This window comes from Denticeps clupeoides, chromosome 4 (genome assembly GCF_900700375.1).
Source record: "Denticeps clupeoides chromosome 4, fDenClu1.1, whole genome shotgun sequence".
Classification (NCBI taxonomy): Eukaryota; Metazoa; Chordata; class Actinopteri; order Clupeiformes; family Denticipitidae; genus Denticeps; species Denticeps clupeoides.
This window is the reverse complement of record NC_041710.1, coordinates 32,669,296-32,809,645: the sequence shown is the minus strand read 5'-3', so window position 1 is coordinate 32,809,645 and position 140,350 is coordinate 32,669,296. Positions and strand designations below refer to the sequence as shown.

General features: G+C 42.7%; 13 protein-coding genes and 1 pseudogene across 23 annotated transcripts in view; 8 read left to right on the top strand and 6 right to left on the bottom strand.

Moving 5' to 3' along the window:
* The window catches only part of LOC114789264 (microtubule-associated protein 2-like), a 20,488-nt gene extending 7,513 nt beyond the window's left edge, over nt 1-12,975 (bottom strand). Inside the window, exons 1-6 of the mRNA XM_028978486.1 lie at nt 12,923-12,975; nt 6,323-6,450; nt 5,234-5,296; nt 3,954-3,977; nt 1,442-3,349; nt 1,139-1,303 (exon numbers count right to left, since the gene is read on the bottom strand). Coding sequence (XP_028834319.1) covers nt 1,139-1,303; nt 1,442-3,349; nt 3,954-3,977; nt 5,234-5,296; nt 6,323-6,440 — 2,278 coding nt within the window. The 5' untranslated portion in view covers nt 6,441-6,450; nt 12,923-12,975. The remainder of the gene's footprint in view (nt 1-1,138; nt 1,304-1,441; nt 3,350-3,953; nt 3,978-5,233; nt 5,297-6,322; nt 6,451-12,922) is intronic.
* A 3,921-nt stretch (nt 12,976-16,896) lies between these two features.
* On the top strand, nt 16,897-18,242 carry LOC114789083 (ribonuclease P/MRP protein subunit POP5-like). The gene is made up of 4 exons (XM_028978157.1): nt 16,897-16,940; nt 17,012-17,139; nt 17,830-17,979; nt 18,067-18,242. The coding sequence occupies exons 1-4, from the start codon at nt 16,921-16,923 to the stop codon at nt 18,198-18,200; spliced, it is 432 nt and encodes a 143-aa protein (XP_028833990.1). The 5' UTR covers nt 16,897-16,920; the 3' UTR covers nt 18,201-18,242.
* A 3,340-nt stretch (nt 18,243-21,582) lies between these two features.
* On the bottom strand, nt 21,583-28,564 carry LOC114789194 (mitochondrial pyruvate carrier 2-like). The gene is made up of 5 exons (XM_028978355.1): nt 27,243-28,564; nt 25,667-25,707; nt 24,589-24,673; nt 23,943-24,054; nt 21,583-21,759 (listed from the first exon to the last, which is right to left on the bottom strand). The coding sequence occupies exons 1-5, from the start codon at nt 27,367-27,369 to the stop codon at nt 21,720-21,722; spliced, it is 405 nt and encodes a 134-aa protein (XP_028834188.1). The 5' UTR covers nt 27,370-28,564; the 3' UTR covers nt 21,583-21,719.
* Nucleotides 28,565-33,021: 4,457 nt separating this feature from the next.
* Nucleotides 33,022-37,421, top strand: LOC114787910 (uncharacterized). The gene is made up of 4 exons (XM_028975832.1): nt 33,022-33,099; nt 33,174-33,506; nt 34,566-34,895; nt 37,129-37,421. The coding sequence occupies exons 1-4, from the start codon at nt 33,048-33,050 to the stop codon at nt 37,419-37,421; spliced, it is 1,008 nt and encodes a 335-aa protein (XP_028831665.1). The 5' UTR covers nt 33,022-33,047.
* Nucleotides 36,687-36,837, bottom strand: LOC114789403 (uncharacterized; annotated as a pseudogene).
* Nucleotides 37,422-37,469: 48 nt separating the features above from the next.
* fam171a1 (family with sequence similarity 171 member A1) lies at nt 37,470-52,887 on the top strand. Its single transcript, XM_028978415.1, has 8 exons — nt 37,470-37,896; nt 39,832-40,059; nt 40,582-40,674; nt 41,822-41,989; nt 42,800-42,964; nt 45,762-45,878; nt 46,561-46,675; nt 49,097-52,887. Exons 1-8 carry the CDS (start codon nt 37,788-37,790, stop codon nt 50,742-50,744), a joined length of 2,643 nt encoding a protein of 880 aa, XP_028834248.1. The 5' UTR covers nt 37,470-37,787; the 3' UTR covers nt 50,745-52,887.
* Nucleotides 52,888-56,679: 3,792 nt separating this feature from the next.
* Nucleotides 56,680-66,698, top strand: nmt2 (N-myristoyltransferase 2). The gene is made up of 13 exons (XM_028978573.1): nt 56,680-56,865; nt 58,757-58,874; nt 61,284-61,428; nt 61,589-61,707; nt 61,788-61,879; nt 62,359-62,475; nt 63,182-63,352; nt 63,437-63,545; nt 63,735-63,905; nt 64,891-65,058; nt 65,207-65,344; nt 65,540-66,395; nt 66,495-66,698. Exons 1-12 carry the CDS (start codon nt 56,753-56,755, stop codon nt 65,558-65,560), a joined length of 1,482 nt encoding a protein of 493 aa, XP_028834406.1. The 5' UTR covers nt 56,680-56,752; the 3' UTR covers nt 65,561-66,395; nt 66,495-66,698.
* rpp38 (ribonuclease P/MRP 38 subunit) lies at nt 65,933-67,789 on the bottom strand. Its single transcript, XM_028978574.1, has 2 exons — nt 67,733-67,789; nt 65,933-67,546 (listed from the first exon to the last, which is right to left on the bottom strand). The coding sequence occupies exon 2, from the start codon at nt 67,528-67,530 to the stop codon at nt 66,853-66,855; it is 678 nt and encodes a 225-aa protein (XP_028834407.1). The 5' UTR covers nt 67,531-67,546; nt 67,733-67,789; the 3' UTR covers nt 65,933-66,852.
* A 2,202-nt stretch (nt 67,790-69,991) lies between these two features.
* Nucleotides 69,992-71,538, top strand: acbd7 (acyl-CoA binding domain containing 7). Its single transcript, XM_028977621.1, has 4 exons — nt 69,992-70,148; nt 70,219-70,336; nt 70,559-70,621; nt 70,708-71,538. Exons 1-4 carry the CDS (start codon nt 70,137-70,139, stop codon nt 70,779-70,781), a joined length of 267 nt encoding a protein of 88 aa, XP_028833454.1. The 5' UTR covers nt 69,992-70,136; the 3' UTR covers nt 70,782-71,538.
* A 6,683-nt stretch (nt 71,539-78,221) lies between these two features.
* On the top strand, nt 78,222-89,749 carry crot (carnitine O-octanoyltransferase). Its single transcript, XM_028977619.1, has 16 exons — nt 78,222-78,517; nt 80,817-80,941; nt 81,556-81,737; nt 82,614-82,738; nt 82,819-82,927; nt 83,213-83,306; nt 83,489-83,614; nt 84,572-84,673; nt 85,160-85,243; nt 85,596-85,703; nt 86,159-86,289; nt 87,367-87,490; nt 87,648-87,726; nt 88,377-88,470; nt 88,913-89,032; nt 89,151-89,749. Exons 1-16 carry the CDS (start codon nt 78,403-78,405, stop codon nt 89,269-89,271), a joined length of 1,839 nt encoding a protein of 612 aa, XP_028833452.1. The 5' UTR covers nt 78,222-78,402; the 3' UTR covers nt 89,272-89,749.
* Nucleotides 89,750-90,039: 290 nt separating this feature from the next.
* Nucleotides 90,040-104,751, bottom strand: abcb4 (ATP-binding cassette, sub-family B (MDR/TAP), member 4). Its single transcript, XM_028977618.1, has 27 exons — nt 104,530-104,751; nt 104,400-104,460; nt 103,892-104,063; nt 103,743-103,791; nt 103,249-103,440; nt 102,936-103,107; nt 102,640-102,764; nt 102,347-102,518; nt 101,962-102,075; nt 100,764-100,874; nt 100,561-100,686; nt 100,279-100,482; nt 99,368-99,538; nt 99,138-99,299; nt 98,884-99,054; nt 98,636-98,785; nt 98,391-98,495; nt 96,707-96,784; nt 95,784-95,867; nt 94,797-95,000; nt 94,554-94,654; nt 94,005-94,145; nt 92,571-92,727; nt 92,237-92,434; nt 91,618-91,824; nt 91,364-91,510; nt 90,040-90,740 (listed from the first exon to the last, which is right to left on the bottom strand). The coding sequence occupies exons 1-27, from the start codon at nt 104,589-104,591 to the stop codon at nt 90,537-90,539; spliced, it is 3,840 nt and encodes a 1,279-aa protein (XP_028833451.1). The 5' UTR covers nt 104,592-104,751; the 3' UTR covers nt 90,040-90,536.
* Nucleotides 104,752-105,542: 791 nt separating this feature from the next.
* On the top strand, nt 105,543-122,253 carry rundc3b (RUN domain containing 3b). Of its 2 annotated transcripts, none has more exons than XM_028977620.1 (11): nt 105,543-105,860; nt 110,786-110,901; nt 113,172-113,305; nt 114,483-114,568; nt 117,530-117,619; nt 117,795-117,875; nt 118,009-118,180; nt 119,566-119,723; nt 119,895-120,041; nt 120,212-120,333; nt 120,980-122,253. In XM_028977620.1, the coding sequence occupies exons 1-11, from the start codon at nt 105,766-105,768 to the stop codon at nt 121,123-121,125; spliced, it is 1,347 nt and encodes a 448-aa protein (XP_028833453.1). In that variant the 5' UTR covers nt 105,543-105,765; the 3' UTR covers nt 121,126-122,253. The 2 variants fall into 2 exon arrangements, 1 of the variants encoding a protein (XP_028833453.1); XR_003749567.1 differs by having other exon boundaries at nt 105,585-105,860; nt 120,193-120,333; nt 120,980-121,116.
* A 1,162-nt stretch (nt 122,254-123,415) lies between these two features.
* Nucleotides 123,416-129,228, bottom strand: slc25a40 (solute carrier family 25 member 40). Of its 5 annotated transcripts, none has more exons than XM_028977268.1 (11): nt 129,139-129,228; nt 128,870-129,024; nt 128,712-128,771; nt 128,510-128,616; nt 128,370-128,437; nt 127,866-127,990; nt 127,612-127,785; nt 125,728-125,837; nt 125,185-125,266; nt 124,830-124,910; nt 123,416-124,417 (listed from the first exon to the last, which is right to left on the bottom strand). In XM_028977268.1, exons 2-11 carry the CDS (start codon nt 129,015-129,017, stop codon nt 124,278-124,280), a joined length of 1,095 nt encoding a protein of 364 aa, XP_028833101.1. In that variant the 5' UTR covers nt 129,018-129,024; nt 129,139-129,228; the 3' UTR covers nt 123,416-124,277. The 5 variants fall into 5 exon arrangements, with proteins under 5 accessions (XP_028833101.1, XP_028833100.1, XP_028833104.1 ...); XM_028977267.1 differs by having other exon boundaries at nt 128,870-129,021; nt 129,139-129,223; XM_028977271.1 differs by having other exon boundaries at nt 128,870-129,021; nt 129,165-129,219.
* Nucleotides 129,229-129,469: 241 nt separating this feature from the next.
* Nucleotides 129,470-136,052, top strand: dbf4 (DBF4-CDC7 kinase regulatory subunit). 6 transcript variants are annotated; one of them, XM_028978013.1, is made up of 12 exons: nt 129,470-129,480; nt 129,731-129,808; nt 129,893-130,041; nt 130,117-130,266; nt 131,284-131,334; nt 132,667-132,736; nt 132,836-132,915; nt 133,005-133,041; nt 133,135-133,180; nt 133,253-133,454; nt 133,546-133,658; nt 135,249-136,052. In XM_028978013.1, exons 2-12 carry the CDS (start codon nt 129,763-129,765, stop codon nt 135,973-135,975), a joined length of 1,671 nt encoding a protein of 556 aa, XP_028833846.1. In that variant the 5' UTR covers nt 129,470-129,480; nt 129,731-129,762; the 3' UTR covers nt 135,976-136,052. The 6 variants fall into 6 exon arrangements, with proteins under 6 accessions (XP_028833846.1, XP_028833845.1, XP_028833844.1 ...); XM_028978014.1 differs by lacking the exon at nt 129,470-129,480 and adding an exon at nt 129,563-129,598 and having other exon boundaries at nt 129,731-129,790; XM_028978012.1 differs by lacking the exon at nt 129,470-129,480 and having other exon boundaries at nt 129,520-129,808.
* Nucleotides 136,053-140,350: the final 4,298 nt, after the last annotated feature.

Genomic DNA, 140,350 nt, shown 5'->3' with positions numbered 1-140,350 from the left:
CCCAGAATGCACCAGTCTGGGGTGACTGGAACGGTCACCAGAGGCTCCAGGACCACCTCCCTGCGCGGTGCAGGGAAGGACGCTGGGGGGCTCGGAGGGATCGGAGGGATCAGCCCTGATTTTTGTGTGCAGGTCCAAGGGTCCGGGGCTGTCATGCGGGATCACGCCGGGGAACCAGCCCAAGGGTCCGGGGCTGCCATGCGGGACCATGCCACGGAGTCAGTCCGAGAGATAGGGGCTGCCACACGGGACCACGCCCTGGAGCCAGCCCGAGGGACCGGGGCCTCCAAGGGGAGGACATCAGCCGTCCGCCCCGCAGCCTCCACTGATGGTACTGCTGGGGCGCCGAGGACGTATCTCTTGGAGGGGGGTGCTCTGTCAGGATTGATGGCACCTGGACTCATCACCTGTGCCCAATCTGGACAACAGTTAAAAGCAGGGGATTTCTGGCCCTTCGGGAGTGATGGCATTATCGTGAACTTGACCTGGCAACAAAGTGTGTCTATGTATTTTGAGTTCTGGCAATTGCCACACGCCTGCGGGTTTGTTTACGTTGTCCCCCTTTATTTCCCATTTCGGCCATGTTTTAATTGTGTTCTTTTGTTGTATTTATAATAAAATCCCTTTCCCAGCATATCCCGCCTCTGCGCTTCCTTCCCCTGTCAGCTCGCCGGTGTGACACACAGGCCGTAGTTTGGACACCCCTGATTTTAACAAACCTGTGCCCACCCTTATCCTAAATTTTATCTGCCAAAAGCACTTATTAATTTTTCTGCACTCGGCCCAACCTTCTTCAAGTAATTGAACCGTGCCACACCTGAACAGCAACATTTCAAAACAACCCAAATACACTGGAAATGTGATTACCCTCTAATGGATAGAGGTGAGGATCTGTAGATAAAAATCACCATTTAACATGGATACTTGTTGAGGAATATAATATAAAAATTTTTTATTAATGTTACCATATAGACCCATGGTATAATTATTTCTGCCCACACCGTACCCTCAAATCACATTGTTTCGTGGCTATAAAATGTTTCACTCTGCTGAGTTCTATCTGCAAAATACAGTTAAGTCCAATTTTTTGGAATAACTACAAAAATTCTGTCACATCATGTGATATGAGAATGAGCACCTTTCTTCTTTACACTTTCTCTTGTAGGCAGACAGGGGTCTTTGCAGACAGGTTTGCACATGGGTGCCTTTGCTTTCCCAGGACCCTTGTCCCTGTGGGGTTTCTCTTGTGGAGGAGATTTAAGAACAGGGGCCACGTTCTCTGTGGGAACACTGCTCTCATCATCTGGACAGCAGATTAAGCAGAGCAACATCAATACCACCCATTATTTCAAGGAGAGTAAATGAAAACAGTGTTTCCATTAACATTGCTGCAGCTTTTCAGCTTAAAACAGCAAACCTTATGAATGAAAGATGCTCTAACCTTGTAAGTCAACCCACGCACTTTCCAATGCCTCTGAAACAGATTCATCCATGGACATCTCATCTCTGTGGTCACTGCTTCTTCCACTCAGTTCTGCATCTTTAAGGGTCAATGGGGGCATTTTGGGATCTTCTAGCCCTCTGAACATTTCCTGTCTGTGGCTTTCCTCAAGTAGTTCAGCTTCTTGATCCTCCACTATTTCTGACTTCAATTGTGGCTCCTGTTCAGCTAATGAAGGTCTCTCTGATGCCTCTACCCATAGCTCCACTGGCTGCTTAGAAGTAGTATGATGAACTTCAGTAGTGGCATTACACATTAGTTCAATCTTCAAGCCATCAGTGGGATCACTCTCTTGATTATTTTCCTTTGGTTTCACAGTTTCTTCCATAATGTCCTCAGGCTCTTTCACTATTTTGATGTCTTCGTCCTCTTTATGGTCCATTTCAGAATATTGTTTGACCATATTAGCTAAGGGTAACATATCTGTGTCTTTTTGTCCAGAAATAATGATGTCAGCTTCTGACTTCAGTCCTTGTGCCTCCTCTGGTGTTGTTGCTATACCAGTGTGACCCGTGGAGGACTCAGGAAAGCCTGGGTGCTTACCAGAGGTCTCGGCTGAGCTTTCTGACCAGAATTTCGCTTTAGGTTTATCTGTGTTTTCAGGGGGAATGGGAGACGTCTCCCTAGAGAGATCCTGTTCCACCTCTACCTCCAGAATGACTTGATGCTTGATGTCTACAAAGAGACCAGTCTCCAGGCGTAAGTCAACCCCACGCTCTTTGAAGGGAATTCCTGCGGCGCCACAAATCCTGTCCACCTTCACATCAGGCAATATCGGCCTGTAGGGGAGTGCATCTTTCAGTTTCAACTCTTTTCCTTCACTTTTAAGGACGGCATGAGTCGGGAGAATTTCCAGACATTTTCCTTTTACCGCCTGCTTTTCATTTTCTTCACCTTGCACTGGGTCATGGTTGTATTTCTGAGTACAATAGCCATGTTTAGCCTCTTGGCCATTTGGTTTAAGTTCAAACTGGGTTAGGGAGCTAACAAATATGTTTGAGACATCCGTTGGTACAGACCTCCGTCTGAGCATCTCAGAATCCCTGTTTTCATGTGTTGATTTCAGTCCTGCCAGGTCCAGGGTCTCTTGGAGCCCTGTGGCTACTCTGCTTCCCAGTTCCAAGGGTCGTTTTTTAGATGAGAGGCGACATTCATTGCTCCTCTCTTGCTGAGAGTCTCCTATGGGTCTGTTGTCAAACCAGCTAAAACCCACTCTGGCTTTCATCATATTGTCTTCTTGTAAAATTTCCTCTCTCGTGTCACTAAGTCTGTAGTTTCCCTCTTCCTCTTCATCGGATTCCTTTTCATCACTCATATTCTGGTTTTCATAATGTGACGACATGGCAAATTCATCAGCTGGCAACAGCTCAGCCTGATCCTGTACTACACTGCATGTTTTTTCTGGTTTCTCTTTTTCTCTATCGGTTGACATTCCATCTTCCCATTCAGTCTTTCCATGTTCCATACATCCCCGATCATCGTGTTTGTGTTCCTCCTCCTCAGAGATGACGGCCGTTTCCTCACATCCCATCTGTCTCTCCATGGTTACGAATGGAGCTTGGCCAAACTGGTCTGCCATGTTTCCAGAATGTCTAATATCTTCAATCTCTCCATCCATGGGATCCGAATCCTTCAAAGGGTCTGTTGTATTTGCTTGTTCATCTGATGGCTGAGATGGTTGGCTGGGCTCTGACTCCCTCTGAGGTAGGTGCTGGTGTTTCACACGAGGAGAACTTTCATTACTGTCTTGACTGTATTCTTTGCTAGTGCATATCCACTGATATTGCTCTGGGACAACTTGTTTTGCATAGTAGTCCATTTCTTTCAGCTTCAGCTGTGGCTGTAGAGCTGTAAGCAAACCTGATATGGGCTGACTTTTAACTGAAAAGCATGCTGTTAGCATATTAAAAAGCTCATACAGGCAAAGCTGCACTGAAGCACAGTGGGGCCATCAAGGTGCAGGCATGAGGACAGAGCAGTTTAATGGCAGAATGATGGCATGAGGAAACACGGTGATACATGGCAAAGGCAATGAGGATGGAAGTAGGGTGATGGTTATAAAAAGGACGAAACCGTAGCAGGTTGTACAATCATTTCATTACAGTAGTGCCGTCTTAATCAGTGGACAAGTGCACATGGTGTTCGGCCATTTGTCAATTCTTATACTAATAAAAACAAGAACAAGGGTAGAAGACAGACTTCATTCATATTTAGAGAAGCTGCATAAGCTGTACACTGGATAATGGGCATCAACACAGATGAAAACATGAAGTGAAGCCAGTCCACAACGCATTTGTCCTTTTCAAACATCCAACATATTAATGTTAAGCAGCATTTATACATCTGCGGTTAGCAGATAAAGGGGTTATGCCTCAATCACAACAAGACTGAGAGACTCCACAGAGCAGCAGAACAGAGCTGTGGAACACCACCCAAAAGAGGACGCTGTTACCTGCTTCGTGTGGTGGCTTGGCAGCTGTGAAAATAGGATCAGAGTCGGGTGTTTGCCCAAGATTTGACAAAAGAATGAGCAGAAAGATCAGGGCTGAATCTCACAGACACCTTCACTCTGTCAGGAGTAATACAATTATTATTACACTATTTTACTACCTTCATTACACTGTTTTACTGCTTTCATTACACAGTGTAATTTTCTATTTATGGCTCTTTTGGGACTAAAGGTGTGACATGTGGCTCTTCCTGTTCACACTGGTAAAGATATGTTCTTAAGTGGAGGTAAGAAATCTTTACAACACAGGTACACATCAACCAACACAGCACACATCAAACCTTGGAGAACAAAGTTACTGCAGAACTAATTTCAGCTAAGAAGAGTGACCAATGGGAAAAGAAAGCTTCAAGTTTTTGTTTCTGGAAACACGCTTCCCATCCAGAAGAGGATGAGATTCCGCACACTGTACCTATGTTCGGAACATATCTCTATTACATATTTTTCAATTACAGCAGCATTTGCAGATTTTTAACTCTGCACCTTCATTAGTGCAGTGGTGGCTGGGGCAGTGGTGGCCTAGCAGTTAAGGAAGCGGCCCCATAACCAGAAAGTTGCCGGTTTGAATCCCGATCCGCCAAGGTGCCACTGAGGTGCCACTGAGCAAAGCACCGTCCCCACACACTGCTCCCCGGGCACCTGTCATGGCTGCCAACTGCTCACTCAGGGTGATGGGTTAAACGCAGAGGACAAATTTCACTGTGTGCACCGTGTGCTGTGCTCCTGTGTATCACAATGACGATCACTTCTCACTTCACTCACTTCACTCACTTTCACTCATTTAACTGGTTTTTAGTGCTGTCTTTTTTATTGTCTACATATTTTGTTTGATGGCACTCTTGTTACTCTTGCACTGCCTGTTTCTCATGTGTACTTCATGTAGCCCAGGTGTCAATGTCGCACACATGCACACGGCACCAGGTTGTTTGGTCTAACATGTATGTAGCTGAAATGACAATAATGCTCACTAGAACTTTAACCTGAAATCTCGAACATTGTTTGGTGTTTCAGCATGGTACCGGCCATTCTGTCCCTTACTCTGGGCTTAGACTTTACACTGCTTTTTGGATTTGGTTTCCATGGATCCACCCATGATACTAGCCCAGTCATTCAGTGCTCTTCCATGTGAAATTCTGCACATCCAAGAATTTAATTCATTTACATTTATCAGACGCCCTTATCCAGAGCACCTTACAATAAAGTGTCTACTGAGTTTTCCTTACCCTGCTCCGGTGGTCTGTACTGGTCATTGGCAGGAGAAGTGGGAGGAGAAGGAGGCAGGTTTACTAAGAAAAGATAAAGGCAAATTTCGAATTACACATATGTATAAACATGAAAAAGCATGGATGTGCAGAGGAATAATATTTACTACACTAGGACCATGAACAGTTTCACACAGAGCCACTGCAAAGAATCACACATGCAGCCCCTCCCACTACAAGCTATGGAACGTTCACAGAACGTTTACAGAACCACAACACGCTGGCAGAAGAAGTGATGCTGCTGGTGAGCCTTCATGCCCACTGTTGATTGAGGAAAGAGCCAGAGCACTAATTATCATTAGCCATCATTAGCCAGCAAATATCCACATGAACTATCTGCTAAATTTTAATTATGTTAGCAGCTATGGCTAATAACATTATCTGTAACATTAATTAGACACATTCTTTTATGTTTCTATCCTCACAACTCAGTTCTGTCTCAGTGAATCTAATATTTTTTGCACTCCAGAAAAGAATATTAAAATATGTGTCATATCTTAGTTAGGTTTAGTACAAAGTTGTACAAATTGTACTGTCTTAGGTTATTATTGGTATTGTTCTAATTCATATTATACTATTGTTGTAAAATGTTATTTTAATTATTTTAATGAAAAATATAATTAAAATAATTTTTGTTGTTTTGAGTATCTAGTACAGGGGTGGATAACCAGTGCAGCATTAAGCTCTATAGTTATAACATGCTTTTTCAATTTCATATATACTGCCAATAATACCCAACATTTACTGTCAAAACACAGCTGGCGTGTGGTTGCTTAAAATCGCTATAATCAACCTATAATCACTGCTATAATCAACCTTTCCTCCATCTTGGTTTCAGAGCTTGCATTGGCCTCAATGCTCTGTTTCTATGCATCTTGAGCAGCTGGTTCACCATCCCAGTGTAGTATTTTTTTATTGAGATTGAAATTGTAGTATGGTGACAACCCTAGTTTGAATATACACGTATACCTGAAGTATTCCGTTGAGTTAAAAAAAATAAAGAATTGTGTACTGGGAAATGGGACGACAAAAAGAAGAACAAATTCTAACCTGGAGTGGCCCCATTCAGGCCATTTTGTCGGTGGGGGCGATAGCCATTCTGGTGGTCTTCAGAGGTATTTGTGGTCCAGTGGGGCTGTCCACTTGCTGCCTCTCTTCTGTCATCCATAACTAAAATCCTAATGTGAAACAAGAAGAAAGGAGGGGATGTAAGGAGAATGCAAAAATAATAATAATAAAATAGGTTTCTTTTCTACTGCACTCCATCACATGCAACGTGTTGGGGGGAACCTCCTCACCACCAATGATCTTCATCATATGACCAGCTGTATTAATAGACTGCAATCACCACATACCAGTACAAGCACTCAGTTCATCACATGTGAAAGTTGGGACCTCATTTGAATATCTCACCTGAATTCAGAGGCAGAAAATGTTGATTTGTCTGTGTACACCATTTTGGTGGATTGTGAAAAATGAAAAAGAAACCTCAAACTGAGGGCACATACACCTCGTGCACAAAAATATTTACAAATTTACTTTACTTTACTTTACTTTATTTAGCAGACGCTAAATAAAGTAAAGTAAATTTGGAAATATTTTTGTGCACAAAAATTGTCATGGTACCAGTGTGGTATTAGAACGTGAGCGTGTTGCAAGAAACGAGAAACCCCGATGCGATTGGACGCAAGGAGGCAAGTAAGTTTCGTCTTGTTTTATATGCGAACGAGAGCCGGTGTGAGCTGCAACACCACATGGATGTTGATGTTCACATTCAAGGTTGAATTGGGGAAGGGACAAAATGAGAGGGAAGAGTTGAGAGGTGAGGAGATGAACAGGATCAATCTTACTTAGTTTAGGTGGAAAAAGAGCCGAGTCGAGTTGACGAATGCCAAAGAATGACTGAGCAGCTAGCAGTGGCCATCTTGCCAATTTATTACATTTACATTTACAGTATTTATCAGACACCCTTATCCAGAGTGACTTACAATCAGTAGTTACAGGGACAGTCCCCTCTGGAGCAACTTCATGTTAAGTGTCTTGCTCAGGGACACGATGGTAGTAAGTGGGATTTGAACCTGAGTCTTCTGGTTCATAGTCGAGTGTGTTACCCACTAGGCTACTACCACCCTTTATTGGAGACATGTTACCTCATCTCTGTGTTGCTCCCGGTCATGTGGATGGAATCATGTGACAGAAATATTATGCTTGAAAACAATATTTTTAAAATGCGTTAGATAAACACTTTAAAAGGTTATCTTGCCTGTGGGAACTGAGCACTACTAATTAAATGGCTTGTTATTGGAGCTCTAATATTGACTGTATAACAAAGTAAAAGTGTTGAACTTCCGAGGTAAGAAATCCATAATTAAACAGATATTTGCTCTTTAATTTTTCATTCATACACATTACAGTACTTTCAACATGTTATTAACAAAAATGTTGCATTAAGTGTGTGTGACCAAAGTCTTATGACTGTAAACTCACACAAATATGTGACTAGTGGATTTCCTTTGACTGCTCTCCACATCCTTTGACTGCTCTCCATGTCCCTTTGTGGTGCATCATCCATCCAGATATAAAGATGTACAGATTTGTAGGGAAAGATACTTTAAGCCTTTAAATGTGTATGCTGATCCATAAGCTCTAAACACTTTGTCCTTCAGACCCTGCCAGTATGCAAAATTGAAGTGTGCACAATCTCTGCTAAACATGGTGTATTTTGAATTCCCTTTCCTGCTTGAGTTCATGGATTCACAATGACCAGGGAAAACAATGCTGCGCTATACACAGCAGTTTTTACTCTACTGTTCAAAAGTTAATGATCATTTAGAAATGTGCTTGTTTATTAGAAAACAGTTGTTTTGTACATTAAACAACATAAACAACTAAATAATTCTGTCCAGACATTGTTCATTTTGTATATGATTTGCTGCAAATGCCTTTTAATGATGGACTATCTGTATACATGTAACTTCATCAGCAACAAATAGTTCCAGTGGAATGATGCTATGCTCACTAATGCAAATGTTTAAAACGTTAGAAAAAACTTTACAATTATCTGATTAGCACTGAAAACAGCTGAGTTGATTAAAGATGCAGTGAATCATGATGCATCTTCACACTAGTTTATTGTAACTGGGCTGCTCAGGAGGTTTACAGGCTGAAGGCAGAGAATCACTTAGTGATCTTCCCAGTGTAAACTGTATTCTTCTCCAGTGGTGATAATTATGAAATATTTCATTTGAATAATATTAAAATATTCCAATAGGATACATTTGTAATCCACTATATGTGGTCTTCTAATTAATATTCAGATTCAGAACCACCCCTAATAGAAATGTCTGTATGAATGGCCCATAGATCTCATACAGACTCACAGCCATGTACACAAACCCAAACAGATTCTCAGTGAGACTGCATTAAATGTGTTAATGTGAATCAAAAAGGGCACCTGCTGCAGCGTCCTTTCTGGGGAAACTGAGTAAAGGATGAACGGAGGCCTCACTGTAACAACACCCATCAATGACACTCACATAAAGATATTATCATCTCCATCCACATGTAGCATCTATAAATTATATTTAAAATCATGCCCCCTCATACCGATCTGAGAACAAAGAAAAAGGTGGACATACAACCCAGACAGGAAGAGATGCTCACTGCATGGTAATATACCGGCACCTACAGGCTCCAGATACAGACAGCCGGAACAAGAACAGAATACAAAACTGACACAGACACAAACCGGTGCTCTTACCTCGGAACTCAAACGAGGTGGAAAAGGGTGAAAAGGGAGAAAAATCTGTATGGAAATATGCAGGTCTCCCACAATGAATCTGGTGAGTACACACCCTCCCCCACATACACCAGCCACGCACCCCATACAGCAGCCTAGCAGAGAGAGGGAGGAGCCTGCCCACAGCTCGTTCTCTCTCGCTGTGTGTGTGTGTGTGTGTGTGTGTGTGTGTGTGTGTGTGTGTGTGTGTGTGTGTGGAGGAAGGGAGGCAGAGAGAGAGATGTCATCCTAACAAATGAGCTCTAGGGGCTCATGTCTTTCAGAGACACAAGAATAAGGTCTGAATCAGCTTTTCTTATTCCTCATCACCTCAGACCACACACTTACACATGTAATAGGATAAAAGTCTTCACATCCTTGTTAAAATGGCAGATTTAATAGCATGTTGCATGTAGATTTGACACTATTTGGTCATATTTGTCCACTCTTCCTTGCAAAAGTGTTCCAAATCTGTTAGATTGCGAAGGCCTCTCTTATGCACATACCTCTTCAGGTCTGGATTTAGGTCTGGATTCTAGTTGGGTCATTCCTAAACTCTCCTGGTAAAGCCATTCTTTTGTTGAGTTGGATGTATGCTTGGGGTCATTATTATGTTGAAATGTGAAATTCCTTTCACTATTCTAGCAGATGCCGGAACATTCTGAACCAAAAGTGACTGGTATTTGGAACTGCTCACAATTCCCCCAAAGCATGTTACTCCACCATATTTCACTGTGTACATGTAACAGCAAGCTCCGTATTCTCTATATATGGAAAATGTCAGTGGACAGCAGGTGTGTAACCAAGAAGAACAAATGCGGTAAGGGTGTGCAGAATTGTAAAACCTTCTTATTATATTGTTTATATTGTTTGTTTGTCAATTTAATTGTACAGGTTACATTAAATGTGGCAAAAGTTTTATTCTGGTATAATTTTTACATAATTTTTAACAGACTTTTCAAATCCACTGCAAATTCAAGACTTATCGAGTAGGATAAGAACAGAGCATCAGTCAATTAATTCCCACCACAGACTGAATTTACAGGCATTTTCACACAATGGAAAATGCCAAAAGCAAAGGTATTTATGTATGTATGTATGTACAGTGTGTATATACTTTCTCTAATTTCCATTCCAAAGTGAACCACTTCAAAGCTGCACACCCCAAAATATATACTGCAGTTCTGGACCAGATAGTGCTCACCGATCCATACACTACCTGAATCCTAAAAATATTTTAAAAACCCTGTAATGTACAACATTGCTTCCATACAAGCAGCAAGCAAAGGAGATTCTCAGATCAAACATGCATGCTCTAAGTAACACTTGGCAAATCCACCAGTAACGTTCTTTTCCATACACCTGATACGATGTCAACATCAAGAGAATTGAGCCTCAACCATCAAATGCCTTGTTTTTGTATGCTATGCAAGCTCTGCAACATTGCCTTGTGAATGTATGATGAAGGTGAATGTGATCCCTCTTTCTACTGGATTCTCACGCCGCACAGGTGCATGCTGACCTCAGTATTTAGTATTGCTGTGGAAAAAAATATGCTATTTACTCTACATCAGCATTTTGCTGTGTTTCTCAGACCATTTCTAGACTTGGAGGCCCAGGTGAAAAGCGCAACACTATGAATCTGTCATTCTGCTTGTGATATCAACAGATTAATATTTTTGTTTCAACTGGTAAAGATTCTGATCTACAATTAAAATAAAAGGAGCCTCTGATGAAAAGCCGTTATAAAAAACTAGCTCTTCCCTTACAGGTTAAAAGATCAACTAGGACTGGAATTCTCAGGTCAACCACAGATTGCTGTATATTAAACAACCACCCAGCCAACAAGGATCCCTGAACATTTGTTAGTTCAGAGAGACGTGTTTGTGCGTAGGAGAAGGCAAGAGCAGAAATGTGTAGGAAGTGTGAGCATGTTACAGCTCACGCATTACCGATTACACAACCATAACCAAAGCACAGACTGATTTAGCTGCTGATCACTCCATCTGTCTATTTCAGTTCAGTGTAATAACAAGTATACTGAACCGTTTCACTAGTGATGGAACGAGGGGTGTGTGTGAAAGTGATTATTATTGTCATTCTGATACACAGCATAGCACAGCACAGGGGGGACACAACAACAATCACCCTTAGTGAGCAGTGCTCAGCCATGAAAGGCGCCTGGGGAGCAGCGTGTGGGTACCATGGTGGTTTGGGATTTTTGAACCCATAACCTTTCAAAAAGTTTTAAAGAAAGTGGTGGTCGTAGCCTAGTGGGTTATTTAGATGTAAGTGTCACTGGCCAAGTTCCGGGACGCATTTGAAGGAATGCCTGGAGCGGGTGGAGTAGTCGTCATACTGGGAGAGGAGGACCGGAGGCGCTTGGCCGGTGATAGTGCGGCCAGAGGTGAGCTGGAACAGGAGTGTGGCCGTGGAAGCGCCGCAGCGTGGCGGGGAGGGAACTCTGGCTCCGTGGGGGGTAACGGGGAAGGAGGCGAAGGACGGAGGCTGGACGGGAGGGCGTCTGGGATGGCAGGAAGGTGGGGTAACATGGGAGATCGTCTTAGCAAAAGGGGGCAGGCAAACTCAAGGTCAATGGCGGGCGAAGGTCATGGTCACAATGGTGAATCCGTTTAGCGATCGTCGTCACAAGAGGGAGAGGCAAAGTTCTAGGTCGGGGACAGGCAAAGGTCGTGGTCATGGATATCTAACAAGTCAAGCGTGGGGAAACAGGGCTGGCGTCTCTGGAAATAAATTCATCAAAGAGCGGGCAGTGTCTCCTCAGTGTCATCTAGCTTTTATACTTGGCGCTGCCCGCTCTCACTTCCGTTTCCGGGTTGCCGTCTCCCCGGCTGGTCTGGCACTCTCTGGTGGGCTGGAGGTGTATTGGCCGTGACAGTAAGTGTAACTTTGCATACATTGCTTTGCCAAGATTACTGTACAAGCAATAAATATTATTTAAAAACATATATTATTTAAAAAATATATATTATTTTGTCAATTATTATTAGTGTTAAGGCACACCCACAAGAGTTATCAATCAGAATATTCTTTTCCCACACTTAATTAAGTCTGCTAAATTAGAAACATAGTTATATATTGTTATATATAATATAGTTTTATATTATATATGATAAGAAGTATAGAAATATAGACTTGGACAATCATTAGTGAGCTTAAGCAGTACAATGAAATAATTTCTGTAAAAATCCATGCAGAACGATCAAAGTGATGGAATATGGGGTCAGGAAGCAGTCATGCAGCATTCATTTTCAGCCACTGCCAGATAAAATGGCCTGGTGGCCCATGTTGGTATTAAAAATTGCACCATAGTAACCATACTTTATAGTAACCATAGTTTCAAATTTTATTCAAACTTTAAGAAGTTAAAACATGAATCACTCATCACTGACCATTTTGACTGCTGTCTGATCAAACGTGCTGTCATTTTAACTAAACAAATGATGCCACCAATAGTAAAGATGCAATAATCGCTTCCGTCCAGCAGTGTAACCATGGTGACGCAGTGATCCAGAAGTGATGTGCTGTGATGTTTGGTCACGTGGGCTACAGGTCTCCACCCTGCCCCAACCCGAATCTGTCCTGGTGGATCATGGCGTCTCTCAGGAGACAGGAGTCGCTTATTCGAAACAGAAGCACCATTTTCCTCGGTTGCATGTCCTTTATGTACTTGGTGGCGCCGCGCCGCTGTCACTTCAGCACCAGAAAAAACCCACGCTGAACAGCAGCGGTAATATAAACATCAAATATCGGCCGCCATTTTCCATGTCGGCGTTAAATCACAGGAAACCGCGTCCACGTCGACATCAGAACGTGAGAGATAAAATAAAGAAGAAGGAGAGCTGAATTACCTGTCAGGAGAAGCCGGCAGCCGCAGTCGGGATAGATGCCGTCTGGCCACACCCATTCCACGCCGGTGCCGTAAACCAACGTTTAGCAGCGCAACATAACTTAAATCTCGACACTACGGTTGACGCTTTTATGAATGTTATGGTAAATATTTTTGTTCTCCTAATAGCGAAATATGTCTGTTTATCACAGGACACAGCATTATACTGCAAGTGTATTACGTCTGGGGCCAATATTGTTCATGTTATTGCTGTGCAATAGTATTAAACCCAGACATGACCGGTTGAAGGAATCATGTACTTCCCTTATTACCCATTATGGAACGGGGTTTGTCTGGATTCTGGACCACATTACGTTGTGGTACCTTCCATTTGAACAGGAGTTGGACTGATGCGCAGAGGTGACTTTGTTCCAGTTGGACAACCAGACATGAAGCAGATTATTTGTTATCTGTTGTTTCTTATGGCCACACAGGGGCAGTGGTGGCCTAGCGGTTAAGGAAGCCGCCCTGTAATCAGAAGGTTGCCCGTTCAAATCCTGGTCCCCACACACTGCTCCCTGGGCGCCTGTCATCGCTGCCCACTGCTCACAAATGCGCAGAAGCAATTAATAAAGTATAACTAAACAAACATAAAAACATTTACATTTATTAGACACCCTTTTCCAGAGCAACTTACAATCAGTAGTGACAGGGACAGTCCCCTTGGAGTGTCTTGCTCAGGGACACAATGGTAGTAAGTGGGGTTTGGACATTTGACTTTCTGGTCTTCTGGTTCATAGGGGATTGTGTTACCTACAACGAGCCTCAGAGGTGTCACATATCTGGGAAATGTTTTAGCACTGCAACAGACTTCTGAAGCAAATGGACAACTGCCTGAAAAAAAGTGAGGTTTTGTTTGTCCCCCGATTGTTGAAAATGCATTATCGGAAGCATAGTCTATTATTCCACTGGAATTCTATTAAAACTCAAAATTCTAACCCTCAACATCAGGAAATCCAAGGAAACAGTCATAGTCCTCCAAAAGACAAAATGTGATTCTTCACCCCTCTCCATAAAAGAGGACAATGTGGAATGGGTGTCCTCCTTCATGTTCCTTGGGACTCACATGTCCGAGGACTCCATTTCCTGATGATTCTGAGATGTACCAGGCTGCAGGCTGACCTGCTGGTCTGCTACAATCAAGCAACGATTGAGATTGTGCTGGAGCACACCATCCCTGTGTGGTGGAGGAAGCAGTAGCCTAGAGGGTGACACACTCGCCTATGAACCAGAAGACCCAGGTTCAAATCCCGGTTACTACCATAAATTGCTCCAGGGGGACTGTCCCTGTAACTACTGATTGTAAGTTGCTCTGGATAAGGCCGTCTCATAAATGTCGTAAATGTAAATGTAGAGTAGCCAATAAGAAGAGAATCCAGAGGGTTACCAGACCAGCAGAGAAGGTGATGAGAATAGTTTCGATTTTCCTACTGACTAAAGCCCTTATGATGCATTTGTATATACCCCCATGTCTCTTGTACCTTACATTGTGTCTTGGCATCTTGCTAAAAACCATGAAGGTGTCGCAGACCTAGTGATCAACTGCTACTAGTGGCGGCCAGCTGGGGACTGGATGTTTGCACAATGTGACCTTAATCCATTGACTTGATGTTCCTGTGATCCACCTCATTTCCTATTAAATATTTACTTGATATTTACTATCATTCTATGTGTCTTGAAGTGCAATAACTGTTGTGCAATATTACACCCCTATACATATTCTTTGCTCACTTTAAATTGTAAACCTGTGTCTTTTATTCAAATTGATTTATAATTTATTTATCTTGTTGGAAAAACCTCTAGCTTAAATGTTATCTCGCTGTACTAGTATAGTGATAATAAAGGATTCTATCTATGGGGGCAGTGGTTTCCTCAGTGGGTAAGGAAACAGATCCATGATCCTGAACCACCAAGATCCCACAGAGGCTGCCCACTGCTCCCTCAGGGAAGAGGAATGAGAGATTTACAATGATCTATACATAAATATTGAATTTAAGTTGTCTTTGCAATGAAAGTCTTGCAATGGTTGTCTTTGCAACTTTAAAGGAAGTTCGATACTGAAGATGTCCTGCGCTGGATTGCAATTTGAAAGCCATGTAGAGACAGATGATGAATAGATAGCGATACAGGAGAACAGTTCAGTGTAGAGACATGGTGACTAATTTATTAATTTCTCATCATATTCATATTCATTGTTACGTCCTGTTATTTTGGGGTGTGTTTCTGTTCTGTGTTTTGTGCTGTTTGCAGGTGCCTGGTGATTGTAAATTGAGCCCACCTGTACCTGCTGTGGGACAGACAGAATAAAAGGAGCCTCAGTCTCCTTTTTTGGGGCTGCGCTTGCCGTGCTATCCACCCACCCGCCTACCTACCCTTTGACATCACTTCCGGTTTCCCCTGCGCTTCCCCTAGGAGGCGACGCAACTTGTTGTGTCGGCCTGCTTTGGTGTTTGTTTGTTTTTCTCTGTTTTCCTGTTTTGTTTGCTGTTATTCGTTGTAATTAGTTTTGTATGTATTTCTTCTTTATTTATATATTTAGTCGTTAATAAAATACTTGTTAAAATTATCCGTTTCGTCTTAGTAGGTTTACGTTTGTGTCCTTTCTTTTGTTACGGGCCGGAGCCCCTAGACCGGTTCGTAACATCATTCATTTATTCATAACTTTTTTCTTTGTTATATACTTCGGCATCCATCTTCCCTCATGCCACCCCAGTCGTGACAGGCAGACAGTAACCAGAAACACTGAATAGGATGTAGCCCAGTTATTTAGTGTTAATGCTGGATTTTCTATGTTTCACCCGGCGGTTCTCGTACCGCAGTCTTTTGTTGAACTTTAATAGAATAGAATCTAAGCGGGCGAGTTTTCTTTCTTTTCTAGAAAAACTGTGTCTGTGTTCAGTCCGTGCTCACCTGACGCCACGGAAGTCCGAACCAACCATTTTTTCTGCCATTTGTGGCGTCAGGGGAGTGCAGATTGAACACAGACCATTTATCTGCTCAACATCATGTGACCATAAAGAAAAAGTATGGGATGTGTCAAAATGCATCAGTATCGAGGCACTGATATTCGGAATGAAATCATGACACCAGTAAAGGTTCACACCTCTATTAGACTTATACTAATTTTTCTGAGAAAGGGAGAAATTTCCACAGAACACAAACCACTTTAATCATTGACATATTTTTCTTGGTTAGCCCATTATAAGATCGTTTCCTGTCCTCATTCGGTCATTTTTCTTTTACCCTGGTGTCCCTGTGAGGGTCCCTGTGCACTTTTCTATTTATTATTAAATACTTTGGTTGTGAGTTGAGCCCTGCTTTCCTGACAGCAATGTTCTCAAACTATTTGAAATGGCTAAATATTAATAGCAGTTAAAGCAAATTAATGTTAATCACAAGTGAAAACAGATTTAATTAGATGGATTTTTTTATTTATCATTTAAAGATATTTCTGGAAGACATGAAACACTTTATCATAAATAGCTGATCTTATTTTACACGTCTAAAAGATCCAGACAGATGTCCACACCCTCATTCTCACGAAGCCAGGCAGCCACCCTGATGGAGATGTTGATGGTTGAAGCACTAAGACTCCTTTCCGTCATTCTTCAACTGTTGATTATATCTACAAGTGGACACAGGGTTAAAGCCACGTTAATCCAAAGACACAAACCACCTCCACCCGACTCAATAAGCTGCTATAAAGAGTTGACAATAAACAGGTTGAAACACTTTTTTTTTTTTTAAGGGGGGGTCTGCGGCCTTCTCCCCGGGACGTGCAGACCTCCTGGAGCAGCAGGGGACAGGGGTCCGCGGCCTTCTCCCCGGGACGTGCAGACCTCCTGGAGCAGCAGGGGACAGGGGTCTGCAGCCTTCTCCCCGGGACGTGCAGACCTCCTGGAGCAGCAGTCTGGCCTCGCTGAGAAGAACTGAAATAGAAGGAGTGAAAGCGAGTTGAGGATGGTCAAGTTCAAGTCCAGGTAAGATGGGCGCCGGCGCGGGGCTTCCTCTCCGCTCCCCGGCGTGTGACCCCGCCTGCTGCCCGGCGCAGGTTCCTGCTGTGCGGGGTGACGGCGTCGAAGCTGCCGGGGACGCGTGTGGCGCTGCAGGCGCTGCGGGAGACGGTGGCCCGGACCCACGGGGACTACGGCATGGCGGCGCTCCAGCGCGGCTTCTGCGGTGCGTTTTAATGTTTAAAGTTTCAGTTTCTGTTTTCCGTCTGTATTTTGTGGTCTGTGAGTTGTGTTTTTCTGTCGAATCTGTCGTAATGATTAACTTTAGTAGCATAACATTATAATGAAATGGGATTAATGCTGTTCCAAAATTCATATTAATTGTTTATAATTTGAATTGCACCACTCACTCATTACTGGAAGTGACGTGATTATGTGTCCTCTGCTTTTAACCCTTGGTGAGCAGTGGGCAGCCATGACAGGCGCCCGGGGAGCAGTGTGTGTGGGGACGGTGCTTTGCTCAGTGGCACCTCGGCGGACCGGGATTCGAACCGGCAGCCTTCCGATTACGTGTCCGCTTCCTTACCCACTAGGCACCGCTGTCCCTTTGTCCCTAACTGCTTAGTCCTGTCACTCAGGGTGCAGGGCGGGGCACACCGACACACACACTCATACCTACAGCGAAGTTTAAGATCAGCAGTCCAGTTAGTGTGTGTGGCGAGTGAAATCCCGAGAGCCTGGAGCAAACCAGCAGCAACATGGGGACAAGGTCCGAGCGGGGATTCAAACTCACAACCTTGGAAGTGTGAGATTTAGTTTTGAGCCCCAAAATAAAGAGTTTAGCAGCCAGCGGTAGTGGACACTTTGTGCGTTTATCTGCGTCATCTCTCCTCCCCTGCGCTGTCCTCATTTCTAGTGATGTACGTGAACGCCAACACCGGCATCATGCTCCTGCGCTGCCAGAAGAGCCACTATCGCCTCATCTGGTCAGCCTTGACTTTCTTCAGCAGTTTTAAAAGGGCCAAGCAGGAAGTCCAGTGTTCTTTCAGCTGCGTTCATGTCGGAGGTTAGAGGCCTGTTGCAAACAGACAAAATACATTTTTGCGGTTGGTCTTAGGAATCGACCCTTCCTTGTGTTTCCTTTTAAATGCAGGAACCATGAGAACATGCCAGAGGTTTCTGGAGCAGTACAGAACACAGTGGCTTCACAGGATGCCTCCTGAGTGTAAAACCGACGGTGAAACCTTGTCCTTTCTTCTCTCCACGTCCCACGGACCATCACGTTGAGCCGCAGGGTTTTTCTTCCTGCTTTCTGATCCCTACCGAGGAAAGGCTGGAGGTGTGCAGGGCTGTGATGAGCTGCAATCTTGTGGAGTTAGAAGATGATGAGGAGGAAAAGGAAGATGAGTGACTGTTTCAGTCATCCTGATCTCTGCTGTGATGTGTCTGTGTAGCCAGAATTAATCTGTTTTGATAGTTAGAAGGGTCTAAATGGAAGTTATGATGCACCCTGAAGTTTCCTTACTTAATTGATTACTGCCATGTTGGGTTTGCATAAAAACATTTATTTGTAGGTTTCTGAAGTGGTCATGTTTTTGTTGTGTAAGAGTTATTAAGTAAAAGTTTTTTCATTATCTTAAAGTACTGTTTCCTGTCAGTTGGTCTTTATTTTCTATTCAAAATAGGCAATACATCAGGGGCAGTGGTGGCCTAGCGGTTAAGGAAGTGGCCCTGGAATCAGAAGGTTGCCGGTTCGAATCCTGATCCGCCAAGGTGCCACTGAGGTGCCACTGAGCAAAGCACCGTCCCCACACACTGCTCCCCGGGCGCCTGTCATGGCTGCCCACTGCTCACTCAGGGTGATGGGTTAAATGCAGAGGGCAAATTTCACTGTGTGCATCGTGTGCTGTGCTGCTTTGTATCACATGTGACAATCACTTCACTTCAAGAATAATCATTTATTGCAAAGTGTGTCATGTTTCCATACATTATGGAAGATAAGACTGGTTAATGTGATACGGTTCAAATAACATTAGCTCTTAACGAAATATTAAAACTAGTGGCGGGCCGTTATCTGCGTTAACGCGCTGCGTTAACGTGAGACTCTTATCGGCGATAAAAAAAATATCGCCGTTAATCTATTCACAAAGTTGGGTTGGGAGCTGGGTCTATACTACGCAAGCTATTGTGCCGGAGTTAAATGGTTACACTCGATTTATAAGTATATTTCTTGTGTCTTTTAGTTTCTTATTTCCTAAAGACTTTTATTTTTTATTTTGTATACCTAGCGCGGATGTATACCTGCACTGTAGGGGGCGAGAACGAGTCTTCGAACTGTGAAAATACTAGACCTGTAATACTCGGATCCTTTTTAGGATTCGGCTCCCTCTGAGTCACTCACTAAACTGATCCGGGTGTGTGAGTCACTTGAGTCACTTGAGTGGAGCGCTAACCCGCTCTCTGATCCGGGTGCGTGAGTCACTTGAGTCAGTACGCACCCGGATCAGAGAGCGGGTTTGCGCTCCTGGCGGTTAACTTCCTCTACAACCGGACTCATGTAAGCCAATATATTAGAGTTTACAATTTAGACATGGTGTAGTTAGGACTCGAAGGATTCGGTTCAATGGAGACCTCATGAGTCATTTAAAGGATCCGGGCAATTAACCCGTGTGAGTCATGAATCGCACAGCTCTAGAAATGACCACATCTCGTGTCGTGGAAACATGGATGCAGCTATGAAGCCGCTGGGTTTGCTTCAGGGAAAATTGATTTTTAAGATTAATCTAGATTCATTTAAGATTGCTATAGATTAATCTAGATTCATTTAAGATTGCTATAGATTAATCTAGATTAATTCCAAAACTACAGTGAGATTAATCTAGATTAAGAAAATTAATCGATGCCCACCTCTAATTAAAACTATAACTAATAATTTATATTATGACTAAATAACTCATATATACAAAGTAACAAATAGCTATAGCAGGTAGAATAACAGATTCTAGTGCAAGGGGTTAGGAAAAGTGACTAAACATTCAATCACGTACTGATGAGTGATAATAAGCAATGAGTGATATTGCACAGTCCAATAAGGACATAATGACATGAAAAATATTTTTAAAAAGACTAAAAAGATCACCTTTTCATGTGAATCTGGTCTTTTGCCAGTTGAGAACGCGGAACTGGGTGATTCTCACAGCTGATAGGCAATGTTCGTCGCTCAGTCATATGAAGCTCTATGCCAAGAAGACAAACCCCGCTCCCTTCCCACATAGACTGAGTAAGATTGTTCCTTTTCCCTCTCCCCATCCTCTCGCCTCATCTGACCCTGCCTCACTTGTCTCCTCACCTTCTTCAACAAGTGTGAACACCAGTGGTGTTACAGTCTCTGTGTGGCATTGGTTGCCAGTTCGAATCCTGAACCGCCAAGGTGCCTCTGAGGTGCCACTGAGCACGATTCCTCAGCAGTACAATGAAATTTATGTTAATCTGATTTATTTTTATTAAACATGGGGTCAGGAAGCAGTTCTGCAGCATTCATTTTCAGCCACTGGCAGGTGAAATGGCCTGACGTGATCAGCCAATGTTGGTATTAAAGATTGCACCACAATTTGATATTTTGAATTATGAGTCTATGCAATGGCTACTTTATACATTTACAGCATTTATCAGATGGATGGCTAAAAGGAAGTTCACAACAAAAAGATGTACTGCCCGTTATAAGATTGATTTTGCACAGAAACGTACTTTCATGGCCACAGCCTGTGTTGTTGTCATTGTTGACTGGGACATGCAGTCTTAGTTTAATTCCGATTCAACAATATTATCATGAGCATTAACAAAATAGGCCAATACAAATGTCATTGGCATTCGCAGTCTAGTATTTTTACAGGGGTTATAAAGGCTTATACTCCATCCAGACCATCCTCCAATGAATGGCATTGCTTACCCCATTTCTCACAGTTGTCACCTGACCTTCACAGAAGTCAATTTTAGAGCAGGAGGTTCTTGTCTGTCATTACAAGTTTGTGGAATGAGATGGTGGAATGAGCAGCTCCATCACGCTTCCAAAACGTGGACTTTCTTCAGTTCCATTTTATATTGAGCTTTGAATATTAGTCCTTGTAAAGTCCTTAAAATGTAAAATTAATATAATGCAATGCAGTGTAACATAAATTAGCAAATTCATGTCTGTGAGGATGCAGCAGCCTATCCCAGCCATCCTCAGCAGCAAGAATCCGGAACACACAGTCACTTTCAGGACTATGGCCCATGAGAAGAAGCCAGTGTCAGTGTTTCAGAAGAGCCCACTCTCAGTCATATGCAGGTTTTCTGGTTTACCTGGTCTCCCGACCTGGCAGAGCTGACTTTCTGACTCATGTACAAATTAGGCCAGAATCCGGAAATTCCTAGAGCTCCGGACCAGGATTGTTATAATTGTTTCCAAATGTTATTCTTATTATGAATGTATCTTAGTCGTGTCCTGTCCTCATTCGGTCATTTTTCTTTTACCCTGGTGTCCCTGTGAGGGTCCCTGTGCACTTTTCTATTTATTATTAAATACTTTGGTTGTGAGTTGAGCCCTGCTTTCCTGTCAGCAATGTTCTCAAACTATTTGAAATGGCTAAATATTAATAGCAGTTAAAGCAAATTAACGTTAATCACAAAACAGATTTATTTATTTATTATTTAAAGATATTTCTGTAAGACATGAAACACTTTATCATAAATAATTGATCCAGACAGACGTCCACGTTCTCATTCTCACGAAGCCAGGCGGCCGCCCTGATGGAGATGTTTGAAGCACTAAGACTCCTTCCCGTCATTCTTCAACTGTTGATTATATCTACAAGTGGACACAGGGTTAAAGCCACGTTAATCCAAAGACACAAACCACCTCCACCCGACTCAATAAGCTGCTATAAAGAGTTGACAATAAACAGGCTTTTTAAAAAAACGAAAAGATCAACCTGTTTATAAATGAATGATCCCTCTGCGCTCATTAAAAAAAGGCACTCTGTTCAAAAAGAGAGCGGACAGAAAAATAGAGACTAGAAATCGGAACGTTGTGGGTTCAAAACCTGAACCACCAAGGGGCCACTGAGCAAAGCACCGTTAAAATTAAATATTAAATATAAATATTAAATATAAATATTATAATATTTTTTTTCATTTATATATTCATTCGGATTGACTTCTTAAAATTGCTTGATTTTGCTTTTTGAAACTTCCTATGCAGTTGCCTAGGTTTTGCTTTCCTTCACCAAATTCTCGGTAAACATTCTCTGTTGAGATACCCTCTAGACTGTAGACACTCTTATATAGGGCAAAATACACTTGCAAAAAGAAACAGAAATCGTCCGGACTGTTTGAACTTTAGACTCTGAGGAATGCAGTGAAACTGTGAGTTATTCAGTAATTCCTCTAATCATTATGCTCTCATTTCAGGTATAATAAACTCACTGTTCATATACAACCTGCTCTGTCACAGATGTAGGTCCTCATAAAGTTAACTGTCAGCATATCTAAAATAGAAATGGTGCAAATTTGCTTTGGCCTCTAGTTTAGAGCTGTTCTGGTGTCAGTGAATCTACTCGTGTAGATGCTGGGGGAAGACAGCACAATAATTGTCAAATATACCATTCAGAAGATGATTAAACACAACAAACACTTGATTTTGAATTATTAATATGTTTTTATGTATTTGTGCATTCTGCAATGTCACAGAAGCACACAACTGTATGCTTTTGTAGCTATTCTGTCCTTTTCTTTGGTTCATGATTTGATGTGCATTTTGCAGAACAATTTCCAATTACTTTGTCTGATGTAAATGCAATATTTACATCAACTCTGCCCTTCAGATAGACTTAGATATTTTTAATTTATTATCTGTGGAGTCTATTGTATGTCTACAACGGCAAACACCGGAGATAAGCAAAAATCCAAGAACATGATTCAGGAATGACTACAGCAAAGAATCAACCAGTAGTTGTGGGATATGTTATAGCATCTAAAATATTCAGGGAGCGATATACAGTACAGGCCAAAAGTTTGGACACACCTTCTCATTCAATGTGTTTTCTTTATTTTCATAACCATTATAATATTTTTTTCATTTATATATTCATTCGGATTGACTTCTTAAAATTGCAAACTAAACACACACAAAGCTGGAGCCGAGATTCAAACTAGCAACCTTGGAGGTCTGAGGCAATGACGCTAATTGGTCTCACTGAAGGCATCAAAACTATGAATGAACACATGTGGAGTTATGTTCTTAACAAAAAAAGGTGAAATAACTGAAAACATGTTTTATATTCTAGTTTCTTCAAAATAGCCGCCCTTTGCTCTGATTACTGCTTTGCACACTCTTGGCATTCTCTCGATGAGCTTCAAGAGGTCGTCATCTGAAATGGTTTTCCAACAGTCTTGAAGGAGTTCCCAGAGGTGTTTAGCACTTGTTGGCCCCTTTGCCTTCACTCTGCGGTCCAGCTCACCCCAAACCATCTCGATTGGGTTCAAGTCCAGTGACTGTGGAGGCCAGGTCTCCACTTTTTGTTAAGTAAATAACTCCACATGTGTTCATTCATAGTTTTGATGCCTTCAGTGAGAATCTACCAATGTAAATGGTCATGAAAATAAAGAAAACACATTGAATGAGAAGGTGTGTCCAAACTTTTGGCCTGTACTGTACATGATACAATCAATTCCATTTTTTATGGGAAAAGCTCACAATTATTCATGCAGAAAGCTCTCCCTGGTTGTTCAATTGTTGGAAGCAGCAAAAACAGTGATAGCAGCTGTGCAAGATACCAACAATATGCACTGAAGGACTGCCACATAGATTTAATTCATTTATTTATTTCTAAATCTTTCTGAAAATCATAAAGATTACTAAATTACCTAAGGTTGCTCAGGTGACAGTAACCAGTTATTAATTAGATTAGATGCTTCAGGAAAATTATGTTTCTGTTCTAAATGAGATTAAATGAAAAACATTTTATTTTGAGTACATATAACACTTCTTACCTCCATATTCTATAGAGCTGCGAAGAACCTGCCACACCAAGGAAGAAGTTGACAGCAAAGAGGTTCCAGACCCGGGGGATAATTACTAAAGAGTACCGTGCCCAGATGAACCCTACAACAAGAAGAAAAAAGCAATCAGCCTGTTCAAAAATAAATTCATGTAAATAAAAATGAAATAGTCAATATTTTTTACTTCTCTCACTCACTGAATATCTTTAAACCCTAAATCCTATGTAGGGTCGCAGCTTCCACAGCAAATCCGGTGGCAGATACACCATTCACACACTAGTCAAGCACACCCATTATTCTTAGCAGAGTCACCTATTCACCTTCTTACCATGCTTGTGCGGCCAGTAAACCAATAAACTCATAGAGTTCAGTGAGTTTATTATACCTGAAATGAGACCCGCACACACACAAACACACAGGGAGATCATGCAAACTAAACACACACAAAGCTGGAGCCGAGATTCAAACTAGCAACCTTGGAGGTCTGAGGCAATGACGCTAAACCCCATGCCACCATGCTGCTGGACAATTCACACATACATCATTTTCATTTGTTCCTTTTTTTAAACAAATAAATAATTTTTTTTTCATCTAAGTGAACATGTGCCCAATGCTCATACTGTCTGGAAGTGAGTACCTGTTGCCGTTAAGACAGCAGACTGAGAGGTGCTGAGCTTCTCAGCAGGACGCGTAAGATCAGCGAGCCCAGCAACCACCAAACCCTGAGAGTTATAAGACAAATATTACAAATCTTCTTTTACAAAACTCCACAGGAGCATCATGTTCACATAGTGCACACATTTCCCATATTTCCATGAAATCCCAGACTGGATAAAGAATATGTGGCAGAAGTTATACATTTAAGTCTGTCAGGCTCATCATTGTGCATGGCACTGGATATAAACATAAGATTATTCAATAAATGTTTGGATAGCAGTAATTCTCATGGGCCCATCGGACCTTGTACACCCTGTAAAGGTGCAGTTTCATCACCACCAGCTTGAAACCACGCTTCTGTTCTGTATTATGTCTAAGGTCCAGTTAGACATGCTGCAGTAGTAAATTTTAACAACTAACAATGATCATAGCCTTAAATCCTGAAAAAAGTACTAGAGTACAGCCCAGTGTTTATCCCTTTTATCCCCCACTATGCTGTGCTTGTGGAACAGATCAGGCAAGTGTTTCGGATTTGGCAATGACAAATACTCTTGTGCCACGCAAGCCATAGAAAATAATGGGTTTCAGAGCAAAGTGCAGCACATGGCGTGTTCGGTCTGAAAACAGCTGTAGGCCACCAGGCGTGAGGGTGCACGCGCCACACCACCGAGTCCAATCACGTTCCACTGATGTCCCATGTTAAAGCCACGCCCACTTAAACACAAGCAAGCATGCTTGCGCTCATCTTGTGGTATGCTAGTTTCTAGCACATTTATGTATATTGTATATTATGTCTTTAACAGACATAATATAGTGAATAATCACAAATTAAATCACAATTGCAATATTTGTCAAATATATTGCGAATCAGTTTTTCTTAAAATTCTTCAGCCCTAGCCTGACTGTAACAACAGTGCAGAATCTTCACACATCTTCAGTCAGACTGTGAAGGGAGGTTATGATGGCTCTAATTTAATTAATGTTAATAAAAATTATGAATGACTCCCAAAATGACTGAAACTGGAAGATTTTCTGTTTTAGAACTAAATAATTCTCACCCATTTGAACCACGGAGCCCAGAAGAAAACCGTCTTAGGACCTAAAAAGCAAAACAGAAAAACACAAATCAGCATAATAACAAATGGTTTATTTGGAGGTTCTGAGGAATATATCTATGCTTTGAAATTTTCAGCACAGCACCATGCATTTTGAAAATGAAATGAAGAAAATGTTACGTGTACACACACACTCAAAATTTGTGACCCATGGAAGAGCAGGGCCTACTGGGTAAGAAGATGAGGCTTCCCTTGTGGAAGAACAATACAAAACACTCAAGAAGCATCAAAATACCAGGGTAGGGAGACCCTGGGCCAGTTGGACAGGCCTAGATATACTGGTTCTACACTGCCTGAGTTTCGGATGGTAAAAATGGTCTTGGGGAAGTTGGGGTACCAAGTAATATTAACTGACGTGGGGTGGCAGTTGCTGAATGTCATTGCTGAATACAGCTGTCCGGCCATGCTAAGCTGCTGATACAGCCATGAGAAGATCAGGCGGAGGAACAAGAGGACAGGGCACTGCTGGGTCACATGAAGAAAGCAGGGTGGGTGACAAGCCAGGGTCACGCATCATATGTGGCTGGTCTGTTGACAGATGGCATCTTCTTTTGCAAAACCTCTGCCACATGCTAATTTCACCTGCGTATTGCCAGTAAGAGACAATAAGTGTTTATCTAACAGGATGACATGTTCAGACAGGGTAGAGCAAGGTCTAATTTCATTCACTTCACTGAACATCATTAAAAGAAACCCACATGCCCTATTACTTTATTGAATTGGTAATTGCCTGTTACCTAGCTGGGTCGGGGTGGCACAGTAAACTTCAGCTAAAGGCTCTGTCCTATCCAATGTCACTTCTCAATTTCAAGGCACTTTTGGGGTCCCCAGAAACAAAGGACCTGGAGGGCCCTCCACTGAACAAAACCAGGCTCTGTTCCAGAACTTGGTATTAATCTGTGTACGTAAAACACTTGAAGATAACTTTGAAAAGTTTTAATAAGGTCATAACACCACCATGTGTCATGGTTGAAGAGACTTCAATACCCGCTAAATCAGCATCCCAGGACACAGGGCGGAGCTGCCCTCTGCCGAGTTTCCCAGGATGGGCCGGGCACACTCGGACCCACACTAAGTATTGAAGGGATAATAGATGTTTGAGTGATAAAGCAGTATCATTTTAACAAACTTAATCAAACCATACGAGAATGCAATGTGGTGCTGTTAAATTGTACCATAAAATGCCTCAAGAAGATAATTGGATTAGTCGTTTGCAGTAGTTTGTAGACGATCCCTTACTTGGTAGCGCTACAGAGCCATTCTCTAGTGTACATAAACGGAACTCCACACTCCCACTCCCCTGGTCTACACTGCCTGTTCAGGGAATGTCAACTAAGGGAACTTTCCAGAACAATTGTGATGTCACAATTGGCATGAAGAAATGATCCTCCAGAAGAACACGGGCCACATAATGTACCACACTGCTCACTTCAGAACAACTGGTTACTATTTATTATAGTAAAAAAGTTTTTATTGGCTGGACGTCGCCTCGGTGACCGGTGTGACGTGCGCTCTTTACCCGCCGGGTGGTTGTAGAAGGGTCTCAGCCTGGGCGGCAGCAGCAGCTCGATCTTGTCCAGGGTCCGGTGGTACGACGCTCGGATTCCGGCAGAGTAGAACCGGACCGCCTGCAGCCTGCTGGACATCTTGGCGGAGACGCGAGGGACACGACAGTGGCGGCGCGGAGACGCGGAGCGCAGCGACCTCCCTGATTGGCCGCGGTGTCAGCCGACAGGCGGCCATTGGTCACCAGGGGTCAACGCCCCCGGCGGTGAAAAAAGAAAAAAAAAAAAGTAATGAGCTGCAACAGGCGTCACTTAAAAATGATAAACTATACTATTAGAAATATCCATGTAACATCGATCATAATTTGGGGAATTTAGTAAATTATATTATGCCATATTGCATAGAAAGTTCGGAACTGGACTGCAGCCAGTTTGTAATTAGTCTTTCTAAATGAATAACAGCGACTGGAACACAGACAGAGGAACACAGACTTTTAATAAATTGTACCAAATATTATTCCTGCAGAGTTCCCAATCGTATAGTCATAATCAAATAAGCCATAAAAATAAAAATAAAAGCTCTGTGGACTGGCATGGAATTTTTTTTCCTTTAGCAGTCAGGGCCTGAAACATGTGTCCTTTACTTCAGTTCGAAGGAACCAGTGGAGGGTGTAGCTGAATATCACATCACTGGTAGTAGTAGATAAGTAAATTCCCATAGTGCATTGATGGTGTGTGTGCCAAAAGGAAATTTAAGGAGCCCGCAAACACGATAATATTTCTTTCTCTCTCTCCACTATTCCTTTTATGAAAACCGTGAAGAAACAGCCGCTTCCTCCAAAGCTGTCGCTTCAGCATTGGAATTAATTGTTTGACTACTGGTGGTCTGGCCTGGTCAGTTTTTTTTTCCATGCCACTGTTAGCGCTCCGCCAAAAACATCTTTAAAATGAAAATTAAATACAGTGAGGCTATTAGTGGTAGGAAATTCCCTCAACCGGTCCCTTAAGACCTTCCTCTTTAGAGAACACTTAAACTAACTTGTAACATTCTTATAGTCTGACTTGTAGGAGGAAAAAGTACAACAGAATGAATAAAATGATTGGATCCATGGTTAACCAGAACTGATTACTTCATGATGGTAACGTGAAAGCACGTTGGAAGTCGCTCTCGATAAGCACTTTCACTATCAATCACTCTCAATCACACACAGAATCACTTTGCACAAAATCTTTGTGCTTTTTTACTTTTTTTATATCTTATACATTGTCTTTCACTCATTTGCACACTTTCACCCTACCTGTTACACATATTTTATGTTAAAGACGTAAAAGTGTAATATTTGGTTATGTTTGCAATATTTGCATATTGGTCTTCATTGTATACTTGCAACATTTGCAATACTGTGGTCTGTAGCAGTTGCTAAAAGCTGCATATCATACCATGTTTCACTGCATACCATACCGTGTATGACTATGTATGTGACAAATAAAATTTGAATTTGAATTTGCTAAATGGCATAAATGTAAATGTAAGGGTGGCAGTAGCCTATGAACCAGAAGACCCAGGTTCAAATCCAACTTACTACCATTGTGTCCCTGAGCAAGACACTTAACCCTAAGTTGCTCCAGGGGGACTGTCCCTATAACAACTGATTGTAAGTTGCTCCTGATAAGGTCGTCAGGTAAAACTGTGTAAATGTACATTCTGTTCACCAGGGTCTGATGATTTTTACATTTATGGCATTTATCAGACACCCTTATCCAGAGTGACTTTCAATCATTAGTTACAGGCACAGTCCCCCTGGAGACACTTAGTGTCTTGCTCTGGGACTCAATGGTAGTAAGCGGGATTTGAACCTGGGTCTTCTGGTTCATAGGCGAGTGTTTTACCCACTAGGCTACTACCACCCTTTACTTTCTGTATCACCAACAGGACCAACATAAAATAATAATCATTAATCTAAAATCACAATCAATGAGCTTCAATCAAAGATTAAGGTGAAATGAGAAAGCCCACCCCTTAGGGCGGGGCGTCGCTGAACGGACCAATCAGAATCCGCTGCATGGGCCCTCCGCAATCTTCAAACTTGAACGAAAATGCGGAAGCAGTCTGTGGATTCGTGGCGGAATTTTTAACCTTACCCGAACCAGAAACCAGTCAATTCCGCGCTTGTTCCCAGAAACGTGAGTACCGAGGCCGAATTGCGTCACGGACAGCGGGAAGTGAAGCGTCACCGACCGACGGATCGATCCCGTCAGCGTTACGGTGTTTCGGACACAGTGGAAATAGAAACGAGCCGTAAATATCTGTGAAGGTTCTCAGTCATCCAGGTCATGGTTATTTCACTGGCAAATGGACTGTTATGGATCCTTGACCATGTTTCCAGAAGGCTTTCTCAAGTCTGCCTGACTGGTCAGAGAAGCAGGTTTATAAACCCTGTAGAATCCTGAAGGTGCTAACAGCCAGGGACAACAGAGTCGATTGGGATCGAAATCCCTGCCTGGGTACAGCTGAAAGAACGGCATTGGATGTGGGTGATAGATTGTGTATAAGGCCACCTCCTCTGTTTTAATGAGGGTTGTTCAAGTCGTGCCTCTTTTCAACCATCCAGCTTCCCGGTCCAAAATTCTAACTTCATTGTCTTTTAACAAGTGGCCTTTGTCTTTCAGATGTAAGTGGACATTTACATTTATGGCATTTTTCAGACTCCCTTATCCAGAGCGACTTACAATCAGTAGTTACAGGGACAGTCCCCCCTGGAGCTCTTTAGGGTTAAGTGTCTTGCTCAGGGACACAATTGTAAGTGGGATTTGAACCTGGGTCTTCTGGTTCATAGGCGAGTGTGTTACCCACAAGGCTACTACTGCTGAGCCGTGTCCTGATGAGCTGCACGTTCCTCACTGCATTGGACTGCATATACTACAGTACTCTGTGTCTGGGTGTTTTGTCCTTGGGGTGGACCAGTTTCTGTCACAGTGCCGTAACTACAGCCTGGCTAGCCTCTACTTTACATCGCAACAACTTGTAGCACAGAATAGTTCTGTTTCATTAAAGAGCAATACATGTTGTGTAGTGGCGTCGTCTGCTGCTGACAGGAATCAAACAAGCAAGCGCTCATATCCAGAAAGTTCTACCAGGCTGTGTTCTGTTGTCACCACAACAGAGTGGTGACAAAAACTATTTTTGCATATTATAATTATTTATAGTTATTGTCCTTTTTATTTTCATATAGTTTATTTCACTAAAAATGTAACTTTCTGCATCATGCAGTTCTCTGGTTGTAGCCATTTTATTTCTTCATTGTTATTGTCATACATGAAAAATAACATCTTTGTCATTTGAAAGTATGTTGTAAACATGCATTTAAAGATTTCTTTATATATGTATGTATTTATTTTGTTTAATTATTTTTGTTACATTCTGTTAGCAGGATTCATTGTGGCTGGAAATACAATAAAATAAGAAGAAAGAAATCCTTCCTTTTGTGTAAAAAAAAAAAAAAAACTTTTTGTGCATATACATTTCATATGATTGTCATTAGGGGGCAGTGGTGGCCTAGTGGTTAAGGAGTCGGCCACATATTCCTGTAATCCTGAAATCCTGTGTGCTGTGTATCACAATGACAATCACAATCATCATACATGACAATCTGATAAATGCCGTAAATGTAAATAGCATGTTTCATGCCACAATAGGTTCATGGTTTCATCAGAAGGATCCAAATGACCTACACGAGAACATTAGTGACCATGAGTAAAAGTGAAAGTGAGTAGTAATACGTCATCTGATCACTGCATTCCTGTCAAATGTGTGACAACGGGACTTCCCATGTTGCTGTAAGGCTTGTGACAACTGATACATACAGGACTTCCAAAGAGCCATCGGTCTTTTGGCTCAAACCCCCAGGTGAGTAAATCCCACACAGAGAAAATCCCTCAAAGGAGAAAACAAGAAAAAACCACAAACAAACAAAAAAAACACAATGATTGGCAACCCTGGAAAGTAAAGGGCCACTGCAAGTGCAGAATTGGGTCCACACACCCTTCGCGCAGGGGCAGTGGTTGTCTAGGGCACTGGGTCGGGTCGGTCTGCGAACACGAATTTCCTGTCTATAGTTCCTGTCCTTTCCGTATGATTGGATGCTTGTAAATCTCTTTTGGTGATTGGTAAAAGTTATTTTCATGTTGTGCATTTTTTTTTAATTAAACATTTTTTTAAAAAAAACGAATGTTTATTTCATCTGTGATTCTCGCAAGACAGAAGCGGAAATGGTGAAATGGAGGCAAGCAGGTGACTGTTATATCTGTGCCCTCTTAATCTAGCGGTCGTAGCGCACAAACAAATCCAGGGCAGGGACTCACAGGGTCAAGGTTGTATGTAAATTTCTAAACACTGAGTGTGTGATTTATTTAAATGCAGCATAACAGTCGAATCAGGTCTGATTCTGTCTGAATTCTGTTTGTTAGGGTTTAACTTTTTAGGAACTATTACAGTTCAAATATAAACTCTATAATCTAAAATGTAAATCTAGGAGAAAGAATGAAAAGTTACATTTGCTGTTTATTTTTTGTAAATAAAGGTTTGTAGTTTATCATTTTATTCTTTTAATGTGTGTACGTGGGAAGATATTGGGTTTGGGGGGTTCTGGATTGTCTTGGACCAGGCAGGGACTTGTAATCAAAGGGTTGCAAGTTTAAAATCCCTAACTGCCAAGCAGCAACTGAGGTCAGAAATATTTTTGTCTCTCTCTCTCTGATTAGTGGGGCAGTCGTGGCCTGTAATCGGAAGGTTGCCGGTTCGAATCCCGATCCACCAATGTGCCACTGAGCAAAGCTCCGTCCCCACACTCTGCTCCCCGGGCACCTGTCATGGTTGCCCACTGCTCACCAAGGGTGATGTGTTAAAAGCAGAGGACACATTTCGTTGTGTCACTGTGTGCTGTGCTGCAGTGTTTCACAATGACAATCACTTCACTTTCAGCTTCCCACCCCTTTTCATTTGGTAAATGTCTACTTCCGGTTCATGGCCAGGCTGTTTGTTGGGTGACTCAGGATAACTTTCATGACTGTGAAAATTCTGGGACTTTCTGTAGACTCAGTGAATGATAAGTTTTAAGTTTCATTGTTATTGTTTTAGGGGGATAACAACGAGGGAAACGATTCACAAGATCTGATAAAAATTACACGTTTTAGTCTCTGAACAGCCCAGACCGATGTACGTTCAGGCAGATATATTTTTTTGAATCGAAACTGAAACTCGCAGTAAATATTCTGTTGACCAACATCTGACTCACTGTTCTGCTACAGGAACCTCACCTTGGGATTCCTCTCTTCTTATAAGTGGTGTGACTTCCCTCTTGTGTAAGCTGACATCAGAGCTGAGTGTGTGAAGCTGTCATGTTCAGACCTCTCGACTAAACCGATGCCCCAATCAACTCTATTATAAATATATTTTAGACAGCAATAGCACAGTGTGAGGTCATGCATATGGATGAACGCTAAAGTCATAAAGTCAAATGTCTTTTCAACATGTTTAACTCTGAACATCTTGAAGAACTGCTTAGTGCTGGTCAAGATCACAGGTCGCAGGGCACACACACACACACACACACACACACACACACACCATTCATTCTCACGTTCACCTACAGTCAATTCAATGTCACCAATCCGCCTGGTGTAAATGCGTTCGGGTTTAAATGATGTTCATATCGAGTGCTGGTTACTGATGCCGGAATGATGAGTGGTGTGGGGAAATCCCGCGGGTTCAGATAAAAACCCAGCAGCAGCGAATCCCAGCAGAACGTCCCGCGGGCGCCATGGAGGCAGCTGTGGCCAGATGCGCGGTTTTCCTCTCTCTGGTATCAGCAGGTAGGTTGTGGAGATCTGCAACTCTTGTATCATGTTCTCGGGACGTTCTGACCCCAGCTCTCTGTCGGCGACAGCGCTGTCGTCCGGGGTCGTGACGAGCGGCGGCGCGGTGGCGGCCGTGGGCGCGGACGCGTCCTTCTCCTGCAACCAGTCCAGCCTGTCCGGGGTCCGGCAGGTGACCTGGCAGCGGCTCCTCCCGGACGACTCGCTCCAGAACCTGGCCACGTACAGCGAGCGCTTCGGACAGCAGATCGTGGAGGCCAAGGTCTTCCTCGCCGAGGCTTCCCTGCGCGCCACCACCATCGTGGTGAGGAACGCGAGCCTGGAGGACGAGGCGTGTTACATCTGCTCCTTCAACTCCTACCCGGGCGGCTCCAGGCGCGGGGAATCGTGCCTCTCCGTGCAGGGTAAGACCCGACACCGGAATCTCGCAGGGTTGCCGGATCTCGACTTATATACGACTCGTGGTGCTGGCTGAATGTAGTTTAAACTCTCTAGTAGATTTTCTTTGAAATTCGGAATCAGAAAACTTTAATAAAAAATAATAATAATAAAAAAATGGGGTGGTAGTAGCCTAGTGGGTAAGACACTTGCCTATGAACCAGAAGACCCAGGTTCAAATCTCGCTTACTACCATTGTGTCCCTGAGCAAGACACTTAACCCTAAGTTGCTCCAGGGGGTGACTGTCCCTGTAATTACTGATTGTAAGTCGCTCTGGATAAGGGCGTCTGATAAATACTGTAAATGTAATCCCGAAAGAAATTGAATGTCCTTATGTCAAGTAGGTGCCGGGTTGCCAGGTTGGGAATTCTCTAAAATTTGGTTTGAGCCAAGATCAGTGTTTTTTTTTTTTTTTTTTTTTTTTGGGTGAAAATATGTACCTACATAATAACAGCTTACAAAATCACAATAATGCATTATGTTCTAGACACTCTAGAGAAGATTTTTTTTCCATTCCACTAGTCCAATATAAACCAAAATTATTCATGGCATCAGGCATCACCCTACAGTACTGTGCAAAAGTTTTAGTGACTAGTGAAACTAATTAAAGGTTTTTCCACAGTAACGTAATGATAAAAAAGTGAAAGTGGTAATAATGTTGATTTTGATTTGTAGAGATGGTAGAAGAACTGGGCGTCGGTCTCTCCCAACTCTGTAAACTAATGAATGATCTCTTACAAGCAAAAGTCTATATTTGATCAATGTTTGCCAGTTTTTTGTTAGCTTACCAAAAAGGTTAATAACATAGGACATTTGCACAGCACTATATTTTGAACATCTTTGAATTTTTCAAAAATTTAGAATTAATGTGAGAAGTGGGCATGCAGGTGTAAATCATCATCTCAAATTGAAATTCTCACTCCCTCCACCTGACCGAAGCTGGCAGCCCTGGAATCTGTATTAATAGAACAGGTTTCTACTATAAATCATTCTGATGCAATATGATGACCAATCTGTTGAGCAGGCCTGACATCGGTGCGGACAGAGTTGCGACTGCTGGACAACTCCACTGCCCAGATGCAGGCACTCTGCTCGGCCACAGGGCGGCCCGCTCCAGCACTGCACTGGGAGTCCAGCTGGAACCTGAGCTCCTACCACACCCAGCACAAAAACTATACAACGTCGCACAAGGATAACGTCCATACCTCAACGCTCATCACCACGCTGCCACCCGACTTCCCTGAAGACAGCTTGGTGTGCGTTATCAGAGCGGGACATGTAGTGAGAAAGGAGAAGCTCCACCTTCTGGACGGCAGACCTAAACAACCACTGGACTCCCAGAGAAACTCCACAGGTACTGACCCCATGCTAAAAACAATCACACACATTTTGGACACACTTAGTTCCTGTTCACACACACATATTTTGTTCCTTTGCAGGAAGCGTAGTGATGAGTGTGGTGGCGTTCATACTCTGTCTTACCACGTGTATCTTTGGACTCGTGTTCATCAGACACAGGAAAAAAACACGTAAGTCACTTGCCATGGTTAATGAAGGGCTTAAGTATAGTTAAGTAAGACCACAAAAAATAATATTTGTTTCAGAGATTCAGATATTGTTTCAATCACAACAGTGGGTCAACTAATCATTATTATTCTATATATTAATGGCACAGTAATACATTAAAGGGATGATGTTTTTATGTCAACAGTATAGCATGTGCATATTTTATAAATATAATTCCACATTAGGATAAAAAAAAGAGCAATTTATACTAAAAAGTGGTGGTTGAACAATATTGTGCTCGCTGATGTTATAATTTGATTAGCAGGAATCAGGATGTCAGATAACTCAAGGAATGCTGAGGGTTGCCTGACTAATGAACAGACAGAGACGAGGGTATCCTTGGAGTTGCTGCACTGACATGAACTGATGGACTGAAATCAGCTAAAATGCTTCAAATGCTTTGTGAGAGACAGGACTAGATTCTGCATTAATTGTTTAGACCAGGGGTGTCTGAACTGTGGCCCTAAAAATATAATGAAATGAAATTCTACTATATGTGGCCCTCATTGAAAAATGTTTGGACATCCCTGGTCTATACATTTGAAGCTCTACTGTATTTGCACTTGTTGTTCAAGAAACCAAAACCATTTAAATGTCAAGCACAAGAGCGCTGGTTCTCAAACTTCTCACAATGCATTACAAAAACAGTAACTATATTTCACAAGCCGGTTTTATTATTGATATGAATTTTATTTATTATTGACTGTCATCCACTGTCAATACTACAGTCCAACACACAGCAAGAGAGGATATTAGCTGTACTACATGTTTAAAAATATTGAATGGGATTATTAGCCATAATCCCAGTCTTTGGGCCAGAGTACAGTTTGAGAACCAAGGCACTAGAGAACTGAATGTGAAGAATTGATGAAAAGAATGCTGAGACTATATGTTCATAATTTCCCTTATCAAACAGACCTGCTTCCACCATTGCAAACTGGATGGAACTGACAATGCACACTGCACTTTTTAATCTATTCCCCATGCTGCTATTGTATATTGTATATGTATTTGCAAGTCAGTATACAACGTTGTTTGTTTATGTATAGATCATCATATGCGTACACTGCATTTCTGTATCTTTGTATACTTGTGTACAACCTCTTAGGCTTGTACAGTACGGATCATGTATGGAGGGTACATCACTTTCTGCACTTGGCCATCAGGAGCTACAGGATCCCACTGGATTTGCACATATTGTTGTTTTTATTGCATTTTAAACCACACAAATCTTTATATATATAGTAAATTATTTATTTATTTATATATATATTTTTTAACCATCTCAGCTGGTTTTAGGTCAGGTGATGCAGAACTCCATCACTTGCTTTCTGGTGGGATGGCATGTTGCTGCAGAATGCTTTGGTAGCCATGTTGGTCAAGTGTGATAAATTAATAAATACATTTTATACGTCTCACAAAGATACTGCAGATGGAACCAAAAATTTGTCTTCTTTAGAAGTGACTTGCATTCTGCATTCTCACATCCAAAGTTCTTTAAATGTTTTGGCTTGACTGAGGTGCCACCTTGGCGGTTTGGATTCGAATGCCTCTTTACCCAATAAACCAACCACTGCCCCAGAGAGCGAACACAGTCCCCCACTACCAGAAATGATGCAGTCAAGATTCCCATATTTGATGAATTTGCAGGATTCAGCATTATCAAAGTGCAGTGGTAGCCTGGGAGGACCACATACTCGAGCATGAAATCTCCCCTGCAAAGTTCATCTTTCTTAAAGTAATGGACTAATTTCTACTCATTCCTTGGTTAAGTGAATTAGACAAGTAACCAAAAAGAGCTGTAGACCTCAATCACCTCCAACTCCCACACCAGCTCCACCTCACCTCACCTGCTCTACTTCTACACAGATTACAAAGCTATTACACACCTACAAAAGCCATGTTGTCTTATTTCATAAATATCATAAATACACATATTGAGCAAAGGGTTTAATTAAGCTAAAACCACATTTGTCTGAAATTTTTTTGTCTACATTTGCTGTACCTTTGCTCGCCCGCAGGACGTCGCCAGCAGGGAGCGCGCTGCGCTCCATCCCGGCCAGAAAAAAAGTCGCCGGCAGGGGGCGCGCTGCGCTCCATCTCTGCCCTGAAAAAACGTCGCCGGCAGGGGGCGCGCTGCGCTCCATCTCTGCCTAGAGGAAACGTCTCCGGCAGGGGGCGCGCTGCGCTCCATCCCGGCCCAGAGGAAACGTCGCCGACAGGGGGCGCGCTGCGCTCCATCTCTGCCCTGAAAAAACGTCGCCGGCAGGGGGCGCGCTGCGCTCCGTCCCGGCCCAGAAAAAACGTCGCCTGAAGGGGGCGCGCTGCGCGCCATCCCGGCCCAGAGGAAACGTGTAACGAAGGTGGAAGAGGGAAGGTCGCCGGAGCTGCTCCGCCTCTTCTTGTTCTCCCGAGGTTGTTTGGGGGCAGGGTGGGGGCCGCAGGGACCGAATGGGCGGCAAGTCGGTGGAGGATGTAGAAGGGGATGTGCAGAGGGGGCATCATCTTGATCTCAGAACAAAAAAAAAAAAAAAAAATCCAGGAACCAACACGGCGGCCGAGGAGGAGTGCTGATGCAGCAGATACGGAGCAGCTTCTGCTGTGCAACAATGTCGGACACGTTCGTTTGACTTGATAACATCGTTTGAGAGGCGACTTCCTTTCTCTTTCACCGACAACAATGCGCCGGTGGAGTACGAGCAGGTCTGCCGCGGTTCTTCTGTGCCTTCTGGGCTGCCATGTGTGGAAGGCGGTGACGAAAACACTGCAGGACGAGCGGGACGCTAAAGGTAGAGAAGAAACGCACTTTTGTTGTAAAGTTTTCTCTGGGTTTTGCAAAACAAAAGCAGATTTTTCGGCGATTGAACGCAAAGTAACGACGACAACTCGCCTCAGATACCATTCAGTTCAGGTTCGGATTTTAGCTTCTGCAGCGCAGGCTCCCTTGTTCTGTCCTCCACAGAAAATAGCGTGTTTACTGCGGGTCACCTCCATCACCCACACCACCACCCACAGCGCCATCACCCACACCCCCACCCAGACCACCACCTCAATCACCTCCAACTCCCACACCACCACCCACAGCACCTCCATCACCCACACCACCACCCACAGCGCCATCACCCACACCACCATCACCCACACCACCACCCACAGCGCCATCACCCACACCCCCACCCAGACCACCACCTCAATCACCTCCATCACCCACACCACCACCCACAGCGCCATCACCCCCACCCAGACCACCACCTCAATCACCTCCAACTCCCACACCACCACCCACAGCCCCTCCACCACCTCAATCACCTCCAACTCCCACACCACCTCCATCACCCACACCCTTCTCCCTGCACCTCACCCCCACCTCCTGTCCCGCTGATGTGATTAGGTTGGGCAGATGGCACTCTACCTTTTACCATGTGATTCAGGGGATCCTCCGGAGCCTGTAGATTATTAAGGTCTGTCTGCTGTGTGTGATCTGAATTAGTGGAGTTAGAATCTCGTAATTAGTCGTCATGTTGGATGTCATGATGCTGTGAAATTGAATTCTCTTCCACTCACACATGAGCCACCGTTCAAAGGTTTAGGGTTATTTAGAAATGACCTTGTATTCCATGAAAAATGAGTGTGAATAGAAATGATTACTATATTAATAAGAAAACGTCAATGACAAAGCAAGAGTTGTATTGCTTGCAATAGTTAAAAGTCCCCTGTTATAAAAATTCCACTTTGTGAGATTATTTAACATTAATACAAGTTCCCCAGCCTGTCTATGGTCCTACAGTGGCTAGAAATGGCGATAGGTGTAAAGAGAGCTTTGGCCATTCTGCCTCGCCATTCACAGAGCGGCAGCTCAGATGGCCGAATCTGAAATTTGTCCCTTTATGTCGTCATAAAGGGAAAGGTTACCTCCCGTTTCTCACGCTTTGTTCACCCAGAGACTTTCCCACTCCTCCCCTGAAACATTATCTCCACCGACCAAATGTGCAAAGCATTGCAGTTGCTTGGCGATTGGATTTAAAAATAAATGCAAATGAAGAACCAGTGGGCTCCTCCTCATCCCGCCTCTCTCCTCCTCGTCTACATATACTGAATCTACATACTGATACTGATACTGAAACGGTGCGTCCTGCAGAAATCTCTTTGTGTAATTCTGCACCACGGCTGAATTTTGGAAAGAGACTTCAGATACAGTATTGGGGGGTAATACTGTACCCTAGCGGGTAAAGAAACGGAGCCGTAATCAGAAGGTTGCCTAGGTGCCTGAGCAAAAGCACCACACACTGCTTCCCGGCACCTGTCATGGCTGCCCACTCTTCACCAAGGGTGATGGTTAAATGTAGAGGAAACATTTTAGTTGTGTCACCGTGTGCTGTGCTGCAGTGTATCACAATGACCTTTTGAGTGGTTGGGATTTTCCTCTCTACCTCTGTCAGGTCTCATGGCCTTTTTCAGGTCTGTCCTGAGATGTTCTGCCTTTCACGGCGTTGCTTCCAAGCCACTCCTGTGTTGTTTGGGCTGCTTAGGGTCATTGTCGTGTGGAAATGTCATGAGGTCCTGAGCACTCTGGACTAGGTCTTCATCCAGGATCTCTCTGTACTTTTCTGTGTCCTTCTTTCTTTCAAGTAGGACCAGAGCACAGTAAATACATGCAAATAAAACGGGTCATGGCAATGTGTAATAGTATATTTCGTAAATTCTGCCCTGTTTTTTATCTGCAGAGGTGTCCTTGAAGGTGCACCTGAGTGACGCCAGCACCCACCAACCACTGTCCGGCGTCACAGTGGACATTTTTGCCAACCACACCCTTGTGGCAACGGAGACCTCCATTGCAGACGGCAATGTCTTTCTTCGGTTCAGCTATCGCCTTGGCACCCTGCTGGTGATAACGGCAACAAAGCATGGCTTTGTACCGAGCTGCACGCCCTGGCAACCCACCAGGCTGCCTGGTAACATCTTTTAACCAAACTTTCATACAAGTTACAGGGTTGTGCAAAACTACTTTTGAAATATTGATGACACAGTAGTGAAATGAGTGCTTTGGCATAAAATCCAACCTCATGCGAGTGGTGTATTGATTTTTTTTTTTACCGGTGTGTTTCCATTAGGCATATTTTCTAGTCTCTGCTTCAGTTTGCCTAATTTAGATGTTAATGGGAAAACGGCTAGTAATGTAGCGTTAATGCTGTTTCTGTGCTGAGACTGCAGTGCTTTTTATTACAGTTACATGTTACTGAGTTGAGTAAAAATGTATTTGTATATAAAAAAGTATTTGTCAAATATAAAGACTCAAGTCAACTGCTATGTTCATTAACATGCAAGGTAGTTGCAGAAAGCTGGTAGCACCAGTGCAACCACAGAAAATATTTCAGTTTTACAACCTTATGGTAAGCAGGATGTGACATTTTTTGTGAACACCACCATGTTCATTGCTGAGTATAACTTTTTGTGTGTGTTTTTGTGCATTTCAGTATTCTCATCTCTTAGCCTTGATCTTCTCCCTGAAAGACCAGCAACTTTAATGGTTTATGAAGACGTGGTGCAGGTTGTTTCTGGATATCAAGGTATGTATGCAAATTCACAGTTCTGTGATGTGTGACACAGTTCACACATTTTACATATAGTATACACTACAGCTGGGCGATATGGCAAAAAAGTGATAAACTTTCTAATATCAAACAATTCTATGTTTTCAATCAATTTTTATTACAGTTTTTTTCTAATATTGCCAGACCTAAAGACACCAGAGATTTATTAGTATATTATCATATTATCGTTGCCCTCCTCTGCTCCATTTCGCTCCTTGCTGGCTTTACATCACGTGGTAATGCGTGTGTTGCTTTCGTATTCCAGTGCCTCAGCTATTTTAGCGTTCTTATTTTAGCGTTTTCAGTTTGCTTAGTATTAGAAATGTTTTGTTCAATAATTTGGGCTCAAATCTGATTCCATTTTTGTTCAGCACAGGCTACATGAACAGGCACGCAGGCAGGGATCGACACATACATTCATCCACACATTCTCTCTCGTTCTCACCTTCAGTCCTGATCGCTACTGTCTCACCTGCATGCTCTTGTTTGCTGGCTCTAGTTTCCGAAATATTTTATTCATTTTGTGGGCATCAGGGAGCTGGGAGCTCCCGGAACTTTTGGGAGACCTGGGATGTCTGGCAGCCGCACGTCTCCATTTAAAAGGAATGTAATGTATGGTTTCAATCATAGATCGAGACCATATAATTGCCTAATCCTGGTTTACACCACCAGGCAAAAGTTTTTTTTGCACCAATCTTATTTATGGGTCTTTAAATTTTTTAGATTATAAGAACACATGCAAACAAGGCAAAACATTGAGCATCTAAGTCTTTCCAACAGTCCTGAAGGTTTATACTGAACACTTTCTTATCATTCACTCATGTTAATGAGCATGATGCGCCTTTTCATGATATTAGTGAACAAAGCAGCCATGAAGGTAAAAAGAGGCGACTATTTAAAATAGCCGATTCTCCTGACATACTTCACTTTCTCCTGATACAATAGATTCTACATATGTCTCTTACACTGGATTTTTCAAAATGGCCTTGAGCTTAGTCCACAGAGTAGGGGCGTCCAGACTTTTGACTGGTAGTAAAAGAGTGAGTACTGGTGAGCTGTAGTGTAGAAACTCATTTATAATTCCTAAACGTGTGTTTTATGTGTGTGTTTCTGTGTATGGAAGTGCACATTTCAGGATCCAGAATGCAGGCCTGGGTTCAGTTTCAGCGAAGGGCTCTGACTCTCCCACCAAATTCATCCTACACCAATCTCACTGCTCTGCTCACTGTCACACACTCCCCTGATGCACACCGCCTGCCTTACCTAAAGGTCTTTAACACAAATGCAACAGGTATGTACTTGTATATGTGGTAAATGTCCAAAAGAGTCCCATACTTGATCAGGATCAGGTCTTCGGCTTGTTTGGGTATGACAACGAAAATGGAAAGAATGGAAGAAAGTAATTTAGAGAGAGAGTCTTCTTCAGACAGAAAGGCCATTTCCTGCTCTGTCAGCATTGAATACAGATTAATCTATTTAAGATCCTGACTTAAACCTGCTGACCTTCTCCCTCTTTACATATGTTCACATTCTGCTATAGTTCTGTTGTTCTAACGTGGGCACACTATGAACGTATATTTAATCTTTCGTTTCGTTTAATCTGTCAGTTAATGTGTTTTTTTATTATGGATGTTAGTATTTATAAAGGGCTCTGAACAACATGGTAGCATAAACATTTCATTATCTGGGTGTTTCAGTCTTTTATATAATAAAGGGATGATCAAGGTCAGTTAATACCAGATGGATAATCCATTTTACCACTTCATAGTGAGATATATGGTGGTTCCACATCTAAATCTTAAGTGGTGAGACTGATGTGCAAGGAAATCACTTCTGTATTCATTCTTCATATGCATCAGGAATATTTTACAAAACTACATTGGAACCAGTATTCTAAATTGCTAATCATGTTTTCAACCTAGAACAACAGATATAATTTGTGTTAAATTGAGTTGTTTTCCATGCACCATTTTTAATCCCTGATTGTGACATTGTGTTGTTGTTGAGAAGGAATCTGTGCTAGAGTGTAATACAGCGCTGGAGTAGAGCTCTGAGTAGCACCACCCTGATCGCTTTAAACCCGCTCTTTCTGTGTTTACAGGTTTCGAGTTGACTCCTGTAGCCGCCATCAGTGTGCACTTGTTGGGCAGCGATGGGTCTGAACTTCAGGTGACCGAGCCAATCAGTGTGAGGATTCCTCTTCCTGCCAACAGTGGCCTGAAAGAGAATGACCATATACCTGCCTGGAGATTTGACCCGAAACTGGGTGAGTAGTTCTGGGTGCTTGCAGGTTATTTGTGAGGTAGTGTGAGGGTTAGTGAGGGAATTATTGTGTTTCTGCAAAGGATCAAATGATTCACAGATAAAATCAAATGCTTTAGCAGCTCATGCCCCAGTCACATGAGCTGCCAGTCTGTGGTACACTGAGGGCCGCCTGTGGCAATCAACTTTGAGCTATTATATCTACTTACCTTCATACAGAAAAATAAATGCTATAAAAAAAAAATGTGAGAAGCATTCAATCATAACATGAATATTCTTACTAGGGTGGCAGATAGTGTGTGGTTATATTAGGCAGCAAGTGAACATGTTGTCCTTCCAATTGATGTTGAGAGCACAAAAAATGGATACATGTGGAAGGATTTGACCAACTTTCACATGGTATTTCCGAAGTATTCCCCAAACTGCTGCTCTTGTAGGATGTTCTTCGTCTGCAGTGGTCAGGGCCGAGTAAAAAACTGAACATGGTTGCTGACCCGAGTACACTCCTTCATGGAAACATTAGTCCCTGATGGCAGTGTCCTCTTTCAGCATTTGTGGGTTGTGCTGGAAAAACTAGTTTAATCTGTACAGGATCTGCTACTGACTGCCTGGTGCCAGATACCAGAGTATTCCTTCGGACGTTTTGTGCAGTCCATGCCTTGATGACATCATTATAAGGCCAGAATTGTCTTAATGTTATGGCTGATCAATGTATGTTATGGCATTTTTTCAAATCACAGTTTCTGTCAAGTATAAAGGTTTAATGATTGCTTAATAGATTATTATAAGGCAATTTTTGTTTTTAATATTAATTTTTTTGTCAGAAGTGAACACAGTAAATGTTCTGGAAAAATGCTAGAATTTAAAAAATAAAACAAGTCATTCAAAAATACTCCGCCAGTCAAAAGTTTGGACACACCTTCTCATTTATGGGTCTTACATTTTTTTACATTATAGAACAAAACTGACGATACAGGACTATGAAATAACGTGTGTGTAATAAACAAAAGCAAAGCAAGAAGTTGAAGATTTGCGTCTCTCCCAATCAGGGAGCTTTTGCTGTGTTGGCAGCATTTCACAATCGTGTCTTCTCTCCACCACCTTAAGTTGCACAAAACAGGGACGGTTTCCAACAGTCCTGAAGGTTTATACTGAACACTTTCTTATTCATTCATGTTAATTAGCATCTCATGACGTGCACTTTGATTGTGACAGTAGCGATCAAAGCAGCCATGAAGGTAAAAATAGGCAACTCTGGAAAAAAATAGATTGTTAAAACATACTTCACTTTCTCCTGATACAACTAATACTAATTATGTCTATACTAATTATTGTTCAAAATGGCATCGAGCTTTGTCTCCATAACTGTACATAACCACACAGTAGGGGCCTCCAGACTTTTGACTGGTAGTGTAGGTAAATACGACTAAATCCTAAGTCTTAACTATAAAAAAAGTTTTACAGTGGTACATAAAGCAATTGCTTTGGTCTGAATATGCTACACAAAGAAAAATGGAACTGCGTACTGCTGTGCATGCACAAAAGAAAGATGCCAGAACTAACGGACCAATTTACTTTTATTTTCCCTAATATATTTTCTTTTGTGCTCACTTTATTAGAACAAACAAACTTGTACAGAAGAAGTCAGCAATCAAACTTCATAAGCCACGGCACAAACAATAAGGTCAATATGAAACCATAATTTTATCACCATCTCCCCCCCCCCTAGTGAGCTCATTTACGTGAACCACCCTCAAAACAGGGCAAAAATGGAGCCAAAAGTGTTTTACAGCCTGCTGCAAACCAGGCTGTAGAGAATTGGACTTGCTGCAACGCAACCAGCCCCATGATTCCTTTATTTGTTTTATATCCTGTCAAAAATGTGTCCTCATACTAAAAGGGCAAATGAAAATTACATTTTGCTATGTTAAAATATTACCCAAACATTTCTTCTTGAACACTTGAGAAAGTACTTTCAGAAGCCTTACAATTCATTTTTATAGTTTAATCATCATATCTTATTGATTAATGGATTCATAATGCATTGGTAAATCATTCCTTTTTTTTTCTGTTTCACTGCGATTGTGAAACTACACAGATTTTGGAGTGGATGTCCACTTTGTAATGTAATGTCCTGTGGAATGAATAGGCATATAGTGAATATATGCTATGCTTATCGCTGCGTATCCATGGGTTTGAAACCTAAGTCTCCAGATTTATTATGATTAAGTGTGTGTGTTACACATAGAAGTGCTTATGTGCATATATCTGACACGTTCTTGCCCTTCAGCTTTTTGTCCTTTTTTTCTGTTGTGCAGGACCTTTTTTTTTTTTTTTTTTTTTTTTTTTTTTTGTAAAGACGTGATCATTGTGGGTGTGCGTGTCATTACTTACTGCTGTATGTAGACTGGTCTTTATTATGAAGGCTGTCCCTTGGCAACCCACTTTAAATGAAACATTCTTCTTAAATCTCTTTGTCCAGTTGATTGGTGTGTGTGTATACATTTTAATTTTGACAGTTGAACTTTAAAGGTGGGCAACATGCATGTTCCCTGTGGTAATAAATCAGTTCTGTTTTTTTTGTTTTTTTTTGCAGTACCATGTCTTTGTTGCATGGAATCAGTTGTCTTAAAACAGTGCTCAGGGTGCCACATGTGGCACATGACTGCTACAAGTTGCATTTGAAAATGCACAGAACTAAGGGTCACTGAGGTGTCATTGGGTCATTGCATGTGCTTTAATTAAGTATGTACATTTTTGATGTATAAAATATGACGTATTCATGTTTGTGTGTTTTGCAGGTGCCTGGCTGAAGAGTAGTCTGGGATATGTGCAGAAAGAGGGAGAGGATCTTATTCTCACTTACATTGCCCCACAACTGGGCTATTGGGTGGCAGCAATGTCCCCTCTAAACACTGGTAACAGACTAATCAACTGGTTTTTGCAGCACTATATAAGACATGGCATGTGGGGATTGTTCCCATAAGTCTAGTATGTCATTTACAACAGGTTACATTTACAGCATTTACCAGATGCCCTTATCCAGAGTGACTTCTGGTCAGTAGTTACAAGGGAAGGGTTAAGTGTCTTGCTTAGGCACACAATGTGAGAGGAGAAATTAACTACCCAGCCAGGCCTTTTGTTGTAGTGAGTGTCATTAATTCTGACACACAGAAGATTAATTTAAATTACATTTCTATTAAATTATATTAAAACATGTGTAAGCATAATTGACAACTCTCACACACCCTTGTCACGTCCTTGTCTAGGGGTGTAGAGGAAGCTCCTCCAATCACAGCATACAGCCCAACAACACTGGGACACCCTACTTCCTCCTCCAGTTCTATTAAACCCCTTAATATTAAGCTGTAACATGCCCAGGTGTAGCACAAAGTCCATCCCCTCCCTTTCTTCTCCATTTCCCTCCATTATCTACACTCCTAATACCCCTTGTATTCAGGGTACATCTGCAACAAGCGTCATAGATAATTCATGCAGTTTGATTGTGAACATGCCCCACATAAACATGGCCCACATGAGCATAAAGCCATTTAGAACTACCATAATTAAGTACATAAGTAAGCCACAATTTTGTCGCAGGTCCTGAGGTGGCCAAGGATATCAGCACCTACCACACCTTCTTCTTGCTGGCCATATTGGGCGGCATGGTTTTGCTGCTACTGCTGCTGTTCTGCCTACTGCTCTACTACTGCAGGTTTGTGAGGGTTTCTGCTTACTGCTTACTAAAGAAGCCCATTTTCTGTGGATCTGCACACTTTCAGTTGACGTTCATTCACTGGACGTGATAACAGCCTTCAAATATCATCTGATTTGCTTTTGTTGTTTTGAGCTAGAATACAACCCCACTTCCATTTCAAATTATGGCAGTACATATTGAAGACGAGGAGCCATTTTTTTTTTTATACAGACTTTTTTTTTACAGAGGCTTTTATTTTGGCTTGGAAAGCAAAAATCTTCTACCTTTTTTCCTTATTGCACATCCTCGAAATTTTACGTTTGTCCGGCCCATACCACAGAAGTGTGCTATTACTTTTTAAAGTGATCCGTGACTCCGCCTGCGTGCCACACCCATTTTTCTAACCAATTTTTTTCTAATTGACTTCCCGTTCGGTTCCATATTGACATGAAACTTAGTACACACCTTCATCTTAAATTTGGTAAAGACCTTCAACTTTACTCTTAACTTCAACTTTTTACTTTTTCACCTTCACTCCTCCTTTATCACACTTTATCACAACCCATTCACTCCCATGGAGAGCAACACATTTTCAGCCTTCCAACCACCACACATTTAACCCATTAAACCAATGTAACCATATTTAATCTCCTTCCACTCATGCCCCTATCTTCCATCGCCCCTTTTCATCCTTTCATTCTACCATTCACACACCCATGCATTTTACAGAGCAACAATGATCACACTCTCAGCCTTCCAACCACAATACATTTAACCCATTCAACAAACTTAACATATTCAATCACATTTAACCTCCTTCCACTCATCCCCCTTACCCGCACTTCTCCTTTTTATCCCTTCATCCTCCCATTGAAACACGTTTATTTAAGGGGCAATAATGGTCACATTTCCAGTCTTCCTACTAAGATACAGTGGGTTGCAAAAGTATTCGGCCGCCTTGAACTTCTCCACAGTTTGTCACATTACAGCCACAAACATTAATCTATTTTATTGGAAGTCCATGTGAAAGACCAATACAAAGTGGTGTACACTTGAGAAATGGAGCGAAAAATGTTTTAGCATTTTGACCAGAGCACCAGAGCTCATCTGACCAGAGCACCATTTTCCACATGTTTGTTGTGTCCCCCCACATGGCTTGTGGCAAACTTCAAATGGGACTTCTTATGGTTCTCTTTTAACAATGGCTTTCTTCTTGCCACTCTTCCATAAAGGCCAATTTTGTGCAGTGCACAACAAATAGTTGCAATTTCCCACTTGTGGGACTAATAAAGGTTGATCTTATCTTATCTTAGTTGTCCTATGGACAGATTCCCCTACCTGAGCTGTAGATCTCTGCAGCACGTTCAGTCACCATGAGCCTCTTGGCTGCATTTCTGATCAGCGTTGTCTTTGTTTGGTCTGTGAGTTTAGGTAGACGGCCTTGTCTTGGCTGGTTTACAGTTGTGCCATACTCCTTCCATTTCTGAATGATCAATTGAACAGTGCTCCGTTGGATATTTATATAGCCTTAACCTGCTTTAAATTTCTCAATAACTTTATCCCTGACCTGTCTGGTGTGTTCTTTGGACTTCATGGTGTTGTTGCTCCCAATATTCTCTTAAACAGCCTCTGAGGCTGTCACAGAGCAGCTGTATTTATACTGACATTAGATTAACACAGATGCACTCTATTTAGTCATTAGCACTTATCAGGCAATGTCTATGGGCAACTTATTGCACTCAGACCAAAGGGGACTGAATACTTATGCACACCCCACTTTTCAGTTATTTATTTGTAAAAAATGTTGATGAAAAATGATTTTCGTTCCACTTCTCAAGTGTACACCACTTTGTATTGGTCTTTCACATGGAATCCCAATAAAATAGATTCATGTTTGTGGCTCTAATGTGACAAAATGTGGAAAAGTTCAAGGGGGCCGAATACTTTTGCAACCCACTGTAATTGACATGTCCCAAACATTGTGGCCATGCCCCGTAACCTTTTTTGATGTTCATATGTTAACATTAGTATGCTCACATGCTAATTTTTCAACATGCTCCAAACATGTGACTCATCATGACCACACTCTGTGACGTTAGCATGCCATCATTAGCATGCTAATTTTTTGACATGCTCTAATTGTCACCAAATTTCTTGTGACTCATTGTGTTAATATGTAAATTAAAGCCCAAATAATCTACATTTTTGACCATTTACACTAATTTTACTCATTTAACAATGATTTCACTCTTCCCCTTCATCTCTCTCATCTCTTAACGTTTTATCATTTCACCCATTCCACGAAATTAACTAATTCAACAATGATTCCACTCTTCCTCTTTCATCCTGTCTTTTATACCTTTAACTGGTTTCTGAGCCAAAACAACATTTTGTTCACAAATTTGCCTTTTCTAGTTACTTTTTGCTGTTTGTCCTCAGGAGGAAATGTGTGCGTTCTGGACCCAGTCACAGGAAGTTGGCTGCATCATTAGCATTGGAGCACTCCAAGCGGGACCAGTCAACCTCCATGTCCCACCTAAACCTTTTGAGTGAGACTCACCTGGACCATCTTGAGCTAGTGTCTCAGGGCCCTGAGGCAGACCTACACACACCCATCCTGAAGGCATCACTCTACAACTCCTCCACCAATGGCCTTGCCACGTCACAGAATGAGCTGCCGCTGAGCCGGGCCTCACAAAACAACCAATTTCACCGCTCGGCAGAGACCTTTGCGCTGAAGGCTGTTTACTCTGCCAACCCGTCTGAGGCAGAGTACCGGCGCAGCTACACCTCGGTCCTGTCCTCATCCCTCCAGCCCCTGCACACCTCGGTCAGCTCATCGTCCCCCCATCGACTGCTCCACTCGTCTTCTGAGGACAAAAGTAGCCAGCAGGACCATGGCCGACTCTCTCCCTTACGGGATGTGTCCATCGTGGCCACCACACCATGTGGGACAGTGGTGTTGGAACGCAGGGTGCCAGACTGTCCCCTGTCCCGGTCCGTGGACCAGTTGGAACGTGATCCCCTCCCCCTGTCTCTCACGCTACCCCGTCCTGGACCGCTGCTCTGCTGCAGCTCTGAGCTACATGTCAGTCAAATGCAGAAGGGCGGTGCTTATCATAGGCCACGCCCCACGCTGCTCATTCCTGCCCACTACATGCGTCTGCCTGGCACACACCCTTTGTCAGGCCAGGCCCTTCTCCTCCAGTCAGATGAGCGCAGCGAGCTGGAGAGCATCCAAGCTGAACTCACAGCTTCACACAAACCGCTGGGGCTGTTGGTGGCATCTGAGGGCTCGGAGTCCCAGGAGGGTGTGGTGGATGAGGGCATGGAAGGAGGGGAGCTAAGGGGACCAAGAGAACCTAAAGAGTGGAGCCAGGCTCTGTCCATTCCAGAGCAACTGAGTCAGGCGAGCCTGGGTGTGGTCGAGATGAATGGTGAGGACCAGCTTCTTGCTGAGAAGGCGCTGCTGGAGCTGCGAGGTGGGAAGCCCCTGCCCCACCCTCGGGCTTGGTTTGTGTCTCTAGATGGTCGCTCCAATGCCCACATACGGCACTCTTACATCGACCTGCAGGGGGCCAGCGGCATAACTGGCTGCAGTAACGACGCCAGTTTGGACTCAGGCGTGGACATGGGTGAGGTCAAGGGGCCGAATTGGCGCAGAGCTTCTCCGGGGGTACACCATCGTGACGTGACACCTCAGGCTCCTAGTGTCACGTACACTCAGGTTGTGTTGCTGGAAGATTCCAACAGCCCCACTGACAAACAAGGGATACAGGAGAGACATGAAGGAGGCGATCCAGAAGATGGTCTGGGTTCTCCTCTGTCTCCCACACCTCCAGCACCCTCTTCTCCTCCCTGCCCTGCTTCCCCTGCCCCGCCCCTGGCTGAGAGTGTAGAGAGTAATGAAGAGGATTTTAGGACTGAGCCTGTTCAAACACCTCTGCAGCTCTCCTGCAGTGAGCTCAGCCAACTCGACACTCCCGATGAGCCTGTTGTCCATGATGATAGTGGCGATGATGACAACAAAAAGAGCCCATGGCAGAAACGGGAGGAGCGGCCTCTTTTAGCCTTTAACCCTAAATGACCCTAGACCTTTGATCTCTTATCTTAAAGGGATCTGACTCTCACAACCGAAAATATTAAATCTGCTACAAAAGTGACTTCCACTACCCCACGGTTGCGTATTGTGCAAAGTTTTCAGTGCCTAGTACACTTTTTTTTTTTTCCTTTCTTCCAGTGGGGGGAAAAACCACTAGATTTGTGCATATGCACTGTAAGCATATAGTGGAAGTCACATTTTCAGATGTAACGTTTTGAGTGGTGAGAGTGAAGCCATGCAGATGAGAGCAGGAATTTAAAATGCTGCCAAAGTATACAAGGGGATATCGAGAGTGTGTGTGAGTGTGAGGGAGAGACAGAGAGAGAATGATTAAATCAAAGGAGCATTAAACAGTAGCATGTTGTGTACAGTAACCTTGGCTTCAAAGGTCCCCTTACATGAAGATTTCAATTTGTGACATCATCTAAAATTAATGCTAGTTCCCCCTAGCCTGTCTATGGTCCTGCAGTGGCTAGAAATGGCAATAGGTGTAAAGAGAGCTTTGGACATTCTGTTTCGCCGTTCAGAAGAGCGGCGTCCTCTCTATGCTTCAAAGGGGAAAGATTAAGCAACGTCCTGTCTGCACCAAACATTGTTGTTGGTGAAAAGAATGTCTGCTCACTTCTCTCCTCCTCATTAGCCTGTAAAGCTACAGACACCGAAATGGCGCGTCCTGGGGAAATCTCGTGGGACTGGCTAAAAGTGGCTGTAATTCTTAATCACTGCTGAATTTTGGAGAGAGACGTCAGATGCTGTATTAGGGGACCACTAAGACCGATATAAAAGCAAAAAAAATGTTCGTCAGGGGACCTTTAAGACAAGAGTTGGATGACTCCAGGACTGAAAGCTTAATTAGCACATAGCTCCCCCTAGTGGCGAACGAACAGGGGGTCCTGAACAGGCCCATCCATACTGGGCTTAATGCAAAGCTCACGTCAGCCTCCCACTGGGCAACTATAGTATAGCTCCAGATCGGCTATGCAGTTCTTTTGTACAGAATGTCATTTAAACCACCGTGCTTATTGCAAATGCAGAATATTTGACTTAGTTTATGTTAATATGTCTGCACGCATCCTGAAAACCAAATCAAGTAGTGGTTCCAGCAGAAGCCGCAGTGTCATATCCAAGTGCCTTTGCTGACCGATTCAGCTCTCCTCTCCTCTCATTACGGTATGCAATGCATCTTTTTGCCCTTTTACGTAGTTGGGTCAAAATCAGAATTCTCAGTATCAAATCATTTCTCTTAGGAGCTGTGTTTCCAGTTCCAGGCACTCTTTCATTCTTACCAAAGCAACAGCCTGCTGAATTCATTTATGAATTTTTATACTGTGTGGCACAATCAAAATGCAATTAGCTGTGTTACTTTTCAATTGATTTCTTAACATCTAAATATTTAATAAAGATAAATATTGATTTTCTGCCCAACCCTACCACTTTGTACTGTATGTTCCTGTTAAGGCAATAATTGCAGTAGTCTTAATCTTTTGGCTGCCACTGTTGCCTCTTCAAGCCTTCCTGTAGTACGATAATGATTTTAATGTGTATCCATGTATTATTTTGCATTTTGAAACTGCATAATTGTATACACTTATCTATGTGAGCATATACCTGCCGATATATTGACACTCTCTCTAGTCACACATTTATCTTTCTATAAGAGCAGGTTTTGCTTCCTTTATTTTATTTTTTTTAGAAAAGGGGCATTGTTTTGTTGCCATGACAACTATACTTTTATCTCCACACCATTATTAAGCAATAATATGCGGCACAAGACTGAAGTGCTGATATCTGAGAGTAGAGTGATGCTTGGAGTGAATTATTGAGACGATACCACAGTTACCTGCTAATATTTGAGACTATGAAGAGTTCAAATGAAAAAATCTCTGATCCAGCTGTCTCACAGCAGCAGCAACTGGTCTAGTGCTGATGGGACCACAATAAGCTGGAATGATATTCAAAGAGTTATGTGATAAGCAGACCAGATAGGATCTAAATGTACTTTTATTCTTTTAGAATTATACACTTCTACTCTTCTCTAACTAGTACATTTCAATATTATTTTATGAATGAATGGTTGCTTTTATTATGATCTCATATGTGTTAGTCTTTAATAAATCCATAAAATCAATTTCACTCTAAATTGTTCTGTTATGTTTTTTTTGGTTTACAGAAAATAAATTCTCTTTTTTAAAATAACTTATTCATGGTGTTTGACAACAATATTTGCCAAAACGATTTAAGCCCTCCAGTCTTTGTATTAGAGTCTTTGTAATTCCTCCAGAATTGTATTCGATCGTAAAAATGATACACAAACTAATAACACACAACCACCCACAAAGGAGCAGCATAACACTGGTAGCTGGTAGGGAAATGGAAGCCCAAATGAGCTGAAATACATTTACATTTACTGCATTTATTAGATGCCCGCTCAGGGTTAAGTGTCTTGCTCAGGGACAAGTAAGTGGGATTTGAACCTGGGTCTTCTGGTTCATAGGCAAGTGTGTTACCCACTAGGCTACTACCACACAACTACTACTACTAGCTACTAACACCCAATAAACACACAAGTCTGCTGGAACTGGCAAGAACTGGGCAACAGTTTAAAAAGTCTGTGTCCGGAGTGTGAGGGATGTGTGATGATCTTCTATGCACGTGTCCTGGTTCTTGAGAGGATTTTGACGTTAGATCAGATCACCCAATCCAATCTCAGTTTTGATCAGGCTCAAGCCTTCACTTTGGGTTGCTCAGAAGTTTGTTTTTGAATTGGGATACAGTTGATTAAAATATCAGGATAGTCCTGATCCCAACACAATGGTGGATTTCAGTTTCAGTGTTTCAATATGAGAATCTGGCTTTTTTTTTCCTGTGTTTTTTTCTGTTTTCAGTTTTTGCCCATTGCTTGAACACATTTTGCAAAATTCAAAACTGAGAAATATCAAATTCAAACTCTGCTGTCAAAATCTTACAATACTTTATCAAAATGTCACTCTAAAGACAAAAGGAGTGCATTATATGACATGAGATCAGCTGAAGGCTTTAGTTTTCACTGTTTTTATTCAGTTTCACATAAGGAATGTTTTCGTAACAACTAAAGAAAAAAATATTCAGTAATGTTCGTTACAGTACAATAAAGTTGAATCACAAATAAAACTAACAATTTACTACTATAAAAATAGAAAAACACAATTGGATCCTACATCTGTAGTGGTCTGGCTATAGTATCTCATCAACATTGGTGCCACGTAGCAAAGCACTTTCCCCACACACTGCTCCCCGGGCGCCTGTCGTGGCTGCCCACTGCTCACCAAGGGTGATGGTTAAAGCAGAGGACACAGTGTGTTGTGTCACGGTGTGCTAAGCTGCAGTGTTTCACAGCAACAATCACTTTACATTCAGTTCAATGGAAACTAGCATTATCCCAGACATCAACTAACCTGGGATGCTCTGTTCTGTCCTATACAAATTATGATTATGTGTTGCGTATTATATGGACTCAGTTTGGAATAATGGTGCAATAGACCTCGAAGGCTTATGGTGACACATTTCCCATGTGACATTTCCCAATAATATTACATCCCTGCCATCAAGTTTTGCTAAGGTTGAATCCAACCTTGTCAATGTAAAAAAAGTCACGAGGCTGAGCAGCTCCATCCATGTTGCAGATTCTCTGTATTAAAAATACATATTCTGGATAACATTAAACAAAACACACAACAACACTACTACACAAACAGAACCAAACAGTAGCTTTCTGAATATCTGTGTGGTTCTGATCCAATGGTACATGTATTCAGCTTTGGCCGGACTGGACCCATTCAGTACTGTAAATGTAAAGGACAGTAACCTGTACATATTGATGACACTGTTCCTCTGAAATGGGACCCTGTACGATAAGTTCACGGTCATACTCTCCTTTACCAACATTAGTCTGATTGTGGTACTTGATTTATGCTGTTGCATGCTTGAATATCTTCAAGTACTTGTTGCCGTAGTTCCTGCTGTAAGGTGCAACACACACTGCTCCCCGGGCGCCTGTCATGGCTGCCCACTGCTCACTAAGGTAATGGGTTAAATGCAGAGTGCACATTTCGTTGCGTCACCATGTGCTGTTTTTTACAATGACAAATGACACTTCATTTAAATTCTGTTACTGGTATTTTTGGTCTGCCAGTTCTTCTTTATATACACACCGTGGGTTCAATTTAAAGTACTAGCAAACCGGATTTTGTCAAAGTCAGCTTTATTGTCACATGTACAGGACATGCAGAGAATTGAAATTTCGTTATTCTCAGACCCCTGGTGCTTACAAGTAACATTAAATACAAAGGTATAAATACAATTTTTAAAAACAATATACAAATAAGGGCACATGGTGGAGAGTGCAAACCATGTAGTGCAACAGAGCTTGTAAGTGTAAAAGTGACAAAGTGAGGTAGTTGCACAGAGTGACTGGTGCACGGTCAGTTTGTGTGTGTGTTTGTGTTTGTGTTAGAGTTCAGAGAGTTTGTGGAGCGGAAGAGGCGAGTGAGGGAAGTGGGGGCAGAGCCGGGAGAGAGTTGAGCTTCCTGACAGCCTGATGGGTGAAGCTGTCCTTCAGTCTGCTGGTCCTGAAGTCTCCTCCCTGATGACAGCAGTCTGAAGAAGGTTTGCATTGGGTGAGTGGGATCGGCTGCTATGCAGAGGGCTTTTTTTGTGAGACGTGTGCTGTAGAATGTCTGTATTTGGATTACAGTGATCCAACCTGGTGTTACTTTGAAAAACCAACATTAAAGTAAAGTGAAATACCAGATTCTTGATAGCAAAACAAGCAATTTCAGAATCCAGATATTTTTCTGTCCCTGTAACTACTGGATAAGGGCGCCTGATAAATGCCATAAATGTAACTGTAAATGTAAATGTTTTCATCTTCACAACAATAAAAAGTGTAAACAAAGAATACAGATTAAAAAGTGAAAGTGGTAATAATGTTGTAATGTAGAGATGGTGGTAGAAGACCTGGGTGTCTCCCAACTCTGTAAAATAATGACCGATCTCCTACAAGCAAAAATCTACAGATGGAGAACAATATTGTATTGCAGCTCAGAGTCTCTTTCTCTACACACATCATGTCACTGTTTCATGGAAAGAAGGAAATTCTGCGGTGAACTGTTACAGAATGTAAACGAATGTTTCTGTTATGAATGAACTAAATGAACTAACATGGTGAACTAATTGGTTAAAATCCATGGCTCTCAACTTGCATCACTTATTCTAATATCTGTCAAAGCATTTGTGTGCTTTGTTGCTCACTCTTTATCTGGTTATCACTCTCGTTGTAGGGTGGTAGTAGCCTAGTGGGTAACACACTCACCTATGAACCAGAAGACCCAGGTTCAAACCCCACTTACTACCATTGTGTCCCTGAGCAAGACACTTAACCCTGAGTGTCTCCAGGGGGACTCTCCCTGTAACAACTGATTGTAAGTCACTCTGTATAAGGGCATCTGATAAATGCTGTGAATGTAAATGTTGTTGTAGTGCTCTTTGAAGGGAGCGTCTGAAAAACTGCAATCTGTTTAAGATTTATAATAGTTTGCAGAAGGATCTCTCTGATGGCTGGGGTATTTCTTTGTGATTTTTTGTGTCGTGGGGATAAACACGGTTGACTGGGTGTGTTTTTTTTATTCAATTTTAGACTCCCTACACTTGCACTCTTCTTTTATAACCTTAATTCTCAGTCACTTTTTGCCTATTTTTTTTCAAACAGAGATTAATGACTAGACCTCCCGGAGTAACAGTTTATTCAACCTAATCATTGTTTTAAATAAATTAAAATAACCTGGGTAAGTATATTTTTTTGTCCAGAAATAAAAACTGAACTGGTGTCAAACCAGAAGTGAAAGCCGCGGGCCCGCGATCGGCCGCCAGGGGCGCTGTTTCAGCCCCGCCTGCGGTTCCTACGCCTGCCCGTCTCCGCGGCCACTGACGCCAGGCAACTAGCAACACATCCATCCATGATGGCGGAGGACAGCGAGTCCGCGGCCAGCCAGCAAAGCCTGGAGCTGGACGACCAGGACACATGTGGCATCGACGGCGACAACGAGGAGGAGAACGAGCACGTGCAGGGGTACGTCCCCGCTCCTTGCTGGCCGGGCATTTTTACCTGCCGGCCCGGCATTACTTTCGCGCGTCGCTGCCTCATAATTGCTTTTTAATGGACGCGGTGGAGAGAGAGCGGGCGGTGGGGGTCCTGCTCGTGGCTAAATAAGGGCGGAGGTCTGGTGAGATGACTGCGACCGCGGCGACCATGTCACCGAGCACGTAGCTCGACGGCAGGAGCCTGAGAAGCGCCGCACCGCGTCCTTGTGGCCATTTCAACAGCGGCGCTAATCTGTGGCCGCGGCTTTTAATGCGCGGTACGGTTAGCCATGAACGCTGGATAGCGGAGCATCCTTCCGGTGTTACAGAGACGTCACCGGAAGTGACAGTGTTGTGACAGCCACTGCCGCACCGCTGTTGTTAGGCAGACGAATACAACAGGACACACACACACACACACACACACACACACATTTCTGCGCGAAGGCGACACGGTTTGGGTCTGAGGTGGCAGGAAAATCGCGACATGGTCCTTCTCCCATTTTTCTCTCTGTCTATTCGTCAGTTAGGCTCCAGTGATCGATAACTCCATCATGATGATGATGATGTATGTAGGATGGGGAAGGTTTCTTCAAGCCCGGTCTTTCCTGGGTTTTTCTTTTTGTATTAGTATTTCCCGTCACACATTAACAATGCCTTTAAATAGAATGCGAGTTGATGCCATGGCCGTTTTTTTTTTCCCTTTTCTTTCCCCTGTCACCTGACTGCATATACACCTGCTTTTTAACACAATAACCTGCGACTTTATTATAAATTGTCCGCATGTGCAATGGCCTGTTAGACCTTAAACTAGTCCAATGTTTGGTCCACTTGAAAGTGTGAAAAGTGTGAAAGTGAAGTGATTGTCATTGTGAAACATTTACATTTACAGCATTTATCAGATGCCCTTATCCAGAGCGACTTACAATCAGTAATTACAGGGACAGTCTCCCCCTGGAGCAACTTAGGGTTAAGTGTCTTGCTCAGGGACACAATGGTAGTAAGTGGGATTTGAACCTGGGTCTTCTGGTTCATAGGCGAGTGTCTTACCCACTAGGCCACTACCACCCACACTGCAGCACAGTACACGGTGACACAATGAAATGTGTCCTCTGTTTTTAACCATCACCCTTGGTAAGCAGTGGGCAGCCATGACAGGCGACCAGGATGCACCTCAGTGGCACCTCAGCAGTGTCTTGGTGGTTTGGGATTCGAACCGTTTCCTTACTCGCTAGGCCACCACTGACCTCTAATGTGATAAATTCCCATACCGGGAGTCGATCCCAGGCCGCCTGGGTGAAAAACAAGAATCCTTGCGAAGCATTGCTTCTTCAATCACTTTGACGGTGAATTGTAAACCCACCAAATCTAGTGCCATCCTCGTCTGCCAGAAAATGAGGTGAAGTTTGCACAGGTCACCGACATCTTCACAACTAGACATTTTGCATCAAATGACAGTGGTTGGCCTAGCGGGTCCTGAAACGGACCCATAATCAGAAGGTTGCCAGTTCAAGTCCCGAGCCGCCAAGGCACTGTCCCCACACACTGCTCCCCCTGGCGCCTGTCATGGCTGCCCAATGCTCACCAAGGGTGATGGTTAAATACAGAGGACACATTTCGTTGTGTCACCATGTGCTGTGCTTGCTGAGTATGACAATCACTTCACTTTCACTTATCAAATCACTGCATTTGGGAAATGATTTAGAAGAAGGGTTTCAGTTTTCAGTATACTTCAGTGTGCAATATTGATTAGCATGCACAAAATTAATTTTATTTTATCTTTTTTTATTTTAAATGACTGCTTAAAGAGATTTTGACCTACCTGACATTCACAATCACATTTCTTGTTGCTCATATTTAATGTTCTGTGGGTGTCGCAGGAGTCCCGGAGGTGACCTGGGAGCAAAGAAGAAGAAGAAGAAGCAGAAGAGGAAGAAGGAGAAGCTGAGCTCTGGAGGAACCAAATCCGATTCTGCATCAGACTCCCAGGAGATAAAGGTGACATTACTGACCAGTCCCACGCTCGTACAGGGGACGGATCGCTGTGTTAACTTCGCTTGGGTGTAAAAATGGATGAATGTTTACTCTGTGACAAACATTGTACCTGAATGGAAGAAATGAGAAGTTAGCATTTTAGGATAGCATAGGATATTTAATGTCTTCTTCTGTACACTGCAGAGCCAGGACCCTCTGAGGAGAGTCAGAGATGAGTGTGGAAGTGAAGGAAGAGGTGAAAGGCAGTGAAGATGATGAGGGAGCCAGGAATAGCATAAAATGTGAAGAACATGCATGCATGTTGAAGACTCAGGTGAATTAACTCAGTTCCACGTGTCCGTCTTCCTCTGCCTTCATCGACTGAAGGAGTTAAAGGAAAAAGACCGTACAGCCAGCTGCATACAAGAGGAGAACACAGACCTGTAACTCTGCGTCTGGAACTCAGTCTAGGGGCCCGCTTCTGGTTGCGCTTTTTAAGATGTAGTGCCTGGGAGGTGTTCACTAATCTCACATCAAGGCATTTACACAAACACACACATAATTATTGTATCTCAGAGATACAAAAATCTTTTAAAATTTTTATTAATGTGTTCCCAGGTTCTGTGCAAAAATCCTCTTCTTTATACTGTGTGTGTAGGATATTAATTAAGTATGATTATATTTTTTGGTAGAATGAACTACAAAACAAATCTTTAATTGTAGTTGCAAGCAAATAAGTCATTGCATGGTGTGCAATTATTTGTGAAAATCAGAGGCAAAATGTTGTGATATCTTTGTAAACCAAGTCTGATAAGGCAGGGGTAATCTCCTCCCTTTCCCTCCATTCTCTACACTCCTATTACTGGCCGAATACCCCGGCTATGTCCGGGATCAACGGGATCTCTACCAACCCCGACATGCAGATAATCAGCATTTTAATTCCACAGCGGTGAACACTCCTGTTACACTGACGTCTCTCCAAGCACAACTGGAAGAGAACACTAGACAAGACTTTTCTCTGCCTTAGCACTTAGATACCATCTCTTCATGCAGTCCAGGAACTAAGCAGACTGTGTTTCACTTCCTACTTTGGTATCTTGTTAGATAAAGTGAATGTTAATATTAACAGATGTATGCTGGGAATGCAGGGCTTCAAAAGAGATGGTGTCATGTTAACGAGGGGAAACAAACGAATAGTTTTTTTTTTGTCTGTATTTATCTGTGAATTAGTATTTTAAAATACAAAATTTTCAGACTGTGCAAAGCACAAATGCGAGTTTCCAATTCAGACGAGCTTGTGTGAGGTTATTTCTCAGTCCATGAATTTGCAAGTTAATGTTTCCACCAGATGGCACTGGCAGCTCGTAATGAAATAAAATGCATGAAATGTAATCATAAAATAATGTGCTGTAAATTTAATTAATTACTTTTTAACAAAAATGTAAACCATCCAAAGATATTCATCTTGAATGTATGTACGTACTATTAGGTATTTGTTCCTTTTACATAACTGAGTAAATAAACATGTTTTGTATGAGTGTGTGCGCTTATATTTTTTTATTGTCTCATCATCAGTGGAATCAGTGCATTTCACTGTACGTTGTCCAAGGTTTGTTGGCTTTCTGTGATTTCTTTTGAACTTTTTTGTTTTTCTGCGGTTGAATAATTGCATCTCCTGGCACAGAGGCCAGTGTCCTGGCATGAACTCTGGCAGCTGCACCCATGAATTTGCTAAAGTGTGGATTTATTAATCTACACAGGGCAAAAACTATACATACACCCAGACTGGTATTTGGCTGAATGTCCATTAGCAAGTTACACCCTGACAAAGACATGTTTGGCAGTAACAAGCTTATGGCATAATTCATTTTTCTTCTGGCTTTTACAAATTTTCAATAGGTGTGAGGTCAAAGCTAAACATTTGCCTTTCTGATGAGTGTTTAGGGTTATTTTTCTGTTGGAACCTGATTGTGTCCAAGAGGTGATGTTGAAGGGGACCCCTTGCAGCAAAACAGCCCCATGATTCTGGTCCTAGCATCAAAAAGCATCACCTTTGTGTTCTTATATTCTTTTGCGTCTTGTCATTTAGCTCCTCAGATGAAATACTTTTCCTTTAGGACTCCTCATGGGTTTTTAATTTTGTGTAATAGATGTATAATTTTGTTATAATTTAGATTTTCGAATTAAATGTATAATTATCACATTGACATCTTCAAACTAGTGGTTAAAATGAAGCCCCTTTGAAAATATCTACATTTTCTCCCCTTGTGGCATTCAGGATTACTTGGAGCGGTTTCATATTTTAAGTCATTTCTCTCACACAAAGAAAGATATATATATAAATGACTGCTGATGTCATCCTACTTTTTCTTTCCTAGTTCCTCTTACCGTTCCTGTGTAAAACCAAGTCTGTCTGGCACTTTTCTTCAGCAGAACCCACCAATCCCCATGCAGAAGCTGCAGGACATCCAGAGAGCGATGGAGCTGCTGAGTACATGCCAGGGTCCGGCCAAAAACATCGACGAGGCCAGCAAGCACAAGTACCAGTTCTGGGACACACAGCCTGTGCCCAAACTCGGTGAGTTCCACCAACACACACCCTCACAGTGGGTGCCACCGGGATCTGGGAGACTCGAGCTCTGCTCGGCAAGAGTTGTTGAATGACTATCGAGCTGCTGCAAGTTGTTGGCTGGTGCATTGTGGGATTGCTGCGGGTTTATCTTGCCGTGTGCTCTCAGATGAGGTTGTAACGACGCACGGGCCCATTGAGCCGGACAAGGAGAACATCAGGCAGGAACCGTACACGCTGCCTCAAGGCTTCATGTGGGACACACTGGACCTCAGCAACGCAGAAGTGGTGAGTGTGTGCATGAGGACATGGAGGAGGGAGAGGTTGTGGAAATGATGCTGTGCCATGTGTCTCTTTCTTCCTCTCAGCTGAAGGAACTTTATACCTTACTGAATGAGAACTACGTAGAGGATGATGATAATATGTTCAGGTTCGACTACTCCCCCAACTTCCTGAAATGGTAAGTGTATGAATGTCAGACGTGCATGTTTGCAGTGTGTCACACCAAACTAAATGGTGGGTTTACGTTGATTCAGAGATATGAATATGTATATTATATATGTATAAAAATATATACTGAACAAATATATAAATGAGATTAAAGATTTTCTACAAACTCTACAAACTTGGATACTTTAAAACTTGATTCCCGGGCCTTAAAAACTGTGTCCCGGGCCATAGTTTGGACACCCCTGATGTATGTGTAAAGCGCTTTTTATAAAGTACTTGAGCAGAGTGCTCAAAGCCTTGAATGGTGAATATGAGAAGAACACTTCCCTGGTTTGGTATGTCAGGTTATTGGCTAGTCCAAGTTATTGGCTGCAGAGGAGCTTAGTGATCTTGTGATCTGTCCTCGCATTGTCACATTCAGGTGACAATGTGTAGTTCACCTCTTATTTACAGAATTCCTTCCTTCATCAGACAATTTGTGTTTCTCAGGGCACTGCGCCCCCCTGGCTGGCTCTCCCATTGGCACTGCGGGGTGAGGGTGTCATCCAACAAGAAGCTGGTCGGGTTCATCAGCGCCATTCCGGCCGACGTCCAAATTTATGACACGTGAGTGGGCAGTTAACATTCATGGATATACTGTACACTGCAGACATATATCCATGCACACAGTGCTCTCTTTATCATTGCTACTCATGGTAAGAGGGATGAAGCTGTGAAAACATGTATACGAATAATGAATAATCCAAAATCTTTTATAATTAAGTTTATCCATGATTATGCAAAGATGCAACAAGTTTTTCACACCTATATTTGGGGATCCTCTGCCATTCCTCCTTGCAGATCCTCTCCAGGTCTGGCAGGTTGGATGGTAAACGGTGGTAGTAACCTAGTGGGTAACACACTTGCCTATGAATAACTATGAATTGTAAGTCGCTCTGGTTAAGGGTGTCTAATAAATGCTGTAAATTGACAGCAATTTTTAGGTCTCTAAAGAGATTGAAACTGATATTTCAGTTTTTCTTTCTTAATAAATCTGCAAAAATGGCAGTAATTTATTTATTTTTTTCTGTTAATATGGGGTTCTGTGTGTACATTAATGAGGGGAAAAAAGAACTTAATTGATATTTGCAAATGGCTGCAATATAACAGTGTGAAAACATTAAGGGGGTCTGAATACTTTCTATACCCACTGTATGTTAATTGTCCAGAAATACTACAATATATATTTTTTTTTTTATTATTTATATATTTTTTTTTTATATATATAACAGTGCAAGCATAAATGTCTTTCTGTGTCTTCTCTCTCTCTCAGGCTGAAGAGAATGGTGGAGATCAACTTCCTCTGTGTGCATAAGAAGTTGCGCTCAAAGCGTGTCGCTCCAGTTCTGATCCGTGAGATCACACGGCGTGTCAACCTGGAGGGAATATTTCAGGCAGTCTACACTGCAGGAGTGGTTCTACCAAAGCCTGTATCCACCTGCAGGTACATGCAGACGTTCGAGCACACAGATCTACACACCATTTACACACCACATTATAAATGATGAATTATGAATTGTGTGTGCAGGTATTGGCATCGCTCGCTCAACCCCAGGAAGTTGGTGGAAGTGAAATTCTCTCACCTTAGCAGAAATATGACACTGCAGAGAACCATGAAGCTCTACAGATTACCAGATGTGAGGACACAGCAAAATGCCAGTGATTTCAGGAAGAGCTCATTTATGATGCATTTATGATCCAATCACTGTAAAATATATATTATTTGGCTACTCCTCAACTAGGGAACAGTCAGTAAGTTCTGGGTAGAATCTAGCGTTTGTTGAATCTGTTGTATATTTACACACTCCTCTCCCTCTGCTGTGTAGACCATCCGTACCTCAGGTCTGAGGAAAATGGTCAAGGAGGATGTCCACCAGTTGACGATGCTACTGCAGAAGCATCTCGGTCAGTTCCACCTGAGGCCCATTATGAGAGAAGAGGAGGTGCACCACTGGTTCCTTCCCCAGGAAAACATCATAGACACTTATGTGGTGGAGGTACTCATCAAACTTAAGGCATCCAGTTTCTATATGTACAGTAATATATGCAGCAATAATAGAAGTAGCCTGGTGTGTGGCACAGCGTGGATGTCGAAGTTAGCTGAGATAAGGAGATTAAATGTGACAACAACCGTGCTGTGGGAGAGACAGTTCAGGTTTACTGACAAGATGCAAATGTTTTGTGGATGAGTATGTATAGAGTAGCTGAGGAGTGTCAAGGGGTATACTTGAAAGGTAGGACACTTGGACCCTTTTTTCAAAGAGACCAGCAGGACAAAAAGTGTGGTTAAATCGTGTGGTGTGTCTGCAACATTGTGGCAGATTGTGTTGACACTTTAGATCTGTGTCCATCCTGGAGAACCTTGGGACTCAATTTTAGGATCATCATTATTCTTTATCTACATACATGACATTGTCATCAGACTGGCACAGTTTTTAAGAGGCAGAGATGATCCCAACCCTAAATGAAGACGGAGGTTATCAGATCTGAATTCTAATAGAATTCTAATATTGTAATATATGGATCTCTGGGCTACCCACTAGAGGTGAGGGATATTGGCTCATGTGCTTGGTTTTCTAGTGTTGTCCATAGGCGTAATTTGCAGGGAATTAAGGGGGTCTTGACTCCTTAACCCCCTGAATCCAGCCAATATAACCCCCCAATATAATCACATAATTACGGTTAATAAATACATTAATTTTCTTGCATTAACAACTTGTTGATTTTCTTTATTCATTTCGTTTGCCAGCAAAATAATAGCATGTTTAATCATCTGTTACTCACCCCCCTGCCCGATACTTGCTATTAAGTAGCACCATCTTGTGTTGAAACTAAGAAGTACAATACAGTAGAGAACAAATGGTATGTGTAGGACGTATTCCATTACATTTTTAGAATTTGCTGCGCAGTTGGCCAGCGGGTGGTAGTTTGGACACCCCTGGTGTAAACACCTCTTGTCTTATTGCCATTCTTTTGCTACAGGACTCTGATGGAGCTTTGACGGATTTCATTAGTTTCTACACCCTTCCATCAACAGTGATGCACCACCCTCAGCACAAGAGTCTAAAGGCGGCCTACTCTTTCTACAATGTACACACACAGACAGCCCTCATTGACCTCATGAGCGATGCACTGATACTGGCCAAACAGGTAGAGCACGAACAGATCCCACGCTGCAGCAAATTTAATTTAATGTCTGTGCAACATGATAATTCTGTTGACCTTATAATGCAGTATTATAATGCCTACAAAACATCAACATATAAAATCTATTCTACTAATTTTTCTGTTTGAACAGAAAGGCTTTGATGTGTTCAATGCACTTGATTTGATGGAGAACAAGACCTTCCTGGAAAAGCTGAAGTTCGGCATTGGCGATGGAAACCTACAGTATTATCTGTACAACTGGAAATGCCCCCCTATGGAGCCAGAGAAGGTGGAGTGGTTCATCGTTTGGTTAAATGTAGGGGTGCCAAATTGGACGTTAATAACACCCCCTGAGCATGGAATACTGAACCATGACCCATTGAACTGCTAATAAATGCTAATGCTTTGTTGTTATAAATTGTGCTATTTTGTAACAGGGTGTAGTTGTGGTCCCAAGTTACTTAAATGTTGCTGTCCTCCGCAGGTCGGGTTGGTTCTGCAGTAACTTGTCCTTCAGCGCTTCCCTCCCTCAACATCCAGCCGCTGAGGAACGAACGTGAATCCAACAGAAGAGCCCAAGCAGAGACTGAGTGGAGCTGCTCGTTTTCCATAGACAGAGAGCGGTCACACTCTCTCCATCTTCATCTCCACAATGTGAAAGGCACCGTCCATTTCAGAATGACCCTTACACACACTCACACACACATACATGGATTATAAATAGTTTAATCCATTCGTTCTTTTTCCACAGCACATGTACACACATACATTCATGCTTACAGTCAGACACGGAAGACCTGCTGCCCAGACCGGTGGAAGTAGACTTGTGTGCCTGACAGGGTGGCTTTGTCTCATTATGTTCACATTCTTTTGTACTGATATGGTCCTTTGCTGCTTGAAGAGACAGACAAACGTGCACAGAGCACGTACATCTGCTCAAAGCCGGGTATTTCTCGTGTTGTGACAGGTCAGCCCGGTGGGATGGGATGGGTGGGTTTTGTCGGCAGTGTGTATAAAGACTGTGGGGTGGGGGAATAAGTAACCTGGGAACATTACATGAAGAATGTATTTTGCGATTTTGAAGCACAACGTGTTATTAAATGAGCAAAAAGCTCACAGGTACCTTTAGGTTTAATTTCCTGCGTTTGTTCTCTTCAATGTTCCTTTTGAAAATTATTGCTGGAAGTTGTCTGTGGGAAATGAAGCTGATATCTGGATTTTACCCTCCTGACTGTGTAGCTCCTCAGTGAGCGGTCCTGGTCCACTGTCCACCTGGTCCAGGTCACCAGATCATGTAAAAGGTTTTCAGGAATGCTGGGCAACTCGGCACCCAAAACTGGGTAGGTCCCCAGGACTGGGACAGACACATTTAAAGTTGTTGTGCTTCTGTGATTGGCTTGTGACCACGTCTGAAGGAATGTTCTGGATGATGGTTACAGGAGACCGGCCAGTCAGCAGGAACTCGAAGCTCAGATGTTTGAACAGGTCCTGGGTCACTGATGTCCCCACAGAGACTTCCTGTGATGCGGTCATTGAACCCTGCGATGTCTGAAATGTGCATGAAGGTGCAGATCTGGACCTTCGAAGACTTGCCTTATTTGAGAAAGGAATGTTTTTTAATAATAAATGTGTAGTTTTTAAAATGATACAGAGCTTTCACTTTTTGAAACCGCTTTTTATTGAACCCCACCCCACCCCTTGGAAGAAATCCATGTCAAAACGATCATCCTGATATGAAGTGTACAGTAAACGTCTGACTTTACCAGCATGAATCTGAACTGAATAAATTCTGCACAGTTATGAAAGCGCCGCCCGTGCTCCGCGTTTTTTTTTCGGTTTCCGAACTTTGTCGGGATTCGGGACGATCTTCTTCACCTTCAGCGGCCGCAGCTCGGCCGCGCGGGGGAGCCACGACACCCCCTGGACGGGCACCCGGGGGGCGATGGTCTCCACCACGTCGGCGAACACGGACGGCCCGAGTCTGAAGCCCAGCGCCAGGACGCAGCGGAGGCCGAGCGGGCCGGCCAGGCTGCTGCTGAGCCGGGGCAGCTGGCAGGCGGGCACCGCCCGGCTCTCGCTCAGGGGGATCAGGTGCTGGGTCATGTGAGGGGGTTTGACCGAGTTACAGACCAGAACCAGGCGGAGTTCGTTCCGTTCCAGCCCTTTGGTGACCTCGTTTATACCGATGGCCAGTTGTCGCCGCGCTGCCTCGTCGGTCCAGCCGGACTCCGTCCGATCGTCCCGGCATGGCGTCTCCTGGTCCTCCGCGGACCTCTGCGCCCTCGGAGTTTTGTCCCTGGTCTCCCTCTTGCGAAACCCGAGCTGTGCCATTTTCTCCTTCAGCTTGTTTAAGATGAAATGCGCGTCGTCTCTGTCAGGCGGGCTCCAGTGGTACTCGTACGGGCTGTTCAAAGACGTTTTCACGGGTGCCGCCTTGTTCTTCCTTTTCTTCGCATTTGTCACTTGGCTCGCCATTCTCTCCGGCGTCTAGCTGCCAAAAACAGTTCAAACGTCAGTAGCCTTAAAGTAATACGGTTACCAAGATTGCTAGTCAGCGGTCTTTCTGGCTTCGTGCGCCATGTCGGGCAAATACCATCATATTTTAACGATGTAGCCGAATCTAAAAAAAAAAAGAAAACGGTGCTTTATTCGGGGACAGTGCCCCGTTGAAACCTACTCGCAGCAGTTTACACATGTAGCATGCTGTCACGGCGCCGCCATGTTTGTTTTGAATCCTAAAACTTTATGAAACACTGGACCACGTGACATCACAGGCAAGTTCCACTAGTTCTCCGCTGACGTGACTACCAGTATCATGGAGGAGACTCCAGGTCACGACTCTTTTCACCCACGACTCTGCATGCCGCCCTGACTCACCTGACACATACCATGATATTCATCAATCTCAACTTTTAAGACAGTTACCAAAATCTGTCTTCTAAGAATCAGATGCAACATTTCATGGTCAATATTGTCTTTATGCAAAATAATTGACATATGTGACTAATTATTTACTGCTAATATTAATAAATTAGTGTGTTTGATTTGCACTTATAAATTAGACATAGGGTGCTGATAATTTATATAACCAATTTAAATGTACTATTGAGGGTGGTAGTAGCCTAGTGTGTAACACACTCACCTATAAACCAGAAGTCCCAAGTTCAAACCCCATTTACATTTACATTTACAGCATTTATCAGACGCCCTTAATCAGAGCGACGTACAATCAGTAGTTACAGCACCAGTCCCCCAGGAGACACTCAGGGTTAAGTGTCTTGCTCAGGGACACAATGGTAGTAAGTGGGGTTTGAACCTGGGTCTTCTGGTTCATAGGCCACTTACTACCATTGTGTCCCTGAGCAAGTCACTTAACCCTGAGTGTCTCCTGGGGTACTGTTGCTGTAACTACTGGATACTGGCTGTATGATAAATGCCGTAAATGTAAATTTCGAACTTCTACTGAAGATCTGTGAGAAACCCTGTCAGGATGCACATGTGACAACCACCTGAAGATTACTTTAACTGGACCCTTAGGTGGCACCCAGAAATGCCTGAAGACAAAGAGGTCCCACATAGGTGTGCATAACAGCTTAGTCTTGTTACTCACGGTCGTGATTGAGCCCATCCTTGGACCCTGGTTGCAAAATATTACGTTTATTGATGCATTCTAAACGTGAGGCAGTTTTCAGTTTTTGTTCATGTGACCATAAGACTGGAAGCTGATTTCATGTGACTTATTCCAGCTAATTCAGTATTGTTTTCAGTAATGTTTTGCACACTGCATTCCTGACACATTCCACACTAATTATGCAGCATGCTATTCCCCCAACATATTGTAGTGGCTGCAAGTAAGTAAAGTTTATTTATAAGGCGCCATTCAGAGACACAAGGTGCACTACAACAAAGCTGACAGATGGACACTTAAAGAGAAAACATAAAATAACAATAAAAGACAATTGAACATCACTCCTGAGATCTGTTGAAAGACCAGTTTGAACAGAAATATTTTTACCTGCTTTTTGAATGAGAGGGTGGACACAGCTCAATATTACTCCAATGTCTTGGTGCTACAGCTTGAAAAGCACGCCTTTTAAACCATGTACGTAGAATTGGGGGCAGGTAATTAGGGGAATTGTTACTCTGTAGGTCATGACCTAGATCTTATGTTCGGTGAGAAACCAGCAGCCATTGCAGTGTGGACAGAGCATTACAAAAAACCAAAGTGATAAAAGCACGTACAAGCACCCTCAGTTCAGCAAGGTTTCTTAAAAGAAAGAAACAGGAATGGCTAACAGATCTTACATGAGAGATCTTCACACCCAGATTCTGAAGGTTTAATTTGGCGGCTGGCGAGACAGGGGCTAATTCTACAATCCATCCACACCGAACAGAACTGCTTTTGTTTCTTTACCAGCACTTCTGCTGTCATCCTACCCCATTCCACCATGATGAGTGTGATGAGGAGCCGCAGTTCTGAAAGTGGGACATAATAAATGTGTGATGACTGCAATCAGATAATTATTCGGGAAAATTAGACAATGTCAGTGTTTAAGGGTGACTCTAACATGATCGTTTGTCGCAGTAAAAACCCATAACCTCATCATTTATCTTTACATTTACAGCATTTATCAGATGCCCTTATCCAGAGCGACTTACAATCAGTATTTACAGGGACAGTCCCCCTGGAGCAACTTAGGGTTAAGTGTCTTGCTCAGGGACACAATGGTAGTAAGTGGGATTCGAACCCGGGTCTTCTGGTTCATAGGCGAGTGTGTTACCCACTAGGCTACTACCACCTCTACCATCTTTATTAGATAAAGCATTTGTACATGACTAACATTGGATAGCAGGTTAGTAAATCGCCGATATGCTTTCATTTGTCCCGTTCATTAGTATTCCGCAGATCCCCTCCTTCCTTTCTTCCTCCGATGGTGCCACCGTCACATGGAGCGCGTCTAGATCCTCGCCAGCCAATCAGATTCCACCTCGCAGCCTCCCGATCCCCGCAGGCGCCCGGCGTCCGACCAGCAGAAGCACCGCGAGCTGCTGTGAGGACTTCGAGGTCCACGCCGAGCACCATGACTTTACAGGTAACGCGCCCGTGCCACGCCCTGCGGGAGGCAGTGACGTCACACGCCTTCGTCTTCTCCTTGCGCACAGGCGGAGTTTGAGGAGCACGCAGAGAAGGTGAAGACGGTGAAGAGCCGACCCGCCGACCAGGAGCTGCTGGACCTGTACGGCCTCTACAAGCAGGCGACCGCAGGCGACATCCACACTGGTAAGCGTGGGTCTGAATACGAAGAGAACAAGCCACCATTATTATTAATGAGACCACCGCGGTCTAGACACACCCCTGGACGCTAGGGGGCGCCACCTATAATCTTGCCTAGGACTCCAATTTGTTAGGACACGTGCCAAGGCGACAGGCTGTTTCTACTGATGCCAAACAGAATATTACAATGTCAAGTTGTTAAGTAATCACCCCTTTTCCCTTCATTAGATGAACCCGGGATGCTGGACCTGAAAGGGAAGGCCAAGTGGAAGGCGTGGGATTCCAGGAAGGGTACGAGCAGATTCCAAAAATGAGAATGAATGGAAGTGTTGAGTAGTGTGGCTGTAGTGCTCTAACAATCCTTTACTGGCCTGTAGGGATGTCAAAAGACGAAGCAATGGCCGCCTACATCTCTCTCGCCAAGGAGATCATAAGCAAATATGGCCTGTGAATACAAAATATGAACACTGAGGCATTATAGAGTCAGGGCTGCTGACATAATATATATATATATATATTATATATATATTCCTCTTAATTTTTTAGCAATCCTGTTAATATTTGCACTTGATTACAATTTCAAGGTAATTCACCCGACCGGGCTGTCATCTTCTAACTAGATTTTTTTTTTTTAGCAGATTTCCCTTTTAAATCTGCACTCATTTTCAGCTCCAATTCACAGTTATACACTGTGTTCAAAATTAAGCATATAGGAGTTTTGTTAGATATAAATTTGTCTTTGCGTTGTCCTGTGGACGTTTGTGCTCGTGTTGTTTCTCCTGCCTATTTGATAAGGTAGTGTCCCAGGGTTGTTCCACATTGTTAAGCAAGTCACCGTTTTCATGCAGTATGGGGAAAAACAAGGATCTTTCCGCAGATGAAAGACATGAAATAGTGCGATGCCTTGCACAAGGAATGAAAACATTGGACATTTCACAACAGCTTAAGCGAGATCACCGTACTGTAAAAAAATTCTGCGTGATTCAGTGAGAAAGCGGCTTCGTTCAGATAAAGGCAAACCAAGGAGCGTTTCCGTCAGACAGTTGCAGCGCATTAAAAGAGCAGCTGTCAAACAGCCACTGATAAGCAGCAAGCAGGTATTTGAAGCAGCTGGTGCTTCTGGAGTCCCGAGAACCTCTCGGTGCCGGATACTCCAGAGGCTTGCAGTTGTGCATAAAGCTGTACCTTGGCCACCCCTAACCAATGCTTGCAAGGAGAATCGTTTCCAGTGGGCCCAGCAATACACAAAGGCTCATTTCCAAGCGGTTTTGTTCACTGACGAATGCTGTGCGACACTAGATCCGGATGGACGGTCCCAACTGGACGGTCCCAACAAGGCTGCAAGGCCAGCAAGGAGGTGGCACAGTGATGTTGTGGGCAGGAATTATGGAAAGTGAGATGGTCGGACCCTTAAGGGTGCCTGAAGGTGTCAAAATGACCTCTGCAAAATATGTGGAGTTTTTAACTGACCGTTTCCTGCCATGGTATAAAAACCGCGCCTTCTGCAGTAAGATCATTTTCATGCAAGACAATGCACCATCTCATGCTACAAAACATACCATTAAATCTTTGGCTGCTATGGGTATAAAGAAGGACAAACCTGTGGTATGGCCACCCTCATTCCAATTGAGAGCCCATGGAACCTCCTTAAAAGGAAGATCTATGAGGGTGGGTGGCAGTATACCTCCAAGCATCAGCTCTGGGAGGCAATCCTGCCATCCTCACACAACACACGAGCAGACATTATCCAAGGACTTCCAAGTTCAATGCATGAGAGTTGCTAAGGTGATATCAGAGAAGGGTTTTTGTGTTATCATGTAACTTGATCTATGAAAAGCAAATATAGGACAGATTAAGGTTTTGAAACTGCATAGTAATATGGAACGCTGTAACTTGTTGGTAGTTCTGTTCAATAATATTCAGATCAATAAATCACCTAATATAATTGTTGACTATTAAAAATATCATATTCTCTGCCAGTGGCATTATCTATTTAGAAAAATGAGCAGACTCAGCATATGCATAATCATTTGGAACACAGTGTACATCAGCAGATTTCTCGGATTTTTAGGTCTTGCTTTAAACAACAATAATGTAGAGTGTTTATGTGGGTTGATGAAACTTGCTCTTTGTTTTTGCTCGTCCAATTCATACACAAGCATGAATAAAATAATTCTGCAGATGTCACTCTTTGGTTTTGTGTGTGTGTGTGTTTCCACATATCCGCATTAATACACACTGCCAACAGAGCCAAACACAAAGGTTCTCTTTGTTTTGGGGAATAAGAATGAGCTCAGTGAGGCACAAAACCCACCAAACCCTAAAACAGAGAATTATTCAATTAAAATCCCAGAAGATCTGGGTGCAGAGGGTTGATTCAGTTCAGTTCATAACTGACCATATAATTACTAGAGAGGAAATATTTTCCCTTATAGAAAGAAAATTTGCATTTAAGAAAGAAATTAGTATTGCACACAACTGAATCCCTTCTGCCTCTATCACACCCTTCCAAAATGAATGAAATCAGCTTCAAGCCCACACTGAACTCCCTCTTGTTCATCTGTAGAACTGCATATTCACATGTTAAGGGATGTAAGAGACATGGAGACCTTTTGAATTTAATTCTAATATATTTCTAATATAGTTCTAAATATATATATACATGAGGAAAATGAAATAGCTACAGCAAAAAATGAAAACTGCCCATTGTGGTTCTGGGTAGGTAATGTGGGGTAAGACAGTGGTCATCAACACATCACCAGCAACCCAGGACCTCTGCAGACCATGGCGTATGCTTGCTGAGCCACAAGCTTCTACTGTCAGACAGACCCATACCAGCAGGAGAGATTCTGCCCATAAAACCACCACTCACAATCAGTACTGGCCAAGTAAAATAGCGTCCACACACAAGAAGCGTCCACACACAACCTTCTGATTACGGGACCACTTCCATAACCGCTAGGCCACCACTGCCCCTAGCAAACAACACAGTACAATATAATATACAGCACAGTATGTGCTGTGAATACTTTTCGTTTGCTCTGTACATCACCTTTTCCACATTTTTAATTTACATTTACAGCATTTACCAGATGCCCTTATATTGCAGCCTATTGCAAGTTAATTTGTTTCCTCATTAATGTACACACAGCACCCCGTATTGACAGAAAAACAAGGAATTGTTAACACTTTTGCAGATTTATTACCAAAGGAAAACTGAAATATCACATAGTCCTAAGTATTCAGACCCTTGCTCAGTATTTAGCACCCTTTTGTTCTATTACAGCCATGAGTCTTTTTGGGAAAAATGCAACAAGTTTTTCACACCTGAATTTGGGGATCCTCTGCCATTCCTCCTCCAGTTCTGGTAGGTTTGGATGGTAATTGTTGTAGGACAGCCATTTTAAGGTCTCTCCAGAGATGGTCAATTGGTCAGGGCTCTGGCTGGGCCATGCAAGAACCACTGAGTTGTTGTGAACCCACTGCTTAATTATTTTATTGTTGTTGTTGTTGTATCGTTGTGGTCATTGTTTTGTTGGAAGGATCCATTTCATGGTAAACTGCTGTGGGCCTGGCACCATCCCTGATGCCCACATATTGGCATATGGTTAGTGTGTGTGTTGTGGAGGGTCACGTCTCCATTAGGAGGCTCCATCTTTTTCTTGAGTGCGCTTGATTTGTGCACCGCCTCAATCATGGAAACTGACCAGAGTGGATGAACGGTCACCATGTGAACATCACAAAGCGTGGCCTGTCGCGTGGGCAATCACCTGTCATAGGGAACAAGAGGAATAAGAAGTGATGTAAGTCATCCACTCTTCACTCTCTACGTGTACATGGCAGTTGCAAACAACTATGTCCTGTTGCTGCAAGTCTGTTGTGTAGTCCAGGTAGTGTAGTAACTAGGTATATAAACGTGAGTCGCATGCATGTTGAACCCAGGCAATAGGAACAAGCCTGGGTGAGTTGTCACATCCGACAGTGAGAGCCCTGCAAACGTTCTCGTGTTCATTTATGGCGAGGAGACAAAGAGATGCATGTGGAAGAGAACATTTTGGACGACAGTAAGACAAACTGAAACTGTTTGGTCCCTTCAATTGGTGGCAGGGGTGGGATCATTCAGTGCACCAGATTTTTTGTACATCAATTCCCTATTACTGGTGGAAATGACGAGTGTTGGAAGGGCTGCCTAAAGGGTGCTGGCTGGAGCCACAAGTCAAGCTATGCAGGACAAGCCAGGTGGCGAAGGAGAAGAGTTCCTGGAGGGGAAGATATTGAGGGTGAAGGAAAGGAGATGACTTTGACTAACCCGGCAGCTATTTTGCGAGCACACATAATGCAGCAGGAAGCTTGAGATGAGAAGCAGGGAGACGTGGCTGCCAGACAAGAACAGCGGCTGAAAATGTTTTAGCATCAGTGTCAGATGTTACAGTTGGAGGTACAAGCACGAACATCCCCAGTGCTAGATCCTCTGGCTGCAGACTCCTTTTCAGTCACCTGCACAGCCTCTCCACTCATCCGGTCACAGCTCTAGCAGATCAGGTCCACTCACACCACATGCTGAGACTCGAGAAGTTGACTGATCATGATGATATTGAATGCTTTCTCATTGCATTTGAGCGCATTGATGTAGCCTGCCGGTGGCAGATGTCAGAATGGGTCGTTTACTTGATGCCATTATTAACAGGAAAAGCAAGAAGTGCTTATATACATATGGATGTGGATGAGTCCTTGGATTATGATAAAGTTAAACATGCTATTCTAACCAAATATGACATTAACCCTGAGAGCTACAGGCAAAGATTCCGATCTCTAGATGTAAATCCCAAGGAGAGCCCTAAGGAGCTGTATGCAAGGTTTAAGGAGTTGTATGGATGCAGCCAAAAGGTTAAAGAAAATTTCATTTTGGAGCAATATTTAAGAATAATGTTCCCTGAGCTACAGGTCTGGATTTGTGAACATGACCCAGATTCTGCAATGGAGGCTGCCAGGCTGGCTAATGTCTTTATCGCAGCATGGAGGAATGGGCAACCATGGAGATACCAGGCCTGGAGAGTGTTGAGAGATGGTCACAAGTCCACCCCACAGCTTCAACAGAAGCCAGCAGCCAGTGTGGGGAAACCTCCCGGTGTTAAAGGACAATCAGTGGGTAGGCCATTGGTGCCCTCAGGTAGAAAGCCCATTTGCTATCTGTGTGGTGTAGAAGGCCATATTAAACCCATGTGTTCTAAAAATGTGGGTTAATTGACTCTGATGTGTGTGGTGCCACGTTCTTAACAGGACTGTCTTTTTAATGACCAAGCTGCCATGATGGTGGATGTGGAGGTTAATGGGACTGCTATTAAAGCACTGATATACACTAGGAGTGATCAGACACTAGTTCACAGGAACTTTATCACTCCTATGCTGATGACACCCAGCTCTATCTGTCATTCCCACCAGAAGATGCTACTATAGCAACAAAAATTTCGGCCTGCCTCTCAGACATATCGGCATGGATGTCTGAGCGACACCTCCAACTCAACCTATCCAAAACCGAGATTCTGATCTTTCCGGGCAACAATTCTCCTCAGCAAACCTTTCAATTCAAATTGGATCGCTATTGTTAACACCCACGGCATCTGCAAAAAGCCTTGGGGTTTGGATAGATAACAAACTGAGTTTGAACCATCATGTTGCTGCGATCTCCAGATCCTGCAGGTTCACTCTCTACAACATTCGCAAGATTCGGCCTTTTCTCTCACAACAGGCTACGCAGCTCCTCGTCCAGGCAATGGTCATCTCCAAACTCGACTACTGTAACTCTCTCCTGGCTGGAGCCTCTGCAGTCACCATAAAACCACTCCAGATGGTCCAAAATATGGCAGCCCGCCTCATCTTCAATCAGCCAAAATACACCCATGTTACACCTCTTCTTACCTCCCTCCACTGGCTCCCGGTAGCTGCTCGCATTGAGTTCAAATCCTTGATGCTTGCCTACAGGGCTGTAAATGGAACTGCGCCCTCCTACATCAACACACTACTACCTAGATACACTCCTACACGCTCTCTCAGATCAGCAAACGAAAGGAGACTAAAAATTCCTTCTTCACGGGGTCTCCAATTCCAATCATGTCTGTTCTCCGTTGTTGTCCCTGGCTGGTGGAACAACCTACCCTCCTCCACACGACTAGCCGAGACTATCACCACTTTTAAGAAGAAGGTGAAAACCCTCTTATTCCAAAAATATTACAGACAAATTTAACACATACACATGCATACACATTTAACAAACAAATACAAAATGTATAAATACATTATAATTTTTCTTAGTCTAGCACCCAACACTCTCCGAGCATGTTCTTCAATGACAAGTCTAAGCCTTATCAGGGCTCTTAGTTTGTATACTTGATATTCTATAGAAATCGAACGAGAATTGCTGGTGTCTTCCCATTGTAAGTCGCTTTGGATAAAAGCGTCTGCCAAATAAAGTAAAGTAAAGTAAAGTAAAGTAAAGTAAAGTAACTTTGTTCTACCTAGCATTATCCAAACCACAGATACAATCTCATGACTACTCAACAGCGCACATGTACATCAAAGTCAGTGGACAAACATATCTCATGAACATTGTTGTTCTGGATTAATTGCCTTAACCAGTTGTACCATTACCTCCCAGTACTTTTTGATGTGTGGGTGCCAAAGAGTCAACAAAGTCATGATTCTGTCACCAGGGGGCAGGCCAAGAAATCTGTGCCAAGAGATCCCTAGTATTACCAGGGATCCCATTTTACCAGGATGAGTTGGAGGCCATGCCTGGGAGGGCTCGGAAAAGGTCTCTTGTAGGCAGAGAAGAAGGGAGACATTTTTTCACACCGTTTCAACAGAGTTGCCTTTAGGATTTCCTATGCCTCCCAATATTAAGGACATGCCGCAAGTTGATCCATCTGTAGCAACCCCTTTACAGGAAGCTAAGGAGAAGGAACTGGGAGCACAGCTGGATAGTGATGGAGAGGAGTGCATCCTGCAAAATGGAATTCTCTGTCATCAACGAGGGGTCCGTGTTACAGCTAGTGGTTCCCCAAGCAGCTAGAAGTGCTGTGCTTGAGTTGGGGCATGCAGTTCCCAGGGCTAGCCACCTAGGTGAGCATAAAACCACAGCTCATATATTTTTACTGGTCTGGGCTGCGAAGAGATTTTACAGAATTTTGTAAAGGTTGTCCTCAGTGCTGAATGACATCTGCTAATTTTCCCAGGGGCATCATTTTATTTTGCTTTAACCTTACATTTTTAACTGTATGGTCTGCTTGTTAATCATCATCTCTTTGTCTGAGTTACCTGGGATGTTTGGGGGCAGTCCTTCTGTGGACAAAGCCGAGACCAAGGTGAGGTGGGCAAATGCTTTAACAGGTATGATTCATCCATGATGCAGTCTTCAACACAGGCTGCAGACACCCCCCAGCCCCACTACTGCTGTTCCACCTAAGATAGCTCAGCCACTTCAAGCCTCCTCCCACAGCATCCAATTACCTTTCCAAATCAGGGAGCGACCCTTGCTCCTTTTTTTATTATCAGTACTACCTGAAAATCTGTCATTAGCCTGACTGTTACTGTATAAACGACCATAAACCCGAACAGATTTCTGCTTTTATATCGCTTATGTGTTAATTTCTTGTGACATTCATGCTTTTTAGTGACTTGGTGCCAAATATTTTGCAAAAAAAATTCTTATTCGACTTCAACCTTTTTCATTTAATTTATAATGCTTTAAATAATAATAGTATTAATGAGCAGTCGCCGGTAGGAATTGTGATATGAAGGAGATGTGAGGCGATAGCAGGCCACGTACAATGCGTACAACGCAGTTAACCAGTCCGTCCGTCTCCGTTCTGCGCATGCGCGGCGGAATCTCCGCCTTGTTTTGCTGGAAACTGGGGGAAAGGTAACAGGACTTGAGCGTCTCCTCCGCAGGCAACATTCGCGGATTCCAGACGAGCGCGGGGATTTGTGGAGGAAGTCGGTAGGGGTGCATGTGTAGGTGTTCCAGCGTCCTGGCGGCTCGGCTCTGCTCTGTGTGACTGGTGGCCGCGGGCGGAATGGACAACCAAACGTCCGAGATCGTGGCTGAACGCACGTTTCAGTTCCAGGACAACCTGCCGCCCCTCCCCGTGCCGTCGCTGGAGGGGACGCTGATTAAATACATGGACGCAGGTAAGACAGTGTGGGTCAGACTACTTCAGGTCATACGTGCTGTGTCTGAATAGGTCAGTCCGATTGAAATTATAGGCTTATTTTAGTTTTCTAAATGGCTAAAACGCGTAAAACAGTTACACAGAATATAAAAATGTCAAGGTAGTTCGTGGGATCTCGCTGCTGTGTACACTTGTCGGCGTGTCGTCTCTGCGCATGCGCACAACGAACACAGTGGGATTATGCACCAGTATGCACGGCAGTATCTCTGCGATTGTTTATGTCGTCGCGCCCAACGTTGCTCACATCGTCAAGCAACAGTACCGCACCCTGCCTCATGGATTTAATTTGCAGTTGCCCATGTTTCTGATAGTGGTGGCATATTGTAAAATCAGCACAGGACCAGCTACACATATAGCAATACTGCGCTGTTGAGGTGAATGCATCATCAGTCAGCGCCGTGTGACGTCATTTTCAGGAATGTTGTATGAGGTAGTGAAGTGAAAACTACTATATTACTTTTAACGTCGTATAAGTTACCTGGTTCTGTTTTTTCTTTGTGAGTTTTTTAATATGATTTTGGGGGGGGGGAGTGGTATCACAGTCGCAAAGCACTTTCATACACACATTTGCACACCTTCGTATTCTCACTCACTGCAGCCTGCATGTCTGTTCAGCACTACAGAGTCATGTGACTAAACACGGGAGGAAGGAGGATGCGACAAGAGTGATGTTAGCACCGTCATGCTTTTTAAGTTTTAAATAACTGCAGTTTCAATATAATCAGATCAAACAATTCTACATAAGTACAAGTTATTGGGAGGTGTCCCCATAGTCTGTCACCCTCAGCTAGGAGGAAATGAGTTAAGATGTTCAGGAAACACCAAGGTACAAACCTGCCACCAACAGGACACTGTAGGAATGGCGGTGTAACTGTCTGCAGTCTGGTGTGTTCTACATTGCCGTGAGCTGAGTGAGAAGGTGCCATCCAAGCAAGAAGCCGCTAAACTGGAAGGGATAAGACTTTCACTTAGGGGTTCCCTTAAGACATTTAAAACGATTTGGGGTCCTTTTCTCAATCTGGTTAAGAATCGAAGGGTGGTAGTAGCCTAGTGGGTAACACACTTGCCTATGAACCAGAAGACCCAGGTTCAAATCCCACTTACTGAGCAAGACACTTAACCCTAAGTTGCTCCAGGGGGGGACTGTCCCTGTAACTACTGATTGTAAGTCGCTCTGGATAAGGGCGTCTGATAAATGCTGTAAATGAAAATTTCCCTTCTGTTCATGGGTGATACAGTTCATGTCTGGGTGGAGCTCTGCAGTGGCGGTTTTCTTTTTTTTTTTTATTTAAGTTCATTTAATTCAAATTTTTATTGGGGTCTAGATTGGGGATTGTTTGAGCTGTTTTCTTTTGTGATATCTTCTGGAAACTGTTATTGCTCATTCTCTAATTAGAATAAACAAATTTCCAGAATCACCTTCAAGCTCTTAAAATCTCAGCTGCCCACTTGGAAAGTTTTTATAAAGTGACAAGAGGGGTGAAGCCCAACAGATTTCTTATTGGATAAATTAACATAATGTCTATTTAAAAAAAAAAAAAAGATCTTGCAGGATCTGGTCTCCCATACAAAGATATTTTTATATATATATAAATATATGATGATCCACATATTGTCATATCTTGAACAATTGTCATTTTGGGGGGTGTGCATATTTCTTGTACATTCTTGATGAAACAGAGAAAATTATCAGTGAAAAATACAACTCAAAATGTGGCTGGACCATTAATTGTGGAATGACTAAAGCTTGGGAAAATATACTTATCGGGTCCATTCTGTGTGTGTTTCAATTTGAGGATGATTTTAAAACACAGGCTCATAAATGAACATACTACTGCACTGTTTGAACAGGGGGTGTGTACTGGCAAGGATCTCACGATACAATACATGTCACGATATGATTTTAACATCATATATTATGATATTGAACAAATTGCAATATTCTCCAGTTCCTTTATAATAGAGATGATATACAAGACGCTGTTGTTGTATGACCTGTGTGGATCACATTACATTAATAATTCAGCCAAAACATCGTAACTCACCTAGTTTGAACAGACAGTAACTGGAACCACAACAGTGATTGTTTTTATTATGGTAAGAATTAGCATTTTTGGAAGAAGACCCATGTCACAAATCTAGTAATTATGTGCCAGAGGCTGTGATGAAGTTTTGATTATTCTGCTGGATATTCTTTGTAGCCACAGTGCAGACATGTATACGTAAGGATCACTAACCTTCTTTCCTTGATGTTGTAGTGAAGCCCTTCTCCACGGAAGAGGAATTTCAAGCTACAGTTGCCATTGTGAAGCATTTTGGAGAGGGCATTGGTCTGAATCTGCACCAGAAACTGATAGCAAGAGCCAAGAGCCGGCAAAACTGGGTAACACTGCTACACTGGACCCTGCCAGCAGTTATTTCCCCATCAGTGCCCATTTTTCTCTTTTTTTTTTTTTCAGAGCAAATATAGAGTACAGGCTAAAAGTTTGGACACACCTTCTTATTCAATGTGTTTTCTTTAATTTCATGACTATTTACAGTTGGTAGATTCTCACTGAAGGCATCAAAACTATGAATAAACACATGTGGAGTTATATGTACTTAACAAAAAGTGGAGACCTGGCCTCCACAGTCACTGGATCTGAACCCATCTGGTTTGGGGTGAGCTGGACCCCAACAAGTGCTAAACACCTCTGGGAACTCCTTCAAGACTGTTGGAAAACCATTTCAGGTGATGACCTCTTGAAGCTCATCGAGAGAATGCCAAGAGTGTGCAAAGCAGTAATCAGAACAAAGAAACTAGAATATAAAACATGTTTTCAGTTTTTTTCACCTTTTTTTGTTAAGTACATAACTCCACATGGGTTCATTCATAGTTTTGATGCCTTCAGTGAGAATGAAAATAAAGAAAACATCTTGAATGAGAAGGTGTGTCAACTTTTGGCCTGTACTGTATATGTGGCTAGTTGTAAGTTTTGGCTTCTTTGTTGTCTGCAGCTGGAGGACTGGTGGTTGGACACGGCCTATCTGGAGGTGCGCATGCCCTCCCAGCTGAATGTGAACTTTGGGGGTCCAGCGCCGTACCTGGAGCACTGTTGGCCCCCCTGTGAGGGAGTACAGCTGGAGCGAACCAGTCTGAACGTATGGCATACCCTGCAATTCTGGCACCTCATCCACACGTAAGAAACTGTTCTGGCCTTGAATTTATAGCCACTGCCGCCTTCATCTCTCTCCTCCGCCCGCTCCTGTTAGGGGCTGCCACAGCAGATCCTGGAGGTCCGCACAGATTGGGTCTGACTCAACCCTCCCCATTTCCCTGGGCTTGGGACCGGCACCAAGAAATACACGGTCACCTGCGTCCCCAGTAGCTGATATCTCATTTCAAGTTTATACACTTCAACAGCAGGGAGCATCCTTCTTTTTCACATTTTAGCTAGACAGGAGTGTCTAGTGGTGTCCCTGTGTTCCATGGTTTTTTTCACCTAAATCTTTTTTTATTAAGATTTTCTTTATCATTTTACAAATAAACAGACCCCCCCACCACCACCGTACCCAACAACACAAACAGAATAAACATGCAAAACATAATAAAAGACCACATTCACCAAACATAAGATTCCAGAAACTGAATACAGGGATGACATTTCCTTTTTTCTTGTTAGTAAGTTTATCCAGAGCCAGACAAGCTGACATCTTCTTTGTCCACAGAGTAACAGAAGGTGCTTCTATATTTCTCCATAGTAGAGCAATTGCCCTCCTGGCTTGCAAAATCTGATGTCAATGAGTAATGATTGTCTTTGATGCACAACAAGGTTAACATTTTACAGTCACGCATCAAGGACTGTTAGAAGTGTGCATATTGTGCTAAAATCTAACCAGGGTTTGGATTGTTCCTCATAGAATATATAGACCGCATAGCAGAGCATTTGAAGTTACAACACATTTCCATAAAGATTTTTTATCGAACTAGTGTTGTCAGACATTTTGTACTCATTGCACTCGCCTGGTAAGTAATATGGTAATCGAGATCATTTGTTTGCATCTTTTGTGTTCAGAGAGCGACTGCCTGTCCATAAGTCAGGGAATGTGCCATTGGACATGCATCAGTTCCGGATGCTCTTCAGCACATGCAAAGTGCCTGGGATTACAAAGGATAAGATCCTGAACTACTTCAAAACTGGTACGAGCGCACAGCACAGTGGTTTTATTAAATTGGCGGATTCTTTAGTGGATGTTAATGTGTGGGTTTCTCCTCCATAGAGAGTGAGGGTCCGTGTTTGACTCATATTGTGGTAATGTGTCGTGGAAGGATTTTCACGTTCGATGCAATGTGTGATGGTCTCATCTTGACTCCTCCTGAGCTTCTAAGGTAAGAAATAAAATAAAAATGTGATTATCATATTTTGAATACTGTGGTATTCTTTTCTTTCATATTATGATTGTTTCAGGAGCAACAGAATGAAGAATTTTCTGATCATCTTTATTGTGGCCAGTGTATACATACATTTGTATTATCCGACAGTAGCATTTTCTATGATTCCCCCGCATATTTATAGTTGCATGTGAATTGTCATTGTGTTTTTAATAATGAATCATGACATCTTAGTGGCTTGAACAGTGCTGAGCGCAACCATACACACGTGTTCTCCTCTAGACATCTGACTCATATAAAGCATGCCTGTGAAGGGGGTGTCGAAGGTCAGGGTGTGGCTGCACTTACCACTGAGGAGAGGACCCGCTGGGCAAAGGTCAGACCACAGGACCTTCAGTCAGACCATCCAGTTAAATAACTAGAACTGCATCAATGAATCACTGGCATTACACAACACTGCCTCATCAACTCATCCCATTATATCACTGAAATTCCCTTTTTTTTGTGGTTGGCAAAACAAAAATATTCCAAATGCTTTTTTTGTCTCACGTACTTCAGGCCAGAGAGTATCTGATCTCATTGGATCCAGCTAATGAGAACATTCTGGAGACCATCCAAAGCAGCCTGTTTGTGGTGTCACTGGATGACTCCAAACCGTATGCTACAGCCGAGGACTATACACCGGTATTGCTCAGCCACACCCTCTCTGTTGCTTCAGAACCACAGTAACTTGAAGTGTAGCTAAGGAAGCGGTTTAAGAACCGGAAGGTTGTGGGTTTGAATCCACCGATCATCAAGGCTCCCCAATCAATGTCCATGGCTCTACTCTCTAACTAATTTAATTATTTATTTAATTTCCTCACTTGCCGGAAATATTTTAACCTTTTTCTTTTCTGGTATGAAAATAACCAGACAAGATTGTTTGAAATGTTAGAATTGTATGGTTACATACATTTTCAAGTCACCTATTGTTCAGCTCATAACCTGCTGTCTGCGTGTTAAGTAATAATATCTCATTAAAAAAAATCCTCCCCCCACTAAAACCAACAATAATTTCAGCAAAAAGTTATTTTTACATTAACTTGCTCAAGTAAAAATGGAGTGATTGGTGAACGGTGGGCAGCCATGACTGGCGCCCGAGGAGCAGTGTGTCAGGACTGTGGGATTCAGGGATTTGGACCCGCAACCTTCTGTTTTCATACCCGCTAGGCCACCACTGCCCCCTTCAATTTTAGTCAGTGTGTTTGAGAGCATCATCGTGCTACCGTGTCTGACTGGACTGGTGAGCAGTGACCCAGTTGCCTTATTCTGACCATAACAGGAGTGCTTGACAAGACTTGCTGTTTGGGATGTGCTCTGTCTCGTAGTCCTTGACCAAGTCACTTAGACGCTTTTGCTGTTCCTGCTTCCAGCACATTCTCTGCCTTCTGTGAGGTCTCTGTGTGTTTGTTAAGAACATGCTTTCAGACTCTAGTACAGTACAGTCCAGTCCAGTACGTTGTATGATTAGTTAAGGAGTTATACCCGTCCAGTTATTTATGGTTTATTTAAAGCTACCCAACAAATATAACTTATAAAGTTATTTAATCAGTGTCTAAATGACTGTTATTCATAATTGTCTGTCTTTTGTTTGTCTGCCAGATGACACAAGAGGCGTTAACTGGTGACCCCACTATCCGGTGGGGTGATAAGTCATACAACTCCCTTTGCTTCGCTGATGGAACCTTTGGCTCCAACTGTGATGTACGTTACCTTTCCAATCACAGAAGCATTACTGCTCCAACATTAATTCACCTAAATTTGAACAAAATAATGAAATGATGTTATATTGGTGATTATGGAGTGTATTTTCAATATGTGATGTCCACTGTGAAAGTTATTATGTGCACATAAAGGGTGGTTTTGTATTTCATATTTTGGTGAAAAATGTGTAGTCATGCAACTTTGTGTTTTGTTTCTCCCTTTTTAAACCGTTTATAAAACAAATAATAATTTTAAAAAAGGGTAGCTAAATTTTTCTGTATAATTACTGAAATTATATCTTGTTATATCTTCTCTTTTTAAATCATGAGTTATTGACTTTTCACTAGCGAATAAGTTGAATATTGTATGTTAAGGGTAGCACTTTGAAAACAGGGTTCTGTTTTCTGTTTGCCCGTTCATATTTCAGTTGTGCAGCCCTAGCACTGTGTACTGTGAGGTATCATCAAGGTGCCATCTGTTTTACAGCACGCTCCTTACGATGCCATGATTCTCGTCTCTCTGTGTTCATATGTCGACGAGAAGCTGAAGGCCAGTAATGGCACATGGAAGGTAATGTGTTGACAGTAGCATATTGGTCATTATTGGACACCATTCTGGACATTCCGTCCAGGAACACACAAACATATAACTTAATGAAAAGTCATTGTGGATTCTGTGTAGTTTAATATTTGAAACAAGGATCAAGGATCCATGACCTGGATGACTGACACAAATATTTGAAACAGATTTTCATGCAACAGAACTTTTTTAATCAAGGGGTTTGTGGTGATGATGCAGGGAGGAATGTAGATGAGTGAATCAAATAAAGTAACTGATGCAATGGTGAATTGGGCAAAGTTTAAGAATGGAAATACTATTATTGATAAAAGTGTGTTATTGTTTTATTTTTTTATTTTTTTAGGGCTCTGACCGTGTACGTGACTTACCTTTCCCTGAAGAGCTGGTTTTTAATCTGGATGAAAAAGTCAAACAAGATATTGTCCTGGCAAAAGATCAGTACTACAGAACAGTGAGTACTAGTTGCATGTAACACTCCTTATTTTAGGATCGTCAAATTGTACTTTACCTGTGAAAAGTTTTGCTTGTATGCGACCATACATATTTCATTATAAATATCCCTGTGATGGATCATACAGAACTATGATAATTGACTAAACTCTGCCTATGATGAACAGTGTCTGGTGTGCGTCCCCATTGAAATGCCTCTGTGAATTATTCCCTTTTTTTCCTAGTACCCCCCTTTCTATTCCTTTTTTAGGGTGTGGGTTATGGTTAGGGTTGTCATCTGTGTTTTCTCTTAGTGGGATGGTGTTGATGTCTATAGATCACACGCATGGACAATTCTGAGCACCTAAAAATGTCTACCAGTTTATTCAATCAGACTAAAAGTCTTTCTCACATTGGATTGGTTTATAATATGCATTCCATATTTGAAACTGATACTAAGCTGTGTTTTTGTGTTAGTCCCAGGATTTACAGATTGTAACCTGCGCCTTCACCTCCTTTGGGAAAGCTGCTATTAAGAAGCGAAAACTCCACCCTGACACCTTTGTGCAGATGGCACTGCAGCTTGCTTTCTATAGGCAGCACGGGAGGTAGGAGACCCTGGTACTCTATTGATGTCTACAGATCACACGCAAACTGGGTCATATTATATCCTGTGTAATTAAGGGTATGGGATTGTGCCCTTTTTTTGGTTTATTTGCATCATTTATTTGCCACTTTAGAAGTTGATTTAAAGAACTACTTTTCCAGGGCTCACTCATAAAGGACTTTGTAATTAATTGATCACTGATTTTGACATTGTTATACACTGCACACAGCACATGGTGACACAATGAAATGTGTCCTCTGCATAGTGAGCACCCAGGGAGCAGTGTGTGGGGACGGTACCTTGATCAAGGGTACCTTAGTGGTACCTTTGTGGTTCAAGGTCAAGTCGATTAAGAATTTGCTTCCTTACCCACTACTGCCACATTTGTATGAGAGTTTTATTAACCAAGTTAATACACACAGAGAGGTATAATCTGGTTTCAAAATGATCATGAAAACTGCAGTGGCTTCCTACTATTGACTGTACTAGTGACTGAGAAGAACTTTAATTATCTAATGCTAAGAGTGCCAAAAGTACATCAGTAATTAAGTAATATAATGTCTTACATTATTTAAAATTGATTGATTAACCCAGTATGATGGGAATGGTAAAATCTGGAATCAGATTTTGTCACTTAGTGGCTAGTACTAAATATAAATAAAATAGTGAAATATTTTAATATGACACGTTTAATTTCTTTTTCACTTTTTGGAATTTATTTAATAATAAATAAAAAATTATTACTTATTTATCAATTTAAAAACTATTTTGTATTCATATATTATTGATCTATAAAATCCTTCATGACACATTTTATTTTTTGTATTGATTCTGTTCATAGCACTTTATGTTTAATCTGTATGGCTGTAACTATTATCACATGCTTTTCTAAGGTACCTCTTCACACATTAGATATTATGAATATTTGGCACATTTTAGATTGAGAAATCATCACAATTGTACTGAAGAGTATAAAATAAGATTATGAAGTGAAAGCATGTCATTTGAATAATGGACTCACATTAGGTCAGCCACATCAACTCCATTCTTCCCAGTAAATTCCCCACCTCTCTCCCAGGGCAGGTAGCTGCTATGAAACGGCCACAACACGTCATTTCTTCCATGGCCGGACCGAGACCATGAGACCCTGTACCTCCGAAGCTCTGAAGTGGTGCAGGTTAATGCTGAATCCTACTGCCAACGTACGGAAATTATTTATTTGCATTCATTCTCTGTCCTACATATAAACACACCCCCCAAAACTGGTATGATGCATACACAGTACACAAGCCCCACACACACACACGATCACACACACACACACGATCACACTCAGTCTCTCCGTCAATTTGTTTCCAGGCTGAAGTGAAGAGGGCAGCGCTGCAGCAGGCCTTCACCAAACACAACAAGCTGATGGGGGAGGCACAGAATGGCAAAGGTGAGGGTAGCGCCACATCATTCTGAAAATGGCAGGCAGGCTGTGGCAGAGACCCGACAAGTACAAGTTTTTTAAAAGCCCGGCTTTCTTTGTGTCCTGTGGGTTTTAGACTAAGAGAAAGGAAAAGAGCGTGTTTAAAACAGAATTACCAGATGCTAGATTTTTAATAAAACTAATTTACAACAGACAAACCACCAACCACTGAAGCACATTTACAAGCAGCGGGTCATACAGAAAGGATAGAAACTGCAGACCGGACGTTCGTGTTTACTGACTGATCATTTACCGCCACCGTGATTTACAGCTTTAGGCTGCGGCGGTAGCTTAGCGAGTTAACAAACTCATCAAAATCTGTTGACATGAAGGATGTGGGTCAACACTGCAGGCCTTGTGGGTTTTCCTGGTCTGTAACGTTCCACTGTTTATGATGCAAGGCCTGCACTGAGGAACTCTAATCTAGTGCATAATCAGACCCAAAGAGGCAGTGTATAGAGAGGAGCACTGGAGCGCCTTCAACGGGAGCTCACTAATGCTGGATTTCTCTTTTTGCTTTAAAAGATTAGTACAGATTAATAAGGAAATTTGCATACTTCTTCAGTTCTGGGGTGATTCCATATCTGGTACCTGAGACCATGTGTTTGTGCTTGCAGGCTTTGACAGACACCTGCTGGGCCTGTACTTAATCGCAAAAGAGCAGGGACTCCCTGTCCCAGAGCTTTACACGGATCCTCTGTATGCTAAAAGGTGAGCACAGGCTTGTAGTGGTCATTTTTATTTATACTGCGCTTTTTAAAATGTACATTGGCACAACGCGCCTGGCATTAGAACAGCAGCTCAAGGCCCCGAGTGAGCAGGCAAAGGTGACAGTAGCAAGAAAAACTCCCTGAAAAAGGAAGAAAGCTTGAGAGGAAGCTAGGCTCAGCAAGAGGAACCCATCCTCCTCTGGCCAGCACTGGATCACCCTGGGATGTTCATGGCAGATTCATCCCGGAAATGATGGCATGGTTGTAGTCCATCATCACATTATGTATTACGATATCATTTTAAGGGCCAAGAATTAAGGAACCCAGCACTACATATATTAGCATAACTAGAGACAGAGAAATTGAGGAAATGTTTTTAAGCTTTAAGTTAATATGGGAGTAAATGTGTGAAATCTCCCTCTCTCGCTCTGTCTTTTTATCAGTGGAGGAGGAGGCAACTTTGTCCTCTCCACCAGTTTGGTGGGATATACATCAGTTTTGGGAGCTGTTGCTCCTATGGTGCACCATGGATATGGCTGCTTCTACCGTATACGTGATGACCGGTGAGTCGGAAGAGATTTCCATCTTATTCGCACTTTTGATTGAGTTAAGAATGTGAGCTTTAGCTCTTTTCATGAAAAGAATATGGAGGTGTGTGCATCACGTGTGTTTCTCTTACAGGATTATGGTTGCATGTACAGCATGGAAGTCCTGTGCAGAGACCGATGCCGAGGCTCTTTTTCAGAACCTCTGCTCCTCCCTTCACCAGATGCTCCATCTGACAACCCTCTCTCAGCTCTGACGCACACACACGAGGCTGATGTGCTTCTCAGATTCTCCAGTAGAGGCTACTGGAGGGAGGATTTTAATGGTTAGAAAGCACAGTGGAGGAAGTTCCTGGTTAACTCCATGTCAGTGCTCTAAATCTGCAGAAATGCAAAATCCTATAAACTTCCAATAATCTGCCATTTACTTTTTTTTTTTTTTTGCTTTATGCACAAATCAATGCAATAGCCAGCACCAGAAATGCCGACTCATTTTTCTTATACACACACACACACACAGACCTCAACACCACAGAACTTTCTGCCATTTGATCAAACATGACTTGATTCACTTATGTTTGCACTGAGTCGGTTCTATTGAATGTTTTTTACTGCTTTATTTCTGTTATACTTTTTAAAATATGTCTTCCTTAGTATAATTCAGTTATTTTCAGATCAAATATGAGCTCTTACAATAAATAAAACTACCATAAATTCTATTATTTTTCATCATCAGCATGTGCCAAAATTCATTTTTACTCCCTGCTTATTCCTTATTAGGGTCACTGTGGCTGGGGTGCAGGGCGTGACCCAAACACCACTCACTCGCAAATCCTTTACCTACAGACAATTCAGAGATGTTACTTCACTTAGTGAATCAGGAGAACCCAGTGGAACCCGTGCCAACACAGAGATGGCATGCACACACTCTTAACCTGGCAGGTTTTAATGTGTGGGGTTCCACAGTCAAATTGTAAGGTGAAAATGTTTTATACTACTAGGTCTCAGATGAAAAGAGACAAAGATTTGAGTTTGAACAAAACTTTATTTGGAACTAAATATTGCATACAACATTTATAAGTACAGAACCTGGTAGCAGTTAATTGTGGATACAGAAAATAAATCAGTGGTGGAAACCCTGGGTGTTCATTAGTCCTCCTTGCTGTTGCTGATAGAGGCTATAATCATCAAACATGTGAGAAGACATCTTTAGAAGTAATAATGAATAGTATACATAAGAGTATATAAAATATTTTAAGTATTATGCTGAGTAAATAATATCAGTGCAAGATCACAGTTACTTCCTCAGTGCAGTCACACACACTCCATCACTCTGTGTGCACGCGTGTATAGGGTGGTGGGGGTCTTGCTTGAGCATCTACCTGCTAAGTATCATTTTCTAAAAGTCACTCTGCAAATATCCCTGTTTTGTGAGGTCTTAATATGCAGGCCCTCGTTCTGTAAGCTCTCTCCACCCCAGCTCCGCCCGCTCTTACACATGATCCATGGACCTGTTGGCTCATTAGCTCTTGTGCTCCATCTGAGTGGTGACCAGTTGGCAGTAGACTCCCTGTTTACTGAGCAACTGGTTGTGTGTCCCCTGTTCTACCAACACCCCATTCTGGAAGACAGCAATCTGGTCGGCGTTCTTTATGGTGGAGAGTCGGTGGGCCACCACAATGCATGTGCGGCCCTCACGAGCCTTATCCAGCGCCTCCTGCACGATCTGGAGAAAAGGAGGGCGTGAGTCAGGCGCGTTCATTCTGAATTCAGAATCTCAGCGCTGAGTACATTCCCGTTTCGGATGGGTTTTTACCATTCATTCCTACTATTATTTTCATTTTATAGATTGATGCTACCAAATCATGTACTGGGCATTTCTGTCTTAAGTACTTGAGGGTGGCCCTGAATGGGTGCCCACTCCAGTACCAGTCAAAAGTCCAGATGCCCCTACTCTGTGGGGGTTATGGAGACTAAGAGGCTATTTTGAAGAATCCAATGTGAGAGACATATTTAATATTTGTTGTATCTGGAGAAAGTGAAGTATGTTCGCCTGTATTTACCTTTATGGCAGCTTTGGTCACTATTGTCACCATCAAAAGGCGCATCATGAGATGCTTATTAACATGAGTGACATAAGATGCTGCCATCACAGCAAAAGCTCCCTCGTTTGAACTTTTTGCCTCATTTGCTGTAGTTTTTTGTTCATTAAATAACCTTGCGTGTGTTATTTCATAGTCCCGGGTCGTCAGTTTTATTCTATAAAAAATAAACGAGGACCTAAATGAGTAGGGGTGTCCAATCTTTTGACTGGTAGTGTGAATATTTCCATATATACAGTAGGGTTACCTTTTCACTCTCTGTGTCTAACGCTGAAGTGGCTTCATCCAGCAATAGTAACTTGGGGTTGCGGACTATGGCCCTGGCTATGGCAATCCGCTGCTTCTGCCCTCCGGACAACTGTGTGCCTTTATCCCCAGCCTGTGTCTGGTATTTCTGTTACCAAAACACCACCACACAATGCATTGGTCATACCAAGGCTAATATCCATCAATTCCAGATCCAAACTAAAATCTGTTCTGAGCGTGTGTGTGTGTGTTTACCAATGGCAGGCCCTCGATAAAACTGTGTATATTAGCGGCTTTGGCTGCCTGCTCGATCTCTTCCTGCGAGACGTGTCTGCTGTTATCTCCGTAGGCGATGTTCTCAGCCAGGCTACAGTCGAAGAGCACAGGCTCCTGGGATACGATGCCCATCTGAGCACGGAGCCAGTGGATGTTCAGCTTTTTGGCGTCTCGGCCATCCAGCATCTGCACACAAGCTCCTCTGTTACCGCCAACCCAACAACGTTCAGCAGCCGCCGATCACGTGGCAACGGAAGAGAGTAGGAGTGATGCTATTGTGAAATATTATAGGCAAGATTTCTGCCAGCCAATCAGAACCCCAGGTTGGATGTCACTGTGATGTAACGGGATTTTATGACACACCGTTCTCTGAATCCTGGCCCCATTTTCAGAAGTTGCTGTTGTTAAACGTGAGTGCTCGTGACTGTTGATGTATACTGTTATCAGTGACCTTGAGAACGGTAATAAAATGTCGGCTTTTCTTTCTACATTGAACCGTACATCCTGTAACAGTTACTCATTTCCCAAGAGAAAATGAACAAGTGTGCGTGAGATATTGAACATTATAACAGGCATTTCAATATTTTATTTAACTCACCACATGGCCATTTGTGGGGTCATAGAACCTCTCTAGGAGCTGTATGGTCGTACTCTTCCCACAGCCACTAGACCCCACCAAAGCTAGGGTTTGACCTTTGCGCACTTTCAGACGCAGCCCCAGCAGAACTGGAACCTCGGGCCGTGACGGATACCTGAAATGTACGTCCTCAAAACGGACATTTCCCTCAAAGTCCGCCTGCAGGAAGACGGAGGTGAAAGCAGTCAAGATGGATGCTGAAATTACACTTTGTTAGGAGAGTGGCTATAGTGGCTATATGGTGCCCTCTGTGGTGGTTTATTGCAAATAATTTTATAATATTGTGTGTGTGTACCGGTTTTTCCCCCTCCTCTGAGCCATTATCAATGGCAGGGACCCTGTTGATGAGCATTGAAATATGGGAAGCGGATATCTTGGCTTTGGCGTAGTTTGGAGTGAAGGTGTTTGCTTCTCCCACAGCCATCGCCCCATACAGTACAGCAGAAATAACCCTGAGGAGAGGAGCCAAGCGGAGGTGAAATACACTGAAGGCCTGAGCCACTGACTGCTGGACCGTCAAGTTCAAGTCTTTACAAACATGGAATATAAAAGGTATTTAACACTAGATAAATCGACGGTTGCCAGTGAGGACAGATGAATAGTATTCAGTACAAAATACAAACTAGTGAAAAAACCACTGTTGATCTAACAAAACCCTGTCAAACATTGATCAAATATTGATTTACCTAAACTGTTTACTACAGAATTTCCTTATTTTCATGAGACAGTGACATGATGTGTGTAGCGAAAGAGATTGTTCTCTTATTGTTCTAAATCTGTAGACTTTTCCTTGTAGGAGATCATTCATTAGTTCTTCAAGCACATCTCTAGATATCAACATTATTACCACTTTCAGTTTTTAATCTTTATCATTTGTGTGATTTATACTTTCCCCATCGATCAACAATTGTTGGGAAGATGAAAAACCTTTAATTAGCTTCACATCTAATGTTGAACATTACTATACATAATAGAATTTTTTGTGAAGAATCTGATTTTATACATAATTTGATGTACTGTTTTCCGTCCTACATAAAATATTGTGTCTAACTTTACGTTGAACATTTCCAGTCCATTTTCAAACGTCAGCTAAGTGTCCGTCTGCCCTTTTAAGCGACGTTCAGACATGTTTGATAATGTATGTGCCATGTGTGAGAAAACACGGTTCCATACTAAACCCACTTAGTGATGTCAGCTATGGCCATACTGATTGAATCATTTAAGCATTTAACAGGCACACTCATTCAAGGGTTCAGCTACCTTTATATGGCACACAGGAGTCTTTATCTCTTTTGACACATTCGCTTTTAAATGCCCTGACCTGCTCGGTGTTCTGTCTCCTGAGTCACATGGATGCATGCAGGTTATGACCTGAAGCCACGATGGCAGCTATATAAGTCCAGTCCTGTAGAAGGCTTTCAGTGGCTAAATATTAACCGTCACCATGGCAAGATCTAACCTTTGCACAGCGCTATTCTGGCACCAAGCAGATTCCTGCCCCATCCATGTGTCTGTGGGTCCTATTCATTTCTGCTCTGCTGCAACTAAATTTACACCACTGGGCCACTGATAAGGGCCGACCTATCACTTCACTTCCAACAGGTCCGTTCAGTAGAGTTCAAAAACAGTTCACCTTTACAACGGCATAAACATACAGAGCAGGAATACATTATGAGCATATGCACGCAAGAGTCATATTTATATATATATATAAGAAAATAACACTTACAGAAAAACTCCTTCAAAAGTCATGTGACCGTGCTCGATTAGCCAGGCACCGAATTTAAAACAGCCAGCATAGGCAAAGTAGATCATGGCCTGAGAGAAGGAGAAGGTCAGACCGAACACGTGGGCCTTCTTCACAGAGTTCCTGTAAAAGAGAGAGTCGGTTTGAAAAACTGAAATGATGAACTGCAGGCCATAGTCATGCAGCCCATCTCGTTTGCTAGTTTTTCTCCTGAGCAGCAGATGTCAATTTCAAAGAAGTGTTGAGGACATTCACTAAAGATTCTAGTGCTTAGTGATTAGTGGGTGGTAGTAGCCTAGTGGGTAACACCCTTCCTATGAACCAGAAGACCCGGGTTCAAATCCCACTTACTACCATTGTGTCCCTGAGCAAGACACTTAACCCTGAGTTGCTCCAGGGGGGGACTGTCCCTGTAACTACTGATTTTAAGTCGCTCTTGATAAGGGCGTCTGATAAATGCTATAAATGTAAATGTATGTAAATGTGATTAAACTAGTCATGCTTTAGCTGACCAAATGAACGTGAACACACCTGTATGGTACAATTAGGTTTTCTTGGTAGAGCTCCTCAAACTTCTTCTCCCGTGTCAGAGACACCACTGTGCGGATGTTCTCTATGGCCTCAGTGGCAATCTGATGAGGGACAGGCAGGGAGGAGAATGGCTTTATGATCCTCCTCACATTTGTCCTGCTTTATTATCTCTCCTCACCTCTGTTCTACTTTGTCAACTCTGAAATCAGATTTTTTTTTTTGCAAAGATTCTGTATCCTTCACCTTTCCCGCCTTCTCTAGTTCCTTCTTGTCCTTCACTGCATGTCCTCCCAGCATCTTCATCTGGATCGCCCCAGCCACTGCCATAATTGGCACCACAACAAGGATGAGGAGGGTCAGCTGCCAGCCATACACAAAGGAGATGATGATGGAGGTGCCCAGGTTGGCGAGGTTTTGTGCCAGTGCAGCCAAACGCACCCCTGTGGCCTGTGAGCAGAAAGAGGAATTACACACCAAACACACTTACACAGGGTAGTAATAGCCTAGTGGGTGACACACTCGCCACAAAGTATCAGGGCTTATCAGGGCCCTTAGTTTTGTAACTCAAAATCTATAGAAACTGAATGAGAATTGATGGTGTCTTCCTCTTGTAAGTCGCTTTGGATAAAAGCGTCTGCTAATAAAGTAAAGTAAAGTAAAAGTAAAGTATCAGGTTCATATCCCACTTACTACCATTGTGTCCCTGGGCTAGACACTTTACCATGAGTGTCTCCAGGGGGACTGTCCCTGTCACTACTGATTGTAAGTCGCTCTGGATAAGGGCATCTGATAAATGCCATAACCGTAAATGGAAGTCATTTACAAATTAATTATGCAATTAAGTATTGGTATAAGAGTAACATATATGATTATCAGTTTTTATATATATATATATATATATATATAATTTTTTTTATATATATTTATATAATATATGTATAATTTATATATAATTTTTATATATTTATATATGTATAATTTAATATTTATTGCGGTCACATTCCTCTCTCTAACAAAGTTGCATGGTTTCATTTTCATAATAATTTTTGGAATCAACAGGATGCACTTAATGTCCAGGTTGCTAATCACCTGACTTGTAAAAATCACAGAATGTTGCATGGCGGTCAAACAATCAAATTTCACCGATTGTGACATACGTACAATACCAAATGTGCAACCTCACCCCTGGTGCTATGGTTTTACTCCCCACGCATACTTCTCCACACTTACACCTTGCACTTGAGCTGTGTCTGTGGCCAGTCTGGTGGTCAAAGCACCAACGCTGTTCTTAGGGTCATCATACCAACCCAGATCCTGCCGATTAAGGAAACAAATTCATGCATAAAAACAATGAACACATTTTTACAGCCATGACATATTGAACATTAGCTTCCAATACATGAACACTAATAACATTTGGAGTGACAGTACATGTGGCCACAAGGGAACAAGGCCATGATGTGATTTACTTCCAGAAGGCCTTCGATGTCATCCCACACAAAGAATCCTGCTTCAGTTCAAATTAGTGAGCTTAACAGAGGTAAAGCAGCAAGCATTTACTAGAGGGCCAATGTCACAACGGGCCTGTGTCAATAGTGAGATGTTCCTGACTCCTAACTTGCATAAATGATGCTGATATGAACATAAACGGAAAACTGGAAGGGCTAGGAGGGGTTGCTGAGTTGGCAGCAGAGATGCTAAAGCAGCAGCTCTTGTGTGATAAACTAGCAGTTCAAATGCATTATAGACAAAACTGTGGTAAATAATGCTGTGAACAGAAATATAAAATAAAGATATTTTATGAAATGAAGGGAGCTGATTAAGATATAAATTGAGGTGGGTATATTGGTACACAGTGTGTCTCAAGTGTGGGAAAGCAGCTACATCTCCAGGTCTGTGCACTAAGATTATAAAACTTCTTGTCAGACCCCAGTTTGAATGCAGTGTTGAGTCTTACTGCTCTAGAATGCAGAATGATTCCAGGCCTTAGAAAGGTGACTGACAAACAGTTACTGGTAGCAGTGAATTATTATTATTATGATTTTTAAATCGGAACCAGAAAAGAGCTTGGGTGGCCCAATTCTGCCGTACATTCTTTTCTGAACATTATACATACAGATGTGAACGTGACATGAATAGTTCACCAGTCTCACCTGTCTCATCATGGCTTTGAAGGCTCTGAAACGGAGTCTCATGGTAAGAATCTCTCCAGCTTTTCCAAAGCAGAATCCCTGGAAGGAAGTACAGTGGGGAAAATAAGTATTTGATAACTTAAAAAAAATCAACAGTGTTTCCCACTTACAAAGAATGGAGAGAACTTGTTATCTGTATAAAAGACTGGGATGGGCTGGGATGAGCTACTGGGCAACAGGCAAATAGCTTGGTGAGAAGGAAACTGTCGGTGCAATTATTAGTAAATGGAAGAATCTCAAATCGACTGGGGCTCCATGCAAGATCTCGCTTCATGGAGTGTCTTGAGGAATCAGCCCAAAAATACATGGGACAAGAAGAAAGATGAGTACAATCTGAAGAACACCATCCCAACCGTGAAGCATGGTTGTGGAAACATGATGCTCTGGGGCTGCTTTTCTGCCAAGGGGACAGGACGACTGCATCGTATTGAGGTGAGAATGGATGGGGCAAACCTCCTTCCTTCAGTAAGAGTATTGAAGAAGGGTCGTGGCTGGGTCTTCTAGAATAACAATGACCCAAAACACACCTTGGCACTTGACAGTGGCTCCAACTTGAGTGGCCAGCCAGTCTCCAGTCCTGAACCCAATAGAACATATATGGAGGAAGCAAACACTGCATGTTGCCCCAAAACCTGAAAGATCTGGAGAATATCTGTATGGAGGAGTGAGCCAAAATCCCTGCTACAATCCCGGTCAAATTCTATTTTTCTATTCAAATTATTTCATGAAATTCATCTCTCCATTCTTTTTAAGTGGGAAAACTTTTTTCCCCACTTTAATTGAAACGACTACTATGAGGGTCTGGTTCATATACTGCATGCCCCTCTAGGCGTGCAGTTGACCCCTGACCCAAACACCATGCAGAGAATACCATCCTCACAAACACTATTATCCATGGTGTTTCATGTGAGCAAAACAAGCCACTGGGGCAGAGCGAGTCTTTATCAATGTCACACCTCATTTCATCCTCTGATAAAATATAAATAAATGGCCAAACATAATGATGCATTTTTGCATGTTGAATTTGTGTTGTGGAATGTGTTAAAATTTTAACTAAGCTGATTGCGTCAGTTTACAGTAATAAAGTAAACTGTGAGTCTGTGTGGATAGTGAATGATTGCCAGTGTTTAGAGCCACATGAACAACATCTCATGTGCACTCTGACCCAATCTAACCGCAACTACCAAAAACCGACAAATAATTCATTTTTCAAGAGGGCTGTGTTCCACTTCTTAGCAATACGCAAGCTGATCTACACAAACAACGTTGATTTAATCTTCTTTATATAACCAGTGCACTGCATCTCTATATTTTCAAATGTACATATGGGAAGAGATACAAAGATCATCTGTATGGAACTGTATTACTGGGCATGTTATTTAACCGGCTGAGTCAGAGAAAGCAGGAAGTCCCAGGGGAATCTGATATCTTGTGTTTAGAGTTGTGAACAACGAACACTTCCCACAGAACACTTTTCTAAAACTCTGAAGTTTTAAAATGAATAAAACATAATGTTAAAAAGCATTAACTATGTCCATTTAAATGTCATTTTTTAAATGTAATTACAATTTTACGAAATTCCTGCCCAACACAGCTGTATGTTTCTGTGTGTGTGTGTGGGTGGGTGAGAGAGATATCTGGGTACCTGCAGGAATAGTGTGACAAAGGAAATGACACCAATGAGTGCGAAGAGCAGAGAGTACATATCACACCTCTCCCTGATCTGCTGCTGATCTGTCAACGCAAACACCTAAAAAAGGGAGAGAGGACCAGGGTTGAGCAGAGCAGACTCTCCATCCCACTGAGTTAACAGCATATTTTTCTTCTGTGTTACATATGCATGTATTGTCATATTTGGATGAGTGTGTGTGTGTGTGTTTAGACACATACTGCAATGATTTTGGAGAAAATGACAGCAAATGCAGGTTGTAAGCCTCCATTGATGGTGGCACAGAAAACCCCCAACACCATATAAGGCCATTCCGGAAGGTTCCATTTCAACACATGCAAAAAATTCACGTCTGGAATCTTCTCCTTTTCCTGAGTAGAAGTAGATGAGGTTCACGAGTGAGCAGGAAGAAGAAAAAACAAACAAACACCGATACACTCAGTACAGCGTGTCCAAATGCGTTCCTCACCTCGCTGCTCTCTTTATCCACATCCTGAACGTTCTTCTCAGAGTTTACATAGGAGCCGTTTGACACCTGTCTGAAGAGGGTGTGTTCACTAAGCGAGCTCAGGGCCGGACTCTTCCCATCCGGCACCGCCTCCTCTACCTCTTCTCCTTCCGTCGCTGTGCTCTTCAGCGTCTGGGAGACAGTAGAAGATGTTTCAGGCGTGCCCTGCACCCTGCGCCTGGCGCCCTGCTGTGAGGCGAGGTGAGGTGACTGACCTGCATGGTGACCAGCGAGTGATAAACACCCTTTTTATCCATCAGCTCACTGTGGGTGCCCAGCTCCACAATGCTTCCCCCTTGGAAGCCAGCGATCACATCAGCATTGCGAATGGTGGACAGGCGGTGGGCCACCACTATGGTTGTCCTGCCCTGACGTACCTGAGGAGAAACACAATTCAGCAACAGCTTCCCAACAGCATAAAGATACTGCTTCATGAAAAGGCTACCTTGTCCAAAGCTACTTGCACAATCTTCTCACTCTCAGCATCCAGAGCAGAGGTCGCCTCATCAAGCAAGAGGATCTTGGGATTACGAACAAGTGCACGGGCTATTGCGATTCGCTGCTTCTGCCCTCCACTCATCTGAGTGCCTCGGTCGCCCACCAGAGTCTGGAATTTCTGTAAAGACACAACCAACCTGTGGTGCATCAGATGACATCATTCGTCATCTGACTAGTAAGAGCAGTTCAAAATTCACATTTTAAACAAACTGCTACTACATTCTTACTAATACAGTCACGGTTCTTGTTGCCCAGGCTCCTCCCCCATATATACACACACAATACCAAAATGCCCTCTTCAGTCCTCCATATTGTCCTTCCTTAATTAATCATTTGTTTTATTATTATTAATAAAGATTCACACTTGCATACATTGTACAAAGCTACACACATACAGGGAGTGATCTTTCTTGTTACCTAGAAATTAAATGTGCTTCAAATGTTCAACCCATTTTCTCCAGCACAATGTAAACCGTCCCACTTTCTGATTAACGTGTGCCATAATCTTCTCTATTTTATTAATGTTGATCCATGCACTCAAAGACAGGCTTAAGGTGGGAATTGTGTTTCCAGTAAGATATTCATTAGAAACTTTTCTTGTTTCAAACATTCCTGATCAGTATTTCCAAAAGGTATTTGACATGCAAAAATAATTTTTAATTTGTTATAAAACATCCTTCCAATTATATTTGACATCAGGACAATCCCCAAAAATATGACAATGGTTTGAATTTTGGTTTCCACAACAAATTGGGGGGTTTAATTAGTAAATCCCTGTGTGAAATCTATTTTGTCCATAGAATTTTGTATAGAATTAAGTCATTAATTGGTCTATACAATGACCAGGGAAGATCTTACATCAGGTAGTTTCATGATGAACTCGTAGGCATTGGCCTCTCGTGTGGCCTGCTCGATCTCGTCCTGGGTGACGTCCAGCCGGCCGTAGCGGATGTTCTCGGCTATGGTGGTGGCAAACAGGACAGGCTCCTGGCTGACCACGCCTATCAGCTCTCGCAGGTAGCACACATTCAGGGTGCGAATGTCATGGCCGTCAATGCTTACCTGGAGGGGCGGAGAGGGAGACATGAGGGACAGACAACAGACATACACGCAACGTGCTGAACACACAGACCAACTCACGGTCCCCTCCTGAGGGTCATAGAAGCGCTGCAGCAGCTGCACTGTGGTGCTTTTCCCACAGCCACTGCTGCCCACCAGGGCTATGGTCTGACCCGTGCAGATCTTCAGGTTCAAGCCTTTCAGCACCTTCACACACAGAACATGTAACGTCTTAGTCCAGAAGAGGATTACCAGGAAACACACACGCAGGAGAAGAGACTCACTGGGACGTCTGGTCGCGAGGGATATCTGAAGAGGACGTTCTTAAACTCAATGTTCCCTTTGATGATGTCGGGCTTGTAGCCCTCCTCTGAAAAGCGGTCGATGTTGGGCTCCTGCAGGAAAGATTGCGTTCTTCTCAGGACAACACAATAAACACAACCTGACAAACAGTAGCTGTTTGGCGCAGGCTTATATTCTTGTTACTGGAGATTCGATATGCAGTGAAATTGAATTACAGGCCATCTAAAATCAATTCCGTGCTGAAATGTGATGGTCGTAGGACAAGCGCAAACAAGATTCAAGACAATCACCACATCTAGGACTTCTTCTGGCTTTTCAGAAATAACTACGGTCTTCCCAGGAGAGCTGAAAAGAGGCGTATTGTCTTCGGCTGACGTGAAGTCGGTGAAATACAGTCCCGGAGAGGCAGCTAATGAGGGGGGTCCGCCTCAAAAGGAAAGGTCCTGGAACTTGGTATCCAGGCTATACCTGACATGTTCAGGGTGTTTATTCAATTACACAGTGGGGATTCTGCTCGCACAGACACACACAATCACAGGAAGCACAAGGTTGGCTTTTCTTTTTGTTTCTGCGCTTTTTAGCTGCACATACACTACGGGCCAAAAGTCTGGGCCCACCCTAAACAATACAGGGCTTATTCATAATATTAGTACAAGAAAACATTAGAAATGCGTCAAACAAATAGAACCGACCTGTTTTCAGAATTTTGTAGTCTGCAGCAACACATTATTTAGCCATCGGGTGTTGTGTTGAACTGTTTAATGCCCTGACATTCTTAAAAAGAGATGATAATACAGTGAATCTGCTGTGATAAGGACAAGGCGGGGTTATTTTGATGGAACTCCCACTCATCCATTTCCTCAACAACCAGTCACTTACACTTGTTTTAATTGTTTCTAACGATTTTACATGAACTACGGAGTTTTCTGGAGATCCTACCAAACTCATTTGTTGTTCGAGGAAACCGTATTTATTCTGTGTGAGAGAGTGCGCTCTCTGTGCTTATGCCTCCACACCCTAGCCCCCTTGTTCAACTTCAGAGGAGACTGGAAGAAGGAATTTCCAACGGGAAGTCCTCTCAAGTTCTTCCAACCTCCGGGTTTCGCTTCCTGACTCAAATGTTTGGCGAACTAGTACGCCGTGTTCCTCAGACCGTGTGAAGATGCAGAAGACACTCACACTATCGATGATGTTGAACACTTTGTGGGCAGCACCTCGAGCCGCGGAGAAGGCCTGGATGTTGGGGGACGTCTGGCCAATCCCAAAAGCTCCAATCAGGACAGAAAAGAAAACCTGTTGAGAAGAGTACAGCATGTGATCTTCTGTGATCTGGATTCCTATATATATATATATGTATATATAGATATGAACATGAATGGCAAACTGAAGACAAGATATAAATGTCATTCTTCTTTCTTTTCATTCATGGATTGAACCTGGTCCTGGTGTTTTTCTGTTTTAGTTTGGACAGGAAACCAACTCCACGAGAACAGTTTATGGTTTTAGCTTAACCATGCCCAACCATAAACTTTTATTACTCCTGATTTACATAAGATGTACTGACCGTCAGCAGCCCTCCAATGTCGTACTCATTCGCCAGGATCAGGGTGCTTCCATACCAAAAGGCCAGTGCATAGGACAGATATATCATACAGAACATGAAGCCCATGGCGATGTTTGCTGAGGTCGCCTTCCTCACTCCCATGTTCTTCGCATCCTCCAGGTTTTTGTGGTACCTTACATTACATTATTGTGGAGAGAGGAGTGTCAAACCCCGTACAGTACTATACTAGAGCGATGATCAGTGGACTACATCATTCAACCAAAATAAACCACATCCAGGTTCGCAACACACACCTCTGAATCTCCTTCTTTTGTCCCCCAAAGGCAAAAACTGTCCTGACTGCAGACAGCACCTCCTCTGCTACAGCTCCTGCCTTTGCATATGCTGTCTGTTCCTTAGCTGTAAATGTGGTCATCACCTAAACACACACACACACACACACACACACACACACACACACACACACACACACACACACAGCATGACAACTCTCAAGATATGTGTCAATACAAATGACTGGGACTGCACTTAGCCCGAGTTGCAGGAGATGAATGATGCTGACAGCTCTTTACCAGCAGCTCACACTCACCTTGGTGATGATGGCAGCCGAGACTCCGAGCAGCGGGCTCACAGCGAGGATGACAAGGGTGAGCTTCCAGCCTTTCACGAAGCCGATGATGAATCCAGTGAGGAAGGTGGTAACGGACTGGATAAACATGCCCAGTTTATCCCCAATCCCCTCATTTATCTTGTAAATGTCGCTGCATGGAGAGGAACAGAAGGCCCGTTAGGTGTGTACACGTGCAGCCGAACTTCTGACCTTTCTGAACGGCTCTCAGTCATGCATAAAAAACCCCAAATGACCTCAGCAGAATAGGAAAGGGGAGAGAAGCATGTCTCACTCGGCAAGCCGCGTGTTCAACTGGCCTATCTCGTTCATATCAAACCAGCCGATCTCCTGGCTAATGATGGCGTGGAAGAACTTCTTCCTCAGTCGCTTCACCTGCCGCCCCGCAGCCAGTGTCCAGAAGGCCACCTGCATGTAGGCGGCAAACAGCACGATTCCGCCCATGATGCTGTAGTATATTGCATGCCTGAGAGAAATGGAAAGAGAGCAATGGGAGATCTAGTCTGCTGCCACAACGGCCGGAGATCATGTTGCCACGTCCACGCTGTTCTCCAGCGTTCACAGAACTCTTATTTCACGGAACCAGCTGCGTTCCCAAACATCACTCCCACGGTCCGCTTAGCACTTCATTACAAAGAAAACAGGACGAAAAGTAGCTGGAAGTTCTGAAATGATACTGGCTGCCAAGATCCAAGACGTGAAATGATAAGCTGCTCTGCATCATCAGAGAGTTAAAAAGCTTGAGGTGAGATGAAGAACAGACAGTACCTGGTCATCTGCTCACCAAAAGTCTCATTCGTCAATGGGAACGAAAAGTCTGTTTAAGGAGGAAAAAGAAGTGAATTCTGGATTCCACAACACAGAGAATCAGTAGAAATAAAATTCTTGTTGAATGAGTGGTGAGAGTCGAGACTCACTAGGGGGGAGCATGGTGTCGTTGGGTAAGCCTTCAATAATCTCGTTGGACACAAAGCTATTTGTCATGTCCCCAAACACAATGACCATGGCAGGAAGCACTGCCCCGTTGCCCATGGCCATCACAGTGCCCAGTACCATCAACAGCACGTCCACCTTGTTCGCAAAACGGAACTGGCAACACAACACAGACAAGATTTGAGAAGTAGCCCTCCTTTTTTTTTTTTTTTTTTTTAAAACATCTGTCCACATGAGAAGTGTCTACAGACAAGAACATTCATGAGGGACTCTGTGATGCCACCTCTGATGTAATAAACCAATCATGTTATAGTTAGCAATAATGACCAATAATAAGGACATATCCAGCTATTTCATCCAAATTCATTTTTTCTTCTTCTTTTTTAATAGGACAAGACATGGATCCCAGGCGATGTCATAATACTGTGAGCGACCAGCTCGAAACATTCACCGTGATAAGAGGTAAGATTAGGGTGATTTCACGGTACTCACTATTTCTAAGGGACCGACCATGGGCAGCTTCTCCACTTCTTTTTTCTCCGACTTTTCATCACTAAAAACAAAGCACGTCAAAGCCTGAAGTGTCCTCGCCAAATCCGCGTGAAGTTTGGTGAAGTCCTACCTTTTATCGCCACCTTCGCCTCCTTTAGTTTTCTCCTTCGTCGCCTTGTCTTTCCTGGCCATGATGTTGCGTCCCAGGGAAACGTGAGAGTGAACAGGTTGGAGGGTGCGCGCTGGGGGAACAGGAAAGGAGCGTCGCGGCTCGGCTCGGCTCGGCTCGGCTCGGCTCGGCTCGGCTCGGCTCGGCTCGGCTCGGCTCGGCGCGGCTCGGTTGGGTCGCCCGACTCGGTGCGTCTGCGCACCTCGTCCCGCGCGTCCTCGCCGTTTTATTGGCCGCTTGCACAATTTACTGCGCCGTGATTGCGCTCCACTTGCGTCACGCAGTCCTGCGTTTTAAAGCGAAACACATACAGCGACGTGAAGCGTTTTTTCGGTTTGTGTGTTCGCGTGATCGCCGCAGCTCGACCAGGCGAGAGAGGACAAATTTTACATTATTAATGTAAACGGACAACTACTGAACATCGGGAGGATTGGGGCAGTTTTAAGCACAAACGCACACGCTTACACACTTACACACACTCATAGTGTCCAGCACCTGCTTCAATTTATGACTTGATGACAATAAAAAAGTTCATATTGTCAAAGGTCGGAGCGGAATAGATGATTGCTACAGACAGAACACGGTGGTTTGGGAAACACGTGACCATTTAATGCTGTATTAAATAAAAATAAAAAAAGTAAAAAAAATGATGACTAAATTAATAATACATTCTATTACTTTAATCATACCCTGAAATATCAATCTGGTATCCGAACCTCAAGCTTTTATATTAAAAAGAAAATTACCTTTTTAGTTAACCTACATTTAAAGGTCCTTATGTCTGCCAACCAATATTATATATTTTAAATAATAATAAATAGTATTTTTTAAAAGTGCGTTTTAGTAAATGGAACGCTAGATGTCTCCCTCCACACCATGATCGCCCATCATCCTCATTCTACATTCCTATTTGGTATAGTGTCTGTGAACTCTATTAAATTAAACTGTATTATTGTGATTTCTTTTATTAAGTACTCTAATAATTGCTTTAAAATAAAAAAAACGTGAATGGCAAGGATCGGAGCGGCGATTATCACGACCTGCGAGGCTCCATCACTCTCCCCAGAGAGAGAGAGGATGACGTCACCAGCCCCTGACGTTACGCAGCGGTATTGATGACGCCCCGCGGCCCCGTAGGCTCAGCCGTCGTGCGGAACGGTCGGGTGGGTGGACGGCGACGACGCACGGCACGCCGGCATGGCAGCGCCGAGCCCCGGGCTGAGCGGAGCGCGCAAGCGGGCAGCGTCCCGGAGCGGGGCGGTGGAGAGGAGGAACCTGATCACGGTGTGCAGGTACTCAGCCGTCGCTGATCCACGTTCCACTGGCTCTTTCTGTGTGTGTGTGTGTGTGTGTGTGTGTGTGTGTGTGTGTGTGTGTGTGTGTGTGTGGCTGCTGCATCCCTGCCTGCAGACACGACCGTCACGTCATTCTTCACATTTATGTGAATTTTTAAAACATGTCGAAATGTATACGTGGAAAATCTGCAGCGTCAGCCTGAAAGGGTGGGGGCGTGTCGGTCAAAGCCACGCCCCGTTTGGAATTTCAGTTTTAACTCCAAGATGAAAAATGGATTATCTGCCTAGCAGCGTTATTGAACCAGCAAAAGACATGCATGTCCCATCACGGTCTTCTGATCGATTTAGGTGATCAGTGATCTTCCTGAGTGCTACAGAACGGTAATGGTTTTCTCCCATGTTTGCAAGGTAGCAATATATATTACGGCCTAGCATGACCCAGTCAAACCCCTGATGCGAAAGAGTGATAAAAAGTTAGGGGCGGATTTATGCTGCCTAATCCTGCCTAACACCATGCAGAGAAACTTCCATAGACCTGCAATTAGTGATTGCATGAGGCCTACACTGACAATGGATGACTTCTGGTTCCCATTTTATACCAGTAAAAGATGACATAAAAAGAATATAAATGAGAAAAGATTTTAGGATGGAATGATGAAAAGATGAGTGGTCCAGCCATCAACAAGTGCACAGATGGGATGACGCAGTGTTTCTCTTGAGCGATGCTGCTACATTTAACAGAATAAGCATTAACGGACGAAGAGGCGTGTCAGTGCAATTTGCACAAGACATCCGGACAATCAAGTGCAAAAGTGCAACAAAGGCAGGTTGGTAAAGTGGTTTAAAGTGACAATGCGGTGCGTTTGAGGCGGGTAAAAGGTGACAGAGCAACTCGTGATTTATTGAGCAGCCGGATTGCTTGCGGGAACAAGTTTGGCAGTGACTGTTCTGATGTCAGTGCATGGGTGCGTGTGCAGCAATGCAGGCTGCATGCAGAGGCAGTGTTTGGTGTAGAGTGAGACCGTTTTTTTGTGCTCCACAAGAAGGGGACGTGCTTTCTCATGATGGCGGTCATGTTGAGATTGTCCTGCTGGTTCAGGGTCTAATTATTCCAGTCTAATTATGGGGTCTTTATGTTTATTTATGGGGTAAATATATTTATGGGCCCTGTCATGGAGGCTGTGCCTGGCGTGGGGACAACTACTACGACTACAACCCTATCGTTACACTAGCCCTGAGTAACAGGACTACCTGTAAGTGTGAGTGTGAGAATAAAACATGTACAGTAATAAGAAATGATGGGTGCAAGCGCTTACTGGGATAATTCCAGCATCCCATCAGCATGCATCCTGGCGTGTGCTTCTTCCCACCACAAGCTTTACATACATGCATCTCAGCAGACTCCCCGATCACTCTCTCTGGCTGGAACGTTTGGGAAGTCCCGTCCCTTTTACACACGCTCGGATCCATGACCACTATGGCAACTGTCAGTTCTAATTCTAACTGCAGACAGAAGACTAAGTAATAATTCCATGTTAAAACCAAAACGAGCTTCACACAAATGCAGTAGAGCCAAGACATTTTACATACAGCAGCTGAGAGGAGAGCAGGGACGGGTCACCATGAGGCCGTGATGTCACCAGTCACTCTGTGCAGAACTCCACTCCTGGTAAAGAAAAGTGTGGTAGCAGCCTTGTACAAGACCATTAAGTCCCAGGTTCAAACCCCACTTACTACCATTGTGCCCCTGAGCAAGACACTTAACCCTGAGTGTCTCCAGGGGGACTGTCCCTCCCACTACTGATTGCAAGGCGCACTGGACAATGTTGTCTGCTAAATCCCATAAATGTAAATGTAATGTAAGCTGTGGGATATGCTCTAGAGTTCATTTAGAGTTCATTTGCTTTATGTCGCATGTAGTGTGTGTTAATGTCCCTGTCACACGCATAAACTTCTTCTTGCATGTTTACTTCTCCTTCCCGGGAAAATACCACGTCCTTTCAGTGCAGTATGGACTGGTGGATGGAGATTAATGGGCCTACTGGGATGCTGACAGTCAGCAATAATAATCATTAATCATCAGCATTGTTTCTGGAGAAGAAAACCGAGCTTTGGACGATAGATTAGGTGCCATCATTTACAGGTTCCCATATATAGTCACACGCAGACATAGAACTCATCGCCCTGTGTGATCAGCCACAACATTATGGCAACTACAATCGAGTAGGTGCCTTTTGCCACCAAAGCACACATGGAGTCCACTAGACCTCTGAATGTATTTTTGAAGTGAAGTGGTGCCTCCATGGATCCAAATAATTTTTTCTCACAGGTGTATTAAGGTCATCGTGATACACAGCAAGCAAGTAAACTCCTCATACTCATTGTTCTGGAGTGTGGTGAGGCACATTATCCCCTGAAACAGTCCTGTGTATACTATAAATACTCTGCACTCCGCTATGTGCCTGTACTGTGTAAAGGTTTGAAAAGCTTTGGTTCTGAGATATCTTCGGCTAGAGGCCACTGCGTGTAGTTCATATTGACACACTGGAGCCTATAGGAGGAAGAGCACATACACAGGCCTAGAAAGGCCATTTGTTCAGGTCACCAAGTGACAAACAGCGAGGGAGTGAGGGTGCTGGCTTCCAGGCTGTGAAGGGGTGTGTGTCATGACAATATGAATAATTCCACTGCAATAATTCCAAAGCAATAATTTGTTTGGATATAATTATACAGTGTCTTACAAAAGTAACTACATCACTCAAAGTTTTGTAAATGTTTTATATACCATTAGAAAATAATGGTCAGTTGCAGTTGATTCATTTAGCGCTGCTATGGGTGGCAGCCTGTGGTGGCAGTTTTCTGCTCTGACTATGTGAATTTCCCACTTGTGGGACTAATAAAGTATCATACATAAGTATCAAGTTGTTCCTGAGGGGAATTGGGATTAGGCCTAGAATGCCCTGACTGGAATTAATTGCCCAAAGGCATGATGCATATATTTGTTTTTATTTTAGGCCTAGATAATAGTCATAATTGTAGTATTAGTTCAAATTCAAAAACTTGTGGCTGTTGGTGAAAACGAATAGGAAAACTTGGACTTGCGCTGTTATACACTGGCGATTGAACAATGATTTACAAGATGTTACAGATTCAAACTCTGTCTCTGTGTCCATATCAAGAAAAACAGCTTTTCTGCTCCACTCAGCTTAATAGCATCTACTGCACAAAGCCCTGTCACACAGTTGTCTCGTGGTGACCTGCCTGCTCTCAGTGGGACTATATGCTGTCAGAGGTCCAACTTCACTGTTGGCTCTTTCTGAAAAGTGCAGATTTTTTATTCATTTTTTTTGTAATGTGACAGTTCAGTTTCAGATTTTTTGTATTTACAATAAAGCCAATTAAGCACGAGTGATCAGGACTCTTTTAAAGCAGTCAGGCGCCCACTAGGTGCTGCCACATTAATGTGGAGAAACGTTACTCACCTTGTGTTTGTTTTGTTTCCTCCTGACGTTCTATGCCACACGTCACATGAGTGAGTTTCTTATTTCTGTTTCCTTTTCATCCCTCTTTCATTTTCTTTATTTATATGAAATCCTTTTCTTCCATAAAGATGTCCTGCTTCTGCACCTCCTGACACAGGGCAACCTCTTTATGTCATTCTTGACTTGACTTTGTTCTAGCACTATAAAAACAGCAACAAATAAAACATAGTGATGCCTGATAATGCCCTTGGACTGTAGTCGTGTGACACATACAGTATTGACTGTATTTACAGGAATAAAGTATTCACAGCGAATAATATTTTTCCTTATCCCAAAAAGGTTTAAATTAATCCAAAACCTCTTCTTCCACATTGTCATTATGGGGTGTTGTGTGCAGAATTCTGAGGGGAAAAATTAATCCATTTTGTAAAAAGGCTGTAACTAAAATGTGAAAAAAGTAAATCAGTGCATGTCTTGCTCTTCCTTTGCTGAGAGGAGCCTCAAGACCAGAAGAGGTGACACTTACCATGGATGTTTACTTTGAGGAGGTGCCACGTTGTGTATGGAGCTGTATGTATATGGGTGGTGTAGAAGCAACCCCATTGTGCTCTGTTTGAAGCATAAAGGGTTTGTGGCAAGATGTCACGCTAAATGCCACAGAACCATGGGGGTCCCTATTACTGACAGAAATGACAGACACTGAATCGTTCCCTTGTCCATTACATGCACTGAGGAAAATGTAACAAAATAGAAAAATAAATAGAATGACAATAATATCTAACCCACTCCCCTATGGGACAGCGGTATAGTCATATATAGTGGTATAGTTGTTGGCTCCTCAAGCAGAATGCCCTGGGTTCCCGCCAGTTACGGGCATCAAAACCTTATAATTGGGGCATGCCTGCATAAAAAATAACATATTAATAATAAAATTAACAAAATCAACTGCATCCGTTTCATTTTTTGGAGATCTGGTACTGAGGCACACAATGAGGTCTGCTCAATTGTTGCTTCTTTTATGATCAAATGGAAACACAAATAAATTCTACTGTGGTAGTAGCCTAGTGGGTAACACTCTCACCTATAAGGCAGTGGTGGCCTAGGTAAGGAAACGGACTCCTAAATGGAGGGTTGCCGAATCTCGTACTGCCATGGTGCCACTGAGGTGCAACTGAGCATGATACCCTCCCCACACACTGCTCCCTGAGCAGCCTTTCATGGCTGCCCACTGCTCACCAAGGGGGATTTGTTAAAAGCAGAGGACACATTAGCATATACAAAGAAAATGTGTGTGTACCAATGTTAAAGCCTCCATGAGTTTTAGATTCTAAAATTGTATTTCACATTTACAAATTTACTAAAACCATCACTTTTGATTAATAGTTGAACCGAAGTAAAGAATTTGTTGTGTTGATTCATATTTGTTTGGTCCCTGTCTAGGTTCTCCGTTAAGACTCTGATTGACAGCTCATGTTTTGAGACTGTAGACGAGACCTCGGCAGAGTTCACCAACCTTGTCTCAATTCTGGAGCAGATCCTCAGCCACCGCCTTAAAGGTCAGCATAGTAGAGGTTTATCAGAGGCACACACCAGACCACACCCCATTTAGGTCCAGAAATCTGCAGTGCATCCTTCCAATACTCAGACTCTCCAACCTCTGTCCAGTTATTCCTCTTCAGCACACTGCAACAAAGCAGAACAGAAAAATACAGAGCAAACAGCGACATTGATGTGGCCAGGTAGCGCCACCTTGTGGGAAAAGCCAATTGCGTTTTTTGCAGTAGCTTTTCACCCATTGATGCCTTCAGATTTGGACAGTGTACTCGTCCCCTATTTTCCAAAACTGTCCCACAGGAGGACTTTGTAACTAAAATGTTTGTCTTCTGGAAGAAAGATGACTGAACACCTAAGCCATAATAACAAACAAAGCATTTCTATGCATGCATAGAAATTATGAGCCAAAGTTGTCTTAAATGCCATTACAATTTCCCGAGAAATGCTGCAATAAGGAATCCTAAATCAAGTGTTTCAATCTCCTCCCCGCGTGGTGCCAGACGTTTGGTCATGAATGACAGAACTGCATTTTATGGGGAGACATTTTCTCAGTTCTATGGACACACAGCAATCTGCAATCTCATACTGAAGGATGCCAGTAATCGATGACCATGGCAGAAGCATTCAGTAGGAGCATTGATATTTGATAGGAATGTTGCTGAAGCAAGAATATGATATATTCATTGCAGCTGTGTACCCCAATGAAGATGCTGGAGCTTGCAAGGATGCATGTGGGGCAAGGAGCAAATGGAAACCTATTGAGCAGAGCAGAATCAAGAGAAGATCCTGAGAATTTCAAATGAAAATTCTGCCAGCTAATCCATGCAGCGGGTTCAGCCATACTTCCATGCCACTCTGCATGTGGAACAGAAGACCCAGGTTCAAATACCACCTACTACCCATGTGTCTCTGAGCAAGACACTTAACCCTATGTTGCTCCAGGGGGGACTGTCCCTGTAACTACTGATTGTAAGTCACTCTGGATAAGGCCGTCTGATTAATGCTGTAAATGAACACACAGCTTGCTATTCTATGAAGTGAAATGTGTTTGTTTGAACTGAATAACATTGAACAAAGATAAGGTCAAAGCAGAACTGATCCAAAGTGTCTTAGGGGTGATTACTAGTATCACAGAATGGAAGTCATCAATAGTTGCAACTTACAACATAGAGGAATTGGCCATCCAGATTCCACAGTTTTCTCTGCCTTCAATGCATAAAGTGCATCTTGGTCATAAGTCATCCATGTTAAAACCAAACCCTGCAAAGACAAAAGCAATCAGTGAGATGTTCCTTAATCCCAATTTCAGCAAGATATCAGGCCCTCTTCCTGAACTAACATGCAAGGCCATGCTAGGAACTATACCAACTGGTTGACTCAACTAGAGACCTGGACCATGAAAGAGTATGAGGCCCATGTGCCCCTCCTTGACTGTGGTGCAGCTCGTCTTTGTGGGGGAAAAAAGGGGACACGGTTACTTATGCCTTACCCAGCTAATTCCACATTCAGACGTCTGACTGAGGCCTCCATTTTCAACACGCACTTACCACCTGGTCCGCATCAGAGAAGAGTGCTCCAGCTTCACTCATCTTGTCTGGTCACATTCATCTATCACCCTAGACTTGCTAATACCTTCCTTAAGTAAAAACTAGTGCCCTCCTATCTGCTGCTCATCATCACTGATCACACAGAGCTATCAACTTTTTCACTGGACTCCCCTGTTATCTGGACAGACCTTCTGCTAACAGCCTGCATGGAGAGTCAGCCTCAAATCTTGGAATCACCAATAGAAAGTAAAAGTGAAGTGACTGACATTGTGACACAGCACCTGGTGACACAATGAAATGTGTCTTCTGCATTTAACCATCATCCTTATTGAGCAATGGGCAGCCATGGAAGGTGCCCGGTGAGCAGTGTGTGGGGACGGTACTTTGCTTAGTGGCACCTTGGCAGTTCAAGTTGAACCCACAACCTTTCGATTACAAGTCCTCTTCCTTACATGCTAGGCCACCACTGTCCCAAAAAGCTCAGAAGACTTCCCTAACCAGGGAGCAAACCCAGGCCACAGTCGTGAGAGCGCCAAGTAACCACTAGACCGCCTGGACATGAAAATATTAGACGTTGATTTATGATATGAGAATTTACACACCATTTATTATACCAATACATTCTGCCTACCCTAATAATCTGAAATCACTCACCCACTTACACCACTCCGCTCAAATCATGTCATTGATGTCATGATCTTCTTTCTCTCTGCTCTCACTTTCAGGTCAGCTGAGCTGGTTTGGTTATGGAAGTGCCCGCAGTTTCTGGGACTACATTCGACAGGCCTGCAGTAAAGTTCCCCACTCCTGCATACACAGCATTGAGAGCATGGAGAACATACACTGCTCCAGAGCCAAGGTACACATATTGAGAGTAATAACACAGCATAAACATATTTTCACATGCTTTTCACATCAGTTTGGTGCTGTATAAGCAGCACAGTATGGCTTAGATTGAAATTAGACCTTGAACTTGGCTATTGAAAAGATGACCATTCAAATCTTGTTCTCTGACATTCATATTGTTTGTATGAAGGTGCAATACTTATATTTTGGGTATATTTTGAAAGATTGGCATGATGGGGTATATACATTTGTATAAAAGAACCAGTTTCATTCAAATCTGTGAATAAGAAAATATATATTTTATATATTAAGAAAAAATATATTTAATAGACATATAAAATGTTCTGCATTTTTTTTTTATATTTTCCCAGAAGAGAAGTGAAGAACAGCTTGGCTGCTGCAGGAGAGAGCTGTTACAGTTTTTAATAAACTACTTTTGCTGTATGTTGCCACCTATGTAACTGTAATTATTATCAGCAGGTAGTTTGTGCTGAGACATCGTTTCACAGGCAATTCAACTGCACTTCTTAGCACCAATAACAATAGCACCAATGACATAACATTAAGTGTGCCAGTATACACTGATCAGCCATATCACTATGAACAGCCGCCTAATATGGAGTTACTCCACTAGACTCCACTAAGGAATGCTGTGGTGTCTGTCATCAAGCCTTTAGATCCTTACGTCCTGTATGTTTTTTCAGCACAACTCAAAGATGCTTTATTGCATTGAAATCTGGAGAATCTGGTGGCCAACCTGTTTTGCAGCATGGCAGTGCTTTTCTTTCCACTGTTTAGGCAAAGTAACATCCAGATGAATTCAGGACCCAACGTTTCCCAGCAGTACAACACACCCCAACTTCCAACACATTGGCTTTAAGGACAAATTATCCAGTTGTTTCCTTATAAATCCCTTCACTGCCAAATGCCTTTGCAACAAGATAATAGGATAAAATGATGTTATCGCTGATTGGTGCATGATGAACACTTGCTGACCAGAGTTACAACATCTTCGGTAGCAGTCATGATCGTAACACCCCTTGGCAACTTGGCTAAAAGTGCTTCTCTATACACACAGATGCATGATGTCCACCGCTGTGGAGATTGTGGAGATGTCCACTGCTACCTGGGAGTCAGTAATGAAACGATACATGGGACAATAGTGATTTTTTTTTTTTTTTTTTCCCTAGGGACGGGCATGGATACGAGTCGCCCTGATGGAGAAACGTTTGTCTGAGTACATCTCTTCTGCATTGAGGGATTTCAAAACCACAAGGTTTTACAAATAATTCCTTGTTATACATTACTGTGCCAAATATTTAGTCTGTAATGAAACTAATTGAAGGCGTTTGCTCTTCCCAACAGTAACTCTGTAATTGTTCTGGAAAAGGCCATCTAAAAATGTAAAACACACAAATAATACTGATCAAATATTGAAAGTGTGCAGAATGTTGATGTTCATATGTAGAGAGGTGCAAGAAAAACTGTTTGTTAATCTCTCCCAACTCTGTAAAATAATGAATCTCCTACAAGCAATATTGTATTTCTGCTCAAAGAACAATAGGTTGTGAGACGGGTAACAGAAAGGACTCAACCACCCGAATCCCAACGGCTTTCAATAAAGTTCAAAGGTCATGAGGGCCTACACACATGAGCCATGCACTCACGATTCGAGGGGAAGTTGACATATGACAGAACAAAGACAGGACATAGCAAGGACACATCTATAATAATTCTAACAGATGAAAACCATTCAAGGTAATCAGGTAAATACTACACAGAGCCAAAAAAAAAAAAAAAACGTCAGGGAACATGACTATAGGACAACAGAGTCACTTTCTCTATACACATCATGTCATTGTTTGAATAAATTAAGGAAATTCTGTGGTAAATGGTTTAGGTAAATCGATACATTCAAAGTATTGCTTGTTTTGGTGCCTTTGACTTTTGCTCAGTACTGTATATTTATCATTCCACTCTCTTTCGTTTCATTTCAGCCCCAATTTCTAGCATATTCACATTTAATATACCACCACCAGACTTCCTTATCCTCGTCATCTTTCATCCTTGTTTTTCTAGGGCATTGGTCACTGCATCTTTTTGACCCTTTTAACCATTTTCATATAATGAATTCACTTCTTATCATCACCGTGATCACTTCCTTGCCTGTGTAACTTTTCAACCAGCTCAACTGTGTCTAGTTTCTCTAGGATGTGTTATGGGCTAGAAGAGGTGGTAGATTTCACATATCCATCTCCACTCATCCAATCTTCATTTGTCCAGGAAGCCCTAAACCTGGATGTGCCTTTTCAAATTATGAGTTTATCTGAAGGTGACCTTGGAACACAGTCCTGAAGAGATGTCTGGACAGACATGATTGATATAGTTTGTGGGAAGGGAGTTCAAAACTTCTTGGGTCAAACTGTTGGAGCATCTTGAAGGGTTTTCTAGCAGGGCAGGAAGAGGTTAGCAGCCATACTCTTGCCCTGGGCTGCTAGCTCTCCTGGCCAACATTAGGATCTCAAAAGGGAGCATGGGAACAGGCATGACTTGTAACTCAGGACACACTGGAATGGGGAACTCTAGTAATGTGTTCTCGGCGTAACATGTGACCAAAGGTATGCAAAAGCAGTCCACTTCTCTCAGTGGATTGGGTAAAATGTGACATTCCAGACACTGTGACCCCTACCTTCCTCTGTGGATACTGTTGACCTCTAGTGGGTAGTATCCTTGAATACGGTCCAGCTGGAAGGATGGTGAATCAGCGCATCGCCCACTCTCACTGACTCACTATCCTTAACCATTTACATTTACATTTGTGACATTTGTCACCCTTATTCAGAGTGACTTACAATCAGTAGTTACAGGGACACAATGGTAGTAAGTGGGTAGAACCTGTGACTTTGTGGTCATCTGGTTAGCGAGTGTGTTACCCACTAAGCTACTACCACCCTACCAGTTTACTTAACTCAAGGCAGGGTGCCAGCCCACTACAGGGTGCAAACACACACCTATGGTCAATTCTGAGTCACCAATTCACCTACTGTTTAGGCCTTTGTTCAGTGGGAAGAAACTACAGAACCCATAGCAAACTGACACCAACATGAGGAGATCAAGCCAACACCACACACACACACACACACACACACACACACAAGGTCCGAGCCTATATTTGATACTCACAACCTTGGAGGTGTGCAATCACGTCACTAACTATAACTATAGACCAGTTCTATTAGGAACTGAAATGTTGGTTTGAGCACGGAGGCTGGCTTGTGGAAAAAGTGAGAACGTTGTCAGCAGCCATCTTTCTTGTTTGGTTAGCTGCACCCTGCTTGCCCTGGGATGGGTGATGAGTTCATTAATACCCATATACACTGGTGTGCTCCTGCTGGGAAACAGGTTGTACCACACTATGGTGGCAGTGGTATATGTGCTGCTTCTATCGTTTTCTATCAGGGTGGTAGTAGCCTAGTGGGTAACATACTCGCCTATGAACCAGAAGACCCAGGTTCAAATCCCACTTACTACCATTGTGTCCCTGAGCAAGACACTTAACCCTAAGTTGCTCCAGGGGGGGACTGTCCCTGTAACTACTGATTGTAAGTCGCTCTGGATAAGGGCGTCTGATAAATGCTGTAAATGTAAATGTAAATGAAATGTAAATGTTTTGGCATGGCCCTACTGTGAGGGAGGGTGTGTGTGTGTAGGTCAAATTAAATTGATTAAGAGACAGAGTAAACCACTGTCAATGCTCTGTTTCAGTACAGAACAATACACTTTCTTTCTTGTATATTAGGGCACATCTTAAAGCAGAGTTAGGTTATAAAAACAGTGCTCATGGGGCACTGTTCAATTATTAAAAGAAGGCCAATGAGAAACTGTAAAGATCCTCAGCAAATTTGGCCTTAATGGAAAAGTGGGAAGAAGACGTAAACAGTCCTGAATATAAAGTAAATATTGAAGAACATGAACGGCTCTTCTGAACATGGCTTCTCTTGCTGACTTCTTGCCTCTCAGTAGCAATTGTAATTGTTTTTTTGTGCTTTATGTTCATGTCTTTTATTATTGCATGAATATCATGACCTTTACTTATGATTGATATTACTGGGATAGCGAGCGCAGCAAAACTGCTACCGTACTGTTCGCTATCTGCCAGCAGATTGAGACGCTGAGAATGTTTATCAGTAAAGTTCATCGATGGGTTGATAGTGTGTTTTATTGCTGTGTATTTCAGGCAGTTCTATCAGGACGGAGCTGTAATGTTGGGGGAAGAAGCAGGGCTTCTAGTAGACATACTTATTGGCCTCAATGCCATTGACTTCAGGTACACGTTCATTCAAATGCAGATTGTTATAAGCTTTCCTTTTACAATTAAATTTATTTATTCTCATTTACTCTCAACCCAACCCAAGTGATGTAATCACTTGGTGTTTCTGGACAACTGACCCATGATTCAGAGAAAAGGGCTGTAATGTCCTTGTCTCTTTCTCTTTTTTTAGTTTCTGTTTGAAAGGCGAAGGTCTGGATGGAACTTGTCCTGCAGTTATTGACTACACACCCTACCTCAAATTCATCCAGACGTAAGACACACACACACACACACACACAAAATTCATGCTCATCTAGCTCAATGTTGATGCAATATATTAGAACTGTGAAAGGTCTGTTCACACAGACAGGTTTAACTGTGTTTGTGTGTACGCATCCACCCAGGTCAGACAGCATCAGCAGTGATGAAGAGGAGATGCGGACAATGGGTAGCAGTGGAAGTGAAGTCAGTACTCCAGAATCAAACATGGCTGCTGCCCTTCTCCTAGACCAGAACTGCTGGCTCAATAAGTACAAACGAGTTGAGCAGAAGTACAGAGTAGTTGTGGAGCAGAAGGTGTGTTTCAAACAGTGGGAGAAAATGAAAGTGGGTGGGTTTGTGTAATATAACATAGCTGTGTGGAACGCCTACATATTTAATCCAGTGGGATGTCTGGAGTTTATGGAAAAAAAAAACCTTATGAAAGTGAAGTGATTGTCATTTTGAAACACAGCACAGCACACAGTGCACACAACGAAATGTGTCCTCTGCATTTCCTTACCTGCTAGGCCACCACTGCAACAGTGTGGTAGACATTGAGTTGGAGCCGAATATGTGATTCGTATCAATATTTTTAATCACTATCTGTATTCAGAAAGAATACAGCACATGTTGAAAGACCTGAAAATGGCCATTTCATACTGAGCTGTTCTGTGTCAAATTTGAATGGTAAACAACTGAATTTAGTAAACAACTGAACAACACAGACAAGCATTCATGACTACACTGTAAAATTTAATAAGCTGGTAAAGAGCATGCAAAATTGTTGCCTAAACACCGGAAAAAAAGAGATTCTGGGGTTCTGCTGGGGTTTGCATCACACTCTCTATTTATTATGCTTACTGCACCTCAGTTCCCCTTGCAAATGAGACGGGCACGTTACACGTACCTAATTTTATGCTTTTATGTAATACAAAGTGAAATAATAATAGTTCCTCTGCTTGGTGGAAAGTTGATCTGCATTAGACAGACTTTTAAAGGAGAATATAAATTACTGTTAATATATATGATATATACCAATATATATGACTGTTACAAGGTGAGTGCAGACTGAATGGCAACATTTTTTCTGCTCATTGTAGCAAATCAAAGCATCCGTACAGGTGTACAAGACCTTAACTCTTGTATTTGAAAACATCATGTGGCAATGTAGAAAATTTACGGGATGCATTGTGATGCATCAATATCAAGGCATTGATAATTATAATCAATATAATCGAATTGTGAGACCAGTGACGGTTCACACCTCGAGTAGAGTCCCTGTCACAGTCTTGCTCAAAGCCCAAAGTTGTCCAAAAATGCATAAAAAAACTCGCAAAATCATTTAACTGCAGTGACTAGTGTAATGCATGACAAATAGGCTCTTCAATTTTTGACGAGAACAAAAATATGAGTCAAAGCTATTGATTTTTACAAGTATTAATACAAATATGTTTGCTGTCCAAAGCTAGCAATGTTCTGCAGATGGTGCTGACAGTGCAGACTGAAGAAGTCGTCTCTGCAATAAAGGAAAAATGACAATGCAAAATGTGCACTAGTTTTTGACAAATTATTTTGCAGCCTTAACAAATACAGATACAAATACAAACAGTGTAATTTTGTGCACGCCTAATAGAGATAGAGACAGCCTGACAGCCTGAGTTATTGTTAGAGATGAAGGTGACGGGGTGTCTGTGTTGCAGGGATATCTCGAAGAGTTGGTCCATTTGCGGGAAACTCAGCTCCAAGAGTCCATGTCTCAGAATGAAGCCCTTCTGAAGCGACTGTCCCACACAGAGCTCAGTCACAAGCTCGAGAAGGAGCAGCTTCAGTACATCATTCTGGAGCTGCAGGACCAGCTGTGAGTGTGTTTGTGTGGGTAGGCGGGTGAGAGATATAAATCCTACCTAGTCTGTGCAAGCTAGAGGCAAAAAGATATGCCTTAGACTGCTAGACTGTGTGCAGTATAAGCAATAGTAATGTGTGTGTGTGTGTGTGTGTGTGTGTGTGTGTGTGTTTGTGCCGGCTGTAGGACTGTGCTGAAGAACCATGACCTCCGCTGCAGGCAAGAGCTGACTACACACCTGACCAACCAGTGGCCATCACCTTGTGCCATCGAAACAAATGCTGTTGCCCTAGAGACGTTCCTGCACAAGAAACAAACCGGACAATGGGAGGAGTACGAGCCGCACTGTGATTGTGTGCATGTTTGTGTGTGTGTGTGCATGTAATGCTCTAACCATATATAGAAAATAATATTAAGCATGCTTGTGCGTGTTCAGGCTTTGATCTTTTGTGTGTGTGTATATGTGTGTGTATGTGTTGAACAGACAATTTACTTTGCTCCAGGAAAAGCTTTTGCAGTCTAGAGCAACTCTCAGCTGATATGAGCCTGTCTCAGATGGACCCTGCACAAACAGACTCCCACAGCCTTGATGGCAAGACATACCTCACCCCACAGCACAGAGACGGTATGTGTGTGTCCAATCATTTCTGTTTTAGTAAGAAGCAGATATAAAGTAAATCCAAAAATACATCCTTCTGGTTCCTGAATATCATTAGCTGTGTCTCAAGAATGGCCGCCATCAGCAATGTTAATAAGATAAGATAAGATAAGATAAACCTTTATTAGTCCCACAAGTGGGAAATTGCACTTGTCACGGCAGAAAGTGCACAGAAGCAGAAGGTAATAGCATCACAAAAAATAACATAAATATGTATCTGTATATATGTACAAATTTACAATTTAAACAGTTAACAATTTAAACAGTTAACAATTTAACAGAATTTCCGCTTTAGAAGGATAAGCAATCTGCTGGACAGGTTGTTGCCTAGTAACAGCTTAGAAGTCTAGTGTATGGTTCCTACACATCATAAATGAGAAATTTCCTGTGTTTAATGGACTTGAAAGGTTCATGCTAGTGGCTTTTCAATCTAGTTTTACAGTCGCCACTATCCAACCTGAATGTCCATCCAGTCTTAATGAATTTTTCATGAACTCTGCTGAACTGAGAAAGACCACAAGTCCATCAATAGTCCTTCCAGTTCAAGTGGATCTTCTGTAATAAATTGAAAAGGGCTGCAAGAGTTTGCTTAATATTGTTACTTTTTAATCAGGCAAGGAAGACAGCCCGTCTCTGCGGGCACTTTGTGGCTCTCTGACATCAGTGGGCAGCTTTAAATCTCTTGCCAGCCTCAAGTCCAGTGAGTGTCTGGCCAGTCCAACATCTGAGATCACCAGTCCAGGACTCACCCCGTCCTGAACCCCTGCACAACAAACCGCTCCCCGAAAGCTGAGTGGTCAGCAGTGCCCGGCCAAGAAGCAGAAAGCAGAACTCTAACCTACAACCCATTTTAGTTCACGCATGGGAACGCAGCGCTGTGGAAAGCGGGACAGATCTGTGGATTTGCTGGTTCACTCACTGTTGTTGAAAAAATGTGCAGCGGAGGCTTCAACATACTGTTCTTTTCATTTTTTTTTACACATTTTAGTACATTACTTAATTAATAAGTGTTAATTAAATTATTCAGATGTTCCAGATGTCAGCATGTCTGTGAACTTGTATTAAGAAAACAGTCTGAAAAGACTGTCTTGTAACTCTGTAATCACAGTACTGTCACGCCTGTTTGCTGTTCGACGTCAGATTGTCTGTGGTTCATTGAGAACCATGTCACAAAGTACTCTACTCTCCCATTTACCACCATTATTAATGCCATTTATTTATTTAACTGGCATAAACAGGAGGCAATATGACGATGAATATTATTTATTATTGAATATAATTAACTTACTGTACTGTGGTAAGGACATTAACTTGACTACAGGCTAGTACCACCTGAGGGAGACCAGTTTGAGAACCACGTTTCTAGATTAGAGCAGAAGTATGAAATTGTTATTTAGAACACTCAATTAGTCATTTTGCAACTAGTAGTAAGGATGCACGTAGTTCCCCCACATAGTGCCTATGATGGTCATCAGGTACCGGTAGCTTGTTAATTAGCTATTATCAAGCTAAATTAAACATTATTAAAAATGAAGTTTACAGTGACATAGACAGCCATAAAAATGCTGAGTGAAAAGACTGTGGGCCTTTTCAGATACCTTTTCAGGTCTTACTAGACAATGAAACTCAACATGATTTTTCAGATGGCATGAATGAGCATCTGAAGCTGTGTTTCAGGTCGGGATCAGAGGACCGGGCATCTGTATCACACTCGTTTTCCGATTTACTGTTATTGTGTGCTGTTGAATCTGTAATAGTCAGGGTCCTGGGTTTGTGACGCTATGCTTCATTTCTCATAAGTTGAAATTTCAGTCTCTGATAATGTTGTAATGTTTTAGCTTGAGATATTTTAACTGAATAAAATGTAAAATGTTCTGTTTGTGATCATATGAGAATTGTCTGAATTTATGGAACCATGACTATTTGGCGCCTTATTCCGTATATGTTGCTAGAAACACACAAAAAAAGTTTAATCATTCCATCTTACACTGAAGAAGACAAGTGAGTGCCTGGTCACGTCTGCTGCACCAAAGTGTGTTGGACGGCCACAATCATAAAAACCTATTTAACGTCCTAACAGACATTTCCAAGCCCGGCTCTTCCAGAGTTAAGACGGAGAATTGCGCTGCTCCTGCCTGCGGTTTCCTTCGCTCTGTATGATGCATGTGATGTTAATGTGTTTTGTGTTAATTGAATGCTTCTCTCCACCAGACTACACACACAGTCAGACCTAGTCTCTTTTTGGACCGTCAGTGGCTGAGATTTTACTCCTGCGTGGCGGAGGACTGTGGGCTTAAATGGATTGTCTGGCATTTGCTCTAATGAGATGGAGGCAGCGGACTGTCTCAGCATGATCTGAAGTTGGACAGTTCTGTTGCAGTCCTGCCCATTCTGCTGGTCTCTCAGGAAAAAAAAATGATCTGGAGGGGGGCAGAGAAGCCAACTTCGCAAAAAAGCCTTTCCCTTCCTGCCAAGGAACTAGTCTCTTCTGGCACTTTTTAAATGTTTTATTTTACAAACTATTTTTAATAAATGGCCAGAATCAAAGAAGAACAAAGGAAAGAAAAAAAAAAAACACACACACACACACACACAAGACACTGGCTCAGACAAATGGATAACGCATAAATTCCAAGAAGGAAAGTTGTACCAACTCCAGCAAGAGGAACAGAGGATGATTGGGCAAGTCTTTTTTTTCCCCCCTCAATTTGTATGAGAGTGATGATGTCAGGCAGCCATCTCCTGAAGGATGGACGAGAATGATGAGTGGACTAGTGGATGATGAGCAAGGTCCACTTCCAAAGGAAATGGCCTACTATAGGACAGCGAGCACCAGTGAAATATTTTAAACCAAAATTCAGGGCAGGGCTGAATTGGTGCGGGCTGCAGCTTCACAAGAATTCATATTGGCTCTGCTCTGCTCTGTGATGTGTGTGGAGACAGGGTTTCAGGTTTTTGGTCTGTAACCTGAATATATTTACTAGGTTTAATGTTTTTCTACCAGGATCAGCCTTTTCCTTCTTTGAAAAAAATTCACCCCATACTCACATACAGCAAACATCCTCAGAAATCCATTTATTGTCATTTCAATAAAAAAAAAAAAACATGATTGTCATTGAGCCTAGGATAATTAAATAAATATTAACATAAAAAAATGTACAACACCAAAAATAGAAATGTGGTATCCTAATCAGTATACTTTAATTTAACAAGATTTTAGGCGCTTTAGGAGGACAAATGCACATCAGAGAATCACAGAACCACATTTTACAGTCAGGATTAGGTTCTTGTTTGTAGACCAAACGTACCTTTTACCCGCATATGCTGACAAAAAAAAATGTCCCACCTTCTACATAACCTGCTGACACAGAGGTAGGATTTCAATCACAGCTTGGATTTTTACTATTTTATCACGTGAAAATTTGCCAATAATTATTATTTGAGTTCACATAATCTGAAATGAGTTGAAAGGCCAACATAACGTGACACAGAAATAACAATATGTAGTTCCTGTACATTCTGATTTGTACTGAGACAAAACAATAACAAAAAAAATCAAAATTAATACATTTCAAAATTAATACATTTTAAAAATTAATTTGCATATTCATGATTTTCTTTGTTAGTGGCCAAACTTATAAAATCAGCACTGTAAGATGAAATCTCTTCAGACAGATGTTAATTTTTTTATATGATGGGTAAAGTAAAAAGGCAATTCTTTCAAATGGCAACACTCAAAGGTTTTTAAAGAATAACTTGGCTCTGTGCTTAAACTGCAAGGAGTGGGGACTGCATACAGTAACATAGTACTTAATTACCGGTAGCATCACTGCTTTAAACGATTTAAAGCAAATTGATCCACTCATCATTATCTTCATCCTTTACCTGCAGAAGAGTTTTTGCAGAATGTTCTAAGTGTTGCCTGTGTGCAGATTCACGAGAGAATGCTCTCTCTCCTGGTTGCGTTGACGGAAGAACCTTTTACCAAATTCATATGTGCTTATCATGATAGCACATGCAGGGGCAACTTTTATCAACCTGGGGAGAAAACCTGAGAGATAGATAGAGATAGAGAGAGACAGGATGAGTGATCCACAGTACTTATCCTGTCTAAATAATATTTTGTTTGAAATGTTATGGTTGTATATATGCTTTGCAAAGGTCTTGCCAAGTGTACATAGGCACTGCTTATAGCAGAACTTCCTTCTTTCTACGAAACAATGACATGATGTGTGTAGAGAGAGACTCTGTTCTCCTAATTTTACTTTTCAATCATTATTATTTGTGTGGTTTACACTTTTATTATCTTCCTGAACAATTTCAGCTCTAATTTCACTACTGCCCAAACTTTTGCACAGTACCATACGATAGAAATACATGTTCACATTATGAATATAATGACAGAATGAGGCCAGTATGATTCAGATTTAATTGTGACTCAAAAAGCTGCTGTTGGATGTCACCTGCGAAGAGGCCAGTGAATCCATTCTCAGCGATGATCCTCTTCATCACGTACAGTGTAGAGGAGGATGCCTTAACTGGTACTGATAAAGAGAACATCATACATGCAGAGTGTCAGCTGTAGGTCCAGTGATTATGGACAAGTGATCTGGCATCAGCCCTTACTTAACTAGTCTTGAGCAACACTCCACTGAAAAACAATAATTGGAACTTGATAGTTCCTTTCATGCAGTCACATTTTAAAAATGAAAAGAAATCAATAACCAAAAGAAATAAACACTATATTAAAAAATGCCAACATAAATACAAAATGCACATCTATTCAAATATATATGAACCAAATGTGTCTGAACCTACAATTCTTAGCCTGCAGCTCGCCCAGTTCCACTTGCCGTCTGGTTTTCACCACATCAAAAGGCAGAGTGACGACCGAGGCAACCTGAATGCAGACAGAAGAAATACACAATGCAGCAAAAACTAGTGAAGTCAAAGTGATGTGATTGCCATTGTGAAACACAGCAGCACACGGTGCACACAGTGAAATTTGTCCTCTGCATTTAACCATCACCCTGAGTGAGCAATGGGCAGCCATGACAGGCGCCCGGGGAGCAGTGTGTGGGGACGGTGCTTTGCTCAGTGGCATTTCAGTGGCACCTTGGCGGATCGGGATTCGAACCGGCAACCTTCTGATTACGGGGCCGCCTCCCCAACCGCTAGGTCACCACTGCCCCAATAATTAACACTAAACTAGTGTTAATAATTATCAAACAGCTGCGTGGGACTTCAGGGGGACAGTCCCCGTCACTACTTCTGAATAAGGGCGTCTGATGGCAGAAACATAAATGTTGTGTATGATTGTAGGGATGTAGAGAGGTTTCTGACAACAGCAGCAACACTCACAGCTCCAGATGCAGCTCCAGAAGTGAATGAGATGGTGAAGGTGGGTTCCCTGGTGTTATAGAGCTCACACAGCCAGGCCTTGCTTTTCTCATAATTATACCAATACATGGCTGATGAGAGTACAGGGCAAACAAAAACATATGGAAAATTACAATTTCCAAGAGATTCATAAAGAAGCTTTTCCATTTTCACATTAATAATGCTGTTTTCTTATTTTAAATTTACTGTCGTGGACAAAGGTTTTGAGAATGACCAAACATTTGCTGCTTCCATTTTTATTATGGCAGGTTGCAAATACTCCAGAATGTTATGAAGAGTGATCAGATGAATTGCAAAGTCTGTCTTTGCCATGAAAATGAACTTAATAAACGACAAAAAAAACAAAAAAACATTTCCACTGCATTTCAGCCCTGCCACAAAAGGACCTGCTGAGCTCATTTGAGTGATCCTCTCATTAACACAAGTGAGAGTGTTGAGGAGCACAAGGCTCATTCTGTCATGCTGATTGAATAGCAGACTGGATGCTTTAAAAGGAGGGTGATGCTTGAAATGATAGTTCTTCCTCGGTTAACCATGGTTACCTGCAAGGAAATACGTGCAGTCATCATTTGTGTTGCATAAAAAGGGCTTCAGAGGCAAGGATATTGCTTCTACTAAGATTGCACCTAAATAAACCATTTATTTGATCATTAAAAACTTCAGGAATGCCCAAGAAAGTCCAGATAATTCAGCTGCGGGATCGGGGTGCCACCAGTGCAGAGCTTGCTCTGGAATGGCAGCAGGCAGGTGTGAGTGAGGCGAAGACATATAGAGGACAGCCTGGTATCAAGAAGGGCAGCAAAGCCACTTCTCTCCAAGAAAAACATCAAGGACAGACTGATATTCTGCAAAAAAAATACAGGGATTGGACTGCTGAGGACTGGGATAAAGTCATTTTCTCCAATGATGCCCCTTTCTGATTGTCTGGGGCATCTGGAAAAACGATTGTCCGGAGGAGAAAAGGTGACGCTACCATCAGTCCTGTCTCGTGCCAACAGTAAACCATCCTGAGACCATTCATGTGTGCAACTGCTTCTCATCCAAGCGAGTGGGCTCACTCACCATTTTAACTATGAACTCAGCCATGAAGAAAGAATGGTACCAATACATCCTCCAACAGCAACTTCTCCCAACCATCAAAGAACAATGTTTGGTGAAGAACAATGCCTATTCCAGCATGATGGAGCACTGAGCCAAAGTGAGAACTAAGTGGCTCAGGAACAAAACTTTGAAATTTTGGGTCCATGGCCAGGAAACTCCCCAGAACTTAATCCAATTGAGAACTTGTAGTCAATTCTCAAGAGGCGGGTGGACAACAAAAACCCACAAATTCTGACAAAGCACTGGTTATGAAGGAATGGGTTCCATCAGTCAGGATTTGGCTCAGAAGTTGATTGACAGCATGTCAGGGCAAATTGCATAGGTCTTGGGAAAAAAGGGCCAACACTGCAAATACTGACTCTTCGCATAAACTTCATGTAATTGTCAATGAAAGTCTTTGATACTCATAAAATGCTTGTAATTATACTTCAATACACCACAGAAACAACTGACAAAAAAAGATCTAAAAACACAAAAGCAGCAAACTTTTTGAAAAACAGTATTTGTATCATTCTCAAACCTTTTAGTCACGACTGTATACCCATGTAGACCAAACATTAAAAAAAGCAGGATTTGGTGTTCAATTAACACATGAGACATCTGCTTTTGGATTCCAGAATGTTTCAGACATCAGAAAGTGATGCACAATGATGCAAGCTGAGTCAGATAAAGGAAGGCTCTGTGACACAGTAGCCCAACCGCCTCAGGTGTGCAGGATCGTGCGGATGGAGGCAGACTACGTACCTGAGAAGGGTACATCTCTTAGTATGGTGGGACCCCAGCCTCGCCACAGAGAGAGCCAGCCGTCATTGACCAGGGAAGAACGAATCACTGCGCTGAGTTGGCGGTACGACTGTCTCTCCGACTGCAGCTTGGTGCGAATGAGCTCCAAAGGACTGATCAACGTGGCTGAAAAAACTAAACAGACACAGATGGAGAACTATTAACATTCCACGCCAACACTCTCTCACGTCCATGAAACATGTACATGTGGTTACCCCTGGCAACGGCTCCAGCTAACAGGGGCGCCTTGTCCGCGTTCGCCCCCATTTGTCTCCTCAGCAGGACACACAGTTGGTCGTAACACGTGAAGTAGATCACTGTGGCAGGTACAGCCATAACTCTGCACAGACATGAACACACATACATCCGGTCATAAGTAGGTCCCATAATGCTGTGGGGAGGAGACTGGGATTAATACTTCACTTGTAAGATATGTATACACTGCTTCTGCAGTGCTGCTGCCACCCCTCGAAACACTGGCACTGGTGATATTGCATTTTGTTGGAATGATCAAATTATATTTTTTGTACAGCCGATATGAAATATAAATAGTGACGACATCATGTTTAAAAATCATGCCAAAAAAGAAACTTGCATTTGCAAAAATTGCAAATTGTGTAACAATAGCTATTTGCTACAGCACTAAACTCTTGACTAGCTCGGTGTGCAACAAGGCTCTATGAATGATGGCGTGAAATGTGACTGCATGAGACACTCACAGTGTTGGCGGAAGGCCGCTCCACAGGGACTTGATCCCTTCTCTCCGTACAATCTGGACAAAAGCATCCTGTAGCAAGGTGGCAGACACAAGTTACGGGAAGCCTTCACCTGTACATCACGCCACTGCAGAAATGCGTACCACGGTGCCGTTGAAGTGGCCAGGCGCTCTGTACCACGGTTTGGAGTTGCCATTCTCACACACACAGATGTGGTCCATGAGGCCATTACAGTAAACGAAGCATTTTCCTACAGTGGATGGGAGGAGGGAGAATTGACATTAAGGACAGAAGTTCATCTCTCCAAACTATCCAGTAAAATACCTCCATTAACCAGCAGTTTACCTTTTGATAGTGGAGTTTTCTGTGCTTGCAGTCGGATCTTGACAACGTCCAAAGGTGTAACTGCGAAACAGACACAGCAGAAGACCGATCCAGCCGTTCGTTCCGTTTCCACGCCGCACTCCGACTAAGAATAAGACCGCGCAGCGAGGCCTGCTCACCGAACAGCGAGGTGATGACTGCCCCGGAGCAGGAGGCGAGCATCTGCTGCAGCGGCGTGATGGCGCCGCTCTCCGGGGGAGGACAGCTGGAGGAAGCCATCTCTCCGCGGGCCAGCCTTCCCGACCACTGAGTCGAGTTAGGAAACATCGGGCTGCTTGAGAAAAAAACTTCTGCTATTTTGGATCACATTGGCCCCGATTTGTTCGGTAACTAAATGCCAACGATCTTACAGTTGGTGGTGAGAAGAAATATTAACAGGAGTTAATACCAGTGCGAACGAAGTAAAAGTTGTACCGAGCGAACTCGCCCTGCGTCCGTCCGCGGCGGAGAAGCGTGCTGTCACTGCTGTGACCTGACATGTGTTTCATTACGTGTATTTTCACTCTCGCACTTTCGAGCATTTCATCAGTTACTTTCAAATAATAAACAGACTAAATAAACAGAGCTGTGGTGTATATATGCGTGTGTATACATGTTAACTCACATACGATGATGAATAAATTACATAACAAGATTAAATGTTAAAGATGTTTTATGGAAACTGCTTACGGGAATAGAACGCCGCGCTTTCTTCGGCGACGCGATTTGTGGGAAACGCGCGGGAAGGAAGGTTCGTATGCGCTGCAGCAGCCTGTTTTTTTTTTTTTTAACCAGGATTTGTGGAAAATGTTGTTTCTTTCACGGATTTACGTGTTCAGAGCGCCTTTGTTGTGCTACGGGGACGTTAGGTCGGTGCCGATCGTCGACGTCCTGTTTTAAAATGGTCATTTTTTTTAAAGTTAACTTGCTGACGCCATGTTTTCAAAATCTAATAAAATCTTTTCTGTGTTTCCATTCCGTTCTGATTGTTTTTTGCACAGCTACTTAGTGAAATGAAAAGATTTTCATTAAAATGAAGCCGAAAAGTGCTCCCAGACATGGTAGATCCAAGTCGCACGGTAATTTGTTCATTTTAATATCGGTCTTGTGTTTTGTACGTGCGCTTTTAAGTGGAAGTGGCCAGAGTTTAAACATTTTTACAGGTGGCAGCCAGCCGACAGCAAAAAGTCGGCCGAGAAGGACACAGGACTCGGTCCAAAGCAGACCTTTACGTGGAAGAGTTTTTTACTTGGACTTGCCGAATAACAAACGGACCGCGGTGCTGGAAAACGACATCGCTGCACTGGGCGGAGTATGTTTTCTTCACGTGTTTTAATACCTGAAAGTGTTCTCTTCGTTTCTCTTTATTTTTGTCTTTTGCCTTTAGACAGTGGAGAAGTTCTTCAGTAAAGAGATCCGGTACCTGGTGAGCAGCAGGCCCGAGGCTCGGCATGCACAGCGGCTGGTGGCCAGCCCCGAACCCGCTCCCAGTTCCCCTTTCCCAGCCAGATGCAGCTCCCAGGGGAACGTGGACACTGTGAGTGGCCTTTTTGCCTGTTTAGGTTCCAGTCCCAAAATCAGTCAGCTGAGTTGTCTCAGATGTTGCAGAGAGTGTGAAAGACATTGGATTTGTGCCACACCACTGTCACAGTGGTGGCCTAGCCGTAATCACAACGTTTCCGGTTCGAATCCCGATCCGCCAAGGTGCCACTGAGCAAAGCACCGTCCCCACACACTGCTCCTGTCATGGCTTCCCGATGCTCACTCAGGGTGATGGGTTAAAAGCAGAGGAAACATTTAATTGTATCACCATGTGCTGTGCTGCAGTGTTTCACTTTTACTTATTCAGAGCACCTTACAGCGTAGTGACAGACAGTTCAGGGCCACAATGGTAGTAAGTGGGGTTTGAACCTGGGACTTTGGTCTTTTGGTTCATAGGCGAATTATATGTATATTCATACACCCGTTATATTGCCCAGGAAAAATTCACAAATGATTATCATGAATAACATAATTTTCGGTTTTCTAATTTTTATTGGTATATTGCTGCTTAAGAAGCCATTTGGTTGTTTGTCATCATGTGTTTGTAATGAAGTGAAGATAGACTCTGATTTTTCCTACGAGTGGGGCAATGGTAAACGAAAGGATGCGGGTTCACCTCGATCATTAACCGGACATTCTGTGCATTGTTACTGTCCAACAGAGCATTTATTCTTTTTTAGTCTGTTTTATTTGACATAATATCTGAACTCACTGACTGATTTAACCGGGGCAGTCCTGTCGGGCAGTGTTGGCCTATCGGTTAAGGAAGCGGCCCCGTAATCAGAAGGTTGTCCGTTCCAATCCTGGTCCGCCAAGGTGCCACTGAGGTGCCACCAAGCAAAGCACCGTCCCCACACACTGCTCCCTGGGCGCCTGTCATGGCTGCCCACTGCTCACCAAGGGTGATGGTTAAAAGCCGAGGACCCATTTCGATGTGTCACCATGTGCTGTGCTGCACTGTTTCGCAATGACAACCACTTCACTTTCAAGACTTGTTTGTGTTCTTTGGCAGGTGCAGGTCAGCAGAGGCAAATCTCTGGTGGAGAAGGTGGTGAAGGAACAGGTGATTATGCAGACCTCATATTATCTATCATATACTCTCACAGAACCTAGATAGGTTTCTCTTAACATGAAATAGAAGGTCCTGCCTAGGATCAGGGGTCTCAGACTCAATTTAGGTTGGGCCGCATCAGGTAAAATCAAAGCTTGTTAAAAAGAGCAAATATCATAAAGAACTAACAATTCTTTAACTTCAATGGGTTCTTCTTACCATAAACTGTCCTGAATTTGAATGAAATACTGACGAACATGAACTGTTCTTCTGAACATGGCTTCTCTTGCCTACTTCTTGCTTCTTGGTATCAATTGCAGTTCTGTTTTTGTGCTTGATGTTCATGTCTTTTATTTTTGAATATCATGACATTTACTTATGGTGGGAATTACTGGGATAGCGAGCACAACAAAAGGCGCCTGTTCATTATCTGTCGGTACAGTGAGACACAATTATGCATTTATTATACAAAAACCATGTTATGTACAGTTATGTAGGTGTTATTAAGTGGCATTTATTGTTTAGAATAGTTTTGCGAATATGTCCTAGCCAACACTGGGTGGGCTGGTTGGAACCTGAAGCAGGACTGCAGATGGGAGCTATAGCTGAGTGACATTATCCACTCCACTCGGTGATAGTCAATGGAACGTCGGTGTTGGTTGTTAATCTGATTGTGAATTTGCAGATTCATCATGATATCAAATCACCCTATTGATAGTGGCGATCATTTCGCTGTCAACTTTCAAACAAATCTGCCTTTTCAACTGATTGAAAATAAAATCCATGATGTCGAATCCAACACTGGTGAAATTGATTTCATCCAACTCTAAACCAAATATGCTTTTTACAAACATATATTTACCGTAAGAAATAGTAATTCTACAGAATGACCCCATGGGCCGCGAGTTTGTGGTAGCCTAGTGGGTAACACACTCGCCTATGAACCAGAAGACCCAGGTTCAAACCCCACTTACTACCATAGTGTCCCTGAGCAAGACACTTAACCCTGAGTGTCTCCAGGGGGGGACTGTCCCTGTAACTACTGATTGTAAGTCGCTCTGGATAAGGGCGTCTGATAAATGCCTATAAATGTAAATGAGTTTGAGATCCCTGTTGGACATAGAGATTTGCCCAGGAATGGCTACAGTGATAATTATGTGCAATGTTTTCTTTGTAAGAGAGCACAACTATATTCTTGAAATTCTGCTAACAAAGTTGTCCAATGTGTGTATATTTGTAAAATATAGATTCATGAACTGGAATATGATTGTAGGCAGGGAATTATGTGGATCAGGATAGATACTGTTGTGGTTTTTAAATGCTACATGCCTTGTTTTGTAACAGGAGCGAATACAGATGAATGGCATCTTGTCTAATGCAATGGACTTGGGAGTGAAAATCCTGTATATTGATGGTAGGTCTGGGTTTTCCTGCAGAGCAAGACTCTCTGCCCCTGCTTTTTTATATCAAGGGGTTATGTTGTATGTCACAAGTCTTTCACTATTTTCATCAGACATGATGGCTTATGTTGAAAGGAAGAAAGCCAGCCTTGGTACAGTGCAGAAGGGAGCAAACTCTATCGCCATCAGAGGTGTAAGTCCCTGTCATGTAATTATTTTACACTCTGAACAGTATTATTTTTTTTGGTGTATTAATGTATTCATTCTTTATTATTATTGTAGACCAGCTCAGGAAAACCGGATGTTCCAAAAACTAGAAGTAAGTATTTTTTTATGCAAAGCAAAAAACAGCAAAGATTTGTGCCTATATTAAATCTGAATACAATAGTCTGAATTTGTATTTTACATCTAGCTAGCCGGATCCGCAAACCTTTTATCAAGGTTGAAGACTCCAGCAGGTGAATATCAAAGGTTTTTGTGTATTCTGACCTAATTGGCATGGACGCTGAAACAAACTTTGGGTGTTGTAGGCTATATCGGCCACTGTACCTGTCCCTGGCCCGGGATCCAGTTTTAAACTTTGCTGCAGCCCCACCATTAAGTCCCTTCATAACAGAGGGCAAAGGAGCAGAGGGCCATCTGGGTAAAGGCAAAAGCAGAGTCGATGGGAAAGAGAGGAAGAGAGGAGGTTACTGCGAATGCTGTGGAGTCAAATATGACAACCTCAAAGTGGTGAGAACCACCCCATCAATGCAGCACTCAGAAATATCCACATGATATTTCACTGACCCCAATACCTTTGGAATGACCTTTGACTTTTTAGCACCTTCATGGAAAGATGCACCAGGCATTTGTTGCCAGTGACCAGTATCAAGTTGTGGACGAGCTAATCTCTCAGCTGCCGTGTAACTTTGTCTACCTATCACCCGGCAAGAGGTAACGTCTTGCTACTTTTTAATGAATTATGCACTTCAAAATTATTATTAGTTTTTAAATTACAGCTACTAGGGGTGTGATATTTTATGTGGACATATTATATCAATACAGGGACATCTAATAATGATTTTTGTATATACAGTGGGTACGTAAAGTATTCAGACCCACTTACATTTTTCACTCTTTGTTATATTGCAGCCATTTGCTAAAATCATTTAAGTTCATTTTTTTCACATTTATGGATGCAACGCAACCCATATTGACGGAAAAACACAATTGTTGACATTTTTGCAGATTTATTAACAGAAAAACTGAAATAGAATATGATCATAAGTATTCAGATCCTTGCTCAGTATTTAATAGAAGCTCCCTTTTGTTCTAATACAGCCATGAGTCTTTTTGGGAAAGATGCAACAAGTTTGCCACTGATGCCATTATTTTACCTGCATGCTCAGGGTCATTGTCTTGTTGGAAGCTAAACCTTCATCCAGTCTCAGGTCCTGAGCACCAGTCTAAGGTCCTGAGAAGGTTTTCATCCAGGAAATCCCTGTACTTGGCCGCATTCATATTTTCCTTAATTGTAACCAGTCATCCTGTCCCAGCAGCTACAAACCACCATCCTTCACTGTTGGGACTGTATTGGACAGGTGATGAGCAGTGTCTGGTTTTCTCCACACATACTGCTTAGAATTCAGGCCAAAAAGTTCTATCTTGGTCTCATCAGACCTTATTTCTTATTTATATCTTATCTTATTTTCATCCTGGAGTCCTTCAGGTGACTTTCTACGACTTTTTCTCATCTCCCGACTGCATCTGTGGAGCTCAGCCACAGTGATCTTTGAGTTCTTCTTTACCTCTCTCAGCAAGGGTCTTCTCCCCGATAGCTCAATTTGGACAGGCAGCCAGCTACAGGAAGGGTTCTAGTCGTTCCAAGTCCATTTAAGGATTACGTAGGCAGCGGTGCTTAGGAACCTTAAGTGCAGCAGAATTTTTTAACCTTGGCCAGATTTGTGCTTTGCCACAATTTTGTCTCTGAGCTCTTCAGGCAGTTCCTTTGACCTCATGATTCTCATTTGCTCTGACCTGCATTGTGAGCTGTAAGGTCTTATATAGACAGGGGTGTGGCTTTCTAATCAAGTCCAATCTGTATAATCAAACACAACTTGACTCAAATGAAGGTGTAGAACCATCTCAATGATGATCAGAAGAAATGGACAGAACCTGAGTTAAATATATGAGTGTCGCAGCAAAAGGTCTGAATACATACGACCATGTGATATTTCAGTTTTTGTAATAAATCAGCAAAAAAAATAAACAATCAATATGGTGTCAATATGGTGTGTTGTGTGTACATTAATGAGGGACAAAATGAACAAATGGCTGCAAAATTACAAAGAGTGGAAAATGTACTTTCCATACCCACTGTAAATTTAGTCCAAAATTACGTTGTTTTGGCTAAATTATTAATGTAATTTGATCCACACAGAGACCGTACACTTCATCTTGTATATCAGTGCTTTTATGTTTTCAGTGAACTGTAGAATATTGCAATATGTACAATATCACTACAATTTCCTTTTTCTCTCTTAGCTGGACTGTTTCTTCCACTCAGCATCATACGGAAACAGATTGTGCCATGCCTGCCAGAAGCCCCCCAAAGTGTCTCACCTCCAGTAGACATGAAAAGAGGACACCTGACTTTCCCTCTGTTCCTCTGTCTTCTCAAAACAAGCACAGCAGCTTCACATGTTCTAAACTGTGCAAATGTCCAATGACTAAGGACACATGCTCTGCGGTTATTGACGTGAAAGCAAAACATGTGGCAGAATTTGGTGGCCATTGGAATCGGTTGCTCACACCCCACGCTCAGATCACTACACAGCCATCTGGACGTGATTGTGAAATGGAGACTGATGATGTGTCTCTGTCAGTACAAGCTAAACATATAGATAGCACCAACCAGTGGTCAGTCAACACCCAGAGCCATGAGGAGCTAACGGCGCAGCAGTTAGGAACAACAGGCCCTTTGAATTCACCTGTCCGTGACCAACTAAGAACTAACGGCCACCTTCCCAGCGGCCTTAAGGACTCTTTCGGCAAGATGGATCAGGAGTCAGTTTCTCTTCACAGTCCGGGAAGACCATGGAGGAAAGTGCGTAGTGTCAAAATGAGGAGGACAGGCCTGTCCCATGACCGTCCTGCCCCGTCCTCTTTGACTATGAAGGTGTTGGAGAGCAACACTGCCTCGATGTTGAAACTTTGTCAGCTATTCCAGTCCAGTGATGACATGCAGGAGTTTAAGGGCTTCAGTGGATAGTTAAATATTACATATCTATGTATAAAATATTTATTTAATCCAGTCTCTTTTTAAGAATTTTGTATACCAGTGTGTGTGTGAGGTCAGTGTGAGGTTTTGTATGTCAGAATGTGTATGTCTGAGGTAAGCAGTAAGCAACTCTTGCTTAATCTCTTGCAAGATCTCATGGATTTCATTAATTGGTTGTACTTCTAATTCAGTTGTACTTCTCCTGGCTTGGTACAGAATGGTCCTTTCTACATTTGCTGTATTAAATGCTGAAGGTTGTGATACTTTTTGTGATATGTCTCTGCTTGTGGTGATGTATGCTTAAAGGTCCTCTATTATGACATTTTTTTTTTTTTGCTTTTTATCGGTCTTATTGGTCCCATAATTCTGTATCTGAACGATCTTTCCGAAATTCAGCCTTGGTGCAGAACTACAGCCACTTTGATCCCAAGATTTCCCAGGATGCTCCGTTTCCGTGTCTGTAGCTTTACATTCTAATGAGGAGGAGAGCGGCCTATAGAAGTGAGCGGGCATTCCAGGAAATGACATAATCAACACCAATCACCAACAACAATGTTTGGTGCAGACTGGGAAAACATTTATTAACCCACTTTTTTCAGTCTCGTGTGACTGCTCATTTTTACATCCAGTGAAAGTGACAACGAAATTTGTCCTCTGCTTTTAACCATCACCCTTAGTGAGCAGTGGGCAGCCATGACCGGTGCCTGGGGAGCAGTGTGTGGGGAAGGTGCTTTGCTCAGTGGCACCTTGGCGGCTCGGGATTCAAACTGGCAACCTCCTGATTACAGGGCCACTTCCTTAACTGCTAGGCCACCACTGCCCTTCCAAACACCGAGCAACTGCAATGTTTTGCACGTTATGAAGCCATGACGGTCGGTGGAAATAATGTATTAGGGGAGGGGTGGGACGACAAAAGGGGACAAATTCCAGATCCAACCGTCTCCAAAGCTCTCTTTACACATATCGGCATTTCTAGTCACTGCAGGGCCATAGACAGGCTGAGAACTCGTATTAATGTTAAATAGTCTCACAGAGTGAAAATTTCATAATAGGAGACCTGTAAATCTACATCAAATGATGTGAATTGCAGTATTGTACACCCCACTTTTGAAGGAAATGCAGTCATATTTTGTATCAAAAAATGCCTCCACTTCTAAGGGCTGAGTGATTTATAGCGGCGTCTGGAGAAATATCAGTACTGTTTATTCTGTTTGATGGTGCGTTTTCAGTGAGGGGCGTGCCACTTCGACCCTACACCCTTGCGCTCCACTCGGAGGAACAAGAAAATGGTGCAACGTGAAGGGTTTGTGTTTATCGCTACCGTCCTGTCTCATCTGTAGAAGCGGACTTGTAACAAAGGGTGCCACTGAGGTACCGTCCAAACACACTGCTCCCCGGGGGCCTTTCACGGCTGCCCACTGCTCACCAAGGTGATGGTTAAATGCAGAGGACACATTTCATTGTGTATCAGTGTTTCACAATGACAATCACTTCACTTTTAAACCAACCAGCTGTCCACAGGACATTTTCAAACCAACTGTTGAAAATGTCCCGTGGAACTGAGGTACCCAGTGGTGTAATGAGAATGGTAGGCTGCGGGTAGCTGGTTTGCATTGTGCTGCATGTCATTTATCTGACTCTCTTGTGAGTGACTCGTCTAGTCAAACTTACTTCTTCACATTCTTCTGCAGGTTTTTTTTCCAGGTGTTGATAAGTAACCTATTGGAGCTGAGAGAATCATCGGTGTCCCTCTCCCCTCCCTCCAAGACATCTACAGCACACGTCTCACAAAAAAAGCCCTCTGCATAGCAGCCGATCCCACCCACCCATTGCAAACCTTCTTCAGCCTGCTGCCATCAGGGAGGAGACTTCAGGACCAGCAGACTGAAGGACAGCTTCACCCATCAGGCTGTCAGGAAGCTCAACTCTCTCCCGGCTCTGCCCCCACTCCCCTCACACTTCCGCTCCACCTCACACTAGTCAGTCAGTTTCAAGACTGCTCTGACACCTTTTATACTTTTTACACTTTACAAGCTCTGTTGCACTACATTGTTCACATTGTTTATGTGGTTTGCACTCTCCGCCATGTGCCCTTATTTGTATATTGTGTTTTTATATATTATGCCTATTTTTATACCCTTGTATTTAATGTTATTGTTGTATTTAATGTTACTGTTTGTATTTAATGTTACTTGTATGCACCATGAGAGTAACATCATTTCAATTCTCTGTATGTCCTGTACATGTGGCAGAATTGACAATAAAGCTGACTTTGACTTTGACTTTGACTATTGAAGTCACCATTGACAATGGGGAAAATAGTTTCATTTGTACTGGGTTAAGCAAACTAGAAGCAACATATAAATATGAGAAATGGCATCAGACTCATGCTGTTCTTTTCCTGGAATGTCCACATCACAAATCTGCCCTGGTGCAAAATAATATGTTTATAAGTAAGCTCTGTCAATGGCTGAATCTCTTCACTCATTCACGTACACGGCAGCTGGAGCCGGTTTTGGGTCACTGGGCGCAGGGCTGGAGTCTCCCAGGGTGGGGCACCAGCCCATCACAGGAAACACACACACACACACACACACACACACTGGTTGAGGGCAAAATGATTAGCCCCTCAGGATTAATGGAACAGTCTCCTAAACGTCTTCCCAGTGTTTGCAGCATCGATGAAACTTGATATAATGAAACATTCACCATTCCTATTTACATCATATTACATTTTGTAATGTAAAATACTTTTTAAGGCTGGATTTATATCAAATCTGAGTGGACCAAAATATTAGCCCCATGTGAATGTTTGCTTAACCCAACTATAACACTTCTCACTACTTGCCAATATTAACAAAACTAAAAAGGGAAGGCCAAGAAATATAAGTTTAACTAAAATCACTGTGATTACGTCAGTATATTAAAGGAGAAACCCTTTGGGTGCAGACTTAAAAGTGGGGGCGGGGTTTTGTGTCTGGGCCCTCCAGTCGGCTTTATGCAGCAGGCAGGCTGACAGTGGTGCTTATGGGATTGAGAAAGAAACACTTCTCATCTGGATTGAAACTTGGAGAAGAACAATAGTCTAGTCCCCCACTGTACAAATGTAGATGACTTTTTAGTTGTTATATCATGAGTCGCTATGATTTGTACAGCAGAGATTTGCTGCTTCTTGCTCTGGTGCAGCTGCCTACTAGATATGCGATGGGGCCTAAAAACCTCAACAGAATCCGACCCAACCCAACAAAAACAGCTTTCGAAAAGCTTGGAAATGTGCAGCGGAATGGGTGGGTTAAAAACAGAATTGCCTTAGGCTAGCTTCCATTTCACTTCCTCAGCATTAATTTTTGCATCTCTCTCGCGATAATTAAAATGTATCACCTACCATACCATCCGATACCATATTTATTTATAAAGCTCTTTAACACAGCAAAGGAGCTGACCAAAGTGTTGTACATTAAAATAAAAAAATTTAAATAAATTACCAGGAACAGGACAGACATGGACAAAAAAAAAGAAATAAGAAAGAACATGCAGCAATTTGAATTAAACAAGAAAACATTTAAGACAACATATCGAAACCACATATGAGTATGAGAACCACGTCACACTAAAAAGTGAGGTTTTGAACAAGATTTAAATGCAGTAATGGACTCCGCCTGTCTTACACTGATTGAAAGTGATGCGATTGTCACATGTGATACACAGCAGCACAGCACACGGTGCACACAGTGAAATTTGTCCTCTGCATTTAACCCATCACCCTGAGTGAGCAGTGGGCAGCCATGACAGGCACCCCGGGAGCAGTGTGTGGGGACGGTGCTTTGCTCAGTGGCCCCGAACCAGCAACGTTCTGATTATGGGGCCACTTCCTTAACCACTAGGCCACCACTGCCCCTTTAGTAGGTCATGCCACATGGGGTGGCCACTGCAAAGGCCCTCTCACCTCTGTGCTTGTAATGTGACAGAGGAACAGACAATAGTCTGGTCTGAAAACCTGAGAGAATGGGGTGGAGTGTAGGAATGGAGTAGGTCTGAAAAATAGGCTGGAGCCCAGCCATTCGGTGACTTAAAAAAAAATTAAAGAAATTTAAAACGGACTCTAAAACAGACAGTGTAGTGAGGCCAAGATCAGGGTTATGTGATCTCGCCTGTTAGTACCAGTGAGAAAACCTGCAGTTGCATTATGTACTAATTGAAGGCGAGAGAGAGATGTCTTACAGAAGTCAAGGTGGGATGTAATGAAAGGGTTTGGAGATGACTGGCTTGAGTATGGTCAGGCGCCTCAGCTGAAAAAAAGCACAATTTTATAATATTGTTAACCTGTGCATCCATTTTCAGAGTTGACTCCCTTTTAACACATAGG

Bases quoted from the DNA above. Each gene is read 5' to 3' on its own strand.
- LOC114789083 (XM_028978157.1), top strand. From the start codon at position 16,921: ATGGTCAAGTTCAAGTCCAG. The intron at 16,941-17,011 runs GTAAGATGGGCG...TGCCCGGCGCAG, and splicing joins ATGGTCAAGTTCAAGTCCAG to GTTCCTGCTGTGCGGGGTGA. The intron at 17,140-17,829 runs GTGCGTTTTAAT...CCTCATTTCTAG, and splicing joins GCTCCAGCGCGGCTTCTGCG to TGATGTACGTGAACGCCAAC.
- LOC114789194 (XM_028978355.1), bottom strand. From the start codon at position 27,369: ATGTCCAGCAGGCTGCAGGCGGTCCGGTTCTACTCTGCCGGAATCCGA. The intron at 25,708-27,242 runs GTAAAGAGCGCA...TTTGCTTTTTAG, and splicing joins CTTCTACAACCACCCGGCGG to GTCCTAAGACGGTTTTCTTC. The intron at 21,760-23,942 runs GTAAGAAGTGTT...GTCCACTTGTAG, and splicing joins CAGCTCTATAGAATATGGAG to ATATAATCAACAGTTGAAGA.
- LOC114787910 (XM_028975832.1), top strand. From the start codon at position 33,048: ATGGAGGCAGCTGTGGCCAGATGCGCGGTTTTCCTCTCTCTGGTATCA. The intron at 33,100-33,173 runs GTAGGTTGTGGA...TGTCGGCGACAG, and splicing joins CCTCTCTCTGGTATCAGCAG to CGCTGTCGTCCGGGGTCGTG. The intron at 34,896-37,128 runs GTACTGACCCCA...GCTCGCCCGCAG, and splicing joins CTCCCAGAGAAACTCCACAG to GACGTCGCCAGCAGGGAGCG.
- fam171a1 (XM_028978415.1), top strand. From the start codon at position 37,788: ATGCGCCGGTGGAGTACGAGCAGGTCTGCCGCGGTTCTTCTGTGCCTT. The intron at 40,675-41,821 runs GTATGTATGCAA...TGTGTATGGAAG, and splicing joins GGTTGTTTCTGGATATCAAG to TGCACATTTCAGGATCCAGA. The intron at 45,879-46,560 runs GTAACAGACTAA...ATTTTGTCGCAG, and splicing joins AATGTCCCCTCTAAACACTG to GTCCTGAGGTGGCCAAGGAT.
- nmt2 (XM_028978573.1), top strand. From the start codon at position 56,753: ATGATGGCGGAGGACAGCGAGTCCGCGGCCAGCCAGCAAAGCCTGGAG. The intron at 61,880-62,358 runs GTAAGTGTATGA...TGTGTTTCTCAG, and splicing joins TCCCCCAACTTCCTGAAATG to GGCACTGCGCCCCCCTGGCT. The intron at 63,906-64,890 runs GTACTCATCAAA...CTTTTGCTACAG, and splicing joins TAGACACTTATGTGGTGGAG to GACTCTGATGGAGCTTTGAC.
- rpp38 (XM_028978574.1), bottom strand. From the start codon at position 67,530: ATGGCGAGCCAAGTGACAAATGCGAAGAAAAGGAAGAACAAGGCGGCA.
- acbd7 (XM_028977621.1), top strand. The intron at 70,337-70,558 runs GTAAGCGTGGGT...TCCCTTCATTAG, and splicing joins CGCAGGCGACATCCACACTG to ATGAACCCGGGATGCTGGAC. The intron at 70,622-70,707 runs GTACGAGCAGAT...ACTGGCCTGTAG, and splicing joins GGCGTGGGATTCCAGGAAGG to GGATGTCAAAAGACGAAGCA.
- crot (XM_028977619.1), top strand. From the start codon at position 78,403: ATGGACAACCAAACGTCCGAGATCGTGGCTGAACGCACGTTTCAGTTC. The intron at 83,307-83,488 runs GTCAGACCACAG...CACGTACTTCAG, and splicing joins AGAGGACCCGCTGGGCAAAG to GCCAGAGAGTATCTGATCTC. The intron at 87,491-87,647 runs GTACGGAAATTA...ATTTGTTTCCAG, and splicing joins TGCTGAATCCTACTGCCAAC to GCTGAAGTGAAGAGGGCAGC.
- abcb4 (XM_028977618.1), bottom strand. From the start codon at position 104,591: ATGGCCAGGAAAGACAAGGCGACGAAGGAGAAAACTAAAGGAGGCGAA. The intron at 95,868-96,706 runs GTGAGACTGGTG...CTTAATCGGCAG, and splicing joins TCAAAGCCATGATGAGACAG to GATCTGGGTTGGTATGATGA. The intron at 94,655-94,796 runs GTGAAGGATACA...GTCCCTCATCAG, and splicing joins AACTAGAGAAGGCGGGAAAG to ATTGCCACTGAGGCCATAGA.
- rundc3b (XM_028977620.1), top strand. From the start codon at position 105,766: ATGGCAGCGCCGAGCCCCGGGCTGAGCGGAGCGCGCAAGCGGGCAGCG. The intron at 110,902-113,171 runs GTCAGCATAGTA...TCTCACTTTCAG, and splicing joins CCTCAGCCACCGCCTTAAAG to GTCAGCTGAGCTGGTTTGGT. The intron at 117,620-117,794 runs GTACACGTTCAT...CTCTTTTTTTAG, and splicing joins CTCAATGCCATTGACTTCAG to TTTCTGTTTGAAAGGCGAAG.
- slc25a40 (XM_028977268.1), bottom strand. From the start codon at position 129,017: ATGTTTCCTAACTCGACTCAGTGGTCGGGAAGGCTGGCCCGCGGAGAG. The intron at 128,772-128,869 runs GTGAGCAGGCCT...TCTGTTTCGCAG, and splicing joins AGTCATCACCTCGCTGTTCG to TTACACCTTTGGACGTTGTC. The intron at 127,991-128,369 runs GTGAGTGTCTCA...ATGTCTGTGCAG, and splicing joins AGCGGCCTTCCGCCAACACT to AGTTATGGCTGTACCTGCCA.
- dbf4 (XM_028978009.1), top strand. From the start codon at position 129,763: ATGAAGCCGAAAAGTGCTCCCAGACATGGTAGATCCAAGTCGCACGGT. The intron at 132,916-133,004 runs GTAAGTCCCTGT...TTATTATTGTAG, and splicing joins ACTCTATCGCCATCAGAGGT to ACCAGCTCAGGAAAACCGGA. The intron at 133,659-135,248 runs GTAACGTCTTGC...TTTCTCTCTTAG, and splicing joins TACCTATCACCCGGCAAGAG to CTGGACTGTTTCTTCCACTC.